The sequence below is a fragment of the Gambusia affinis genome, linkage group LG17, assembly GCF_019740435.1.
Source record: "Gambusia affinis linkage group LG17, SWU_Gaff_1.0, whole genome shotgun sequence".
Lineage (NCBI taxonomy): Eukaryota > Metazoa > Chordata > Actinopteri > Cyprinodontiformes > Poeciliidae > Gambusia > Gambusia affinis.
The window spans coordinates 15168929-15284421 of NC_057884.1; the positions used below are offsets into that span (position 1 = coordinate 15168929).

Below are 115493 nucleotides of genomic sequence, written 5' to 3' on the forward strand. Positions count from 1 at the left end.
AGTTTTAGTATATGGCAAACTTAAACTGTAAACAAATCTATTAGGAAGTTGAATATCTTGTCTCTTCAGTCTTGTTTCAAACCAACTTATTTTTTTTCATATCCTCATCAATTCTGATTTTCATATTAATGAAAATGTGACATAGCATTTTGGGTAAATCACATCTACACAAAATGTGACATTTTTTCATAAGCTGAAAAAAATAACCAACTTTTTTCATAACCAACTTTGTTTTATAAGTTGGTTATGAAAAAAAAAACAACTTATTCTTTTTTCATATCCTCATCAATTCTGATTATTAATGAAAATGTGATACAGCATTTTGGGTATTGAAACCCATTTTTTTAAAGCCTCACAAGACGGTTTTAGTCCCCAAAGTCCATGTTCAAACAAATCTATGAAATACATCCTGCTTCTATTTTGCTTATTACTTCATGAAAACATGTTTTAAACTTCTCTGGAATAAGAACAGGAATCTGTGTGAAGTTAGATGTTTGAGATGCATCAGAAGGCTGTGGGCACCACACTTCCTTTGACTTCTAATCCAACTTGTAAAAGTCAACGGATGCAGTAGACGGGAAGTCATTGAGAGAATATATCCCACCTCCTAACCCAAAAAATGACAAACACATCTGGGCTGGGCTTTCTTCAGTGGTTACAGTTGTGGAGACTCCTGTTCTCCAAAATGCAAAGGGTCCTAAAGAGGTAACAAAACAAATACCCACGAGCAGCTTGTGCTTTATTACTTCAGTCTACCTGAACAAATGAAAGATTATGAATAAAATAGAACTCCAACACAAATCCAAAACATTTTAATAATTAAATAACATGAAATGAAAACAAGAAAATGTGTTCAACCAAAGATTAGATGTGTGTAGAAGATGTGAGCTGCATCAGAAATGCGCACGAGTGACAGAGCAGTTTAATAGATGAGCCAGTCAGATCGCTGGCACAGCAGTAAAAATAAACACATCATCCACAGTCCTGGTGCTGTTCATCTGCTGCAGCTTCAAAATCTTCTCAAATTTACGAGTCCGTGAGAGAGATGGTGGGGGGAAATTAGGAGCAGAACATGGAGGAGGAGGGAAGAAGAGGGCTTCAGAGTAGGCAGGAGGATGGGTCATCTCCTAAACTTGCGGAAGGGCCTGCTCTGGTTACTGTGGTGCGATTTAGAGTAGGGCTCCCAGCGCTTCCTCTCAGGCGGTTTGTTGTAAACATAGGCTGACGGGCCCGAGTAGCTATCATCTGGATTCTCCTCCATCATCTGGAGCTTGGCCTCAATGGCACGTATCTTAGCGCTCGTGCTGGAGAGGTAGGGGAAAAAAAAAAAAGTCAAGGAGGAGATGTTGGCAGTGAGGGTGAGAGAAGATGCAGAACTGAGGGAGGAGAAGGATAAAAAAATGTAGGCAATATCAGTTTTACTGACAGGTGGGGCGGATTACAAAAAAACTGAGATCAACAACTGTGCTACACAGAAAGCTTGTATTTAAATGAGAGAGAGGATGGAGGAGCAGAAGAGACAAGACTGCAGAAAAAAAGTGGGGCTTGTGTGAGAGAGAGTAGACGAGGGATGGGTAAAGGTAGGAGAAGTATCCTAAAAGGAGAAAAAAGGGGGGAGAGTGTATGAATCAACTGGGGGAGGTGTTTCAACATGATATAGATGTGGGCTTCACACCACAGAGGCGAAATATGCTATTATGTCCCAGAAAACGTGATGGACTTTACCTTTCTACACAGAAGTGTGTTTATTGGAGCTGACAGTGTTTAGTTGGTGGGTGTTTATAGGGATAGGCAAGGCAAGGCAACTTTATTTATATAGCACCTTTCAGCCAAGGACAATTCAAAGTGCTTGTACAAAACAAGTTAAAAACAACAAGAAGATAATAAAAAGAAAGTAAATTAAAGCCCAAGCAGATTAAAAATGTACAAAATAAAATATTACAGTTTGAATATAGTTAAAAACAAACATCTAAGAATAGGCAATGTCAAATAAGAAGGTTTTTAACCTTGTTTTAAATAAACTCAAGGTAGGGGCAGTCTTACAGTGAGCAGGAAGTTTATTCCAGAGTGTTGGAGCATAAAAACTAAAAGCTGCTTCACCATGTTTGGTTCTGACTCTTGGAATAGTTAGAAAGTTTGATTGTGATGATCTTAAAGGTCTGAGTGGTATATATGATTGAAGAAGATCAGAAATGTAGTCTGGGTTTCTATTATGAAGTGCTTTATAAACCATTAAGGAGATTTTAAAGTCTATTCTTTGAGTAATGGGTAGCCAGTGCAGGGATCTTAGAACTGGACTGATATGCTGATCTCTTTTTGTTTTAGTCAGGACTCTTGCAGCGGCATTCTGGAGAAGCTGGAGCTGTCTTATTGCTTTTTTTGATAATCCAGTAAAAATAGCGTTGCAGTAATCGAGTCTACTAAAAACAAAGGCGTGAACTAATTTTTCAGAGTCTTGTGGGGACATGAGTCGTCTAACTTTAGCAATGTTTTTTAGATGGTAGTATGATGTTTTTATAATAGGCCTGCATGAACCCTCATGTTCAGCTAGTTAAAGCACAATGATTAGTTACACCAACATTAAGAATATGCTAACTTCTGACCTAAATGTTACATACAATTTAAATACCCTTGACTCCTTATTAGTTTGTTTCTATTTGCTAAACACCAGAAAAATTTGACTATCTTAGAGTATTTCTTTATGACTGTTCAAATTTAGAAGATTTTTCTTTCTATTTTGACTGTTCAGGAAATACTAAGTTGTGATGTCATGGCTTTGTAAGCATTTGAGTTAAGTAACCGCACATCTCTTGATGTCTTTAAGGCAACACCTCAAACTCAATACCTTGTGTGACATGATAAAAAAAATAAAAAGAAACCAGGCAAAATTTCAGGAAGAGAAAAGTGAACCTTCACAAGACTGATTCATCTTTAGATACAATTTCCTGATCCCTGAGGTTGACACTCATCTGTTCAAACAATTATATCCAAGTATTAACACCATGAGGATGCCCAGCCATTATTACTGCTCAGGAAAAAACATTAGATCTGTGCCTCAGAGATTAATGTGGTTTGGTGCAAAATGTGAATATCAACCAAAGACTAAAGTTAAAAGACCTTGTGAAGATGCTTCCTGAATCTGCTAAAAGCATCTCATTATCCACAGTAAAAAAACAAGCAAAAAAAACCAACAAAAAAAACACATGTACCATGTTGTACCGAAAGGCCATTCAGCAAAGAAGAAGCCAAAACTTCAGAAGCACCATAAAAAAAAATCCAGATTACAGATCTGTGAACAAGAAAGGGTCCAATTTTATAGGACATGATTAGGGATCTGATTACTGTTAGATTTGGAGGAAAAACAGAGAAAAACTCGCTTGAGAACATCCTCCCAACTGTGAAGGGAAAAGTCTGGAACAGTTTTTTTTTTTTTCAAACCGAATTGTCTTTTTCCATCTGATCTAGACTTGCAAAATGAAATAGGATACCAACCTGAGGTTGCTTGTTGTAATAGAGCCTGCCTCTGTTGAACCACTGCATGATGGTTCCAGGCTTGCAGGCATCGTCTTCTCATTGCGAAAACCTTCAAACCTCTGTGAAGAATAAGTGGCGAGAAAAAAAAAAAGATGGCAAGGGACAAACAAATGGGAAAAAAAACAAGAAGCAAGAAACAGACATGAGGATAGTCACAAATTATGGATAATAAAACATAAAGCTGTCAGCATAAGATTAAATATTTTCTGTTGAATAAGTAGAATATGAAGAAAGATTTCAATTAGAAGCAATCAGAGCAAAGTAAACGCAATCATTTACAATCATCCGGAAATTGAACATTGACGGACTTAGTTCCACATGGACGATCAACAAAAAACTTCTGAACTTTTTCCCTCGTCCAGTCAAGCAAATATTAACCAATCGGTGCGCTGTATCCAGCTCAGTCACACCCTAAGAGATGAGTGAGGATAATGTTGGACCATCTGATGAGCAACAACAAACATCTGCACTCATTCCTCTCAAAACCACCTTCCAAATCACCATGTAACCTGCAGAGAGAAGAAAAAAACAGAAACAAAACAAAGGATGATGATCCCATGACAGGTTATTTCTGTTGCTTCCTGTAAATGTCTCCGTTAATAAACACATTTATAGACCTTGTTCTATAGCTACACTGATGGAATTAAAAACTGCATACTGTTCAGTGACATAAGAAATGCATAGAGTGTTAAACAATGACGTTTCCCCAAGCCAGGACCCTTCCCTTCCACCTATTCCTCCAGGCCGGAATGCCAGGGATCTGCACAGAGCCAACGAGGCTGGAATAATCTGTAAACAATCCAGGAGAGCTCAGAAAAAAAAATGTTTCAGGTGGGTCAGTTAAATCTCTGCATAGCAGCTACTCAATATTATGAATCAGATTTTTTTAAGGCTTTTTTAGTGTTGAAAGAACTCTATGTATAGATATGTATTTATATATTCATGTAATATTTCAGAATTAAAAATAAAGTTAAAAATTCTAATGAAATCCATCCTTGATTGAGGATATTTTCACATGAAGATGAACACACTGATCTACTGTCTGGTGTGATATATTTATAATTTCCTGTATGCCAAACCTGATACAATAATGACATTTTACTAAATGAATATATTACATGTAATCCAATGTGTATATGCAGGACAAAACAAAACTTGTGCTGCATTTTACTTGAAAGTTTTACTTAAACTTCACAAAGTTACTACACAACAACTCTGAACACAAATAAAATGTAATTACTTTTTTAGGGAAAATAAATTAGATTCTGACTTCTGTTTAATTAAAAATGTATTTTAAATTATTTATAAAATTGCAAAGATGTTTGTTAAACCTCAGGACATTTACTAGAATCTTTGTATTTCAGACTGGCTTATAAATATTTTTCAATACATGCAGCCAATGAGTCACTTATTTGACATATTTTGGCAGCTTCAGGGGTTAAACTCTAAGAAGAGGAAATGCCCTAGAATCATCTCCACCAAAAGAGAGTCCGAGCAGCTCTGAGCTCTTGACTGGTTTCAGATTTGGTCAAACACTATCATTGGGGTAGAAGTGAAGGAGGTCATCTTGAACCAAGTCGAAAGCATGATGTGAGCTGCTATAAGAAAACAAAATCTGCTAAATTTTTCCAGGGTGAAACGACTGTCAAATCAGCTTGAAGTGCTTCAGACAGAACATGGCTTAGAGTTAGCTGGAGTACGGTTCTCACACAATCTTTTCCAGACTCTGCTGCTGGTTTAGGGCATTTTTAAAAATACAACAAAACTTGCCATACAAATTATGGCATATATTTTTGCAGGATCGATGGATGCAGAAATCAAAAAACAAATGTTTTTCAGAATCACAATTTATCTGCATAAACATGAAATTTGACATTGGTGTCACATGCTCCCAGAATGCAGACATTAAACATGAATACATAAACATTAAAAGAGATTGAAGAACCAAAGAACGCAATGTACAGATATATATTTATATGTTCACCTAATATTTTTTTCTTAAAAATGGTGCAAATGTACTTGTCTTGTTTTACATCTGACTACTTAAGCTGCAAGGCGTTCACCAGAGAGACAGAAATTGTCTCTGGGTTAGCTAGAAAATAGTGCTCTGTAGTGTTGATCTGAAGATAAAATTTGTGTCCAGTATGTGTTGGATCTGCAGAGATTTTAACTAACATTTTTAGCAGAGATTTTAGCTAACATCATAAAAAGGTCTGGAAAATGTAGACAATTTGATTGCAAGAGTGTAAACAATTACACAAAATGTTGACCCTCGTATAATATTTGTAATAAAACATGTAATGATTCTTCTGCGTTATATGCAGAAAGTTCAGCAAAACAACATAGAGGAGGGTTCTGACAGCTCAAACTCAATTTCAAATTACCCTTAAAAATACAGCGATGCATTAATTCTTGATATCTGTGAGAATATCAATGCAGATAGCTTCCATTTCTAATCCAATAAGAAAATTCAGTCCAGCTCCAGATTTATTTAACAGCATGTTGTCAAAGAGGTTGCAGCATTGACCTTCACCTCCCTCTGTCATGTCTATGTGAGTATGTGTGTGTGAAGGGTGGGATTCGTCTCTGTGCAGGATATCCCTTCACCCTTCGTCAGTCAACTGCCTATTGTTAGACAGCCCTGGGTTTGTGCAGGCCTCTTGCTGCTCTCTGTAAACTGCATATACAAAAATATAGGATGGAAACTACAAAAATAAATGGTTTTTTTATCTTATATTTCAATTCCCTCAACAATATATCATTGATTTCATGCCAGACAAACAAAACAGATTAAAGGTTTAGACAATCAAACAAATTCACTTTGAATTTTTCATGCATTTACGGAGCAATAGTAAACTGTTGTGATTCAGCGTGACACTTACCCTCACCTGAGCGTGCGCCCAGCGCACAACCAGCTTCTTGGACAAAGCTAGCTTTCCATTTAAACACTGGATCGCCCTCTCTGCCTCCTGTAGGCAACACAAAGAAGAGGAAAGAGGAATAGGAAAGAGGGAACAACGGACTGTTCAAAATGATCACTAAAATCAGCGTGTAATTACATCCACACCATTAAATCATTAGATAAATGATGATAGATGGCAAAGACACAATCTGCTTACAAAGGACCGAAGGTAAATCATGTGTAGCACATTCTGAGCTTTGTCTCATCAAATGTATGAGTGGCTTTTATGTAAAATTATATTCCTGAAGTTCTTTATCTGACCGTGTCTACAAGCGAGTGAGTGCGAGTGTGTAAGATAAACAGCCACTTCCTCTGTATAATCCTGTTGGGAGGGCTTCATATCCCACTGATAGGCACTAACTGTGAAACGAGATGCTTATCATGATCCCCAGGCACACTCCAAAACAAATACTGCCCGACAAAACCTGTGAAGTTGACCACAGTCTTTTAAAATCCTTTTATTTTATTTCTTTTTCCTTAGAAACACAGTCCACTTCAATGAAAACAAACAGTGAGTTCCTGTCTTCTCGTAAAGTTTATTGAACAATTTCACTTAAAATTTTATACCAAATGAATGGCCCTTCTCTGATAAAATAAACAGACTCCATCTGTGAGAGTCTATATGAAAGACTTTTCTGCTTTCGCTCCTCTCTGAATGTGTGCACAAACATCAAAATGGGTTCCTTGACAATGAAAAATAAGTTTTAATACAACTTACCTCCACAAATCCAAATTATATGTGCAGAATATTTACAACAAATCAGATAAAAGCAAAAAAAAAAAAAGATGCATGCCTGGTTTGTTTACCTCTCTGGTGCTGAAATTGACAAAGCAGTAGCCACGTGGCTGCCCCTCCAAAGGCCCGGACTTATGAAACAAGAAGTCAAACTGTTTAACTTTGCCAAACTTCTCCAAAAGCTTCACCAGGTGATATCTGTCAGGAGAATGAATAAAAGGCAAACAAAAAAAAGGGTAGTCAAAAAATATATACACCAAGTCATGAAACAAGATTAAACACCTATTTGTACATATGGAATTAATTAATGAATACAAAAAAATCTGAGCAATAAATTAATTAGAATCTTGTGGAAAAACAACCAAATAAAGCTCAAAACACAGCAAAACCAAAACATTTTAAGTGGTCAGAACAATTTTACAAAATGCATTCCCCATGATTTTTAACCAACAATATGTTTAAGCTTAATCTAAAAGTATTCAACCTTTAAGAAGAATCAGAAACTAAAACTGCTAGATATCATCACTTTCCCAAAATAATGGCTGAACTGATTTAAAAAAAATAAATAAATCACTCTTGGCGAAAAGATTACTTAGGACATTATTTTAGAAATGTGACAATATCTACTATATTATATGTAATTATATGATTATGAATGATAATAATAAAAAAAGAACAAGACGACAAGCTGCAAAACATAAAATCATTTTGGCACTGCTTGTGTGAATGCGTCAGGCCAGGCTAATGAGAATGACAGCTTTCTCTCCTTGACACCTTTTTAGCAGCAGGCCAGCTGGTGTGGTCAGCCACTAACAGTAAATCTCTTATTGAGACAATGCTGAGGATACAGTAGCAGGACAATGAGGGAATAAAACAGAGGAAGTCTCAAATCCCCCCTGAGCCCTGGAGTTCGGCACAAACAACCTCCAATGACGACGTAGAAGCTGCAGGGCACCGCTGGACTGAGGACGATGACAGATATGCGGCCATTGAAGAGATATGCAGCATGTGTGAGTGTAGTAGGGGTGTGTGTGTGTATGTGTGTGTGTTATGACCATTAGCAGTCATGGGAATAAATTGTTTGTCCAACAGCACAGAAGAGTTTTAAATTGAGGGGCACTCAAAGAACTCATTTATTTATTCTGGAAACAGCCAGACGATAGTTAGTGGGCACTATAGCAAGTAAGTTATGTTTGTTAGGATTATAACAATTATTTTTATTTACTAAAAACCAGGATGAAGAAGTGCATACATACTGGAAAATCATGCAAAAACAATATAATTTCCAATAAACCCACATTTACCCTACTCCTCCTTTTCTCATCTGTTATTACTATCCTTCCAGCTCTTCTTGTGATCTTCAGCATCTTAAGGACTGTCATCTGGGCACCTACTGCAGTCAGACTCAATCCAAGAACTGGAATATATTACTGGTATGCAAAGAGTCAAATCTCGACACCCTCAGAAAATACTGCATTCCACAACAAAGTTAATTCACACAGCAAAACTGTGATTAAAATTTATTTGGGATATATTATGCTGTTCTAGTTCAGCGTATACATACATTCATTGTAGAGGAATTGCTATGGAGCCAATGAATGAGGTTTTGATTATTATTTTAGAAAACGATTTAAAACCTAACATTCATGTTTTACTTTCCTAATGTTCCTTGATTAAAGGTTACAGAGGAGTATAAAGACCTCAGATTTCATAAGACATGAAGTCACTTTTAATGGTTAAAGCACTGCTGTTACTGATCCTTCCTGAACTTAAGAACTGCTTATCCCCACTTTGAATTAAGAATAATTTAATGTTACTGATCAGATGGAAAGAGCCTGTAATCTGAAGAAGAACCTAATTTCTGAACACTATTCTGCAAAATGCAAACCTGTTTGAAAACTATCAAATCACTGGTCACTGGTTTAGAGCAACATCTTTAAAGACAAACCATACCATCACTTGGTCCATGCAGAGTCCTAATGATGAAACAACTAAAACTACCTGCTGGAAAAATTACCAAAGTTGTTGCTATGCAATACTCTGTGAATATTTTCCACATTAATCACATTATCACTAAAATACAGAGCACACAATTTAGGGAAAAAAAAGGCTCACTTTAGCTGTGAGAAAAGGTTAAAGCAATGCTAACACATATTGCTATTTTCTTAATATCAAACCTCACTGGAAGATGGTAAAGACACAATACTACTACTAGTAGTCAATCACTAGCAACACTGTATCTTCTCCTCACTGTATTAGGGGCATCTTTAGTCATATCTCACCTTTTAGGTTTGTATGTTACACCAGACATTAGATAAAGTTTTGATCTGTTTACATTTTCCTCTGTAATTAATCATCTAATGGAGTCACCCAACCATTAATGACTTAAAAATTCTTGAACAAAATGAAACAGTGCCGTTCAATGATCCTTTATAAATGCCTTACAAAACACAAAAATCAACTCACGTTGAAAATAAATCAACAAAAACCATCACTGAAGACCTTCCTGTGTTTTTGTTGGCGTTTCTGAGTGTAACTGTTCAGGCCCGAGAGTGACCCCCAGGTGCTTTGTGTAACTGTTCAGAGGGGCTTAAAGCTGCAGTCTTTTATTGTTTAGGCAGTTGTTATTTTTAAGTCCGTAAGTGGTTTCGTGTTTGTGTGTGTGTGTGAGAAAGCACAAAAAGGACTGTGTGACGTGACTGTGCAAGCGTGCGCTGTGTGTGTTGGAAATGGACGCGGTGCTGGATGCTGAGGATGAATCTGGGGGGGTTGAGCAACAGGTTGCACTAATGTCTTCCACCTCTCTCCCTCTATGAGTCCCTAGTGGACCGCAGGCGACAGAGAATTTCTGATTTTCCCAGACAACACCCTAAAGGTCTCCCAAGTGGAGGTGGCTCATCATGCACTGCATAAATGTATAAAGCAAAATCAAAGCTGAAAATGGGTTTGATTTCTAGCCTTGTTATAATGTAACAATTATCTTTGATGTTGATCAGCAACAACACCTTCCTTCGATTTAACACATCTTAAGACACCTGTTTCTAGCAACCAAAAACCAGCAATTTAATTTGCAATTCATCAAATTTCACATAATCATTCTATTTAGCCATATACTACTTTATATGTTTATTTTCAGAACAGATTAAACTCCAAGAAAATTTTTTGGGATGCTATAGCGAGCTGAACTACAATGGGTTATGCCTCCTGGGGGCTATAAAACCCACCAGAGGAAGAGGGGGAGGGAGGTGGGAAAGAGGGTAGGAAAAGGGAGGATGAAGTGGGTAAAGGGAGAGTAAAGTTCAGAGAGGGGATGTTGACAGCAAGGTGAAAGGTGTGGAAGAAGGAAGATGAAGCTGAGGAAAAGAGGAGATAAGAGACCAGGTGAGAGATACGAGAGGAAGGAAGGAAGAGAAGGTCACAGAAGTCGAGTCTAGAGAAAAATAACAATGGGCTTTAAGTGGGATAAGTGTAAGTTAGGAGGAAAAATAGGCTTTAAGTTTAGGATTTCTGCAGTTTCTTCATCCTATGGTGGAGAAATGAGTCATTGCTGGTGGTTATCGTCCAAGTTCGCTAATAAAAACACATGACAAATGGCAGGCCCACGACACTGCATGTAACAAGAGGTCCAGAGAGGGAACAAAGAGGAAGACTGTGATGGATTACCACAGAGCAGGCAAAAGCACAAAAACACAAATATGTGTTGAAAGTTTCAGTAACACCTGCTCTGCCTCAGGCCTCAATTGTGCGCAAGAAAATGTGGAGTGTTTGTCTCTTTAACTATACACAGCTACATAGGAAACACAACAGATTGTGTTGATGTCCTGCTTTCTTCATTGTCGCATTCTTTATGATCCAATACTTTGCTCAGAACAACCACAGCAGAAAAGAACTTTGCAAAAATATTTCTGTAATTTGAACATCTTCTATGATACCAAAAACCCAAACTTGGATGCATTTATTAGAAGTTTTGGTAATAAACAAGTAGCTATTACTGAAGAAATAGCCATGTAGTTACTGTTTTTATCCACTTATCCACAGAGGGCTGCATGTGGCTGGAGCCTATCTGCAGCAGTTATTGGGTGAGAGGCACGATACAATACCCATCCAGAAAAACATTCGAAAAGTGTGGTATATTTATGTATTCAGCCCTATTAGTCAATACTTTGTAGAATAATTTTTGTCTTTAATCATTACTGCAAATATGGTTGGGCTACACTTTATCAGCTGTCATTTCCTCTCCTTGTTATAATTATACAACATTTTTTGTGTGTCACAAAAATTCTAATCAAATACAGCAAAGTGATTACAAAATTAAGGTGGCTTGAATTTCTTAAATATTTATACAAACAAATACAAAGTGAAAAAACTACATCTTAAAAATATAATTCACTTACTCTACAATACAAGTTAGGCACGTTTTCACACAGATTCTACGTTTTGACACAATTTTCAAGAAAACATTGTTGGCTAGTTAATTAGCAGAAATAAACAGCAAACTAATCTTATTCACTGTTGATTTGAAACGTGTCAAAGCAGTGCAGCATGTTCAGCTCCTGGTCTCCCCTCTGCACCAAGTTTGGTTTCGCAGGACAAGCAGAGAGAGTCCTGCATATTTCATCCTGGAGTTAATTAATCTTCCCAATCAGTAACAGGCGCCACGTGCATTTCTCTTGTTTTCCCTCCCTACGCTGAACCACTGGACTATTTAAAGAGAAGGAGAAGGAGAAGCAGAGCAGAGCAGAGCACGGTAAGGGGAAGGAAACGCCTGTCTAGACGCCCACCAGAACCTGGGGCGTACATTCTCCAGCAGCCCCCCCAACAGGCTTTGTAACGCACCCCTCACCCTAAAAAAATTTTCTGAATATTTTTTTCAATCAGACTATCTGGCAGGAGAAGATGCATGCAAGCGAGTGAGACAAAGTGAGTTAATGATGTTCAGACTCTTGTATGTGTTGAAGCTTGCACCACTGCCAGCTGCCACTCAAACGTCTGGTGTGGATTTTAACACCCTCACACACAGATACAAACACACACACACACACACGCCCACACGCATGCACACACACCTTCAGGTTGACACAGAGAGAGTAAACAGGGCAGGTGAGTGAGGAATGATGGCTGCTCCTTAGCAGAGCAGGTCTCCTCGCCTCACTGCATCTCCTTCACACACCCAGGCTCGTCTGCTCTGTCTCAGCCCATGACACACACACACACCACCTCACACACAACATACACAGTTAATTAATCATACATGTAACCACAATATGTTGCCTCCTATGTGGCACATGTTAAAGCTAAACTCTTCGGTTCATACCATAAACTCTATTATGGCAACACTTTTTAAAAACTGCATGAAGCATATTTATTACCTTGTAGAAGCTTATAAGGCCACCTTGTAATAAAATGTTATTCTGCATTTCAACATCTTTTAATCAGGGATGTATTTCTATAAAGTAAAGCGAACCTTTAGGATCACGGTATATAATAATTGATGGGTAAAAGAAGCAGGTAGAGAGCTTTTCTGCACATACATAAAATAAATGTCCAGCTGATACTGGAGTGGATTTACTCACTCTGTGATTTTGGGATCAATGTTGCCAATCCACAGGCGGTTTCCATCATGAGACGCACTCTCTGCAATAATGGAGGCATTTTCCACAGTCTCTGCTGCAGACGACATGTGTACCCTGTGGAAATTAGATTAAAACAATGTCACCAAACATTTTTAATAACAACATTTTGAGTTCACATATACACATGGCTTTACAATATGGAGAAAAGAATGTACAGAGCCTCCTACGTCCAGGGTGTTTGGTCTGGATTTAGTTTTTCACAAACTTGTAAAGTTGGTTTAATTTCTGTTTCATTAATAATGTTATTGTGGAATCTACTGTGTGAGAATTTACCCTCAAATGTTTATATAAACTCTAGGATCTGGTAAAACCTAGATGCTATGTATATCAAAACCCTTTAATTAATGTGTATGTACTTTCTTCTAACCATAATAGCAGAAATAAGACTTGAACTTTCAATAAAGAAGTTTTTTGTTCAAAATTAGAAAACTGTGTAAAAAAACAACAACAATGCCTTAGTTTGATAAAACAAGTATCCACAATTTCAATTAGCGATGCATGATATTAAGAAATATGACTATTGCAATATTATCATTGAATAATAATACCTGCCAAGGGAAGCTCATAGGAAAACTGCAAAAATATAACTTAACCTCTGAGAATTTGCATTAGCTTTACAAAGCGTTGAATGATCATTGGCAAATATTGATAAGATAACTAAAATAAATGAAAGAAGACAAAAAAGAAAACCATAAAGAACTTACGTCTTTATTTATATGCTTGAACTATACAAATGAAAAGATGAATGTGTCAACAAACCAAAACTGTTATAAGAACTGAGTTTTTTGCTGATGAACAGTGACTTTTAAAATATGGAAAGATCAAAACTTGGTCCTGTTAATTAAATGTACAGAAATCTCCAACATTTTTCCAAGCAACAAACAATACATTCATTCATTCCATTATTATGAATTTAGTAATAGATAAACATTAAGGATTTGTTTTTTGATTCAGAATTGGAACCATCTCAAAACTCCTTATTTTTCTGTTGGGTTCAAAACATTTCCAGTGTTTGTTCAACTTGATTGCAGAATTAAAGCAAACTGAACTCAGATGAATGTGTATGTCATTAAGATTAAAAACTGAAATTGGTAGGTTAAACTGCAAACAAAAAGACAACTCAAATATTAGCTAATAAACTCATCATGTGTGCATCTCTAGCAGAACTACTAGATTTTAAATTATCTACCCCCATTGTATTTTTTTATTTTTCATTTATGTTTGTATTTTGCTTGTTGTGTTCTCTATTTTTGTTGTTTGGTTGGCTAAATCGTGGAGAACTTTAATCAACTTTTATTATTTTCATTGTCTTGCGGAAATAAACGTAACTTTGATCATTTTTATTTTTATTTACGCAGGCATGAACTGGTTAAATAATTGACAATTTACGCCCAAGAACGATCTCCAACGTAATACTTCCCCTGTTCTGTCATTTCTTGCAAAACAAATCACGTCTATCTAGAAAACAAATGGAGAACCAATGTTTAATTTCATCTTTTAAAAATACAAAAGTAAGTGTATATTTTCTTTCATATTGATTTAATGCAGCTGAAGTGTACCTTTTAAAACATTTGTTGTCACGTAAAAACTCATTTCCTTATAGAGAGCGCAATGTTCACAACAAATAAGTAATTTTGCTTTTAACCTGATCTTAACTAACTCAGCAAGAATTAACTATTTATTACCAGTAGTTAATAAATACACATATTATACAGCATAATACTAAACGTGCTACGTTTTACTAAGAATAACTCAGAGCCATGTTTCAAAAGAGAAGTGGGACGTAGCTTCTAGCTGCTCTGAGATTACCTTTGTTTGTTCTTCTTCAACAAGTCCTACGATTTAATGTTCACTCTAATCCCACTTTTGGGATGATCCAGTGGCGTCAAAACGTCACTGCAATCATCTCAGATCTCACTTGTCCACCTTAATAACTGACTGAGTTTGTTAGCTCCGAGGGAAAACACATCCGCTCTGACCCAGCCTGACAACAAAGGCGCAGGGTGATGGCGTACTTTTTTAGCTGCCAGCCATGTCCGTGGAGGCAGTTGGTTTAGTATCTGGTTTCTCCCGTATGCCCTATGTGCTCTAAAACGTCCAACATTATCAATGTGTAACTCCGCCCGCCCAGTGCAACCCATGGACTGTCTCGAGCACACTTATCTGTGATAGCGCCTCTTGTTGATGACGAACTTGTCAACTGTGGCGCTTCTCTCTTTAGCTGACATGCTTCTCCTGTAAAGACTGACCCCGAATAGGTAAGTAAGGAAGACTTTTGTGTAATTTAAAGCTGTGTTGCCTTTTTTTTGTTGCCGCAGTTAACACTAGATATTTGTTGGAGAACTTAGTCATGTTGCTATATTTATGTTGATATGTTTATTCTCATTACCCCGACCTTCACAAGGCTTTAGTTAAAAATTCATAAAAATACAACATGTATGAAGAATATTATTTAATGGGTCTACATTTTTCGGTGTGCTTATTACTCAAGTCTATAAAGCTTACGACCTGGTTGCTTTTTCTGGACTAATAATTAATTGTACAAAAGCCTTGCCATCCACTGGTTCACCACAAGGATTTGTTTTGCTCACCTCATCTTGTGCATATACATAATGTTGAAGTAGAACCACTCAAGCAGAGGGATAATTGGTCTGCTGCATGGTGAGTGGTATTAAGCACTTGGCCGGTTGTTTTTAAGACCTATTTGCATCTGAAAATATTTTTTTAAACTCAATACATAACACTGGATTCTTCCCCAAGTCCAAAACATGAGTTGGGTTAACTGGTTATTACAAAATTGCAGTAATAGGTGTACGTGTGTTTGTGTATGTACATGTACATGGTTGCTTGTCCTGTGATGGACTGGAGATAGGCACTAGCCATCCTGCTTGTATCAATCTAAATAAATGACAACCAATTCCGTACATGTCTGCAGCTGTTTTTATTTGTTTATTTTGACTGGAAATATCTATGTCTTTATTCATTGTACATTTTTAACTTTCCATTCCTTTCGGTTTTTTGCCTACAGGGTTACAGTGTTGTAGTATCAATGGAGCCTGGAGCACTGATTTTGTAAATATTGTCCTCCTTATAAAAAGCTAATCAATAAAAGAAGCTATACAATGGCAAATCAGATTAAAAAGAGATTTTTAATCTATATTTTTAATACTTAAAAATACAGATTAGACTTCGTAAGATTCAAGAGTGTTCTTAAGTTTAAGTTATTTCTAAATGTAAAAAAAAAAAAAAAAAGTCAAAATTCTGATTGGTTTTGTTATTTGGAAAAATAAATAAATAAATCCGTGCCTATATTTTGGACTTCCGGTGGGGAGGAGGGAATAACAGGATGTCCCTTTTATCAAAACTCTCCTCTGGTACTTTTTTGACTTCTTTTTTCCCCTCCCAGTGGAAAATGTGTTTTAGGAGGTAGAATGGTGCAGAACATTATCAGATACTCTTCAGTGTTCCTTTCTAAAGCAAACATTGAGGGCATGTGGGCTGACCAGCTGGCTCCCTGCTGCTGGATGAAGAAACAGGGGTGTGGCTGCAGCTGGTTGTGAAACCTGCAGGATACCAGACTACAGTATCCCATTGAACACCTGGGCTTCACTCTGTTCGCTTGACTTATTTTGTAAAGAGATCTGTCACCTTCCCACATCTCTACCCGTCAGCTCTCCCAGTTCAGCTTGTTCGGGCCCCCCCACCCCCCGTTTCAGCTGCCTGTTGCAGATTTATTTCAGGATTGGTGGTCCAAAGTATAGCCTAAATGGAAAGTTTCTTGAATTGACAGCAAAGACTAGAAACTGAGGAAACATCGGGATTGTATCTGAGATTTTGTAATAATAAGAAAAAAATACTTTTGCTGTGATTTTTTAGAATTTTATGATGTGAAAGCACACATAAATTTCACAAAAATGAAATGCTTATGGAGAACTCTACACATTTTAATCTGCACACTCGGCTTCAATTGAAAAAGAACTGAATTATTATACAGGACATGATTTTCTTTGTAATATTTGACTTTCAGTTATTTACTGTTATGTTATTTATTTATTTTGTTTGGCAGAGTATGTAGGTGAAATATACTGCAGTATCAGCTGAGTAAAGTTCTCTTTGGCTGAACTACTTCAGTGCAGAACTGATGGTATTTTCCTTTTCAGAGATAAAAGCTGTGAATTCTCCCCAGACAAAAGAAGATGCCAGGCAGGGACTAGCATATTACAAGCCCTGTACATTCACTGACTTTGAAAGACAGGCTTTACTCCGTGCTTGTTTCTTTGTGGGCTTAAATATTGCAGAGATGGTCTTTGTTTGCATGTGGAGAAAGAGGGTCAGTGACAGAGTTCACAGTCAAGAGGCAAGCTGGAAGGTGGGCTTTAATTCATCTATAGAAAAGGCGAGCCTGGAGTCGAATTGTTGTGTTTCTTAATCAGATTTTTTTTTTTTTGATTACCATAGAATAAATTATGCATATAGCTGGAGTCATATTTTGCTGTGTATGAAGGTTTAGTACACATCACCTGTTGCTAGGTAAAACATTTTATCAATAGAATTTTAATCTTAGTCAGTTTCGTGCCTCACTTGAAGTAATTCAAAAAAGACCCCTATTTATACTAATACTCTCCATAGCTGTGCTTAATATTGCATCAAGTTATATATTTCTACACTAGAGGAAGCACCCTTTATGCTGTTGGTAGTAGGAAGAAGACGTTGGCCTACCTCCTGCTGGCTAACATGAGCTATTACCTCATTTTAATAAATATGTTCATTGCAGCTGTCAAATGGTTTAAAATTATACATGACTTTTGAAATCTGTGCATCACATTTATGTCTTTTTATCAAAACATTTCATTTTTGGCTTGTTTTCAGTCATGGCTTTGAATCGCTTGAACCTGCTGCGACCCTTTCTGTGTCAGTCCCTGGTACGGCCTGCCAGGTCTCCACTCACAGTCACCTCTTGGGTCGGTTTCAGACCACCGATTTGTCCTGGTACCTCCCTCCACCCTGGTCCTGCATGCATCAGGCTCTACGCCACCAAGAAAGCAAAAGGTCAGAGAAGAGAGTCGTGACACTGAAGCTCAGATTTGTGGAACATCTTCTCTTCCTTTGGCTCAGATAGAAGTTTGTTGATTAGATACTATTTGTCTTTATATTTGAGTCTCATTTTCTCCTTTTTCTTCCTCTAAGCCAAGGCAAAGGGCCAGTCAGCTAAGGTGAATATTAATTCGTCTTTGGTGGAAGACATCATCAGTCTGGATGAAGTGAAGGACGACATGGCCGCAGTCCTCAGTGCACTCCGAGATGAGTTCACACGTAACCTCAGCATCCGAACCTCGCCAGGTAGTTGGCTTGTGTCTCTTGGACTTCCTCACACGTCTCCTGTTTGCTTCATTATCATTTTTCTCCAGGCGCAAGAGAAAACAGCTTAAAATGAGATAAAGCATAATTTCTTCACGCAAAGCCAATTTCAACATGTAACAATGACTTTCTTTTATGTTTTTTAAGCTCATGTTTTAGTTTTCAAGTGTTTTCTTCTTAAGATAAAACATTCTTAAATCAAGCAGTTTATTTTATTAGATTAAACTTTAAAAAGGTTGTTGGTATTAAAGTTTATGTAATATGTCACAAATAGACATGATCATACACTCAGAAACTCCTCTGAAAGCAAAAGTTACCACTGAGTCCACACTTGAACTTACTTAGGGTTTACACATAAACTGTAAAATAGAATAAGTTTTGTTAAAAGTCATTCTGTACATCTACAAGACAAATCACTCTGAATCTTATTTTTACATAAAACATACTTCCTTCTCAAAATTAGGTTTATACCAATCAGCATAACATTAAGAACAATAACAGTGACTCTGTTCTAATCTATTCTGTTTTTGCGTAATGTTGTAGATTCATTGGACCCTATTGTTCGTTTTTGCTTTCAGTTAGAAAGCAAAAACTGTTTCCATCTTCCTCACAAAGTCCCACAGGGCTTAATATGAGGAGATCCATGTGTGACATGAGTTTGACCTGGCTTTGACCTTTGTTTCCCAAACTACATCCGGGCCGTGACCCTTTGTTTCTGGGTTCTAACAAATAGGGGGAGTGGAGCGTGTAATAGAAGCTGCCATAGAAGGATACTGCAACAGAAACTGAAAATTACTTCCTTCTTGGTTGTGTTTTACATCAGGGATTCCAAACCCTGCCAAAGAAACTTTCACTATGTTTTGCACAAAGACCAAACAATAAGCTGTATATTAAACAAAAGCCTACATGACAATTTGATTGTATCAAATCCTGGTATTACGCACATATTTGTTTTTGCCCATGTATGTAATGACTTCAAATAATAGAAGCTTAGTGTAAACTTGGATCAAGTACATTTTAATGTGTTAATATGACATTTTAAGTCTTTAGAGTGAGGTCAACAGTCTAATGCATAGCATTAAGACAGGAAATGAAAACATCATGCTAGTAGAAACTAAGAAGAAGAAAACAAAGCCTCAGCGAAAGCGTACTGTTGAAACTTAGCAGGCAGATTTTTTTAACGTTATTTGGGAAGAAATTTTGTCCAGTTTACCTGTTGTTTGCATCAGGTAAACCGGTAGATTTACCTGATACAACATCTGCATCAGGTAGATGTTTGCAGAGAGCCTGTTAGAAAAAACAGTGTCTGCAATTCAGACATGTAAAACCTCAACTGTTTAAACCAGGGTGATTTATAAAAGGTTTTGGATAGTTAAAAGTAAAGAGGATTTGCTGGAAATGATTGGTTTCAAGTTACTTTTATTTATAACTGTATGACTGCATAACTGTATAACATGTTGGATAATTTAGCTTGTGGAGCTACAGTATAAATTGAGCCTTGATTTGTATGATCGGTCTCCAAGCTTTCCTTATGCATTTTTCTCCCCTAATTTATAAGTTGGTTGTTTAGAGTGAATCTCCTGTGTTGAAATCTTCTTTTCATTCATTGCAATAGATTATTACAAGGACCTTTATATGAACTGCACAGTATAATAATCCTGAGGAGAAATACCACAGTATCACTACATTTACAAAAGACATTTAAATAAGTTGTTTAACTTGATCTAATGTATTCTATTTAAGACAGAGAAGTGTAAAAAGTAATATATTTATTATAATTTTGATCTATGGAGTCAAACAAAGATTTTAAATAACCCCCTGATAAATTTAATTGTAGTTGTCATGTAAACTGGCTTCTTGTAAAGCAGGGGTGTCAAACTCCAGTCGTCTAGGACCGGTGTCCTGCAACTTTTAGATGTGCCTCTGCTGCACCACACCTGAATAAAACAATTAGGTCATTAAGGCTCTGGAGAACTGTTCTACACAAGGAGGAGGTAATTAAGCCATTTCACTTCAGTGTTTTGTACCTGTGGCACATCTAAAAACTGCAGGACAGTGGCCCTTGAGGACTGGAGTTTGAGACCCCTGTATTAGCTGCTTATGTAGAAGTTGTTTAAGAAACACGTCTACACTTGTCAGAAATATTTCACACAGTCTCACTCCTAAACCTCTACCAGTGAGCTTTTCCCATTCCTCTCTTTACTGTCTCTGTTGTTTTATTCATCTATTTTAGATTAATCCCTTTGCTTTGTCATCCTTTCTGTCCTCTCCCTCCACCGGTGTGTCTCACTGCTTTCCTCTGATTGTCCATCCCTCCCTCCTCTATCCAGCTGCACAATAATCCAGGGAGGCAACATGACTTGGATCTGACAGGAGAGATGAGGAATTGAATGACGTCAGTTTTGTTTCATGCAACTGTATGTGGGTTTGTCATCTGGGTCTTATTAAAGCTACCAGTGGGAGACTGTGTGGATAGCATTGTATCTTTTGCTGCGTGTTGCTATGAATCCGTACTTGTATGTATGTGTTTGTGCATCAGATGTTGTAACAGGAAATCACACAGATAGATGCATTGAGCGTGGGGAGATCAGTGGCTTGTCCACCATATTGTGCTGATTAAGTATGGGTTTTACCGCTTGGAAACTAAATTTGTTTTTATGTAAACAGAGTGTATAGGCCATTCGTTTGGGGACTAAATCCTAAACGCATTGTTGTTGCAGGAGTCAGCAAGACTGGAAACTGAGTAATGAGGTTTTATCTCTCTACAAGTCAAAATTTGATCACCTCTAAAGCTAATATTCATTCATTCATTCATTCATTCTTTTTCATTTTCTTTTATTTGAAACACTGTTGTCCATGTCTGCTTTTATTCTGGATGGTATTTGCAAAGTTTTGTTTGGTTCCAAGTTTAAAAGAAAAATAGTCAAGCTGAGTTGTTCCTTATGTAAAGCCAAAGCGTTCTTTCATTACTTTGTAATGTCTGAATAATTCATAGATCATATTTGAGCAGCAAGATAAACATTTATCTAAAAAAATTTTTTTGAAAAAAGAAAATCCATCTCAGTATTGAAGGAAAACATTGAAAGATCTTCAGAAAGCCTGCAATGTATTAATGGAAACCATTTTATAAGATTATTTTAAAAAGGGCTGCTTGGGAGCAAAGTATGACGAAATGACATTTGCTTCTGACTGTAGTTCTTGCTAAGACCTGTTCTTACATTTTTTAAAAACAAAGCTTCAATTTAAGCATACACAAATATTAAAAGTTTTGTACACATGTGCTTACATGAAAAAGATTGTAAACATTAACTTAACATTTAAAGGCCTTTTAAATGCCTTTTTAAATTACTTTTATGGTGCAGCCAAATACAAAAAAAGTAGATTATCTCAAAAGTGTGGGAGATATTTAAAAGAAAAAGACAAAGGTGGCAAACTTTTCAGGTGGCTTGTGATTGAAGACTATTCAGATAGGCGTTTATATTGTACTGCATACATGTTACAAGCCAAATTATCAATAAATCATATGAAAACATGCATGTTAGCCTAGCAATATAGGAACTGTCAGAAAACAGTCAGGTGAAAGAGAATGTTATTTGTTTTAGTTGTATGCTTAAAGTCAGATGTTTAGAAACATGAGAGTCCATCATTAACTCATGTTGGAACAAAATATGTCAACTAGTATTACTTATTAATTGCAGTATGCTATTTTACTTCACTTCAAGGCTACTGAATTGTCATGAGCATACATGGAATTTCATTTATTAAAGTAACTGTAAATACCCATACTTGGATGACTGAATGTTCTTCAAGATAAAACAGATTTTTTCAACTGGAAGATAGAAATCACCTTTTGCTTTACCCCACTCTGACAAATTAAAATCTGTTTCATGCCAATTAATCCTCTAAGAGAGTGATTTGCACAGGTAAGATACTGATTGCTCATATTGTCTTATCAGAACCCCAATACTAAAAAATACTATCTCCAAACACTTGTAAATATGAGTAAATTCAGGTAAAAAAATTAGTGTTTACCCTACATCTGATTAAACTGACATTAAAAATCAAACTAAGATGTTATATAAATGTGTTATTCATACGATATACATTTGATCACATCTATTATTTTTAATACTCATTCATATTGACTCTCTGATTAGTGCGTCTCTTTTTCTGTCTTTGAAATCAAAAGATAAATTGTTCCTATAGAGAAAATTACACCACTGGCTCACCTCCCCTTCACCCCACTTCTCCACTCACAGCACCAGCACACCCCCCTGGGGTAAAAGAAGGGAGGAGATGATGTAAGGCAGAGGTGGAGGAGAAGGAAACAACTACGTCTGAGGTTAGCCAGATGGAGGAGGGGGAAGGATGGATGGAGCAAGGAAGCAAAAAAAAAAAAAAAGGGATGAGAAGTGGGTGGAGCAGAAGTCAGCTTGTGTTGGTAAAACATTTGTTTCTGTTGCTGGTAACTGTTAACGGGAGACAAAAGATTGTGGAAATTTTTAACAGCTTGACAGTAGACTTAATTTTTGGATGTGTTATTTGTGGCTTCTGCTGTAGATTCTTTTCTTTCTGTTTGTTAGACTGAGCAACTGGATGATTAATTCTGTTTTCATTTATTCCAAATCTACATAAACGCAGTCACATCAAGCCAGAACATGTCACCACATTGATTAGAGGCCCAATAACAACAGGAGAACTTGATCTCAGTATATAACGCAAAACATACGAGTTTAAATACTTCACAAATTTGCTAAGTCTTTTTTTCACTGACTGTAACAATGTTAAAAGAGAGTCCTTTGTGTGAAAATTCTGCCAAATATTGAAGAAATGCAGTTGCCGCAGTGTAAGAGTGCATATCGTGTTCGTCGCTGCAACCAGTGCAACATGGAGGCAGATAAATAAAGAAATGAAACACCTCCCCTGGTTTGTATTTATTTAGGGGCTCTGGATCACATTGTGGTGACGACTCAAGATGGGAAGTTTCCTCTGAACCAGCTGGGTCAGATCTCCATGAAGTCCCCTCAAGTCATTATGGTCAACATGAGCAGCTTCCCTGAAGTAAGACGATCACACACACAAATACACGCGCACACACACACATAGACGTCAGTGCAGTTTCTTCCTACCTGTATCTGTTTGTCTCATTCCGGACAAGCGCTGAATAAATAAGCTTTGTAAAAATAAGCCAAAGCAGAGACAGATAGATGGTCTTCAGTGAAGGAAAAGTGAGCCAGACCAGAACTGGAACCCCACATCACTCTGTGTGTAAATGAAACCTGACCAGCCTCTCTCTGGGCCCCGAGTCTCAGATGCTAATTGATTGATCACTCAAGGACCCCTTTGTTCTGAAGGTGAAAGATAGCAAAGAAGGGTATGTGTGCACTGTAGTGTACTTATGTCTGTGTGTGAGTCGTCCCAGATAGGAAATGACCTCATTTTACTCCTGCGTAAGGAAGAAATTGATTATTTTTCTTTTTTTCTTTTAAATCGCTCAATTTCTTAGTAGATTTTGTTTGAGAGGTCAGAGGCATCCAGACTCTTTGATGCTAGAATTTGCATTTGACCCAACGTTATTAAATCATGTATGTAAGAGGTGGATTTCACAATGTTTTTTGTGTCTGCTCAGCTTCCTGATCAAGTTCTGTTTTATTTTGATGTATAATTTTACAACATGATGCAAAAGAAAATACTTGGTAGAAATGTCGAGATGCTTTATTGCTGAAATCATGTTGTTTTCATCACATAATTAAGATGTAGAATAGTAGAATCCTAGTGGTAAAACATTTCTGGTAATGTCGCTGCAATGCCATTTGTGTAAGAAGCCTTGAACTAAATTCAACTTTTGATGCAGTGCTATAATCTTACCCTATGGTGTATAAAAAGTATATCAGTTAATTTATTCAGTAGGGAAACTTATCACCTTATGATATAATATCTTTAAATTAATATGAAGTTACTGTAATTTGAATGTTTTTATTTATACTTTGCAACGTCTAGGAATATTTACTTAGTAGTCAATGACTTCCTGTTTCCCTGGGGCAGTGGTTCCCAAAGTGTGTGCCATTGCAAGGGGGGGCGCGGGAAGCGGTATGGATGAATGACAAAAACAAATAGTTACACAAAAGTATTTCGCTTTTGTGTAACACTTTTGTTACACAAAAGTTACACTGCAAGATGGTTTGTACTGTGTTTTGTTGCAACCTGAAGTGTGAAATAAACTTCAGTGGAGTTTAAAAACAAAATATGTGTATAGGTTTATGTCTGGTTATACGATGTCTGTGCACAGTATTTATTTATTTATTTTTTTGGGCGGGGTATTTTATTGTAATCCTTAAGGGGGTCCAGAAAATCTTTGGGAACCACTGCCCTAGGGTAACACCAAGACCACTTTCGGTTAACTGCGGTTCAAAATGAGAAAAACAAGAGAGCATAACATTTAAATAAAGCAAGAGTACGGATATGGTGACAAGACAAAAACAAACATTAGTATCCTGAAGGCACCATTAAACATTTTACACATGCCAATTCATTTTTCCCATCTGATACCAGGGAAAAGGCGTATTTCGTGTCCTACCATCACAAATATAAACATGCAAACGAAAATCAAAAAACTTATCTGGCTTTGTTTCCCGGTGGACCAACAACATAAAAACATCAAAGTTTTTATCAAAACTTCAATCTAAGATCCAGTTCTGAAGCTGAATCAGGTTAAATATTTCCCCAGAGAGTGTTTGTTTATTTATTTATTTGTTGATCGATTTATTTTCATCTCTTATTAACCACAGACCACACATGCTCAGACAGACACTCTCTCTGTCCCATGCCGCCCTGTCAGGACCAGTGTTATCCATGTCCTGCACAGAGGTGAGTCTTTAGTCCCAAGACCTAATAGGCTTATAATGACACCTATCCATTACCTGCCACTGCAGAGTCTCTGGCATTGTTTTTATTCATTCATTAAGAACACTCTGGAAAGTGGACAGCGCAGCTAACATATGTAAATGTGGGAGCAGTTCACTGTGTGTGGGCATGTATGCCATGTATAGGCATCCTAATATTGTCCCTTTTAAAGGTACACGCAGCCTCTTGGTCACATTCCTCTCTGCTCGCCTGCTTTCTTTGAACTGGGCTGGGAGCGTTTGATGCGAAACTTCACTGTAATTTCTCTTCCTCTCCAACACATTAACCAGAACCTGCCCAGCACTTTTTTTTTATTTTTCAGAGGAATTGAACTCTCGCTCATCTGAGAGAGGAAACTGTGATGAATTTGATACTGAGAACAATCAAACATAGGTATGGGATAAATCTATCACCCTGCTCTCAGAAAGCAACTGGAGGCCTGCTTTCCGGATGACTTTAACAAAGGAAAAGAAACCTCATGAATTTTTTTAATACTCACAAATAAATTCCTTTAATCTTGCTGCCATTTCTTTGCCCCCAGTGGGAAAAGTCCTGAAGGAGCCGTCAAAGAAAAGAGTGGAATAGAAGGTGGTGGGGTGGACAGGAGGAAATTGAATGGCTTAAATTTCTTTGTATCACACTTTTGCATACTTTCAAAAGGTCAGTTAAGGGAATTATTATGCAGCTGAAAAATTACCTTCCTTCCTCTTGTGCATATATACCATTACTGTAGCTCTCCAGTGTAGTTCGGTAATCTAGAGAGTGAAGGATTGTGTTGGATATTGGTGATACTTTATATTCTCCTGTTGGTGTATGTCAAGCTTAGATTTTTTGGTACCAGTTAAAGAAAATCCATAATAGTAGATACGTTTTTAGTGGTGTTGGGGGTTTCTGTAACAGTAATTTGTTGTAGTGCAAAAAAGATTACTGCTATAAAAAAAAACAACTTTTGCTATGTTTTCTTTACTATACATTTAATATAACCGATTAGATTTTCCTGTGACAGACTGGCGACCTGTCCAGGGCGTACCCCGCCTTTCGCCCGGAACGTAGCTGGAGATAGGAACCAGCAACCTTCCCGACCCAATTAGGGACAAGGGTGAACAGAAAATGGGTGGATGGATGGATGATTATATTTTCAACATGAACACCAACAATTATAGAGCCATGAAAAGTCACTTCTGCTTTTTCAATTTTTGTCACACTTCAAGATGTGACAAATTCTCTGTGGCCACAATAACAAACAAACATTTGCATTAATTGTAAATTTGTCCTTTTTTTTTTAGCACTTTGGAAGAATTTTGGCAAATTTGTCTTGGCAAAACTGTTGAACCTGAGTTTATATCTCTAGCTACACTCAGAACTGATTACTGCCTCACCTGTTCTAAATCAAGATATCACTTAAATAGGACCTGACTCACAAAATGAAGAACACCAAAACATCCTCAAGAACTAGACATCATTCTGAGATAAAAAAAAAATCAGAAACAAATGAGAAAGGAAATGAGATTTATCAGTCTGGACAGCCATTTTTTAAATTTAGGGACTCCAGTGAACCAAATTGTAACCCGTTATCAACAAAACATGGCGAAGACATGGAACAGCGATGAAGCTTCCCAGGATTCGCCGACTGACCAAAATCACTGCAAGAACAACTCATTCAAGAGCGCACAGAAGACCCCACAACTAGGTTAGAGGTCATGCCTCCACTATCACAAGATAAGGCAAAAAGGGCCTGCATGGCAGAGCTCCAAGACAAAAAACACTGCTGAACAAAAAGAATGTTTAAGGCTCATCACAATTTTTTCAGAGCATGTCTTGATGATCCCAAGACTTTAGGAAGACATTCTATGGACTGATGAGACAAAAGTTGAACTCTTTGGATGGTGTGTGTCTCATTACATGTGGTGTAAAAATAACACCGCATTTCAGAAAAAGAACATCTTCCAACATTAAAATAGAGTGGTGGTGGTAGTGTGATAATCGGGGGCTGTTTTGCTGCTCCAGAACCTGGAAGACTTGCTGTGATAAATGGAAGCATGAATTCTGCTGTCGACCAAAACGTCCAGAATGGGAATATCTACCCACCTGTTCAGGACGTCAAGCTGAAACAAACTTTGGTTTGGACGGTGGTCCAAAACACACCAGCAAGTCCACCTCTGGCTGAAAAAAAGAAATTTAAACAGAATGAAGACTTTGGAGCAGCCTAGCCTAAATCCTATTGAGATGCTGTAGAACGATCTTAAAAAGGTCGTTTCTCTCCAGTGTGGCCGAATTACAACAATTCTGCAAAAATAAGTGGATCAAAATTCCTCTACAGTTGGAAAAGACCCATTAATAGTTGTCACAAACGCTTGATTGCAGTTGTTGCTGCTGCTAAGGGTGGAACAACCAATTATTAGGTTTAGGGGTAATCAGTTTTTCACAAATTGCCGTGTAGGTTTGCTTTTTTGTTTCCTCCCTTAACAACACACCTTCATTTAAAAACTGCTTTTTGTGTTTACTTGTGTTGTCTTTGACTAATATTTAATTGTTTAATTGTTCTGAAACATTGAAGTGTGACAATCGAAGAAATTGGAAATAAGGAAGACAATCGTTTTACACACATTTCCATTAGAAGTCTACAATGGGTTTAGCCGAAGTCTATCATTTCAATGCAGCTGTAGCTCCCAAAAGAAAATGGGGGGTGTTATTTCTGCAAGAGAGATCATCCTTGACTGTTATAAGTAATGGAAAATGATTTAACTATGTTATATCTTGCAGCCTTGTAGTACAAATACCTTTATACTTAATGTTTCTACTTTATTGTGGAATAATTGAGGTAATTTCAGAATTAATTTGGCTATTTATTTCTTCCAGTTAATGGGGTTTATATTATCAAGGATAGTAAATGTTGCTAAAGTTTTGTTGCATGAGAAATTAGATTTTTTTTTTATCTATTAAGACAATTAAGGCAAACCTTTTTTGAATATTGAGATATTTGATTAAATCAGTTGGCCTTCATATATTATTTAGTGCATACAGGTGTTCAATAAATCAAATCTGATATGAATGAATTATGTGTATAGAATTCATTCTCACAATAAAACATTGTTTCTTTGGAAAAGCAACCAGATAAAACTATAAATAAAGAAATCTACATTTCTGTAGACTGAATTAAAGCTCATTCATTGGAAAAGGTTTTATTATATCATGACCTTCTTTCTGTTGCATTGCAATTTCACTATATATTATATTAACAGTTGTAAAGAACTATTTGGGTGTAATATTAAGTGCCATGCATTCTATGGTTGACAGTAATATATTTAGCCACTCAGATGGAATTTTACTGTTTTTTATGTGCGTACCTGATCAAGATCTTAGAAATCAAGGTTTTAATTTGTTGGAAGGGTGTTAGGATGATGGAAAAGAGGAAGAATATTGAGAAAGTTATGGGTCAATTGCAATCAGTATCACAATTATAATATTCAAGAACTATATAGTAATTGGATGCTTTCCTGATGTCATTAAACAGTAATTATAACCCATAAAAACCTGTGTAACATCTGATTGAGAATCTGCTAAGGAATCAGCTTGGAAGGGATTAGAGAAGGATTTTAAAATGAAACCTATCTATGGTATTTGTGTTTTTTAAATTTGGATCAACTAATCATCTTTACGTCTGAACAACATTTATTGAATTCAAATGATCTGAAACACATGTTAGTGTTCATGTATCAAACGCGAGTGCAGGCAGACTCTCCTGTGAGGTTGTCAAAGGTCAACTCTGTGCCACTGCAACCTCTCAGTCCCGTCCCATGAGACCCGGCGCTGACAGTGGCCCAAGGCACTTCCATGCTACACGGGATTCCCCTGGCACACACACACACACTACCCTAATGATTGCCAGCTGGAACGCAGTCACTACCTGTATCCGTGGCTCTGCTTTTCCTTTCACACCGGTGCTGAAGTTGTATTTCTGTGTGTGTGTGTGTGGGTGTGTGTGCGTGTGTGTGCGTGTGTTTCTGCCTCCTGCCCCAGGCTACAGCGGCGGCCACCCGTGCCCTGAGAGAGAGCAGCATGAACTTAAACCCAGAGGTGGATGGGACGATCATCAAGGTGCCCGTTCCCAAGTGAGTCCCCCTTCTGACATACAAATATGCCAGAGGCCAGAAAGCCTTTCCTCTGCTTTAACACTTTTCCTTCTTTTCCATCTTCTGTTCACTTTTGTTTTTCCTCTATCGTTTTTCTGTTTTTTTTCCCTTCTTCTTGTTTTTAACGCAAACTTCTGCCTGTTCTTCCCATGAAACATCATCCAGCTTGCAAATATCGCAGCCAAATCTCACCCGTAATTTCTCACGGTTTTTGTTTCACTTCATTAATAAATAAATCCACAATCTTAGCTGTAGCTGACAGGTTTATTGACTTTTCAGAAGGAGTTTAAGAGAGCCTGAGTGTGTTGGCATGATTGTCAGGTCACTCTCTCTATTTCTACTTTTGCTAAATATCTCGCACCCTTTCTATTTTTTTCCCTGCCAAATCAAACAACCTCACACAAAACAATCCGTCACTCACTCAACAAGCCGCTCTCTGTGTGTAAAGACTACGGTTTTTGCATATACACAGTGTGCATGTGAGTCTGCATGCCTCCTGTGTTTATGTGCATGTGTTGTGGTGTGCACGTGGAGCAGCAGGTGTTAGTCTGGCAGAGGAGGGACACAAGAGTCGGTCTGCTTTTCCCTCTGCAATCAGTCTCGGCACGCTCCAAGCCTCCATTTGCATTTCCAAAGAAAGGCGCTTCTTGATTGGCCCTGGAATCGTTAATTAGGCCGCATTGTTTGCAGTAAATAGACGCGGCACTCGGATTGTTTGCAAATTGTTCCCGCAGCAAAAACAAGACGAAAAAGCCAATTAAGGGCAAGAAAAGCATAGTGTAACGGGAAGCTGGTCTTCTCTGACTGACAAATGCAAAGTAGATGCAAACTTGTTGGGAGGATTTTTTTTTTTTTTTCTCCAACTCAGCTTTATGTCCTCGAAGTGATTGTAGTTCAAAGCTGTGAGTCAGAACTACAAGGTTTATGTTTAAGGCTAACAAGCACTAAGTATATCCATTTGCCTGAGTGAGGATATCATTTTGCACATTTACATTCACAATCTTTTTTTAAGCTCAGCCACGCTTTAATCAGATAAAGTTGTAACTATGTAGGATGCAAAGAACAGCAAAAGTATTTTTTACGACGACCCTACACTAGTTTCTTGATCATGTTTTAAATCTGATCTTTAGCTACTTTGTTAGACATTCGTCACAAAGATAAAGTTACAATTTTTTTCATCTGAATGTTTTATAACAACTAAATATCAGACGAAAAATATACAAATTTAGTTACTACATAACTTTGAGATCATGTGTGGAATTCGTTTTCCTGTTAAAGACCATAACTTTTTTTTTTTTGATTGACACCAAATATTGTTTGATTTTCATTTTGGACTGGCTGGTTGATGGGAGCACAACAAAAAATTGTGTTGCACAAACATAGCACAAATCTTTGACACCTGTTTTATTTAATTTGAAGAGGGTCAGGGGAACTTCACTCAGGTTAGCACAATACAAAACAAAACAGTTTGGGATCTCAGAATAATATGAGCAGCTCACAGTGATCAGTAAAAACACCTAAATTTTGGATTTTGTGTCCAAGATTATTTCCAACTGTAAGGTAACCTCTGTGATATGTGTACAGAGAGCTGCATCAGATCAACCTGATTACACAGGAAGTCACACTGATCAGTCCAATGCAATTGTCCATAAAACCCTCACACCCGCATTTTCTCAGGCTGCTGATTAATCGACTGTCCTAATCACATAAGCTCATCCACAACAAATCTGAAACTGATGTGGAGCTGCAGAAACCTCTTGTTTTCATTTTTTATTGAGCTGTGAATTTACTGCAATTATGCAACCCTTGAGCTGTTTTAGAGATCTCCCTAATCCAACTTGACTCCTTGTCATCAGACTATTTTTTTGTCAATGTTTTCCTTCCTTTTAACGGCAGAGTGACACGGGAACACAGAGAAAACCTTGCCAAGTTGGCCAAACAATTCAGCAACAAGGCTAAAGACTCTCTGAGGAGAGTGCGCTCCAATTCTGCCAACCAGGTGAAAAAGGCAAAAGAGGGTCACTCTGAAGACACAATACGACTCGTAGAAAAACAGGTACATACCCTAAAACGCGCTTCACAGCTAAGAGAGTAAAAGAAAACACTTTTAACTTGCTATATATTCTTTTTTTAATAGATTCAACAGATGGCAGACAACATTGCTGCAGAAATCGACAAACAGCTTGCAGCCAAGACCAAAGAACTTTTAGGATGACCGTAGGAAAAGAAAACCAATAAGTCTCCAATTACATATTTCAGCATCGATAAGGCGAATGTCAACCTGTTGGTAACAGAGACTGGATCATAATGGAGACCTAGCTTCTGAATCATCCACATTTTGGTCTGCTGAATCTTTTCTTCTTGCCCACACTGTTGGGTGCCCATTATTGCTGTGCGATATTTGCGTCCAGCTGCATAAAGGCGTAAACAGAAACTGGCACGGAAATGGCAACAACGACGACAGACTGCCTGTCCCCTCCCTCCTCTTCCTTGTTACTCTCCCCATCTTCAAACATCCAACAGGGGACGAATGGCCTTTTAATGAGATTTGTGGGCCTCCTCCTAATCAAACTCCTCGCCACAGTCTGTTTATACAAAGCAAGCGCACCCATCCGAATGTAAACTGCGTCTTACCCTTGGTGGCATGAGTAAGACGCAGTTTGTTCTCGAAACTTCGGCAGATACCATTAGCGTGTTGCCAAACATTTGTTTCGCATTGATTCTCAGTCTGGTATAAATGCACATCAGGAGGGAGGAAAAAAGAGCCTTTAGTTTCTGTCCATGTCTAGGATTGATAACATGGCTACTCTATTTTAAACACAATAAAGTCAGGAAAGACACATTATTGATGGACCCCATTAAAGAAACACTGCTTTGAAGCATGTGCGTCATCTTGTTCTCTCTTGTTTTCTTTTCATTTGCTTTACTTTTTGGTTTAAAGCCGGCCCCTTGCTCCATTAGCTGGAGTGATAATGGACTTTTCCTGTGCAGGGACCTTCTGGGGGCCCCGGCTGCTGGCACCGTGGTCGACCATTAGGAAAAGAGGCTTTTAATGTTCTACACTTGGCCTCCTTTGCTTTAAATAGCTTCACTTTTCAAACTTGCAGCTGAGAATGGCTGGTTTGCAGGAGTTGTTGAAACCAAGTCAATAACAGGAATAGTTGGAATAAGAAAAACAACACACACACATTGTGTCCGTCTCTGCTTTCATCTGCCTGCTGTTTATACCAGCTGGAGGCTTTCTGTGCCATTATGTGGCTGGTGTCATCATCTTTATCATGGCTTCTTTTGCTCCTTCCGCTACTGGTCACAGGCAGCCCGCAAGTCAGACAGTCTTTATTTTCAGTCTGCCCACACTTGATCTCACAGCCACACAGTCATTTGATGACTGCAGCAGCTCTGCAGCTGCTAATTACATTTTAATTACACTGCGTTCTCACTTCTCCAAATTGGATTTAGGAATAAGGGGCATTGCAGGTTTCACTGGGGGTCTTGCTGTGCGTGGTTTTAATGTCCAGAGTCCTCTGTCTGTGGCTGCTCTTTAATGGTCCAAACAGTCCAGAGTCACTGGATAAACAAGAGTTTAGCAGAGGAGTGGACAGGCTGGGACAGAGGAGGGCGGGGTGGAAATGTCAGGTTTTTGTGGTGATTCTTGGTCCATATGTCAGCAATTTGAGGGCATTGTGTACCTTGGCCTAAAACAGAGGCTTCATGATCGATGGAGGAGAGAAAATTCTCCCAAAGTCCCTGGCGCACAACACAGGCAAAGCACAAGGAAATTGCTTTCAGCTGATAGTTTCATTTCAGTTGACATTTATCAACTGAATTACCCCTGTTCCTTTACGAATGTTTACTACTACCAGCAGCGCTGCCTTTTTGACGTGCATGTCTGCGAGCGTCCGCCTTTAGCGTGTGAGACCGCGCTTGTTTGCCAACAAGAAAGCGGTAGAGGTTTGTCTCTGTGGAAGTTTAGCTGTATCCTTTGGCGACGCCTCAAAAAAATATACAAGACCAAATTAGCTCAGTAAACGTTTAATTTGATAGGGCAGGCCTTTATTCACAGCTGGCGCAAAGTGCAAACATGCTGTTTTCGAAAGTTGTTTTTGTTCTTATTGCAAGAAGGGACAGTTTGAATCCTAAATATCAGAAAGGTCACATTCAGTAGCACTTCTTGTAAAAATACATAAAACTTAAGATGAATGCATCTTAAGCATTCTTACTGCAGTGTAGCGTAAAAAAATAAAATAAAATAAAAAGGAAAAACCAAACTTCTGATTTAAGTATATTTATTCAGCAGGGAAAAAAATCATACATTAGGTAATAATTGCTATTTAACACATTTACCAGTGGCACAATTCTTTTTCTGTTAACGGTCTGCTCCACTCCCTTTATGGACAACACTCCTAACATTTCACAATTTTGTTGCCTATATGCTTGGCACTTGGTATGACAAGGAAAAGGTTTGTCTTACTGTTTGGTAAAAACAGAAAACATTTATTCTGAATCATCATATATTTGAGGTCCATTAATTAGAAATTCTCTATTTTCCTGGCAGAAACCATCAGCCTTTTAAAACCTAATTGTGTGTCAGAGAGTTAATTGTTTCATGCACTCTTAAAATGTCGCATTGTTATTGGAAGAAAAGAGTCCCACAGCATCAAAGATCCTCCACTATACTTAAGAGTAGGAGTGAAGGGTTTTTTCCCTCTAAAACTCTGTCAATTGTTTCACTCCTCAATCATATGGAGTTTGTGGTTGTCTCAAAGATGAATTTTTATCTTGGTAATCCAGAGATATCACTCTTTACTGCAGTTGAGTGGTTGTTTTTTTTCTCAACTTCTATTTTCCCCCTCTTGATTTAATGTAGTGAAATTAAAGGCTGGATTTTACCACAATTTTCCTTGTGTTGTTTTTCCAAAAGAGGGTTGTACAGCAGGGGAACCAATGATTGTGCCACTGTTGAGTCTGTTAAAAAGCAATTATTTCCTTATGTGGTATTTCTTTCCTACTTAATAAATGTACTGAAATTAAAGGTCACATTGTTCGTCATTTATCTGTTTGAGAATACGTTGCTGCAATACAAGACGGATTTATGTTAAGGCTTTTTACGCATCTTTACCTGGACTGCTTTTAAATGTGGTCAGCAGTGTATCTAGTGATTAAAGAGCACTTTCCTACAAAAACACCCAGGCAAGCAATGCCTTTTTTTCTTTGTAAGTCAAGTATACATTTTGACAGGCCAGTAGAAACCAGAGCAAATTATGTTGGAGTCACCTGAGTCTGTTCATCAGAGAACTCCTGTATAAAACATTTTCATGATCTGTTTGATAAAATACGGAATTTGGCTTTGTGAAAATGATGAGTAACATGTTCCTTAGAAGAAATGCTAGGATCTGCAAGCACCAGAAGAGAATTTAGGCTTAGTTGTGACTATTTTCTAAATACTCAAGTTTTTAACAAGTACATTCTTTAATGAATGACAAGAGCTTGACTTGGTGAACAAACTGAATACACTAACTTGTTTTGTCACGTTTGACTGAGAGCAGACGGGATGCAACGATGATTAACAGCCCCATCTTGAGGCGCAAAATGGTATCACACCTGCGTCCATTCTAGTGTTCACTGCCAAGCAATGTTTAATGTTATTCCCTCAAAGATGGATGTTCACAGAAGATTAAAAGTTTGACATTATAGCAACCGAAGAGTTGAGACACTGAACTGTCTTAAAGTTTGCAGGAATACAATAAGCTTCTGCTGCTACAGATTTTGTCCAGGATGTGTCCTTTCTTGTTTTTTTGTTTTTGTTTTAGATGTATCCACGGTTTAACTTGACTGATTCACCATCCCGGACATCTACAAAAAATTAAGGAAAACTTCAACATTCATGCAATTGAGTTTTAGGTCACCTCTAAAATTTAAATACATAATTTCTGTAAGTAGATAGGTTTAAAAAAAAAAAAGCTATTGACCATCCAGGATTGTGCAAAAGAATTTTCAGACTTGCTCTATTCTGACTTGACCCATACTTTCTGGTCTTGATCAACTTTTTCACTAATTTTCACATTAATATTTGTGGCAGCAGCTAGACTCTGATCTTAATTGGTCAGTTTGGCATTTATATTTGACAAACAGGAGTAGGATTTTTTTCAGACTGTTATGTCATAGTAATTACCAAAAAGCCTTTGCATGCACTGGTGCTGCATCATTGGTTGAAGGTAACAGATATAAAATCTTACACCCGGAGCCTCCTTTAGTGATCAGTTTATTTTTTTAAAATATTCCTGGAACACTGTTAAGTTGGATTTAATACCACTCTATTCTGTCCTTTTTATAGACTGCTGTGCTTTAATTCAATTTTTTAAACAACACAGCATACAGGTATACCCTCTTGTGTGTCGTGTTCCTTCGCAAATCGTATAAAGTTGCAGTGAATGCAGCACAACACCATCAGCACCTGTTTCTGGTCCGCACTGATGTTATTAGGCTAATGCTGGCATTATCAAAACCAAGCTACAGAAAATAAGAGAAAATAATGAAAAATAATTAGAATTGTATTATACAATAGGAGGATCAATGATTAGTTTATCTTTAAAATAGCAGTGTGCATCCAATTAATTTAAAACAACAAAACTGCAGTTAATCATCATAAACTGAAAACAGAATAACAGATTATTGTAAACAAATAGAAAATACAGAAAAATAAAGTATAGAAAAATAAAACTCATACTAAAACTTCTACTGCCAAAATTACGATACATTGATTCTATAACATAGAATCAATACATCGCAATTTTATAATTAATAAAATGTCTAATTTTATAATTATGTTATCTAATATATAAACATTTCAAATATATATATATAAAATAACTAGTTGAAATTATTCAATTCCAAATACTCACGTATATATATATTCAATTCCTGCATAAGGAGCAGAACCTCACACACACACAAAAGTCCATTGATCAGAATCACTTTAAATGACCTTGGACTAAATTAAAGCCTGTGTTAAACTTTTACACACAACTGAATTCAGAGCCATTCATCATTTTTGATTTCCCTTTTGGAATATTTCCAATTTGAAGCTGCATTTTTCATACAGCCCAAGAGAATCTTGGCATTCGCCAGTCAGATGTTCATGTTACTGTACAGAATACACTGACAAAGAGGAACACATGCTGCCGTCTTGCTCTTCTCTTGGTCCCGTTGCTCCAGCAGCAGATAGAGGACAGTTGGACAACAACAGCGTTGACCACTTCAGGACAGACAGAGTGGGTTTGACTCCACATACTTATCTCTCATCCCCCACCTCTTCCTTCCTCTCTCTCGCCTCTCATCACCTCTGGAGAGTGAAGGAGCATCGCAGCGCGAGAAGCCACCCTGAAGATCTCATCAAGGATCCAATCAGCGCTTGAAAATGAAATGCACTCTCCTCTCTGGTTGTGATGATGGGTAAAAAGACATATTGAGAGGGCCTGTTTGGAAGTAAAATCTCTGCATATGCAAATAGGGCCTAAAAATTTAAATGAATTTAGGAGTGTCTCTGATCATGTCAGGGCAACAGAGGGGAGAAAAATATGTGCAGATTAGCCCATTAATATTTATAGATGTTTTTTATATATACATGTGCACATATGCATATATGTGCACATGTACCTGGTATCAGGTTTGGTTGTGTCTATTAATCCAGGTGGGTACTCTCGGTTCCTCTAACGGGGAAATGAATGAGTATTTTAGGAGGAAGCTGGATATCCTAATAATCAGGTAAGCAAATAGCAGGCAATGAGAGCGTTTCCTTCCGTCAGTCATTCGCAGAATTGCTCCTGTCTGGTCTGTGAGTCATTTTAATTTAATGGAGCGTGTGCCATGCTCCCCTCCAGCTCCCCCACACCATTTAGAGAGACCACACTGGACCCCAGGAAGGCCTCCACACCCACTAGGACGCTCCCCAGCCTCCACAAGGACCCAGCAGACGGTCCACCCTGGTTCTCAAATGGGAACAAAGCGATCCCCAGTCCAAAGTGGTTAAACTGTCATTTCGAATTGTCTGGACATCGTGATTACCGGCATGGGAGGAATTATATATTTAGCTTTATGTCCATCGCCATTTCCTCCCCCCGCCCTGATCTGAAGTGACTGGCCCAGTAGTGCTTTCGATATTACTATCTCTGAGGGGTTTAAACCTTCCCCCAGGAGACGGGAGTAATCAAGGACTGCCAGCAGGAGAGCAGCAGCAAGAGGAGGAGGAGGAGGATGAGAGGTGTGGGGCGGCTGCTGATGGGATGGCGAACAAAATGACAATGGACGTGATTTTACAGATATAATTGTTTCCCTGACGCTTGTCTGAGAAAAAGAAATCTAACAGAAAGAGAAACAGTGCACAATGAGTAACTGGGATCGAGAAAGTTTTTTTGAACAGAATTGTTTTTGGAAAATTGGGAAGAAAATACATTTTTGTTAGAGAAATGTTCTTCATTTCATTTTTCCTACTTCTTGATATTAGGAGTAAAACTTTTTGTCTGAGTTCCTCCAGCATGTCAATTTTTCTTAGTTTTCAAGAACGGCAAAAAACACAATTGTGTTGCCATAACCTTAGTGCTGTTAAGTAAACGCTTACCTGTTTTGTTTTGTTAGTTCCTTTTTTTAATTTAGCAAACCAAATAAGGGTTTTACAATTTATTTTAATGTTTTATTATAATTTCTTATTTTTGTGTTTTTATCTGTCTTTCTTTATATTTCTAGAAACAACATTTTTATCTTTTAGAAACATTTTATGCTTTAATGTTTGTTTTGGGGTTGTTTTTTTTTCAAATTCTATATTTTTAGAATTTCTTGTAGTTCTTTTTATTTGTTTATTTATTATCTATTAATACATGATTAATTTGTTGGTTGAAATTCTTTGGTACTTTTAAACAAGCTTTATTTAATTTATTTTATATAACTGCATATTTCATATATATTACATATTATGTATGTTAAATTTGTAGATTTTTTTAGTTTATTTATAAAATACTGTGCCTTGGTATTTTATTTGTTGAGCATAATTCATGCATTTAAATTAGATGACAGAAGGACAGACAGACAGAAAAATGTACAGCTATAAATAGTTCAGCTTTGATATTCTTCATTAGGTTCTTGATCACATAAATACTGATCAGTGAATACTTAGATTATTTTTTTCTGTCATCTATCTGTATTTTTTTCCCTTTGTAAACCTCTTCACCTCAGCCTCTCATCCATCCTAATAGGAGTCATTTATCCTCAGTAAAGTCACTGCGTGGTTATAAACAAAAGTGACCGTCAGAAAAGCAGATGAACTCAGCCAATGAACAGGACAGGAAGCCTCTTAATCTGCAACCCAATCCAGCCGTAGTTTAGTGAAACCTGGCTCAGCTTCGCCGGTCGAGGCTTGCGAGGAAGGAAGTGAAGGGCTCAGGAAGCAGCGCTCAGAGCTTTCACCAGTCATATCCATCACAGCACACAGTGATGGAAGCATGTGTGTGCATGTGTGTATGTGTCCCTGTTTCACCAGTCGTATCCATCACAGGACTCTGTCTCCAGGCCCGGGTGGGGGGGTTGGGGGGGGGGACTTGGAGGGTCATTAGAGGGGCTGGGCTGCAGGCTGCAGTGCTGCACTTTAACTAAACATCTTTTCCATAAAATAAATGCTTCCAGGTTAGAGCAGGTCTTGGAGAAGCCTGGTCGCCTCGCTTTTGCTGCCACTCATCTGATCCCAATTACCAGACACATGGGGTCAATGCCAGCCAAGAGTTTATGGCTATAAACTGGAGCCGTTGGACTCCAAAATGAACCCTACCACCAAAGTGTTGCATCTTTAGGGCCTGCCTGTCACTCAGCTGTGATACATCATTTAATGTAGCTGCTATATTTACAATAGCTTTGTCTGTAGGTAAAGTGTTTAGTTTAGTGGTTAAAACTGTTGGGATATCAGACCAGAGACTTCCTCCGTTTTTATTTACTTTTATTCCAATCTTTTCAGCAAGTACAGAGAATAAATATTTTTGATTTCATAAAATTTACTTACAATACCTTGCAAAAGTATTCCTTCCTTTTTAAAATCATTTTCTTATTGTCTGAAAACTGACGTGTGCATTTGTATTAACCCACTTTTATTGGGATGCCCGTAAATAAAATCCTGTGCGACCAACAGCCTTCAGACTTCACCTAATTAGTAAATAAGAAACACCTGTTTGCAATCTGATCCCAGTATAAATACAGCTGCTCTGTGACTCTCAGAGGTTTGTTAGAGAACACGGGTGAACAAACAGCATCATTAAGATCGAGGAACACAGCAGGCAGACCAGGGAGAACGCTGTGGAGACGTTTAAAGCATGGTTGTTAGAAAAAAAAAAAATCATTCAAAGTTTGGAGCGTCACTCTGTTCAATCATCTTAGAAAGGAATCAGTATGGCACATGTGCCATAACAGAAACATGACATGCCAGATAAGAATTTTGTTAATCAGAGAAGCAGCCATCAGAAGTTTACAACTTCTGGTTAAAAAAGAAGCTCTTGCCCAAAATGCTAAATATTGTGTGGGGTGGAACATTAACGGCACCCCATCCTGAATACATAATCTCACAATAATAAAACATGAGATGTAATATGCATACATCTCTTTATGTGGGCTCATTGTATAAAATGCTATTATATATTAAATATTGTGGTTTTACCAGAAATACTTTGTCAGCTGTGCAGGTCTAAGTCTTGCTATTTAATATGTATACGTATGCCTATTCCACTTTTCCAATTTAGTTTTTTATTTTTATGTACATTTTTGTTTCTACAACCCTTCTCTCAGGTTATTAGGATACTTCAAGCTTTCATGTTGCAGAGCACATGAAAGCATATAGTTGCACTGAGTAGTCTGTGAACACCAATGACGGATACCATAGAATTTGTAACAATGAAAAATTATGCTAAAATGTGATTTGTGCAGATTATTTAAACCACTGCGTTTGTGTGTAGTTGCATCAAATGCAAGTAACCTGATCTCTGAGGAGAGGAAGAGTCGATCATGGTGATGTATATGTGCTTGTGTTCGTGTGTTTGTGTGGACGGAGTGTGCATTTACATCCATACATTATTGAATAATTGCTTCCCGATGCGCTCCTCTTTTCCCTCGAATATTAATTACCGATTGATGAAACTTTGTTGGTCAGAGGGGTTGACGTTGAAAGAGGAAATGGGGGGGTGAAAGTGGGGATCAAGCTGTTTGAATGGAGGGTAAACTTATTCCGAGTGTGCTGTGTGTGGTTTGTGGCTGTGTTGGGAGGCAGGATGGGGTTGATAGGTAATGGAGTAAAGCATCAACAGGGTTTAGTTTAAGGGAAAATCATTTTTCTTGGTTTAAATGATAAGATTTTAACAGCTACGCGATAACAATTGACATTTATCCCCTTTTTGAAGGAAAAATACGGCTTTGTGCTACTTTTGTAAAGTCCCTCATTGAGGAGATTTCTTTCTTGTTAAGTCTAATTGTAATACTCTGTATACAGTTTCTGGAGTTTGTTGAGTGGTGCTTTATTGCACACTTTAAGCTAAACCACAAAATGAGATTGCAACACACACCAGCAACATTTAAAGTGTACTCGGATGCTTTTGTTTCTTTATATTGTTTTTGTTCTACTGCATAACTATTTAATTCCAGGGTAGCAAACAGGCTTAAATGAAGCTATATGGTTTCATTATCACAGAACGCAAAAAACCCAGAGGCTGCATGGAAAAGAAGAGGGCACCATCTAGTGGACGTCTGAAGTAAGAAAAAAAATGAATGGAATTGAATTTTATTAGGTTATGATTAAAATAATTTCATATTCATAATAGAAGACAGATACGGTGTATCTATTTGCAAGTTTTAGAGCTGCGTTTGTATTGTCTGATGTACATTCATATCATGTTAAAAAGCAATTGTTCATCCTCATTGGGTAATCAGAAGCCAGACTGTGACAAACAGTCATGAAATTATAGATTTTTATATTGTTTAGACATGCTTTGTCCAGTCGAGTGGACAGAGGGTCTGAAGGCATCATTTCTCCACACTGAAAAATTGGGGAACTCAAAAAGTGCATAAACGGTTCTCAAATGATCAGGAGCAGCTGTTGCAATCGAAACTCACATTAAGTAGATCTGAGGTTTTTATGATGGGAAACAAAGTTAAAATATAGAGGAAGCCTTTCTTGCACAATCCAGAATTTTTAAGATTGCTACAAAACCTTTGGTATTTTACATTATTAAGATTCCCTTCAATGTGATACAAATGAAGCTATGGTATGAAACAATATGCAATATTACTGTGAACTATGTTAGCCGTGTTGCTTGTAAAATGCTTACACATAATAACAAAAAAATAAAAGAATATTTTAATCATCTGCTGATTTTGTAAGTCTGTCATTTTATAGCAGGTTCATTTAAAGCTGTGAGACTGAATGTTGACCAAAAATGTAGAAAAACAAATTGTTCACAAATGTGTCCTTGGGGCTCCTCTGGGAGACACTGTGTCTCACTGTGTGCCAAACTTTCAGCTCAGTTATGATTGTGTCACACTTGTTTGAATTTATAGATTCTGTCTAATTCTATCTGCCTTTTGTTAGTGATCTCATAGTGCATGCAGATTTCCTCAAAAATGCCAGTACTCGAAAGGGGCTGTAGTATCAACTGTAATGGGAGTTTCCAAATGATGCATTGCTTCCTGAACCCAGATTTCTTAATAAGGATGACGCTTATAGCAAATCCCAGAGTGGTCTATCAATGAATGATGATAAATGTGGGTATTTTTTGTTTGTTTTTGTTTTGTTTTGTTTTTTGACAAGGTTGCTGAGACAAATTACAGTATGTCATGGTAAATTACCACAGATCTGAAGTTTATGATTTGATAACTATCTGGTGATTCCTTTATGAACGTCAGAGGAATTCCTGTCTCTGTTTCACATGGAGCTGAGAAAAAGCCTTTCCAGGAATAAATCCGATTTAAAAAAAAAAAAAAAAAAAAAAAAAAAAAAAAAAAAACAACCACGTAGGGGACAGATAATGAGGGACAGTATTCATATTGTATGTGATTGGATAAGGTATTCACCTATTTATCCAGGCAGACAAAATAAAATCCAAACAGGGCACAGGGAAGTGTTCTCCAACTAACAGGCTAAAAAAACCCCACAACAATAAAACTGACAGACTGTACAACCGATTGTCTTTCTAGCAACCAGTCCAGTTTCTTTTTTTTTACCATAGACATTCTGAATTTCCAAATAGTGACGTAAATATTTCTGGTCCAAAGGGGTAAAGTTATAGGAAACTACTCAAGCCTTGATGAGGAACAGGTTTGTCAAACCAACTACCCCTTCGACTGTCATTTACTCACAGAGGGGAAATTGACACAAAACTCTTGGGTTGTTAACTTTGTATTTATTATGAACTCTGAGAGCTCACAGCAACACATAAACCCCCCTGATGTCTATCCAGTTTACTCAGCTTTCTCCAGATGAACTGCAACCCAGTTTCAGACTAATCCAACGGTAAATAAGATAATCTGACCTGAAACGCTTGCAATTTCCATTGTTCCAGGAACAGGAAATGTGTTTAAGTTGTGGTTTTAGGTCGCAGTAGCAAAAAAGAGGTTGTGAATTCTTTCTTCAGGTTCAGTATTTGCTGCCATGCATGAAGAATCTGTCACAATTTTCTAAACTCTGTAAATTGAAGTGGAAGCTTCAAACTTTACAATGAGGTTTTACATGTGTAACAAAAGACAAAACTTTAATAACCAGCGCAATTTTTCAAATTAGGTTTGACATCCAATCATGATCATCGTTGACTTTGACTGCTCCTGCAGCTGTGCATTTTATCTGATGCATTAATAATTTCTTATGAAAATGCACCAACATGTGCAAATTTATCTCACTGTTGCATGTCAACCACAGGAACTTCAGGGTCTCTATCTGTGGTTGGTAATTAACTTCTCCATTTCTGCTTCAGAAAGAAAACAACATGATATTTGCTGACTACAGCAGTTTAGGGTGTTTCCATACAGACACAACTTAAAAAACTAAAACTTAGATTCACCCATTTAGTCACCTGAGAGTTGATGAAAAGTAGCAGTGCCTTCGCAAGCACTGACTTTCAAGCGTGAAAGAGTGGCAAGAAGAAAACAATTATAGAAAGACGACCAACTTTTTGGCCTAAATGCAAAATGGTAAATGAGATGGAAGGATAATATGATGCATCTCCCTGAACACATCACTGCAATGGTGAAACATGGTGGTGGCAGTATCATGCAGAGGGGATGCTCTTCTTTAGCAGGGAAAGGAAAGATGTAGATGATGACAGGTGGTGAATCCTAAAAGAAAACTTAGAGGCTGCAAAAAGACCTGAGGCGTCAGTGGAAGACACGAGCTTGAGCTATTTTAAAAAGAACGGGCACAACTTTCAGTTTTTACATGTGCAAAGCTGGTAGCAATATAGCACAAAACACTTGCAGCTGCAGTCGTAGTTAAGAGATTGCAGACTTTGGTACATAAATACAACACATAATTGTCAGGTTTGAGCTAGTCAATCTCTCAAAATCCCAATAAAACATTGAACTATGTGGTTGAAATGTGACAAAATGTGTAACGGTAAAAGAGGAATGAACATTTTTACAGCAATGTAAACCAGACGTTTCTTGGACAGTACCCTGAATTACTCATCTCAGAAAAAAGTCCATTAATGTTTCAGAAAAAGATGTCAAAATAAACAGTTTTATTTTAAACTAAATATTACTGTAACAAGTTGTGTGTCTTGCCAGTAAAGTCATGGCACTTCCTCATCTTCAGCTGATATTAGAGAAGCTGTTGCTGCTTCGCTTGCAATTCAGCAACTGATCTAAATCAAGAGCTTTCTTTTTCTCATGCACGTACAAAGAACTGAAACCTGCACAAAGTCTCAAAGTATGCTTGAGTTATCAAATTTTTAAAAAATGAAAGAGTCTGAGACCAATATTGCATGTCTTCACTATTGCACAAAAGAACGGAGCTCGAATTTCCCCTGGCAGCATTTCGAGAAATGTTAAGAAGCTGTCTCTTGAAATAAACCAATGTGTGAACTATAATCTCTTCAATTAAGTAGACGACAAATTCAAATTATAAAAATACAAAAATCTATATTTATTGCACATACAGTTTAAAATGTGTTTACATTGCAGCATATTTGGGCTTTAAAAAAACTATACATACCATCATTTCTTTAAAAAATGTAACATGTTTTTTGTTCAACACCTCTTGTCCTCAGTACTTTGCAGATTGTACTTGACACTTCAGTGTCCCTCTTGTCTTCAGATCTCGTAAAAGATGTGACTAATACTATAAGATCCTCTTTCACTTAGAAACCTCCTCAAAGTCTCATGAAAAAGTGGCTGCCTTCTTTATTCAGTCGTAGCAGAGTCTTGTTGGACTAGGATAGAACAGTCCTCAACTTCTCCGCTGATATATTTTCATCAAAAGAGAGCCGCATTCATGCTTCCTGGAACAAGTCACCTTCCAGGTGCTGCAATTGACATGCATAAGAAGACGCAAAAAGCTGGCCTCAAGGGAATTAGAAGCAGCATTAGTCCAAGATGAGAGCAAGATGTCAGCTACGGTTGTTTTCCCACTTCCAGGAAGTCCCTTCCTCAGGCGACAAGACTTCACCAGCATTTGTGAGTAGATCTTGGAGTCTCACTGACATCCCTTCCCTGAAAATAAAAAGAAGCGCTGTAATTCTGAACTATATAACATTACCAGCTGAAGGCATCAGTACAAACTCTTAGTTTCATAACACTAATGTAAATACTGCCAGTACAAAAAAAACAGTCCCAACAGTGAGCCATGTGGGACACCTCAAATTTCTCAAAAATAACATATGTTGCAAGGGGAAAAAATATGCTGTTTATGTGTTTATATGCTTTGAAGTCCTTGAACTGTGTGACCAGGATGAGTAAAATATTAATAAAATCCATTTCTGGACAGTTTAATTTACTAACAAATGGGAGTTTTAATTGGGTGTGGGTCATTTCATTCTTTCACCATGTAGGTCAAGTGGCTAACATGGGGATCAGAACAGAAATAAATATAAATAAGGTCTAATACAACTTTTTTATATATACATTAATATTAAATTGGGTGAGCAAAATTTGGGCATCTGTATAATTTGCAAAAATACCTAACAGAAAAAATATTGATTTGAATTAACAAGTATGAAATTGTTTGGGTAAGAAATTAGTCCAGTTGCGTAGCTACAGTGTATGGGTTGAAAGAATCTGTTGACCTTGGAATCGTTTTGATTTAATGCAGTCAAGTTGTTGGGCTTTCTGTAAATGAGATTGAAAAGGAAGTAAGTTAACTATTTTTTCAATGGGATTGGAAAACTGTCTCTGACTCACTTGTTTTGCACACTGTAAGGCAGCGAAACTTCGCAGATGTGTCTCATTTTTTTTGTAGTGAGATAGAACTCAGAGTAACGAGCTTTCAGATGCAATCTCAGATTTTCCTCTGTGGGACGTTCAGCAAAAAACAAACTCGTTGAAAGAGAATGTTAAAAGAAACAATGTTCTTCTTTTATTTCCTTCCTGAACATATAATTGTATATTATTGTGTCTAAAATGGGTGAATTTGCCTAGTAGCTCATTCTTTTGTTTTATGCATTTAGTGCAATATTTCAACTTCATTTCTTTCTTTTTTCTTTTAGATAGTTTTCTATTCTAAAGGCTTTTACTGGAACCTAAAGGCAGTGATGATGATAGAGGAGCATGTCACTGTTGACAATAAGAGACAGATATCAAACACAACAGTATCGTAACTCAGCGTCACATCTTACCTTCAGCAATAACTACTTCTTCAACTTCGTTTTCTTTGTCTTTCTGTAGGCCTGAGGGGAAATGAACATTATCAGGAAAACAGGGGACTTATTTAACCGCTCAGCTAATCAGTCCCAGAGTTAATAATTACCAACTAATTTAATCATTACTAGTGTAAACATATAACAGGCCTAATATATCAATGATTTGACTTCAATTGACTTTTTTTTTTTTTTAGCTGTTAAACGGTGCTTTCAAAGACAGTAAAGTTGTTTTTGGTACAGAAGAATGGAGCTATTCAGACTTACAGGCAGCTGCAGACATGGACTCCACATCACCAGCCAGGCAGCTACGGGTCTTGGGAATTCTGGTACCTATAAAACAAGGGGACCTTTGATTTAGTGTGTTGATACAAAATGTTAGATAAAAATATATAAAAGCATGAATACAAAGAAAAAAAATAGTGGATGGTCTGTCTGCCTCTAAAAGCATAACACAGCACATTTACATTGAAATAAGACATATTAGCTTTAAATTAATGCTTTCTATTCATTTCTCTTGCAACACATTTAACAAATTTGGAATTTGAAGTTCAGAAAAAAAAAGATAAACTTTTCAAAAAATTTGATGCTAACCTTAGTAAAAATGATTAAATTATCTTTTGTTGCATTATAATAATCTCACAATGAAAATGTAGGAAAAATCCAAACATTAAGTAATTAATAAAATTATTGGTTTCCACATTTATTCGTAATCTTAACAATTCAATTAAATGTAGCTGAATAATTTTTACTGTAACCATTTTCTTTGTAATGTGGATCAGAGTATTTAGGAACTATAACATGACCACCTTCTACTTTGAGGTACAAATATGTGACAAAGGGGCCAATTTCTCTACTAAACAAAGAGTGAAACACAAGTACTCGTACTTAAGTTAAGCAGAAATTAAGAAATGGCTGCAAGAAAAAAGCCATAGTGTCTTTAAAAAATAATTATTTCTTAAGTTTGGATTTTTTTTTCTTCCAACTCAGTATTAAAGTTAAAGTTTGGATTCTTCTTTTTCTGTTTGTGAGTGTATTCAACTGTACAAAATGTGATTATTTTAAGAATTTTTACATTTTATAGTGACACCAACAAATGTGGAAGATGCTGGATGATAATGTTAAGGTGTTATTACAAGAGCATTATGACTTCATTTATCTTTCCATCTCTTATTTACATAGTTAACACTCAGTCTTTGTGTGAAAACAATCTAAGTATCTCTCAGAATGCTGACATTTCCTGAACATAGTCACCCAGAGATTTCTATACCCGTAACTCAAACAGGATTTCTCGTCAAATTAGCCCGTTCATTTATCTGAAAGTGTGTGTAATACGTGTACAAGGGAAGAGGGTGTTAGTTTGGATGAAAACTAACACAATGCGAACAAGCACTGGAGCAAAAAAGCACCTACGCATTCACAAATAGCTGTGAATTTCCCTTTTAGCAAAACCAAGCAGGGTGGTTCCAGGCAGACTCATGAAGTCCTCAACTTCAACAAAAAAAAAGCAAAGTCATGCTCACATGACTTGTATAAACACAAAATGTCATATGCTGGTGAAATTCCACTAAATTAAAATGACAAAAGGAATGGCACTCAATCAAACATGAGATCGTCAAACATTTTGAGAAACACTTCCTCTTTCAAGTGGAAATTGCATTGCCATTGCCATACATTAAAAAAAAACAACTTAGATTTAGATTTCTCATTGAAATAATATTTTGTTGTTGTTGATTTTACCACAAAGCCTTTTTCTAAATCTCTTTAGCAACAGAACTAAAGTTAGGTGGCATGGCTCCGGAACAGGAAGAATATAAAAAATGCGGTGAACTGCACAGACAGTAATGTCAGACTGTTTGAGCTTTTAGGCCAAACACTAAAAACATGAGACTCCAGAATTTTCTTGCAATGCAGCAAGTTACAAAGCTAAATAAAGAATCAATGTGAAAGTCAGACTCCAGTGATGCTTCCCTTCCCCACTGGTTTGTTATGCATCTCTTCTAGATCTATCTGTGTATTACTTTCTGTTTTACTTTCTTTGGCAACTTATCTATGTTTGAAAAGTCATTTAAAATTCCCAAATGTGGAAAATTCTTAGCTATTTTTTTTAGATTTGGCTTGTTGCACACACTGATGCTTCCTTTAAAAAAGTAGATGTTGCTCAACAGGAGAATATTCCGATTTTCTCAAATACTTTATTCAGTAACTGTATAGTAATCTGAAACTTAAAAGTGGTCAGAATTATATGGTGCAGTAATATAATGTACAAATGCATATTAACAAAATCTAAACACTGTAGAATATGTAGCTAGTATTGATTTATATTGCTATTTATGTTGTCTGATTTTTAGTAGATTTTTCTTTTCAGGTAGTAGCATTACAAACCAACAAATTAAAAAGCTTTAGTGATGACATTTTAAACGCAGGCAACGATTTCTCACTAAGCTGCAGAACAAACAAAAAACTGTAGTAGGATGTAGTCCGCGACCAAGACAAGGTTGAGGGATGGATGGATGGATGGATGGATGGATGGATGGATGGATGGATGGATGGATGGATGGATGGATGGATGGATGGATGGATGGATGGATGGATGGATGGATGGATGGATGGATGGATGGATGGATGGATGGATGGATGGATGGATGGATGGATGGATGGATGGATGGACGGATGACCCATGTTGTAGACACCAAACAACCCCTGTACTATCACCACTTTTAACTCCTACAAATAAGCAATGAGTACCAATTTGAATTTATCAAACCAAAGAGCACTTGTGTGCTGCAAGTCCTTCTGAGATAAGACTGTATATTTGCAATATAACAGCTCCAAGTTGCTGTCTTAGTTTTTCTTAACTGAAATGGTTTGAGCTTATGTTTCTTGATGCCGCAGTGAGCTGCTAAAATACATCCACACTTCCTGTTTGTATTCAGTATTGTGTTTTGCTAAGGATCGTGTTTTTCTTGCAATGGTTGGATTTCTGAAAGAGTTTAGCACAAAAAATCTGTGCTGAATTTTCTTTTCATACACAACCATAATCCCCCCAACCAATTTCCAAGCACCAGCTTTATTTCTAACAAAGTATCCGACCGGGACTTGGCATCAATAAATGCCTTTCCTAAAAGACTTGGGTTGGTATGAAGGACTGAAAACCTTAACTGGGACATACCTGACTTCATCTTTCTTTACAAATTGATCATTTTTGGACAGCGTAATGTTGCCAAAAATACTAACAAATGACATTAAGTTTTGGTTCTGTTACCTTTTCGGCGTCGGTAAATGACCACTCCAAGACCAATGGCGATCAATATTAATCCTACACACAAAACAACGATGAGGATGTCATTTTCTCCTTGACGGTGTGGTATATCATCTGTAGTAAGAGAGAAAATATAGAACAACCTCTTTAATATCATACATAAAATTAATCTCAGACAAACCTTTTGTTTATGTCCACAGATGTTTTTTTTAAAAACCACTTTGGAAAGAACCAAATTTACCAAAGACAAATAGCAGCAGACTTCCCTATAATGGGCAAAAGCAAAACTAATAGTCGCTGTGAAGTAGAAATAGTTTAGCCTTATGCAACAGTATTTGTGCTGAGCATCAAAATATCTTTCCAGATTACTTTTACTTTTTTTGTAGTTGGTTTTCATTGTTTCCTAAAGAATACTGGATCCTCTCTACTTTAAGCTGATCACGTTCGGTCCCCTAAAGACTAAAATTACCCTCCAATCTTTTAGAATATACTTTCCATGGGGCGCACTGTGGTGGCACTGGGGGTTAGCACGCCCCACGTTTGGAGGCCTTAGTCCTCGACGTGGACGTCGCGGGTTCGACTCCCGGTCCCAGCCTACTGTTGCAAAAAATACGAGCCACTAGTGCCGCAAAAACTCTTCGGAGAAAAAAATGGGGGGAAAAAAAAGAATATACTTTCCAGTGAAACTAAAAAGCAGGTCATATAGCCAAAGAAAAAAAAAATCTAAAGGTTTTTCTTTTCTCAGCACCCTACACGATGTTGAATTGTTCCAAAACACCTACAGTTTCAGTAAAAAGAAGGGGTAATTCTTGCATCTCTTTGCCACTGTATGTAGATGTAAAGATAACTTTGCTTTCATATCGACTTGAGGGAGCCTGAGAGTTAATTTAAGATTTGACAAAAGGGGGGAAAGCATGAACAAAACAGGAAACTGAAGTAGCACAAAGGAGAAGATATAATTTCTTGCTGATTTGCAGAGACAGTAAATTTTCTGACATTTCAACTTTGAATTGATTCTTTTGCCATTTAGTACCTTTCTGAAGCAAGCTCTTTGAGCACTATATTAAAAAAAATAAAATAAATCACAAATTTTAAGAATTTACCTGGAATGTGAAATGTTGCAGATGAGTGGTCTTTTGTAAAGTTACATGTGTATTTTGTTTTCTCTGAAGAGTTGACTTCAATCTGACTGACGACTTTAATGAGACCGTCTGGCGTTGTTGTAGTTGTGGTGTTGGAACTGTAACTCTGCAGTTGCCCATCCTGCCACACAACAGGAGACTGAGGGTATCCCTCAGACTGGCAGGTTAAAACCACTTTATCCCCCTCTGCTGTCCTCTCAATCTGTTTTGAGATTGAGTGATATGGTGCTAGAAAAGAATAAAAAATTAAGATTAGCGACATTTTATTAGAATAAATAATGTAAATAAGAATTCAAATGTTGTGTTTGGGTTCAGATATAATGGATTGGCATAAATTAAAGCACATTTATGTTTTGGAGGCACTGGATCAAAGTAGATGTCAAACTTTGTAAATTTTTGCCTACGTTTGCACTTTTTTGTCTCAAAAGATCAAACAAAATCAAAGTCTAAAAATGTTTTAGGTATGTGAAAACCTCTGCAAGGAACTGCATCTGAAAAGGTCTCTGCCTTTTTCTCTATCAAACTGGCCAGTGATGGGTTTAGTTTCATTTTCAAAATTAGTTTTACTTTTAACTGCCCAGAAATGACCATGTGCAACAGTCATTGAGCAAGACCATTCCTGGAAACAAAGCTCTGCGGTAATGAACAAAAAATGCACATCGTAACAGACTCAAAGAGTGATCTTACCTCCAACTGACAAATTTATAGTTTTATAATCGGTCCCTTCTTTCGTTTGAACCAAACACTGATACTTCCCTGAGTCAGTGATCCCGAGACCTGATATCTTTGAAATGAGATGGAAGGGGGGAAAAAAATATGTGCCATAAGACAAACTACTTCAATTGAACTTGAATCATCACTGCATTTCTACTTCTGTCTCTAAGCATTTAATGAAATACAACAAAACAAGATCACAAAATTGTATTACATATTTTTATTGCACATATTGCCCTAACAGGATTGAGAAAGAACAAACTTCAATGTCTGTTATTGTTGGCAGCATAAAATGTGTTGGCAAGTTCAAACAGGCAAGCAACATGTGTCATAAAAAATTACCCAACTGTCTCATCAGTCATCTGACAATTGTTATGTGAACTCTGGTTAAAGGAAACTGATTCGGTGCTAGAAACATTTTCTTTTCTTTTTGAACAGAGAAAAGCTTCTTGTGGCCAGGCATTAAAAAATTGCATGTTTGCCATAATCCTTAAACTACAACGTATCTGGTCAATACAATACAAACACAGCTGTGTGTTTCTATTGTTCATATTAAGTGAATAAATAAAAAGAAAAGAAATACCTGTATCTTTGCCCAGTTGTTTTTCAGTTCATCAGTGAGAAGCTTCACTCGACCCTTGAACTTTGAAGATGCAGAGCTCTCCAGGTTGTCTACTAGCCGTATCACTTCCTGATCTGTACTGCCGTCCACCCAGTGCCAAGTAACCTTGAGGTCATTTTGAGGATTTGCTGGTTTGGAAGAAAACCTGCAGCCCATCACAACCTTTCCTCCATACTCAGAATTATATGAAGTGTGCTCTGCCTCCACTGTAAACAAGGCTGCAAGACAATAATGTGTAGTAGATGTTTTAGGATAAACTTGAACAAAATGCATAGCATACACACACTAAACCTCAGATTCATTTAAGTACCAAGCTTGCTTTGCAGATTTAAGTTAGCTTGTGTGTCAAATTGAAATAGAAAGCTTTCCTCATGTTTCACAAATATATAGTTACTACCCACCTGCAAGAGATGGCTGCAGGGACACTTGCAGAACTACAAGAGCTACAACAATGACCAAGTCCATTGAAATCTGAGAATGAATAAAAAGTGTAAACAAAATATTGAAACTGTTTGGTCACAGATAATCACAAGTCACTTTGCAGATGATGGTCAGCTGACAATTTTGCAGTGCATGACACTGATCATCAACAACACATGATGCTAAGACATACATTTTTTTTTTTTTTATCACCGACCTAAGTATGACTAAGCTCTTACTGTGGCAAGTAATCCTACTTTTGTCTGGCTATTTATTTTAGATGACATCAGGAAACCACAAAAAATATAAAAATGTGTGTTCAGCTGTGGATAACATCATATTTCTTCGGCAGAATGATTCATAACTAAGAACTAATGGCAACAGCAAAATATTTTCACACAGTGAGCTGTCATGTCCGGTTTTGTCATGACTCTGTTTTACGAATTATTGTACAAAATAGTAACACTGAAACGGTATGACGTTTTTAGTGCTTACCACCTATGACTTCCAGAAATTTGCTTTGGCAAGCAAAACTGGACTATTAGACAGTTAACGCAGACTTTTTTAAAGCTTGGTACATGCCAAGTTGGTAAAAGTTGGTACCTGCATTCAATTAGCAGGTGGTATCATTGCTTTTTTAATTTTTGAAAACTCAAAATACTTTAATAGTAAAATCAAGTTGAGATGTAAATGTAAATCCTCTACTTTTCCAGACTTATAAAGACAGCAGAAAAACCTAGATAAATTATCATGGAGCAATTTACAAACACATGCTATGCTTGCAGTTTCCATAAAAAGAGATTTGTAAAAAAAACAAATGTTTGTAGTATTAACAAAACAAATAACTAACATTTAAAAATATTTTTTTTAACGTGGGGTAAAGCATACATTAAATTAACCCTATAGCTAAGCTACAAAAATAGACAGACAAAAGGTTTTTTTTTTTAAACTAAAATATATCTTTAAATATTCGCCTTGCATAACTTTAGTATGACTATATGAATAAAAGGTACCTGCAACTATTAATCTTGACTAAGTAAAGCAACAATTTGAAAGCTAAAAAGAGAGTAATACTCAAACTGCTGTCCTACCTACAGATTGATACAATCAGCCTTTTATATTTTCGTGAGCTGCTTCCTTCTTCCTTCACGTCTTAAATGCTCCTATAATTTCTTCAGGCGCTTTTAATAAAGACGAGGCCCTTCCTCCTTAAGAAACACACCCACACGGCATGGCTTTATCTAACAACTCACATGAATAAAGACGAGGCGTTTTGCACATCAGCGACTTCACAAATAGTATTATTACTACATACTATGTGAAAAACTGTAAGTAAGTGCTGTAAAGAAGTATTTAAACCGGTTTCTTTTTAAAAATATTTAGATATAAAGAACAAATTACATATTTTAATATGGAGGACCTACCATAGACAACGAGTAGAAGAAGCGCAGTTTCCACTGTAATTGGCTGTACTTCCTAATCAACGTGTCGAGCTCTTTGCAGTCTGTAGTTTGTAACAACAGCGTAAAAAACGTCCAGGAACTGTGAAGGCGTGAACAAATGAATCCCAGCTGACTCGGTGTGTGTGTTTTATACCGTCTGTTTTTCCCCACATTCTCGTGTGGGGTTTCGGGATTCTCCTAATTACAAAGACTTTTTTAAAAGTCAAATCAGTCACTATTACCGTAAGAGTGACGGCGCGGTTTTGGTTTTGTTTTTGTTTTGTTTTAACAAGACCTTAACCATAATTTCTCACCAACATGAGCAACCAGGAGCGTCTTTAATAAACCGTGAATCAAATTATAACGCACGTAAAATAACATAATAAAAATGTTATTGTACGTGAGGTTTTATTAAAAAAAACCTCACGTACAATAACAGTAAGTAACATAGAAGAATTAAAAACTAAAGCAAAAATTACCACAGACATTAATTTCAATGTTCATATATTATTACAGTATTAATAACTACTCACTCAAAAGTGAAACTATTCAATTTGTCTTATGACTAGGTAAATATACAAGGTTACAGTAACTCCGGGAGCATATCAGGGTGACTTTACAAATTAATATTCAACTATCAGCTCTGGTAGTCAACCAGCTACTTAAGTTGAGGTCCTGCTTGTAGAATATTACTTGGTAATAGAAATACCACATGGGTGCATGGTGCACTTGTAGTTTTCTCATCATGACTCTGTTTTTATGCCATCTATATTTCTAAATAGCTGACTTGTCTTTTTTGTAACGAAGGGTCAGCCAGCTGATAGGCAGTGAGCAGCCGCCTATGGAGGAGGGATAGTGCTTTGTCAGAGACAGTATGAAAATTAAGTAGCTATCTTGCTGCCAGTAACTGACTCATGTTTATTTAAAAAGTTGAGTCAACGTATCTTTTTCTGTCTCTATCAAATCTACCGCCGCACAAATGTATTTTGTTCCCTGAAAGTAACTGATTGTCGAAATGTTGAATAGAAAAACATGAGAACTGCTAGAATAGGTAAATGACCAAAACGACCAATAAATAAATTAGACAAACCAGATAGAACAGTTGAATAAAATATCTAGATCCCTGGTTTAAAGAGATAAAGGTAAAACTGTTGGTTACTTTATGAATAAATAATTTGTTGATTTATAGCTGTCTTCTGTTTCTTTTTTGTATATTGTGCCATGTCGCTAACAATTTGTGGTTTTTCAAGCACTGTATGCAAATGTTGTTCTAAAAGTACAATCCAGAACAACAACAATGTTCCCAACATAATACAGATACTTTCACAAGATGTAATCTCCGAAGGAAAAAAAAAAAAGAAAATTGAAATAACCCTGAGTTTCCATCCCCAGCCTTGCTGCCAGCCAAGTGGAATTCCCACCTGTCCTGTAAGAAAGATATGTAATAATTTAACTATTCATCTCTGGCACATATCGCCATAATATATTTACAATGTGACTGGGGAAAATTTTGTGGGTTTGCCAGTGATTTTCTTTTCTTCCTGTGCATGCTGGTACACAACAAATGTCCTTCCAGTCTGGTAGTAATAGTCTGTGTCTGATTTTAGCAGCTCTAATGTTATCTCAGAGTTTAAAATCCTTTGCTATTTTTCAATGCATCTCCTGGAAAGCTGTTGTTGTTAATGCTACCTCCCCTGTGACTTAAGGCAAAATGATACCTGTCAAAACAAGAAGGATTTCTGAGATGGGTGAAAACTCTTGTGTGGAAACTTCTCTTCCTTGGCTAAATTCAGATGTTAATGTTAAATAATGTTACCAGAAAAAGCTCTGGTAAGATTTTTTTATGTTTTTTTTTTTTTTTTTTTTGCGGTCCCAGTGAAAGGTAAGTCAATCTTAAAGTTTCTGGGTTATCCTCGAAAAAATTGGTTAGTCTGAAGAAAATATTTGAATTATAATTTTAAAGCACTGGCGAAACACACAACATATATTTATGTGCCTGCATGTATTAAACAAAAAGATTTTAAGAAGAACTCAGTCCTCCTTGTTCCCACAGGATGTAAACGGGAAGGTAACCGCTTAGAGCTGTTAATCAAATTCACAATATCTACTGATCATAAAAAAGTAAGAACACCTAAGTGTTATACATAGGCGAGTACCTGAACAAAATAACAGGGTGGAAAGACATCAGCAATTTCTTTAGAGAAGTATCTGTTTCTACCCATCAATTTGGGAAGGGTTATAATATCATCAACAAGCTATCAAAAACTCCATCATTCTACATAGAGAAACATTATTCAGAAGGAACTTATTGCCCAAGTTTGCGAGCACAAAGAAGAACTTTGAAGTGCTCACAGCACAGTATAAATATATTCACAAGTAAAAAAAAAGAAATAAGACCGCAGGACTAATGGTTTTACCTCAAGAGCCAACTGTGCAGCCAAGAGAGAGATAAAAAAGACAAGCGCTAAAGTCTATGTCACCTCTCTGTCTCGCCTTAACATGGTGAAAGTTAAAGTACATAAGACAGAGATACCACGAAATTTGGCTTTGCTTTGTCTGGAAGAATTGAAGGAGAAAAAAGTATTCAGCTTAAGTTGGATGAATCTAGGACATACTTACAGGGTAAATCTTTAATAAATGTTGAAATTATGGAAGCATTTGTGTGTTTTCACTCTTGATGTAGGTAGAGAACAAATTAATTTTATTATGTTCTAATACATAAATGCCTAGAAAAAATTTAACTATCAAAGGGTGTAGTCTTCTTTTTTAGCCTGAATATATGTCCATAAAATGCATAGAGTGTAAAACGTGACTTGCAAGAAATTCTACAAATCTTCAGCTTTTTTATTTAGTTTTCTTCCTCATTTCTGGAAATATATACATATATATAAAAAAAATTCTTCAGGTTCTTAGTTCAGATTTTTAACTTCAAAAAGAATTCTTATAATTAAAACTTCTGGGGGGTTTTTCTATAATCTTTAAAACCTTGTTTCTCAACAGAGGGAGCCATTTCTTTGTCTTCTCTATTTTCTGTGCAGCAGTGTTTCTACACTGCTGCACAGAAAATAATAACAGCAGCTGGCAAACACATTTAATCCACCTTTAACTCTAATTTGTGCAGAAACTAAGAAATAGCTTTTGTTATTTATAAAACTGACATCTCTAAATTAAGAACTAACGAATAAAAACAATAATATGTAACTTATTTTGAAGATCTCCCCGGAAGTACGGCATTAATAAACTTCCGTTTCTAGGACTGCAGCTCACGTTGCTTTTGTTTTCATAAACATCCTTGAATGTTTCTCTTTTTGCAATATAGTTCCTCTTACTTTTACATTTCAAAGTATTATAGGTATGTAAAACCTGTATTTATAGTTAGCCAAAACTTAAAAGTAATGGGTTAAAGCGAAATCCTTTAAGGAGGAACATAATAAGCTATTTAATTAGGTTAGCCATATTAGCTCCTCTCACTTGTTTCCTGAGTTAACTGAAACAAACATGTATGAAACTATCTCAAGCTTTTTAGCAATGCACGATGCAGATTATTCGATTTTATAATAGAAACAATGCTATTATAAGCGAATATGCTTATATTTGCTTATTTGGTTAACTATAACATGGGATTTAGTGAACCCCATGCTAACTAAAGTTAGCATTTAAGCATTGGGTTAACTTTAGTTAGCCCCATGCTAATTAAAGGATAGGCTACAGACTGTAATAACAGAGCAGCTACAGGCTGCAAGGTCACTATAATATGAAAACAAAGTTGTTGCTTTTGTTTCAGTTGCAGAATAACCTTTTGTCTTTCTCTATGTTTTACTTCTCAGTTTCAAACATGGGCTTTCTCATGTCTAAATCCATGGATGCAAACTTACAAAAGCAGCAGGAGTTCATGCTTCACAATTCACGGTTGCAGGTAAGTCAAAGTGACTCCAATAACATTAAAAGCTGGTAGTGTACTTTAAAGGAGTTTGGTTGTTACATTTTTAATCAGATGCATCAGTTCACTAATTAAAAACATTGTGGACTGCTTCAGGTTTGTGGTCATGAGTTAAACTGATTAGCTATAAAGTCCATTGTATCTAAGTGTTTTTCAATATTGTGAAACAAAAAAATGAGTCTTATAAATGAGCCACATGTGCAGTATTTGACTAAAAAGACAGATGAGAAACCTGAGTTCTAGGTTTCAGCATGTCTGTCACTGCTATTCTGATATATCTTTTCAAGGAGGAGACAAGACATTATGTCTGAAAGTAACTGAATAAGAATGGGCAGGGCCTGCAACACGATGTTATTTTGAAACCTTTGATTTATATTTCACCAAACCTTCTGCAAACCTGCAATAAAACGTTTAATAAACATCTTTAATACCAAGATACTCACTCATGAGGTAACAAGCCTCTGTTACTGTTGAAACAGTTGTAAATGGGCTGAATTTATAAAACACTTTAGAGCCACATTTACCAGTCGCACATTCATACCAATATACAGTTTGATTTGCACATGTGACATGAGGAAATTTAATTAAACCCAGAACTTTCAGATTGTAAGACATCTGCTCTTTCCACAGAGCTGTTGGATGTGATACAGAGGTGAAAATTTTATAACCTAGACCAGTGTTTCCCAATTCCAGTCCTCGGGGCCCCCCTGCCTGCATGTTTTCGGTGTGCCTCTATACCAGAACAGCTGATTCAAATGATTGGGAAACACTGACCTAGACCAGTGTTTCCCAATTCCAGTCCTCGATGCCCAATTCCAGACACTGGTCTGACCTAGACCACAGGTGTCAAACTCCAGTCATGGAGGGCCACTGCCCTGCAACTTTTAGATGCGCCTCTGCTGCACCACACCTGAATAGAATAATTAGGTCATTAGCAAGACTCTGCACAAGAAGGAGGTAATTAAGCCATTTTATTCCAGTGTTTTGTACCTGTAAAAACTGGCACATCTAAAATCTGCAGGATAGTGGACCTTGAGGTCTGGAGCTTGACACCCCTGACCTAGACCATTTATAATTGCCTATGAAAATGTATTCCTTACCTGTCTGTGTTCTTTGGTTTTAATCATTCTGTTATTGCACCATTGTTTCTAAAATAAGAAATATAAATGAAGGAGCTTATTCGTTGCTCTAGATTTTATTTAGGTATAGCAGAGTAAAGGGAGATTAATGCAAATGCCTTCCAGGATAGGATGGATACCTGGATTCATTAAATAATGTACTCAAAATATGACAGCATGGATACTTGGGTAGATGTTACATCCATACATCAGAGTGAAACACTAACCTGCCATGTCCGTCGGGCATTTCTGTTTTCTTATGAGTTACAAATCCACCGTTTCAAAGCTTTTTTCGTATTTCCATCTGGCGAAAACAGGATTTTATTGCTCTCATTATTATTTTTTGTTGTTCCATGGTTTTTTTTTAAGTCAAGCAAAAATATTATTCCCCTCCCCACCCTTATTCTCCATTAGAGATAATTTTGTTTGATTCATTCATGCCTGCAAGCCATCGAGCAGCAGGTGGGATTCGTGAGTGTCATAATGTCAATGAAATTATAAAATTTAGACCCAATAGGGTCTCTCTGTGGTCTGCACCTGAAATCCTCTCAGTTTTTTTCAGCTTTAAACGTGGAAGATGATGACTAATACAACACAATACAGTGATGCCAAAGGTTTGGCAATTGAATTTCACACCACCCTCATCTGAGCCCTGAAGATGATTCATTGAGGGATATTAGATGCATATTTATGCATTACTGAAGTGGCTCTGCATTGTTTCATAGCCCCAACTGTCTTTAGCTGCTTTCGGTTTTTATAGTTCACACTCAGAATCACCTTGTATACAGTTTAATTGTGCACTTTAAGCAATGCAAAAAAAAAAATTAATAAAAATGTGGAGTAGATGAAACATTCAGTAAAAATGTCCTGGGTCACTGAGGGTGAGAGCTCTTACTGGTCAATTATATGAAATAATTTAACTACTTTATTTTTTGCATTTGAAATTTAATTTGCTTAATTGAAAAAGTCAGAGTGACCCTTGTCATTTTAAAATGTCTACACAAAGCTACGTTGTTGCTTCCCCCTGCATTAAGATGTCAAAGATGTCTTTCTGTCTGTTTTTTACGTCCCATCGGTCATGGTTAATTGATCCCTGTCTTGCTGTTGCCTTAAGTCAAAGCTACGCAGTCATTGTGTTTGAATAATGGCCTCCAGAGACCCACCATAACATTTACTGGATATTGGTCTGATTTTTCTGACGCATGCCTTTAAAGCTAATGCAAGCAATGAAATGACGTAGGCGTTGTCTTTTTTCTGAAAAATATTTGGCTGCTAGTTCTTCTCTACCATATTTTGTGTTAATGTGAGCTTGGAGGTGATCCAAGGTCTTGCCTTGTACTCTACATTAACTAATTTGAAAATAAAGAACACTGGATATTAGATCCCAGATTGATTCCTTTTGAAAAGCTGCCCATGTTTTGCTCCCCTGATGTACTTTTTTTTTTTCATTTCAAAATGATGTTTCTTTTTAGAGAGGTGCAGAACATCAGCCTTGCAACTTTTTAGTTTGTCGATGATATTTAGAGTTCTATTAGGATATCCATTCATTATATTATTTATATATATATATATATAATTATTATTATTATTATATTCAGTCTTATATTCAGTCTTTGCAGGAATGGTGAAACTGGTTTGTATTATTTTTAATAATTTTGCCAAAGAGGAAGAACGCCTCTGCGTAGGGTTGTGACAGCATGTAGATGTCAACTTAATTCCAGTAGAGAAGTTACACAAAGAGGATTCGGAAACTGAGTTCCACAATTGCAGAGAGTAAACTTCTGCTCACATTTTACTGAGAAACCTCCTTGAAATGGGATCTCTCCAGGAATTTCATTGAGTTGGTTCTGTATTCTTTGAGCATGTGCTAGATTGTGACGAGAGGGCAGCGTGATGGTGCAGTGGCCAAGTGTAAAAGGTTGTTGGTTGGAATCTCCTTGTTGGTGAAGTCGGCATGAACCCCGTGGGGTTTTGTGGATTTTCTTTGTGTTTACCGTTTAAAATTAAACGTGTTTTTGGATGTGCTTTTCATGATAAGGTATTTGATTATCGTATCCGCTCCTACAATTCTTGTATTGTACATTTGCAGTCGACAGGTTTGGTTAGATCAAGATCGTTTCTGGTGCAGTTTGCCTGACTTACTTTAAATGTCCTAATATGAGTGTTAGTTCCCCCAAACAAGTACTCTAAATCTCCTTGAAGAATGTATTCAAACCAGAATAACTCTAGTTAAAGTCAAGTTTATCTGCACAGCACATTTCAGCAGCAAATCAGTTCAAAGTGATTACATAAAATAAAAGGCTGTGCAGGAAAAAAAACAATTCCACTTCAACTATGTGGAAAAGCGTCCAAAGCACATATGGAGGAGGAACTGTGATGCTGTGGGCCTGTTCCCATCCAAATAGACTTGGAATATTGCTAAAGTCCGTGGCTTAATGGCCGTTTATATATTTTAGAGCATTTTGAATAGCTGGTTGCTTCACACAAGAAAACCCAAAATTAGCTCATTATTAGATCTCTAATGCTTCTTTAGACACGAAGTTTAAAGCATCCTACCATGACCTAAGTTCAATAAGAAACCTGTGGGGTGAGCTGAAGAGAGGCAAACATAAAAGACATGTCAGAACTGATCTGAAGAGGCTTGTTCACAGCAGGAACCAGTGTCTTATAACACTCAATGGATTTTCTCAAGATAAACGTTGGACTTTTCTAACTCTTTCAATGAATGATGATGCAATAAAAGTTGGGTTTTCTTCTGAACTCTTTACCAACAGTGCCAGCAAATATGGAATGGTGTTACTTGATGACGACTTAGTTGTGCTGAAAACTTTGATGAGAATTTAGATCAGTATGTGTTCTTGGAAACAGGAAGAGCATTCTGCACGCTGGCGACATCACGGAGCATGACAGAGTGGTTTTGAGAAAGGCCAGACAAGCCGAGACAGTGACTGGAAACACCAGTGAAGAAAAAGTGGAAAGAAGAAATGAGACATGAATCCAGTCTGAAGGTGATAAAGTGAGAAGACAATGAAGCTAAATCCAAGACAGGAACTCACTGACATTTATAAGGGCTTCAGGCTGAATCAAATTCGGGCAAAAGCTTGAGAAAAAAAATGTGCAGAAATCATCACAAATCAGCCTAGATATTCACACTTCACTGTAGCAGCTGTTGGGAGGGGAAGCAGAAGCATATAAGTCAAACAACACACTCAAAACAAGTAGCACCTACACCTACAAATACATGAGCTCCTGAGGTGATGACACACTTCACAATGATTAAGATTCCATAATCATATTCACAGTGTATTGCAAGAACATGTGGTTATGTGACAATAAATATAATTGGTATCAGGAGGTTGCTCAGTAATTTTGGCTTGATCAAGTTTAACCACATGTGAACTTTAAAAGGAGTTGAATGACTTAGAAAAGATAACTAATACTAAAACATTGTAAAATGAGTGCCTTTTACTCACCACTTACTTAATTTTTATCTGCAAACAGGTCTAAAATAAGATTTTCCATTGACAATCAATGGAAAAATCTTTTATTCGCTTTATAACAACTCAGGGCACAGAAAGACCCCCTTGCCATCACCCTAATCATTAGCTTCCTCCACAGATTTACTTTAGGACTCTGGCTGAACCACTTTGAAATATTAATATTGCTTCCAGTTAGAAGGAGCATGCTGGTGAAATTAAAATGTTAGTTTAAACCTAATTCTGTAAGTGGTATAAATAATTAAGGGCTAGACTGCATGCGAAGGAAACATGTTAGGAGAATTAAGATTTATTTGGATATATGGCAACAGAATATACCAACACATATTGGATTTAGACATTAACATACACAAAGTCAAAGTTGGGGAATCTTGATCAAAAAGATGCTAGCTGGACCTCATCCCATATAAGCTCCTTATTGACTTTTACCAAGCAGTTATTTGAGCAGTGACTGAATTTGTTTACCTAAATTAGTCTTTGTAATCTATTTCAGATTTGACGAAAAATCAGTAAGAATTCTACTTGACAGTTGGGTGTAATGTATGTACCTGGGTCATTTCATGGTTTCTGTTCTCATTAATGTGCACCATCATCACTTTCTAGAACCATCGACTTGTATTAGTTTCTGCCTCAGCGGGTTTCTGCTTTGAAACGTTACTCAGCTTTGGTAATGAGAGCTTTTCTCACTATCGAAGCTCTTGGCTCTAGCGCTGCTGTAAGTTCCCACTTCCTGGAATGAGTCATCGGAGCGGTCAGCACGTGTCGCAGGTGCTGTCAGTGGATTCCAAGTGTTGATCTCAGATTTAACACAGGTGTGAAACTTTCTGCTGAAACTCCTAAAAAAAAAACACAGTTAAAACCTTCAGTCATTTCCAGATCACAGTCATGATAGTCAGCCCTTCAATCTGAATGGCCATGTTTCCCTCTAGGGATCTCTTGTGTAAGTGTAACTGTGACTAATGGCTTTATTCGATGTAAACTATTTAGTTCATCTAACGTTTGAAACATTGCTAAAGTATACTTTTTGTAACTCAAGTCTGGAGAAGTATGGTCAATGAAAATATGGGTGTGTAAAGCTATTTATATTACCAGATTTTGTTCATTTCCCACAGACTAAATGTTTTCTAAGATTCGTGCTCCTTTTTGTCTTTCCTGTTATCCTTGTAAATGTTCTTCTTAGCCTTCCTTTATTTTTTCTGTTCTTTGTTTCTTCCTTCCTCAGTTTCGTCCTCATGTGCTTCCTTACGATAACTTCCTTCTTTCCTCTTTTGTGTCCTGCTGTCTTTACTCCCCTGTGTCATTACTTCTTTTCTGTCTTTTTTGTGTTACCTGCTGTCCTCCCTTTGGTTTTTTTCATTGTGTCATCCTTCCTGTCAAATTACCTCTCTTCACTTCCTTCACTGTTTACCTTTTCCTTTGTGTTCTTCTTTCCTTCTGTGTCCTTTATTCTTTCTATCCTTGTTTTCTTCCCTCTTACTTTTCTTCATTCATTCATAATTTTATTTCTTGTCTTTGCTTGTGTTCTTCCTCCTTCCCTCTGTGTTGTCTTTCCTTTTATCACCTTGTATCCTGCCTCCCTTCTTTGTGTCCTCCTAACTTTTTTTCTTTGCTTCCTTCCTTCTATCCATTATCTATTTACTCCAAACTCCATATTTGAACACTCCCCGCTGTAGTAATGTCTGCCATAAATTTATGGAAACTTGTAAAGTGTAATTCTTATATGGATACTTTGAAGGAACTGCATCTTGTAATCTTTAAGGTTTCTAGAACATAGATATTTCCAGTTAACATTCATAAAAAAACAAGTTGTGAACTAACCAAGCTGTTGGTCCAGACCTAAAATCAATACTGAAACTATCTGTAAAAGATAAGCACTTAAAGGTATTTGTTTTGCATCTGTTCAACACTACCTGAGTTGGACTAATTCAAGCTGTTTTGGCTATTTCCTCCATTTTTTTGTTAAGACTGTAAATATTTGTACTATAAATATTTCTGTTTTATCCATTATAGCTGTTTGTAATGCCTTCTGCCTTCTGCACCTGCTCTATCCATCATTGGGAATGTTGATCGAACTGAAACTCTCCAGATTATCAAAGAGGATTAAGAATGACACTTAACTGAAAAGGTGTCAAACTCTGACCTAACTATAAATATATTTCTGTTTGATTTACATAAACGCGTATTCTCGGTTTACGGTAGGATTGTGAAAAACTTTTCTCCAGTTTGTCAAATATTTGGAAGTGATGCAAAGTTAATTAAGATAAAACATTTCAGATTTTTATATAGAAATAGAATGCGCCAGAAAAAAATAAGCATCAACATATCTTTTCCCTTCATGACTTCTTGTCTTCTCTTGGACACTTTGATTATTTATATATTTTATAACTCTGAAGTCTTTGCATGATATTAGACTGATTCCATGACGTTTCTGTTGCTCTGCAACATTGAGAGTGTTTGTATGTATTTAAGCATTACTTTCGAAAAAGAATACCTAAATAAATGTTGTCTTTCTTCCTACAGAGTGTAATGAAAAGACTGAACCACTCACAGTCAGAACTGGTGATGCATCTGTATGTTTATTGCCTTTGCAGACTCTCAAGACTTCCTGAAACTCTTTGCGTAGGACTTTTGTTTTGCCACATTTGACCGTTGTTGATTAAAATAATAGAAAACGCACAGTGGCTGATCATACTCTTAGCATTCAGTCCGACTGTGTATTTAAGGAAAATACAATTAATTCAGTTTAAGAGTTGATTGCGCTTTGTGAGTGTAAGTATCTTAGACTGTAATTTTACCCTGAAGTGACGCTTTGGCCTCATGATTACAGGTTAACTTTGCCGAGTAGTTTCTCTGTTTGCCAAAGCTAACTAGCATTGGTTTACTTAAGTCTGTAAGTAACCCACCTGGTCTCCTTCAAGAATTGCGTCATGTCTTCACCAGCAGGAACTGCTTTGTTTTCTCATATGAAAAAAATTGGAGTTCAGGTAGAGCTGGAAACACACAAAAGGAGCTGGAGAAGAGGCCAGGCCATATAAAGGCTAGGCCAGCTAAAACTGTCAGAATTCACAAATGCACCGACCAAGATCCACAAATTCACAGGAATCTAGCTATAGGCTTTTTTTTTTTTTACTTTGTACCCTGATTTTCTCTAATGACCTCTGATGTTAACAAGGATTAATAAGTAAATTAGAATTAGTGCTCTTTTTTTTTTACTGCTTATAAAGACACTTATTTGCTGTAGATTTTATTTCAAGAAATTAGAATTAAAGAAGTGAAATATTAATGGACGCCACAAATTTGTGTTTCATCTTTTGTGATGAAACAGAAAAGAAGAAATTCAAAGTGTATGAATGTTTTTGCGGGATTCTGAATGTGTTCAACTTTCTAAGGACCTTAGTTTGAGCGAAATGACCGATGTGGCTGATAATGGGTTGCCAGGCTATTTATCATGCCTACTGTCATCCTGAGGAAGGCACTGAGTGGCCTTGCCTGGCGTTTGACAAGTTAAAGACATTTCATGCTGGGAGTGAATCAAAGTGTAGCCAACTCCCTCATAAAGTCTTATTAAATTGCTTCTGACTCATTCAAACAAACGCCCCTGTTTTGCTCAGTTTCCTACAAATTCAATTTATTTCATTTGTTCCATCTTTCCCCCCCTGCACCCTCCTCATCTTCTTCACCAAAAATTAGATGTCGTTTCTTATGGCTTGAAAATCTTTTTGTGTTAATTGTGAAATTTTATTTCTTGCGCCTAACATTTGCACAATGCACCTGTCAGTGTAAATTTGTCAAATCAACAGCTTGTGGAAAGTGGTCCAATTTAGTATTTTCACATACATTGTTAGCTCAGCTGAATGCTAGCTTTGAATCATCATCAGGTCAGAGTCACTTCCCTGGTGGCTGAAAACAAAAACTCATCTTTGACACTTTCACTTTTGGAAAACAAAGGGCTTTTTAACTGAGAATGTCACTCAGTCGGGGTCTGCAGGATGCATGTATTTGTCTAAATGGACGCAGGCTGGTGTGTGTGTGTGTGTCAAACAGGAAACTAAAAACAAAGCTTTGACCTTCCTGAGGTTAATCAGCATGGATGCAGCATTCCTGACCCTGGACTGACTGACTGGCTCCACCTTGATTTAACCCTGGCAGTGTCTGACATGGCAGACTGGCTGCCTCTTTCTCTAGTTTTAAGTTTATAATGTGGGAAATATACAAAAATATAGAGAAACTTGTCCTGTAAACCTTTTACATGATACTACTGGATTGGGCAATTTTATCAAGTAATCCTTTTTGAAGATTTAGTTTTTGGAAAATCTGGATTTTTTTTTTTTTTTTTTTTTTTTTTTAACTAATGCACTCCTTGAGTTTGTGCAGTTGTTTAGATGTTGGCCAGGAAAGCATCAAGAGAGCATCTTGTTTGATAGGCGTGTTTCATATCTTCTGTTTATTTAACGTTTGCATTCTGGTCAACTCACAGAGGGAATGATTGAAAGCCTATTTTTTAAATAATTTTCTGTCATTTTAACAGAAAATTTATTTTTCTGCAAAAAAGAAATTTTTGATTATTTCTTTTTAACAAAATAGTGTAATGAAACATATCCATTAAGATCAGAAATTGGCTTTAAAATAATCTGAGATTCTTTTAAAGCCATATCACCTAGTCCTGGATACTTATTTTTATAAAAGAATACAGTGGATACATAGTTCAATAAACTTGAGTCATGTAGACTTTTGAATTTGTAGATGAAATATAACTTCCCATCATGCTTGTTTTTGCCAAATGGTCATTACAGTATCATTATCTGACCTTAAAACAGCAACGGTTTTAACAAAAACTACTTAATTTTTTTGTAAAGCTTTTTGCCTTTTGGCTTTAAGTTAAACTTTAACAGATTTGCTCCATCTAGACTCCTGTGAGGATAAATACTGAAAGGACCAAACCCAAATTATTTAAAACTTAAAAGTTATTTTATTATTCGTGTTAACAAAGTTCTTTATACACATTTTATTTTGTATTTAAGTGTCTGATGACGTCCTCTTTCCTCATGTGCATCTGTCTATGCTTGTGTGTTTCTGCATAGATGGAGCGTCAGATCCTGATGCAGAACCAGATGAGAGAGAGACAGATGGCCATGCAGATTGCCTGGTCCAGAGAGTTTCTCAAATACTTTGGCTCCTTCTTTACAGTGGCCACATTGGGACTAACAGCAGGGTGAGAGGTGGAACCGCCACACTGTTTACAGTCCGAGAGGAAGATATTGGGTGATGACGAATATAAAACGCGTTGCCAAAACTGTGAACACATTGCTTCTGTTTGTCTGTTCATCCTCAGAGCTATTAAAAGAAAAAATCCCGGCATGCTGGCTCCTATTGTTCCTCTCGGTTTCATATTTGCCTATCAGATGGACAGCGCCTATGGGACACTCATTTATCGGATGAGAGGTGAGGCTATTTGGATGTAGATGTAGAAACATGTTCTTTGGGGTTTTTCTGTTGAGATATGAACAAACACGTGTCATGAACATAAATGTCATTCTGTTGTTGAGTTTTAAAATTAACCAGGCTCTTATTTGTCAATGGTGGAAGGATGGCACGACCACTTTAAATGTTTTTTAGAGAGGGTACTCTATAAATGGGTTATTTTTTAGGTTTATGTCATATTACAATGCTATTTGATTTACATGCCTGGAGTGTTGCATTGATTCTTTCATGGATGTTTGACAAATCCTCCAGTCAACCATTCGGGGTGCCTAAACGCTTGCTTTCACAAAGTTCCTGTCTGTCCTGAATCTGCTGAGCTCAACATACCAACTACTTTTCAGTCCAGCTCTCCTAAGAACGGTTGTAAACTGCATAATGGAGAAACATTGTGACGACATAGTGAGAGCGGAATGTCACAGAGTCGAAGCTTCTTACACAGACAGACACTCATTTTCAAGGCATCAAATTGTGGAGTAAAATTTCTTTTAAGTCATGTTTGATATTTATAACAACTCAAAGTAACATAGTTACTTGATTATGCTATAAAATGTCACTGTGCCTGGAAAATCCATGAAACCGACACTTTAAAAACAAACTAAGTGAACAGTTTTATACCTTTTGTGTAGATCTAACAGACACAGCATCAAAGGTTTACACATGTTGTTTAAGAACCTTAAAAATTAGTTAGGATATTCAGAAACGTAAGCCAGTGTTACTAAAATAAATAATCGCAAGAAGAATTGATTGTAGTACAGCTCAAACACACTGACTTTCAGAGGCAGAACTACTGAATGTTTCTGGGTTAAAGAAGAAAAGTGACTGTCGTATGTTTGGGTAGAAGACGACATCCATATGCCGCATTCCATTTATGTTTTGTTTCGTTGGACCTTTAGGCGAGGCTGAGAATATAATGGCGTCTGAGCACGATCGTTTGGACCTGCCTCTGGGGACGCCGACGTACGAGAGCATAGAGAAGGCTCGCCGGACCAAAACCGGCCTCATCTCTTTTTTGGAGAAGTGATTCATCAGTTGTGACACGAGTCAAGATCCAAACCGTCCGACCGGTGCGTTCACCTGTGCTATTTCTGTTTTATCATAGAGAACAGCTGTCAGGTCCAATTTGGGTTCCTTGAACGTGTTGGAGTCTGCAGTTTGCACCAAGTCTACATCATGAACCTTTAAATAAATCTGTAGCTGTTTTGATTTTGTATAGCGGTCTCATTGTTGAAAGCTGATGGGCTGATGAGATGACTGATTTTAGATGAATTCATTGTATACATTTACTGTGCTGTTGTGGTATAAAATACAAATTACAGTAATAAGCAGACACTGTCAGTGACGCATTATTTGCTCCGTAGGTGATGATTTCCGACCACTAGGGGGCAGAATGTCCATCATTACTTATTTATTGTTACAACATCTCATCAATCAATTAATCATTTTGTTGTTTTTTTTTGTCTGCTGTTATCATAGTATTTAATTCCAGATTTATATTCAGTTTCTGCTTCACTACTCAATAATTGGGGTCACAATACCAAAGCTTTTTATTTGTACATTTATATTTACTTGCATAATTTGCATTTGACATATTGAAAGTATTTGTAAAGCCAATAAAAAAAAAATCTTGCAATAAAATTGTCTCAGATATTATTTCATAATAATCTGTCTCTTTCTGGAAAAGAAAAAGTCAAAAACATTTTATTCATCTTTGTTTCATCATCTGTATTTAACTTTTTTATCTACGTGTTTAGACGGTTTCCGCAATTATATTACTGCAACAAAGAAATAACTCAAAGTACGTCATTACCATCAATCCAAGTGACGTGCGTGTGTGTTGCGAGGAGGGAGGGAGGGCGAGCGGGCGGCAAAAACACACAAGTCCATGATTGAACTACTGACTACAGTATATAAGGTTGTGGCCACTGGCTCAGAGAGAACCAGCGGAGCAAGACGCAGGAAAAACTGGAGCATTCAATGGGCTTTAATTGAACTCTGCAGGTGAGAAAGTCAGGAGCAGGATCCTCAACTCTGACAAAAAAAAAACGTTTCAGCTTCCCAGTTAGGTTACAGTTTCAGCCTTTAGTGAAGATGCTGTGGAGGGTGACCGTTGCCTTGGCCGTGATGTGCGTCGGAGGCGCATGCAACAGCGTGGGAGCCGATGTGATGAGCAGACTGATCGTGCCCAGGGACTATGGGGTGAAACTGTGCGGGAGAGAGTTTATCAGAGCTGTCATTTTCACCTGCGGGGGCTCTCGGTGGAAACGGTCCACAGAGGGGGAAGAGGGTGAGTCAAACTGTTTACTCTGTTATTGAGATCTCGATCTCACAGTGAGATTTTCTGAATGTGGTGGAAAAATTTAAATCTGCATTTCTCTGTGGGCCAGTTGAGATTTAAATAACATTTGAAAAAATATGTTGGAAGAAAGGTTATTATGAAATAGTTTTGAAAGTCATTCCTTCTAAAATATCTAAAAAAATGTTTTCTTCCTCCAGAGCCGTTCCACTGGACTTCCCTCGGTGATGCTGCACCCGGAGCCGAGCGGAGGACCTGGCAGCATGACACAGATCTCAGAGACGATAACTCTCCTCTCCCCTTTGCTCCCTCCAACTCGCTAGCTGACCTCTTGACCCTCTTCACAGTCACAAACGAGAGACAACACTCCTCTTCAGGCTCCACAGGCCTGCCGAGGGAGTCCATAGCTTTTGGTGAGCAGGAGGAGAGTAAAGACGCAGCTGACCGGCTTGTAGTGACCAAGAAGAAGAGAAACTTTTCTCTGGGCGTGGCGGGGATGTGCTGTAACCAAGGCTGCACCAAGAACGATATCGGACGGTTGTGCTGAGGCAGAAAGGAGAAAAGGCTGGTGTGATGATAAAGATTAGGCACTGTACAATAATTTGTTTTGAGCAAAAAGAAGGGAATCATTTGGTTCATATTTGTTTAATAGCAGCCATTAACTGTTTGTCTTTGAACTTATTTTAATAAAATTTATGTTCTGTATGTTGACTGTCGCCTTCCTTGAAATGTGAATAAATTTGAAGTACTGCAGGACGACTCATTAACACAATGTCATTATGCTTAAATGACAGTGACTTTTCCTTGCCAGATTGAAATATCATTTTTATTTATATCTTTGATAACAAAAAGGCAAAGATCTGAATCTCATTTGCCATCAAAAGCAAACATCCAGACTTAAAAAAAAATACCATCTCTTAACTTTATGATCCAAATTAATAAATCTTTCGTGAATTAAATGAGTAAACACGTTTTTTTTTTACACCAAACATTTGTGATCATTTACATTCACAGTAAAAACTCAATCCAACTGGCTGGAAATGAATGTGGAAAAGAGCCGAGGAGTATAAATGTATAAAACTCTTTGGTCATGAAATAAACTCACACTTTACAAATTAACATATTTGACCATAAACAACACAAATTCATCAGTAGTAAAAGTTGTACAACTGAAACAAAGACGCCTTTTTTCACAGCTTTAAACAAAAATATTGAATTTGTTCTTTTCTAATTTTTCTACATGTTTTATGAATTTTTGCAGTTCGGGATATAATATTTTTAACAAGGTAAAGGCACTGAATTAAATAAAAACAATATGAATAATGATCTGTCGTTTATGGCAGAAAAAGTTGAACGATAAATATTTCACAAAATGCATTTTTTCTTTAAAGCCTTCAGTCATCAATATGCATCGTATTTAGTCTTAAAGGGGACCTATTATGTTTTCATGAACAAGTTAGGACACGTCTACAAACATGCGGGAGATCTGCAAGGGTTGCTAGGTAACAGGGCAGCGCCTGAATAATTGGGAGGTTCATGAAATGGCTTGTTTCCCTGAAACCAAAAAAAATTAACTTATTTCCAAACAATAGTCTTTTCTGGGTGTTTTTGTTTTAAATCACTTGAACTGTTTTTACAAGCAGCTGAGATCCAAATTGAAGTTCAAAAACATGCAAAAAGTTAACTTTGCATAATAGGTCCCCTTTAAATATTCCCAAAATAGTGACAAAAAATACAAAGCAGCCCTTCTTACCACTCATTTATGGTTGGTAATGTAATGCAAATATACACATCAAAAGACAGCATCTCTAACTGACCAGAAATCACAAAACTCTTTAAATAAACTGATAGCTTGCACAAAATATAGGAATCCACTTATTTTAAAGTTTTCCATGCTGATAATGAAGCCTTGTATCATTCAGAATGTGTGATGCATTAAAAAAGTAAATGTAAATTAAAATAAAAACCTTTCAGAGGCATTACAGTGTAACTTGATGATCGCTCACACAATGCAGGCTCCACAAAGCATTTAATTATTGAGCATTCATGGTTGTTGAATACAATTTTTAATACAAAGATGCAAACATTTAAAAATTCAACATCTTTGATATTAAAATCTTTTTTCACCATGCAAAGTGTATGACGTAGGGTGCCATGTAAAATTATCCCTGCCCCTAAAGTCGTTTTAAATTTTGTCACTTCACAACTTCCATGTATTTAGTTGAAAACTATACCTTTCTCACCAATCAATGGAAAAATCTTGCTTGCTTTGCATAACAGCAGTCCAGCTCTTCCAGTAATTACTGGGCACATTTTTTCATCTTTCTACTGGTCTTTGATGTTTTACGTTTTGTGATGAGCTCCAAGTCTTTGAGGTTGGAAGGCCTATCTGCAATCTCCCTAATCTCTAGCTGCCTCCCCAGATTCACTATAGGCGTTTTTCCACTGGCAAGTCACGAACTAACCGGTTAATGTTCGGTTCGGTTCCCTTTAAAACTCCCTTCCTTACTAATCCAGTCCATCTGTGTATAATTTAAACTGTATTAATGCAGTTGTTGGTGAAGCCTTCACACGTTTGTTAAGCTTCTCAGGGTGTAAATACTTTTGCAAGTCGCTTTAACTATGCACATTTGATTCCACAGTAACAGAGAAGGTCCAAACAAATCTCTGGGCCTCCTCAGAGCCTTTTCCACCAAACTGTTCCCAGAGCTTCACCAAGACAAAATCTAAGCCGGGCTCGGAATCCCGTGCTAATCCAGGTCGCAATCGGACCAAAGGAAAGAACTCCTTTTAATAAGCGCCACGTTTAAAACTCCAGAATTTAGTTTCGGGCTTTATTAAAACTGTAAAAACTGTGCTTCAACAATAGTAATTTGTCAGATTAGCATAAGAATAACAGAAGATGACCATCTCTTTTCGCAACTTATTCTGAAATGATCTATCTCAGAGTTTAAGTAAGCTGTGGCTGTGGTCAGAGCTGATTATTCTCCTTTCTGACTCAGTTCTTCAACACAGGTGGTGTTATTAAATCATTCTCTAAAAGCTTTGCTAGATCAGGCAACCAAAAGCTCAGTTTTTTAGAAGTTAATAAACCACGTTGGTTATATTGGGGCATCTGCTTGCAGTAATACTTGGATAAATCCTATTTGTTTGGTTGAATTGCCTCCATTCTCAGAAGATGGGGGGACCAAACAATAATTAGATGAGATGTTTATAATGATGTAATGACAGTGGTGGACTTAAAGACTGACTCTAGCACCAACTCTGGTGAAGAACTGGAACCTCTTGGTTTCCTTGCGATTTCAAATGCATGGCTGAAAGTCTGTTCGGAATGCAGTTTGCATTGTAAATACCAAAAAACTAAAAAATAAAACGTAGAATTGTACTCGAAAACATCAGAGAAAATCTTTGAGTTAGCTGTAGTGTTCTCGTTATTTCAGTCTTTTCTTCACGAAGCGGTCGGGCTGCCACAAGTACAGCCACCACCTAAACTCCATTGGTAACTCTGGTTCTTGTGTGACGACTGCCTTGCGCACGTCAACACCAGCAGGTCAACAGTTCAGGAATTCGCTGCGTCCATCTCATCCGTCCTTGCTCTCTCGCACAGTCTCCACCCGCTGGATTAGGTCCTTGAATGTGGGCCGCAGTTTCGGGTCACTGCTCCAGCACTCTATCATGATCTTGTGAATCTGAAGGAGCAAAAGGAAGAAGTTAAAGCCACATTATGGTGACAATAAACACTAACCATGTAATTGCTGCAGACCTCCTTTAGGCAGTTTTCAGGAGCGGGGAGTCTATATCCTTGTTTCAGCAGGTCGATCAAATGGTAGACGATCATCTGGCCCTGCTTTTCATTTCCCATTTTGTCCATGAAAACCTACAACAGGCATCCGAAAGCTCAGATTTTTACTCCTCTACAACACAGAGGAGTTTGCTCTCAATAATTGTTCCAAAAAAAAGACTCCTGATCACATATGTGAGGCAGTAAAACTGATGGTTGTTTTCAAACTCAACTTGAATGAAGATCTTTAATTTAAGTGTGGTTAAACTAAGAACAAAGAGGCGCCGTACCGCTGGGGGGCTGCAGTTCTTGTCACTGTAGGTAAAGAGCTCATACAGAACGACGCCGAAGCTCCAAACGTCAGATGCTACGGAGAACTTGCTCTCTGTCAGTGACTCAGGGGCATACCTGCAACAAACAGCAAGACATTATTACGGCTGTGACTAACAATTATTATAATAATCCAATAAAAATAAATAAATAAATCAGCAGATTTTTTAATGTATCCATTAAGAGATGCAAATAAAAAAAAATAATGCATTTTGCTCTTTACCATTTAAAAATAAGGGGATTTAATTATTCACATCAATTTTCAGGCAAAAGATTAAATCCTTGAGCATTTAGAAACCACATAAAGTAATCCTGTGGATGGATGTGGCATGATGAAATTATCACACCAGAAAAAAGATCCTGCCTTCCCATGTCACACATAGGGGGTTTATTGCACGTTAGTGTTCCAGAATCATCATCCAAATCTCTGAAAATTTCCACTCTTCATACAGAATGAAGTGTCTTTCTATTAAAATTATATTATTTGATGCATGTGTGACAAACAGCACTCTGGACAAATCTATTTTTGATCTGCCCCACTGCTTAAAAACCCCAACTTCTTTAATCTTTTTACATCTTCTTGACAGCCAGTTGCTGTTTCTCCATCTTCTTTTGACAAAAACATATGCCTAAACAAAAACAGCATAGTTGCTCCCCTACAGTCCTCACCAGAAGATGGGGCTCTCCCCAGGCTCCCTGACAGTGTAGTACTCCTTGTCCTGCGGCAGCACTTTGGTTAGGCCAAAATCGCCAATCTTCACCCTCATCTCGCTCTCCACCAGAATGTTCCTGGTGGCCAGGTCTCTGTGAATGTACCGTTTACCACCGAGGTAGTCCATGCCCTGGAAGAAGTTCATGATTTAATCAGCATCAGGTTCACGCTCGTCAGAATGTACTTCAGTTTGTCTGCAAGCTTTTTAATTGTGTTACCTTGCAGATCTGCGATGCGTAGTGCAGCAGTTTCATGGAATCAATGTGATCCTTGTGTTTGATGAGATAATCTCTCAAGCTGCCGAAGGGGAGGTACTCCATGATGAGACGAAGGTTTCTTCTACCTACAGGAAGAAGATGGTGAAATACGAATGGGATTTCTTCGTTTTCATGGTAGAAAATTAATTGAAAACAAATGTAGTGTGAACATGTCATTGGTAAAAACCTGCTGTTACACAAGAAACAAAATAGAAGCACTGTAGAGGGAAAGCAGTAAGTTTGAGAGGGAAAAAAAAAAACACATTTTCAGGTAGATGCCGAGGCCTTTCTCCACACCTGCACTGTAGCACACTCCTTTGTATTTAACAATGTTCTCATGGTGAAGCGATTTGAGGATTTCGATTTCCCGCTCAAAGTCCCGAAGGTGCTCAGCTGTACTGTGCTGCAGCTTCTTCACAGCCACCACCTCCCCGGTGCTGTCCTGCAGCGGGTCGTACCGGCACATCTCAACGCTGCCAAAGTTGCCCTGCGGCGTTCAGGCAGAATGAAAACGCATTGAAACACTGGTGAGAAACAACCATAGATTAATGTGAACAGCTACATTAAGTAACAAATATGGTACTGTGCAACAGACTTGGACAATCCCTCATTCCAAAATATTTCTCCAAAGGAAACTGTTTTATACATCTGTGCTAGTGGCTTAAACTAAAACATTATTTCTCTTAAATTGTATAAAGATGGACCCTTTATACTAACAGTTAGCAAACGGACTACAAGTCCTTGTAGTCATGACAGCTGTTTCTGTGCATTCACAGAGAGTTTGCCTTACTTTGCCCAGCTGCTTGAGGAAGATCAAGTGTCTCTCCTCAAACTGTGCTGGCTCCTGGCTCACTGAGGCCCACGGGAAGCCGAACCCTCGGGTCCTGTTGGGAACCATGTCGCTCTCCACCAGCAATTCATAATCTGCAAAATCATGTTTTAAAAATGTCCTTTTCATTATCAGTAGCAAAAGACGTGGTGAGGTGGTGCATGAAAGCTAAATGTTTAACTGTAGTCAGTGGACAAACATGTTGGATATTGCAGTTTGCTGCTACATCCATACACTTCCTGCTCACTGGTAGTTCACACAAGATAAACTCTGATTATAGATACAAACATGTTTTCTACTTCTACTTGTTTCCCACCTGGAGTGAAAAGACTGTTGAGGTCTCTGATGATTGTCCTGAAGGAGGGTCGGTGTAAAGGCTCATAGTCCATGCAGCTGTTTATCAGGTTGGCCAACTCAGTCCACTTTGGAGCCGGCAGCTGGTGTCTGTCCTCATAGAACAGGTTCTTCTGCAGATGCGTACAGTGAGGTTCAGAAGTTTCACATGGAAAAATCATCGAACGTAGGTAACGCAGACGTGAAGTTTGCCGAATTCATTGAGTATGTGTTTCATCACTTCTCCTGAGTTTGGGGAAGTGTTTGCATTTTTGTTCAAAATGCAGGAGAAATTAATTAAAATCAAATTTAACCATCACTGAATTCATTCTTAATAGTAAAACAAAGTCAATATTTATCAAGCATATATTTGTAGCTGTAGGACCTTTGAGGAGTCCAGGGTGCTGAGTGGTTTTTCTCCCCCGCTGCAGATCTCCCAAAGCGTCGTCCCGAAGCCCCACTTGTCTGTTGCTAAGCTCAGATTCTGGGGGGTTTCGATGCACTCAGGGGGCACCCACGGGATACGCTCCACCAGAACTAGGAAGCAAATGTATTAAAAAAAAGAAAAAAAGAGAGAAAAAACAGGAGTTACAGGAATAGAAAGTGGAGGTGATCAGTGTCTGTACAGGTACTAGAAGATCACACCAAACAGTTCTGGTGCCTTTAATTTTCACATGGCCTCACACAGGAATGACGTTTGCGCCTTCAGGCGTTACGTGAAGCTTCTCACCTTCTCTGGGCAGAACGGTGATGCTGATACCAGGATCACTGAGCTTGATGAAAGGCAGGCTGCCCGTCTTCCGGTCCTCCTCTCTGATCAGCAGAATGTTTTTGGCACAAACATTCCCATGAACTATGCTTTTATCCTCCTGTAGAAAATGAATTGAAAACAGATTTCTTTTTTCTTTTTTACACCGTGCACTAGAATCGCTGAAGACCTCAAAATTTTAAATGACAAACAGTTAATTCAGAACAAGACAGACTGGATTTCTTGTAACGTCTTACCAGGTAATGCATAGCCCAGGCTAATTGTTTGGCCACTTCTAGCTTCCAGGTGATGTTGACACAGTTTTTCTTCTTTTTCAAATAAATATCCAGAGAGCCAAACTTTCCATATTCCTGCACCATCATGTCTGAAATAAAGACAAAGAGCGAGAAAATATATTACTGCGGTCCCTACAATTTAAGTAAAGTAGAACAGCTGCACCAATAATTTGGCAGTTTTATCTTTAATTTCTTTAATACTATGTCTAAGTTTCTGACATCTTTCAAAAAGATTCCAGGAATTTAGGCTCAATTCTTCAAAAACAAAATTACACCAAAATTCAATAAGCAACTCTTGCTCTGTGATGCATTCAGCTTCTGTCATCTTTTGCCACTTTCCCATGTGATGGTGAATGTAAACGACAAAAGATAGAGCAAAAGGGCTGGAAATATTGTCTCCAGACCTGCAAAAACTAGACTGTATCAAAACTTTATATAGGCTGGAGGAAGAATCAAATGGAACCACATTTCTTTTAGTTTTAGATTTTATGCATCAGGAACTAATAAAATGCATTTCCTGTGGTTTGCGGGTATGGAGCATTCAGGTGTGTGTTAACCCCATGCCAATGAACTCTTTCACATAAATGGATGCCATCTGTTTAACAACCACATCTTGACCCAAATGCAGACATTTAACAGGACAACGATTCCAAACAGAGCAGCCAAGTCAGAGCAGAACGGCTGAATAAGGAAATGTTCAGACCTCAGTCGGATGGAAAAGCTGCCTATGGACCGTAAACACCAATGAATATGAAGAGTTGTTGTTGAGAATTGTGGGTCCAAAACAATGGCAGAGGGTTAGAGAATAATTACTTAGTTCCAGAATATAAAACAGACCAACTTGTTGTGAATATTTACCAAAAAAAAAACAGAAACAGATTTCTGCTAAACTCATCAATCTGCCATAATTGTGTGAAAACATGCTTTTTAGTTTTGGTAAACGTCACTTACTTTCGTCGCCACAAACACACACACCATAAATGAGGAGTAAGTGCTTGTGGGACAGCTGGCTCATCATGCTGGCGGCCTCAAAGAAGGACTGAGGAAGAAAACAAGAACATAATTATTCCAATCTACACTCTTGAAATTATCATTACTTAACTCATTCTACATGACCAACCTCTGAAAAACTACGATGAGCCTTGTCCAGAATCTTGACCGCCATGTCCATCTGGTGAACCTCCCCGTAATCACCCAGTTCCTTCCTCACACCACGAAAGAGCTTTGTAAATGTTCCTTGGCCCAGACTTTCATTCTGAAACAATTTAATTGTCATTAAGCCACTCTCAAAAAGTATGACATTCCTTATTTCACTCAGACAAAACCCCACCAAAAACCAAATAGCTGTCTCCAAATGAAGAAGAAATGTTAAAATGTCTTCAAAATGTTTGAGGAAAGGAAAAGTGTAATTTTTTCCTGTTTCTGATCTATGTTAGAGTACTGTGTTTTGGCAAAAAAAAAAAAAAAACTTTTATAGATAGATTAAAAAATACGGTAAACTAAAGGTCACAAGAAGAGAAGCTCCCATATGTCCTGCAGGACTGCAGCTGATGCAGCAAATACTGTTGATAATCAACAGTTATTGCATACATAGGTCTGCATTCTTTCTGTTTACTTTGTTTCTACATTCAGCATTATTATATTGTTCTTATAGGTGTACAGTTCACGTCCAGATTTACACTGAGATATTTCAATGACATATTGAAAAAGTCAAAAAAAAGAAGTTGTAACAAAGAGTCAAACCTAGAACTGGAAAAGATGTGTAAAAATCTTTAAAATAGATAGTTTCTACGGAAATCTTATGACCCAAGATCCCACACTCACCATGTGTGATGGCTAGATAAATTTGGGTTCTCATCCAGCCTTTATTTTTTAATTATTACTCTTTATGTACATATGGACACTTTTAGGAGAGTAGTTTTTCTCTTTTGCCATTTCCTACAAAGTTTCTGAAAAAGTTTAATTAAAAATGTCATACACTTCCAAAAATAATTTTCTAGATTTTTACATTAGTTTATGAGATAATAGGCATGTGTACAAAATATTCCTGATACTGTACAGTACTTCCTGTACATGTTTATCTTTATTACAGCTTATGATCAGTACAAACTCATTTTAAATTTTTTTAAACAAATAGCTCAACCTTTGTATTTAAATTGAACCCAAGTGAAAGGAGTTTTGATGTAAAAAGCTGTTAATAAGTAGTGTTTTTAATCAGTACGTAGTGCAAACAATGGAAAGTTAATAATTTGGGGAAAAAAGGAAATAAAAAAGTTTCAGGATTTTAGGTTATTTTTAATAAGTCTGGAAAATTAAGCCTTTTCAATAGTCATTCAACAAAAAGTTGATTTCCCAGTAATTGTACATCACAAGAACAGAGGTGTAGATATGGTGATAATGGTGACATTAGACATCAACTTACAAAGATAAGGTCTTCTTTGCGGATTTTGTGGAAAACCATCTGGCTGATGTGTTTGTGAAGTGATGGAGACGGAGGAACGTCTGTATTTTGGTTATTTCTGCACACCAGCAGGTTGGATTTATCTGTGGAAGCATAAAGATAACGAGGACTTGGGGAAAAAAACTTTGACTTGGAAATCTCATGCACATAATTTCAGCAAGACCACAACCCTTAGAGGACATTTATTTTATATAGAAACAAGTTTCATAATAAAAAAAGGATGGAAATTATGTGCAGAAATTATTTCAAAGACTGAAAGTAGTTGTAAGTATAACAATATTTTGGGAAATGCCTAAGCATCTAAAGTATTATTGGTCCACTGCAATATTCCAACTTTAAATTATTCAAGTGTTTCCACTAGCTGTGAATGAAAAAAAATAATGTAACTGAGAGAAATAAAGGCTTAAAAACATCAGTCTATATTTAATTTACATATTCTGTTTCTCTTGGTGAATTGAGTTACTTAAATAAATTGACTTTTCAGTAATGTTACAATTGATGAAGATGACCACAATTTATTGCTGACTGTCTTGGGCTGTACTGTTTTCAGTATTTCTTCTTGTGTAATGGTTTCATGTTCTTTTATGTGTGGGGAAACCAAGATACCAAAAGTACAATCGAGTAAACTGTTGAGACTAAAGTACAGAGGTTACATATAACAAAGAAAACAATTCCTAACGCTTCCCTACTGTCAGCATTGTTATGTTATTATGTTCATTTGAATTCTGACCTTTCTGGCTGGGTGGACAACACCTGATGAGCTGGAAAGTGTACCCATCAGTGCGGAGCGCCTCCTTTTGGTAGCAATGCATGAGCTCTTTCAGAGAACCAAAGCTTCTTTTGGCACCGCTCAGGATGAACTCTCCCGACTCCGTCTTCACAATCTGACAGTGCTTATAATCCACCATGGTTTCATACTGAAAAACAAAAACAAGTTTCCCTACATGTTTAATTATTCTTTTTAGTAAATTAAATTTACAATTACTAAAAGCAGTGGTACTGAAGGTACAAATAAAAATGAAAGAGTGAAGGACTGCAAAGGCATACAAAAACAGCCCAATTGCTCCCTCTAGTGGTTTAACATGTGTTAAAGCCTACATTTTCTTTAACCTGATTTATACCAGGAATACCAGAAACTGAATTACAAACAGCAACAAAATATGTAAGGAAGAGAGGAAGAATGGAAGATACAAATAAAGGAAGAGCACAAAAAAGAAAGAGCAAGAACAAGGAAATAGTGAAGGGAAGAAGAGAGGCAGAAAAAAACAGAATGAAGAAAATAACGGGAGACAACACAAGGAAAGCTGAAAGGGAAAATCTCAAGAAAATAAGGGCACAGAGAAGGATGGACACCAGGAAGAATGACACAATGAAGGACAAGGAAAGTGAGCAAAGACAAGAATAAAAGTGTGGAGGAAAAGACACCTGAAATATATGAAAGAAAAAAAAAGATCTGGAACATTTTCCAGGTATGTTTCCAAATCCTGCAGTAATCCTGCATAGAATTGCATACTTAAATTAAGCATTTAGTGCAACTAAAAACAAAATGTCCTCCTTGAATAATAGCTGTTACATAATCCTGAAACCTACTAGTTCAAAAGAGACACAGGGGAACAAATTCAAAACAACTTACCCCAACAACAAAGGACATGAAGAATTTGTCATACTCTCGGGGGCTGCAGCGTAGGATGTAGAGGCCTTGATAGTTACCCAAACGACGCAGCTTATTAATTGTAAACTCCATCCTGTGATCAAAGAAGCAAAATGTGCCCTTTGCGTTAAAAGGTTTGTGGTTGTGAGGGTATGTCGACACGCTTCATGTGCTGGTTTAGTAAACAACAGAGGAACTCACGATACAGGGCCATGGCAATAACTCTGAATGCACTCGAGAAGTCTTGGTGGGGCAACTTCTTTACACAGGTAGTGATGGGCGTCGGCGACCAGTCGGTAATATCCATCAACCAAAGAAACAAAAGACAGGGCCTCGGAGAGCAACTGGAACTCCAGCTCCTTTGAGGTGCAAAATAAATAATTCAATGGAACTGTTTTCCGCACTAGATGTACTGAAATCGATGTAAATTTTGGGCTACGTAAATTAATATTTTTGCTTTTTCAAATAAAAACGTGAATACACGGTAATTATGACACTTAAGCTTTACTGGTAAAACATTTTTGCGTCCTTGAAAATGTAATATAAAAGTTCAACCTTCTTACTTATTAGAAGTACTTAAAGTTTATGCCATTTGAGTAATTTTGCACAGCATTGCATGAGTTGCAAAGAATATTAAATTTTCAAGCTAATATCTCATCTTAAGCTCCTTCTCAACTACTTTGATTACATCTGTCAATAATTTTTAGAGATATTTTGCTTAGGGAATAGATTGTTCTAAGTAAAGGATTAATATTGCTGCCGTTGTCAAAGGAAAGACACAACTTACATTCAAAGTAGCAAACAAGTTTCCTGGATGTCATGCATGTGGAGTCAATTAGCTCTAGATTGTTCACCAATAAATGCATCTGGAAGGTATTACAGTTATTACTAACAGCTGCGCGGAAAGGGGAAAGCACTTTACCAAGATCTGATTGTCCTGTCTGGTGAGGGAAACAATGCGACTTTCTGCTGAGCCTTCCTTGCTGCCCTGTTTGATGCTGATGTCGATCACCTCTGGGAAATCACAGTATATCTCCAGCTCCTACTCACATAAAAGGTAAACACAGGAAGTTTTTTTTTTTTAACTTGTCCCCGATGATTCTACACATCAACATCCTGCGGTTTTTCATTAAAGCATCAACATTACCTCCTCTGCTCCCTCCTCTCCTTTTCCTTTAGACCAAAGGATGCCCTTGTTTCCCATCACCACAATGGTAACCTCTCGTGAGGACAGGTCAGTCACTTGGAAGCGCTCAGAGTACACAGAGGGCAGCAGCATCTCCAGGTTCATCAGGTATTTGAGCTTCAGGTTGCATACAGTGGCTTTGCACTCACTGAACTGCTGGATGAACCGTCGGAAGCGGTATCGGATCCTCTTCCGGGTCAGCAGGTTGTACTCTTGGATGCGGTTCCTCATGCATCTGGGGAGGAAGGACTTGTAGCTAAAGCAGGGAGGGGGTCAGACGGGTTTTAGATGGAGATGAAGGTGGAAAAAAAAATTAAAGACATTTCATTCAGTGAACATGTGAACACTAACCATTCTGATCACTTTAGAAGAAAAGAAAGTAACGGAAAAACAAATGCCATTTTAAATTTTACTTTTGAAAAAAAACAGCAGGTTTTTGTTAAAACTGTCCCCATGTCATGACCAACTATCTATGAAAAGATCAGGTTCCTCCACTTCCTCCAAGTTCTACTGTTCCCATCTGCAGAAATACACAGCTTTCATTCAAAAACAACCAATCAGAGCTAGGAGGCTTGTCTTGGTACTGTCAATCAACCTCGTGTAAGCTCTGCTCAATGTGCTACTGGCGGAGAAACAAATTACAGTTTTAGAAAAACTGTTTTCATGCTAACTAGCCTGAACATTCACAACAGGCTCCGTTGTAGAGAACTAGCTGTAGAGTAGCAGGGTATAAAGGGAAGGATTTGAGCACCACTAAAACCCTGTTGACTCTGATTGGTTGTTTCTGACTGAGCACTGTGTTTCTGCAGATGGCTGCAAAACCACACGGAGGAGGCAGACAAGCTTGATTTTTTTCAGATTATATATATCTCATGCTATACTGTCGTAACATAGAGATAGTTTTAACATATATATAAAAAAAACATTTTTATAAAGGTTACACACTGCAGCTTTAATGGATGTATATGAACTATTCAGTGCCAATTTGTGGAGAACAGTTATACATAAAAAAATGCAGTACAAGCCACACTATGTTTGTTACCGAGTTGCTGTGCAGAAATACTTTTATGCAAGAAAACTACAGATGACATTTTAATTTCAGATACTAGTATGGTGCTTCCAAAAGAAGCCTAATGATGTTGAACATGGCTATCCATTACCCAATAAATTAATAAATTAATCAACAGAGGAGTTTCCAAATTTGTCGGAGCTGTAGCTCTACATTTCATCAACATTTTTCATATTCACTCAGCAAATGAATATGTGCCAGAATGGGTCAATGACTGACTTTAGTGTGAAGCGTTCCTCTGGATGGTACAAGTCATTTTTACCATATTAAATGAGGAAGCATCCGATACCTGGTATCATTGTAGATATCCACCGGTGACAGATCGCTCTCTTTAGCTAGTCTCATCATGTCGAGAACAGCCATACCCAGGCACTCCTCCTGAGATTCATGGCTGACTGGAATATGAACCCAGCCATTTAAAAAGTCACTGCGCCACTGCAACAGGTGAAGGGTTTCAAAAGTATAAATGTTAAAAATAAATGTAGCAGCGAAAGGAGCAGGTCAAACATGTTACGTTAGCAGCTCACTGTGTATCAGGAGACAAGATGCCTTAAACCTTTAAACAACTACTGTGCATATATACATACAACAAAAACTTTTTAGCTGTTCATGATGACAATGTGACCCCAGAGATAAACAGTCAAACCAAAGTGCTGCGGTGTGGTGTGTGTGCATGCGAGGTCTGCACAAATGTGTGGACAAAAAAAGCAGAAATTATTTTGAAACTCACGCATTTACACAAAACCACAGACCTATATGCAAAGACTCATGCAAACACATGGAATCCTAAAACGAGTCTTGTTCCTCATTTGCGCTTCTTGAAAACTCTTACTGCTTCACTTCCTGTTTTCATAGCTAAACAAAACAAAGGGCTGACACAGAGGACATGCAGACTGTCAGTCAGTCAAAGAGAAGGAAATGAGAAGCTATCTCCACCCAGCAGCTCTTCTTATCAACTTATAAAGGGTAAATGAGAACAAAAAGAGAAGTGTTGGAGCTTCAGTAGAGAAGACTAGTCCTAAAGCTACATTTTCTGCTGTAATGCATAAGGCACTAAGACAAACCTGAGCAAACAGGTAGGCCATGACACAGTCATCCATTACTGGGCTTTCCATCTCTTTGGACAAGCCATAACGATGGGCGTAGAAGGAGCTACTGCTGTTATACCAGCCTGGAAAATAGTATCTGGACAAAAAGCATATCAAAAAAGAAAAGAAAAATCAGCAAAACTAGAGAAAAAATATTCACCACTGAAACAAGTTTTTTTTTTGTTTTGTTTTTTATTAAAGTGAAGAAAGAAAACCCCTAAAGTTTGCTACCTGATTCTGAAGTGCAGGTTTTCACTGCCTGAGTTGTGCAGTTTGAAGATGTGATTAGGAGGAAAATACATTCGGTCATTTTCCCTCATCAGGCAAAACAAGCTGCAGTACACTGGGCTAATTCCTGAAAGAGAGAACAAATATCTTTAGAATATACATTTTTAGTTTAGCTGCAATATAAATGCCATAATGAAAAGTATGACATTTTTGATACTTAATAAGAAAATAAGGCACCTTTTTCAGCTGTCCGTATTGGTACACTCAACCAAATAAAAGAAAAATCTTAATTATTACGAAGACTCACTTGCAATAGCTCAGGTGATTAACAGTAAAAAAACATTTTGCTAAAACTTCTGATTTTTAATTTTACTTTGTTGAATTTGTGGTTTACTACAATCAAATTTTTTCGTCTCAGATCTACAGAAACACAGCTGAACATTGTGAGAATTCTCCAGTTGCAAAAATCTTTAGTTTTGCGATAAAGGGTGACAGATGTAATAACGACAAAAATAAGTGGGAACTGAATGTGTTTCATCTTGTGATTAAATCCTAAAAGTGACAAACTACTAAGAATTAAATCCAATTGTTTTATAATGCAATTAAGTCCAATTGCATTATTGCGTCTTGTGCTCCCACCATTTTTCAGTCTGTACCAGAACAAAGTAAGCAGTTTTACCAATCATACCAACTGGAACTGGCAGACAGAAAATGTCATTGTACCACAGGAAGCAGTCTAGTGTGAGGCAAGTGCAAGAGAAGAGAAGTCCTCCTTAAAAGGAAGTAGCCAAACCACAACAGGGGAAGTAATGTCAAAGTTTCAACAAGTCAAGTCCCATGTTCATTAAGATATGAAATGCTTACATATATAAAAAAAAACATGTTTACTATAAAATGAAAGAAAAGTATAAACAGTTAGCAAAAACTTACAAATATCTTTAAGATTTAGAGTACATTTATATCTGACGTCCTTCACTTTGACACCTCTAAATCAAATACAGGGTAATGACTTTGCTCCAGAAGTCCAAGCAAACTTAGCATACAGTTTAAGGCAGTGATGGTTTGCAAAAAAAAAAAAAAAAATGCCCCAACCTTCAGACAACTCACAGAACACTGTTCAATCATCTGGAAATGGAAAAAGCATCTGCACAACTGCAAATGCAGCATGGCAAAAATTTCAGTTCCTAGATGTACATCTGGTAGAGACGTAAGATTAGAAGCTTAGATTTGCATTAATATGGTGGTTCTGCATAGGGGGGCTAAACACAAATGCCCACTACTCTGCTTAGTTTCATATTTGTAAAAAAAAGGTATAAATCACACCTCCTTAGCCTTCCTCTTCACCAAAAAGCTCTATACCCTATTGGTCTATCACATGTAATCCCAGAAAATGCATTGAGGTTTTGTGGTTGTAATGTGAGAAAATGTGCAAAAGTTGAAAGGGTATGAATTCCTTTACAAGGCAAAGCTTATACATGCACAGTCAAATTGAATGTGTTGTGCTATTTTTAGAAGTTATCTAATATGAAAAAGAAAAGAAAATGTTTTGCAAAGTAGCATGCATTTTGCAGACATCACTATGTAGGAATGCAGCGATGTAAATCAATTAATTGCATGATAAAGTAAAACAAGCTCAATATTGTCCATTTGCATGACTTACTGTTTTTCTCTTCTCTTTCTATAAAAAACTTAATGACAAAAGCTTTCAAAAAACTAGCCCTTTTTTGAAGGACAATTTTGTTTACAGAGCCTTTAACTTATTTTATTTGTTGTTTTGTTTATTTATTTGGATATTTAAAATGTCTCGCAGTTCCAGAGTTACTATTCATTAGAATTTAAAGTTTAATGATCTTTATAAATGTGTTCTTGCATTATTAACATACATGATGGTGCCATTGTATGCTACAAGCCATTATCATGTTATTGTTACATGTTGTTACTGTTTTGTTACAGGCCTATTCAGAACCACCAGAATGCAAACTTAATAAATATGTCTGTCTGTAATCGTGCCCAATTATTGAAAACAATGTCACACGTGTGATTCAAATGTGGTTCAACCATGAAAGAGACAAAAAAAGAGGGAGAGACAGCAGGAAAGACAGACGAGGAAATAAAAACAGACTGAGCTGGAGAGGAATTCAAAATTAGAGGATAAACACGAGGAAGAGCAAGAGGCATAACTTGTTTAACATATCAAAGAAAATTGAGCAGGAAATTGTGAAGAAGAAACAAGGGCAAGTAGCAAGTCAACAACAGAACACTTCCACATATGAGTTATCTAAAAAAAAAAAAAAAAAGATGTGAAAGCAGACTTTGTTCAATAAAGATTAATAAATATAATCAATGGAGCAACAAAGAAATTGTTGCTCCATTGAGCAACAAAATCAAAGTACCTATATGATTTTCTTTGCTGTGAATTTCTGGAAATAATAGATACAATATTTTTTGTTTTCTATGAAAAACAGAAAAGCTTTTTCCATTAAATTACAAAGAGAAAATTGTCTAAATGCTAAAAGCACAATCAGAATTTTTCAGTAATACAAGATGCAGTTGGCTGCAGGGAAATGTTATTTTTTTAAGAACTTCTACTCGCCACCAACCCAAGAGTAAAACAGAATAGCATTAAAGCAAAGCAAAAGATTTTTATTTTTTCCAGATGTGTCCTTAACAGACTAACCATTATTACAGCAGCATTACTACCCTGACTCCCACAGATTTTCATGTAATACCTCCAGTTTCTAACTGTCTAGAAAACTTTGTCTGTACATGATTATGATGAAAAGTTGCAAAAAAAAACAAAAAACAAAAAAACTTTTTCTTAGTGTAGTAAAAAAAAAACACTTGTCATCTTGATACATTTTCTTTTAAGAACCAGAAATACCCTGAAATCAGACCAAAAGCTCCACTTGTTTCGGCTTTTTACCATAATTTTACTCCAGAAATTAAACCTTAGTATCCAGCATGTTATGCCCTGCTGACTGCCTGTGGAATCTGTTCATTACTACAAGGGCGCAGCGCATGTCTGTCATTCTTTATTCATGTACAGTCTTTAGTTACTGGCATTTGTTCTCAAAGGACACCGATAGCCAACACTAAAAGTGAAATTAGCGGTCATATTTATAGACTGGCTGATAGACTGAACTGGACAAACTGAGACTGAGATGTACATACTTAACACACAAAAAAAACATGGAGACCTTAAGACCACGTTAATATATGAAGGTTGTCATTCAGATTTTTTTTAAAGAAAATGTATGGCATTTTAGTACACTCTTGTAGCAATATCAAGTAACTATTATCTTGTTACAACTATGATATCTATTCTGGAGGAGCAGAGATGGAAAGGAACGAGGGAAAATTTCTCTTTTAGGCAGAAGCTCGGCTTCTTCAGAATGTTTCCAAAGTTTTCTTTTGGATTTTGACTATTTGCTTTTCTTTTTTCTTTTTTTTTTTTGTTCCATTTTTTTCTCTGAAGAGTTTTTGCAGCGCTAGTGGCTCGTATTTTTGCGACAGTAGGCAGACAGGAAAGAGGGCGAGGAGAGGGGGGAAGACATGCAGCAAAGGTTGTCGGGAGTTGAACCCATGACGTCCACGTCAAGGACTAAGGCCTCCAAACGAGGGGCGCGCTAACCCCCTGTGCCACCACAGCACGCCCCCTATTTGCTTTTCTTATCCAATTAAGCATCCTCTGCACATACTACAAAGAGTCAGCTAAAATCAGTGGAAGACAAGTGTAACAAGTAAAAACTATAAATAGCAGATGAAAAGGCAAGAATAAAGAAAGGAGCTGGCACAAAACCTAAGAAATACTTCATCCTACTGCTCTTTAGGAGTCATCTTCAGTGACTTTGTTTCTCATTAGCTGAAAACTCATTTCTATTAGCCAGCTTGTTCACAACATAAACAAGCAATGGAGCAACAGAAAATTTATGCAGAATTTAAATTTCTCTTTGGAGTTCATACCTAATGGCTTCATTGCAAGAAGCTACCCAGTAGTAGGAGCAGGCAAGCAGCCAGCTTTCCAACATGTTTCACCACTCTTTGGTTCGCAGCACAGTTTGTTTGCATTCCCACTAACCAAATCATACCAGAGTTACTGGTGGAATGACCATACTTGTTTTATCCACAATTTTCAATACACGTATTTGTTTATTGATTAAAACAAAACAACACCTTCCGATCAGATCTAAATGCTGTCCTGCATTTAGATCTGGTGTGGTTCCTCAGCAAAGCGCACAAACACCATCAAAAGCAGAACCAAACAAAGTTAGAGGAACAATAAGATGTGATGTTAAAAATGAGAACACAATGTAAACACTTAAAAAGTTGTTAATGCAGAACAAGAATCATGTAAACAGAGCATAGTAAGCAACTGCCTATAAACCCAAGATGATTGTTTGAGGGTGAAACGGATTGGATTTTTTTTTTTGTGCAAAAACCATTAAAAGATTTGCTAAGTAAAAACCTAAATCAGCTAAACAAGAAATAGATACCAAAATGACAGTAGTATAGACTAAATCTGAGAACTGAAATGCTAATGTAACTCACCACAAGCTTTGGCAGCAGTGATGCACAGTTCCTCTGCTACATACTCTCCCGGTGGAAATGTGAGGGTGTCTTCTGAGCAGCTGCCCCTTCCTTCAGTCTTTCCCAGGTGGTAAAGGTGAAGAGTTAAAGTAACTGCCTTTACTTCCTGCTTGGGGTCAGGGTCAGTGGATAAGCCGTCAAGTGTTGTCGGGTTGGAAGAAAGAGGTTCCATGTCTGTCAGCAGAATAAAGGCCATGTGCACCTTACTGAAAAACTGCAACAAAAGGAGAAAAAGGTTGAAAATGAGTGAGTGTACACAGCAGTTCCTGGAGATGTGTCTATTTATGCAGTTGAGTCAGTGTCTGGCTCACTACTGGGCAATTTAGTTAAAAATATCACAGAACTTCTTTGCAGCAAAATGACAATCTCAATTTTATCCTGATTTCCCAAAATAAAAATGTATATCTTAAAAATAGCAAATAATTCAAAGAACATATTGAACATAAGTGACTGAGCTTGAGCTACTTTCCAGGGACAAAAGGGGGAAAAAATTTGGGAGACAAACCCAGAAAGATTTGCTGCTATAACTACAGCAATCGGTGGTTCTATGATATTATCTGAATGACAATAATGCAATTATATGCCTCACTTTTTATATTTTTAATATGTAAAACAGGTTTGAAAACCATATGTCATTTTTCTTTAATTATACTCTACAAAAAGTTGGTTTATCAGATAAATTCCTATGAAATGGGTCCAAGTTTATGGCTGTAATATGACAAAACGTTAAAGTGTCTGAAAGCTTTTGTAAGGGACAGTAGTATATTTTTAAATCCTCTATTTTAGGTGACACTGACATTACTGAAGTTACATGGTTGGAAGCTTGAAACAAGTCTATAGAGAATAATAATAATAATAATAATAATAATAATAATAATAATAATAAAGACAGTTCACTCTTTCTTGTTGCTGTTTACACACCCAACATTTTTATCACCAAGCCTGCAGACAGTGAGTCAGATGTGTGTTATCGTTCAACCATGCTTGTTTGGGTTATGGATATCAGTTCAGCCACATTTTACTACTTATCACCACTCGGGTCCATTGGCAGCTACAAGTGCCTCCTATTCAACTGACATGAACTGGGCAATTCAATCAAAAACATGTTGAGCTTCCTTTAAAGTTACAACACTGTTCCTTGGAGAACTACAGTAACTTTGACAAACTTTCAGTCTGTATCCCTTAATTCTGATGGAGCACTGCAATGCAAATTAAGTGCATCAGTGCTGAATTAAGGAAAACCTAGATAAAGATGACGAAATAACATCATTTGGCTATTTTATTAGGTTTTCATGCAGGATTCCATTGTTAGTATAGTTAGAAGTACAAATGCAATAAATTCTATCAAACAGGGAAACATTTAAAATAAAAAAAAATTAACAATATGTTCTGAACAAATGACTCAACAGCGGTTTCAAAATGGGTCAGGTTAAAACAAAACAGAAAACAAAGGAACAGTATAGCCGCTGACAGAAGAACACAGCTCCAGCTTTAGCAGCTCTGGGTTAATGCACGGTCCCCAAAATGGGTCACGCAGGCAAACATCATGACAAAGTTGCTCATTTCAGATAAAATTTGAAGACTTTTTTTTCAGAAACAGGTATTGAAAGTGAAAAAATTAAGAATATAACCACTATAAACTGAAAAAAGACACATTTCTAACTAGCTCTGACCTACCTAAAGTTTTATTGTTAAGATCGACCAGGAACATCATCATGATGTAGAAATTGAAATACTCTACAATGCTCTGCACACTAAGTCAAGCAGGTTTTGTAAGATATAAAACTTTTCAGCTCACACTCCTCTAATAAACATTATTTAAGATGCAGAAAAAGCTTTATATGTTTTGTGTGCACACAATTCTATGATGTAATTTGCAAAGACTGCATAAAAAAAACACATGCTAGAGGTTTGGCAAAGTAGAAAGCAGCAACACGTCATAAAAATGAGGCATGGTCCTGACAGGAAAGTACCTTTGTGCTTTTCTGAGAAAAACTCGTAAGGTTCTGGCGTCCATTAGGGAAAAGCTGGCAAAGACAGTTCACACTGACTCACAGCTGAAAAGGCCAAAAAAATTTCTCAAGTGACATAGAAAACTCCAACAGCAACAGTTGTCAACAGCAGCAACCCAGGCAAACTACGTAAAATAATGATAGCAATGGGGCGTGCTGCGGTGGCGCAGGGTGTTAGCATGCCCCACGCCTGGAGGCCTCAGTCCTCAACACGGACATCGCGGGTTCATGTCCTCCGCCCTCCTCTCCATCTGCCCACGTCACAAAAAATATGGGCCACTAGTGCCGCAAAAACTGTTCAGAGAAAAAAAATAATGCTAGCAATTCAAATAATGCTTTTCATCTTCTCATTAAACCTCCAATCAGTTAAAGCACCTTTGAACTCAGCCTATGTCGCTTCAAAAGGGAAATCCCCTTCAAAGACTGATGTGAAAACAGAAGGAGGAGTCAGCAGGAGGGGAGTATGATGGTACTTTACACACCATCTGTAAGCTACAGAGAAGCTGTGCAAAACAACCCGTCTCAAAAATGTTCACCTCAAACCACCTGTGCTATCTGCACCTTCATAGCCAGAAGTCTTAATTGTTGTAGAAGATCAATGAGTACAAAATTCAAGATGTCAAATCATATCAAATGTAGCCCACCTTAAAACCAAATACACAATTTTGATTAGCATAGAGCAGATCGCTTTATTAGGATGAACTATTCGATCTAAAAGGGAAACTTGTCTCACTATGTGGTGAGGAAATGTTTCTGGTTTCCATAAAAATCTCTGAAAATATAGCAAAATGTAGCTATTGGCATATGAGATCAATCTGGATGTCTCACCCTTAAAATACTAAATAAAACTTCCCATTTCTCCAATCATGTTATTGTCTATTTCATAGCTAGTCATATTCTGGTCACTAACCACAGACACATAACATAAACACACCCATCACAGTGTGCTATCAGTTGAATCACTGTACTGTATCACTTTTATGCCACCAAATGACGGGATAGATCATTTAAGCTAAAGTAAACAGAACACAAATTTGGTCACTTGCAGGAATGTTGTCTGAAGTTCTTATTGCCTTTTTCCTGACACGGCTCACCTTTTTTGCCTATGCAACAGTGTATTTGGTTTAGAAAGTTTACAAGTTCCCAAGCATTTCTAGTGTGCACATATTTTTTAAGCAACAGTGATTTTGATTTCTTTAAAAGATGCATCAATCATTCATTCAGCATTTCTTTTGATCCAGCCTGTTTGACAACAGCAGATAAAATATCAAAAAATCTGTTTTTTTGCTACTTCTGATCCATGTAAACTAAACCTTTCACTTGTTTCAGTCTGTAGAGACAACAAAAAAAAGCATTTTATAAGCTTAGTACAGGAAAAAACAAAATGCAAAATCTAAGCTTAACAAAAAAAAAATGCTTCAAATAAAGTTAAATCAATGTAAAGACAAAATTAAGACCAAACTGTGCATAAATTAGATCAAGCCTACCTTGGTAAAATCAACAAATAGCCATTTCAATATAGTGGTTTGGTTGTAATTGAGGCTATGGGTGAACACAAATGACACACACTGTGACCAAAAGTAATTAATCAGTCAGCGCTTAGCAGGAAATTTTATGCAACATAAATTGAGGTAGAGTCAAATGTTTGCAAAGGTCAGTAGACAGAAAACATAGTTATTAGTACATCATGGACTCATTTATCCCAAATGCCTATGGGTTAATTGAGTAAAAAAGTGAAAAATTCACTCACTAAAACTGTGCTCATAATATAACAGAAGTATATAGAAGATGCTGTGATTTTCAAATAAGTGCTGCAGCAATCATTTGCCAACATTCAATTGTGCCTGGTTGCAACTAACTCTATCAGTCTTTATAAGGCTTATACTGAATCTGATCAACTGACACAAGCATGAACTGCAGTTGTAACTAAATCTAAATTTATCTTAGATGTTCTTATTTTTCATAATTGAAATGTTATATTGATTTGTTACTGATTTGACAACTGAATATCCGCCCTCTCTACAATTCAGGTTTTTCTTACGCCTCAAATGTCCATTTGGCAACAGGAAACAGTTGGCCTTCTCCTGTCATATTTCAGAAGATTGGAGCATACATAAATTATTACATTCTCACACAATTGACTTTTTTTTGTAATTTTTTTTTCTAATTTCTCAGTGTAGAAGCGTTTTGTCTCCTTTCAGAGGTGAAAACAGGAAATGGGTTACTTTTTCTTTGAAAAATATGCTTGCGTAAAAGTCACAGGACATTTGTGGTGCTATGTGCTTTGAAACTAAAATTAAGGCAAAAAATGTAAGTAATAAAAGACAAACACTTTGTGACACACCAAACATTTTCATTCTAGGACTATTTTTTTTGTCCGCATCTTATGCAAAAGCCCCCACAACAGTCTTATTTATTAACTATGTCCATCTGCTGGTAGTCCAGGTTAAACACTCTGATTGGCCAAAAAGTGCAATATAACTTTAAAATGCTTTTGCTACACTTTCTTACAATACAATCAAAAATCAAACCAGAACTGCACAAAAAGTATTCAGGTGAGGATGAAAATCATACTGCAGCTATTGAGAATCCTTATAAACAACTAAAAGCTTGTTCTATGAGAAGTGTTAAGAATGACAAGAACTGTAGAGATGCTGATTTTATTATAAACAAATTTTAAAATAAAATAATTATTTATTTTCTTATTTGTTTTCATTTCTTGCCTTTTCCCATACTGTATACATTTTTTTTCAGCATATACACATCTTCAACAAAGGTGCTGGGGATATTTGGCATTTGGCACACAAAAAATCGTCATACCTGAATAACTTTGGCAAAACTTCTCACATTACATCATCAATGAAAAACGAACATTACAAACCACAGACTAAAGCCATGAAAGTCAAACATGTGTGCAGGAGTTTCCTTTTCCTGCACGTGTTCATACTTGTTTTCACACACTGCTTACTATGGTTTTATAGCAATGCAAAAGCATTGCTCCATTAAAAGTTAAAACAAGACATTATGGAAAATCAGCTTTTTGAAATACTTTGATCAAAGACCAATTAAGTTAATTCTGAAATGATTTAATATAGATTTTTAACTCACTCCTGGCAGTGTTGGACAAGCTGTTCAACATGACCAAACAAGAGTTTTAATCAGCCAGGCTTATATGACAATAACAGAACATCTTCCAGGCAAAATTTTGCTGTGTCTTCTTGTTCCATTTTAAACCTGCCAACTCCCTTTTTTGTAATTGTACCAGCTGACAGAGCAGTTCGCTGTTCTGACCTGAATAAAACGGTAAGACATGATTTTAGATGCAGCAAGAATGTACTTTCCCCTCAATCATGTCTGTCACCAATTGTTTTCTTCCAGTAAAACCCAAAATGAAAACAGAAGTCTCTTTGTCAAATGAATCAACCCTGCCTACATACAAGTGAAACACTACATCAGAAGAAGAAAAGCACATATGTGCTGGAGATACAATAACTCCAGCACAGTTTGATGTGACAAATGTATACTTACTGTATCCTCCAAGAGGTTCCTCTAACAGATTATAGAGTCAGAATAAAAGTTCATATTAGTGTTATTTGTCAAGACTGATTCAAATGTTGCAAACTTAAACTTTCAACACACAAAACCAGAATAAAGAGACATTCTCAGGACATCTGAACTGGAAACAGTTTGTTCTGAGAGAGAAATAGACTTCTGAAATTAATCAACTATATAAAACATCACTCCAATCAAATAAGAGCATTGTTTAGCAATATGACTCAGGTTTTTGCTTCAAATGTCTGGAACTGGCAATTATTTTATAAGAAAAGCAAAAACGTTTGTCAAAACCGCTTAAAGGCTTTACAAAAAAGCTTTGAAAATAAAATATTAAATCATAAGATGCATGTCTTTTGCACAGTTTTAGTTCACATAGAAAAAGAAGATTTCATTTCTATAAGGTCTTCATCTGCAAACGGATAATTCCTACCCAGATGAAAACATGTGAACTCTCTGTGATCCTTCTGGGACACATTTCCCTCATTCTGATATGCTTGCAATGTTCTCTTGAAGGTCTCCCAAGCCATTATAGGGATTGAATGAGAATATCTCCAGACCTGGAGTAATTGGTAGGAAAGACTCAACCCAGAATGACCACAGAAATGCTGAGCCTGCAAACAGAACGGCATAAAACTGACAAATGACATGCTGAGATGATAAAAGATGAGAAAAGGCTGTAATGTTGGATACTTTTTGGCCAGAGAGCACTAATCATTGCCACTAAACACTAGTGTCTCAGCACCACTGACAGCCATAAACACTCAAGCCATATTTTACAATGATGTGGTATGCTTTTTTATCAGAAGCTGCTCTCTGCCTTCTTCATACTTTTTTCTTGCCATCATTTTGGTAGAGGTTGATCTCGGTTTCGTCTGTCCAAAGAATGTTCTTCCAGAGCTGTGCTAACTTTTTAAAATGTTTTTGGCAAAATCATCTAGCTTATTTTATTCTTGAGGCTGATGAGTGGCTTGCACCGTGATCTGAACCCTCTGTTTGATTTCATACAGTCTTCTTTTTATAGTAGACTTGGATGTTGGTATGCCTACCTCCTGAAGAGTGTTGCTCATCTGGTTGGCTGTTGTGATGGAGGTTTCTGGAAATGATTCTGCAATCATCCATGTTGTCCTCCATGGACATCCAAGTCATTCAGTGATTTCTTACTTTATCAAGACGTACCAGACATTGAATTTTTCCACTTCTAATGTTGCAGCAATTTCTCAAATATGTTTTTGTTGTTGTTTTTGCAGCTTAGCAAACATAGTTTGTTTCATCTGCATGTAGAGCTCCTTTGTCAGCAAAATCTCCCAAATGCAAACTACACCTCAAATCAACTCCAGGCCTTTAATCAGCTTAATTGATAATGGTATGACAAAGGAACTGCTCACAGCTACCCATGAAAAAGCCTTTGAGTCAATTGTTTAATTACATTTGGAGTTTTAAAAATAAGATGGCCTTCTTTTAAAAAGAAGGAGCTGAAACTCCTAAAACTTTCATCCAATTTTGAATGTGGATACCAGGAGAGTCTGAGCATTAAACCCAGGTCCATTATATAAGTATGATTGAAATGTTTAGGTAAACAGAAATCTGGTAAGCTTGTCAGTGTCCAAATATATAAACCTAACAATTTATAATACATATAACAAAACCAAGATAAGAACCAATGAGACATAACACGTGAGGAAGAGGTTATGAAGTCAACCACTGAAATCCAAAACAGTAAGTGAAATGACATGGACAGGTGATTTTTAAAGATTATAATATGTGTATGACTAATGATATGAGATGATCTCATATGAAAATATGTATGATCTAATTCTGCATCAAAACTTAAAATAAGGGCATTTTTCTGATTTAGTTTTCTTCTACCAATTTAGCACATTTCATTTGGGAATTTACAACAACATATAAAGGGCATAAAATGAGATGTATAAGTGATGAATGCACATTAAACTTCATTTAAATTTGGAAATGAACAAATATAACAACTGAGCTGTTCACTGCAGAGTTTTTTAGCTGCTAAAGAAAGACTAATTTCGTTGCATTCAGACTTATGATGTCAGAGCATATTACCACAGCAGTTTTTGACAAAGCAGTTGTATGCATTAAACATTACACTAAATGTTGTTCAGTAGTAAAGCAAAAGTGTTAGTGTGTAGTACATGTCTACACAACTGATGTCAATGCGTGCATATTGCTCTGTCACAGTTTTTCAACTTAAAAGTACAATATTTAACAGTAAAAAACATGAACTATGTATTACTTGACTGTTCCAACGACTAACAAAAGATAAACATTCAACAAATTTGCTAGACGTTTCATGACAATATCTCAAATAAATGCATCAGCATTTTTTGGTAATTTAGTGGGTTAAAACATTTCTCAGCTTTCAATGAATAAATTCAGGGACATAATTAAATATTAGCGAGGTTCCCTTTAAAACGCTGTAGCTGTCTAATTCGATCAGAGTCAATCGTTTGTTTTGACATGCTTGTTTAAACGTTTTGCAGATGTACCGACTACTTGTGCAAATTATAACACAACCTCATGAACTCATTTATATCTGAGTAAGTATTATGGATTAGTTTTTACCCTGAATGATGATCATATGACGATCGTATAACCTTGAATACAGTCCATCAGAAAATTAAGTGTTTCACAAATCTCTCTTCAGTTGTTGAGGCTTATCTAATTGGTTTGCCAACATTTTCCCCCAATCAAGTAACAGAAACAACAACAAAACAGCGTTTTTATACCTTAACTGAGAAGCCAATAAGCAAACAATGAAGAAGGGTGGTTATAGCGTAACACATAGATTATAACGACCAAACTCTTACCCAGCCAGCTGCAATTTCCTCAAATGAACTCAGGTCGGCGTGAAGTCCAGCTCTCTGCTCCCCATTAGCTAGCTATGCTACAATCCTCAGTCGTCGACAGCCGCTCCGTTAATTTGTCCCCGGCTGCCATTCTGTCGCTCCCCGTATCTCTTCCTCCACCTTGTTCACTCGGCGGAAGGTGTTTTTATTACGACTTGCTGCGTTCTTTAAAGTAAGAAACTACAACAAAATAACATGAACCCAAGCGTACAACCTCTGATAGTTACTCCTTTCTACTGCGTTGACTCCGTCCGTCAGTGGGGAAGCCGACTGCGCTATGACGAGAATGGTTTGGGCGGAGCAGGACGACAGGTCAAGTAAGTTGTTTTCATCTTTTGCTTCAACTAAATCCCTGACATTCTAATTTATCGTCGGACGACAAATCAACTTTTTATTTGATCACAAAAAGCGCTTTTTTTTATTTCCCAGGTGGACGGAGTTGCCGATAACTGTACTCATGTAAGAAAAAAAAAGAGGTGAAGTACGTTTACTCAGTTACATGTACTTGAGTAACTTTCTTTCATAAGTATAGCACGTACTGTTTACTTTATGTTCACCTGACCTCCAAATGGCTCAGCAGGTAGAAAATAACATAAAAAAATGTCACAGCAAGACGTCCCTCTTGCTTGTAAACATGTCTGCGTGTGGTGCATTTTTGGTTAGAACATTATTATATTCATGACAATATAGTAAAAATAAAAAGTATGAAGGCTACATCTAAAATTACAATGTAATCAAAAATATTACTCAAGGAAATGTAATTAATTTCTTACCACCTCTGAAAAATAATAATCCAAGCATACATTTTCAAAGCTCACTTTTTTCCAGCATAAAACATTTAAATTCAGTTTGATGATATAACTGTGTTTGAACAACCACCGATGTCAAGATAAAATTTATGTGTTCTACTAGTGCTCCAAATGCCACTCAGGCAGATAGGAAATAACATTAACAAGTTTGTGGGTTTACAGGAAATCTTCATGGTACTCTGTGGATGTGTGGATTATGCTAAATTAAAATGTTCAGTTAAGTAACTAGATATGGCTGGAGTAGCTACTATGCTGAAACACTGACTTCCTTTAAATCTCAACTAAAAACCCACTTGTTTAGAGTTTTATTTGAAACGTAATCAACTGCAAATTTATTGACGGAATCTGACTTGATGTTGTGTTTTTATTGTTGATTCTATGTTGCATTGTGTTTTTGTGTTTGATTTGATGTAAAGCACTTTGAAATGCCTTGCTGTTGAAATGTGCTATACAAATAAAATTTGATTGATTGATTGATTGATATCTAGCGTTACTTAAGAAAATATTACACAAACAAAATTATCACAAAATGAAAGGGAAATGACACATAGTTTTCACAAGCTTGCACCAACACAAATCTGAAAAGTGTGGTGTGTGTTTTCTCCACCTCTTGAGTCAGCACTTTTTAGAATCCCTTTTCCTCCCATCTTGAGATTGATTTATTTATTCAATATTTTTATTGCATAATCCCTGAAGCTCTGTCAGATTAAACATTTTTAAGAGAAGTTTTGCAATGCTCTCTGTTTTATTTTGGTCTGGAATTCAAATGTGTCCAAGATGAGGAATGCAGAATTTTAGGAAGACATTAACTTATGATGACATTCTTGGATGCAACCTCTGCTGTCCCATAGCCATTTAAAATGTTGGTAACCATTTAGTTTCTAGGGTAGGAGTGTAGAACACCTCAAAGCATATCAGTCTCATATCAGTTAAGGTATTTTTGATGATCATTGACGATTATGATTCCATATGTTGTGCAGATCTCTAGTTGTTGACCTGCTGGAAGGTGAACCTCCATCCGAGTCTCAGGTGCTTTGCAGCTTCCAGCAGGTTTTCTTCCACAGTTGCTCTGCATCATTTATTTCCATCCATATTCTCATCAACTTTGATCACCTTCCTTGTCCCTGCTGAAGAAAAGCATCCCTACTGTTTGATGTTGACAACAAGATTCTGTTATAGGGAAGATGTTCTTAGGGTGATATACTGTGCGAGTTTTCCCTGAACAACACTTCCTGTCCTGTTTTTTTTCTATATTTTTGGAGCCTTTCTTTGTACATCCTCCAAATCTACAAATTATGGATCTGGTCTACCGGTCTCTCAATGTAATTGATAAAATTTTCTCAACAAGAAGACTGGGCACAGGAGAGCCCTCTTGTCCTGTGGGGACAAGATGTATCCACCCAGATGGATACATCCTGGATTTATTCATAACAGGATTTCAGCTGTTTGGAGCTTGTGAATTCCTGTCTTATTGACACATTTGTGATGGACTTGGACTTAGCCAAACTAGCGAACACTCAGACTTTTGGTGTGGACAGAGACGCAAGTTGAATGTGAGTCTTGCTGAGACTCTCAGCCCAGCTGAGGACTCCAAAACTCACTAACGGGATGGAATCGATCTTGGAGAAGTTGCTAGCTTCGACTCAGTGTAAAGACCAAACTAATTTGGATAATTCGTAACTGAGATGTATCGGAGAGACTTTAGGGAAGATTGAAATTTATAATCTACCTGACCTAAGACATTCTGTATCTGAATTGGCTTTCCCAGTTTTGCTTTGGAACGGCTGCATATTTCCAATATGTATACATATCCTTGAAGATCTGTAAACATAACGCTCCTTCCCACTTCACCCCCTCCTGTTATCCATGCAGCTGTGGAGTTGAACGCTCCCAAGAACATCATGCCTTGATAACAACATCTTTATCGGACTTCTGCCGGGAAGCTGAGCAATGTGGTTTTCTGGCCCTGTGATGTCACCGCCTTCACTCATCTTTGTTTTTCCCTGAATGTTGCCCTTGCCCTAATGTGTCCTGTTCTCTTTTTTATTTTATTTTGCTAGAAACTGTGGAGTACTCACTTTTAACCCAGAAAAGGAATTAGAACAAATTTAGAATCCAGAAAAAAATATTCCAGAACAGAAACATTTAGTTTTTATTATTACTTAGAAACTGTGGAGTACTCATTACTTTTACAAATTTAGAACACTCTTAGAAAGCCCGGAGAATACTTATACTTATCTAGTACCCCAGATGTCCATACTAACTTACTTAAACTTATTTAGCAACTCAGAACAGAGATTAGAACTTGGAACCCAGAAAAACTATCTTAGTAACTACTTTTTAGACTCCCATTTATCCAAACCAGAAAAGGATTTAGACCAGTGGATACTTACTTATACTTATCTACCAACCCTGAATAGGAGTATTTATTTACCTTGGATCAACATTATTAGCTTTTCCTCTTTTGCTCTTTCCTTTGGTTTGTTATTTTGTTTGTATTTCCTATTAATTCCTGTAAAGCCCTTTGTATTGGCTTGTTGATGAAATTGTGCTATATAAATAAAATTACCTTTTACCTTTTTTGCATCAAAAAAGCTTTCTCGTTTTCAGAAAGCATGTGAGAACAGTGGACAGGAAGCACAACTCAGTCTTAGCGACCGTTTGTAATATTTAAATCTGCAATGTTGAAGATTGGGACATGAGTAACCTTAAGACAATGGATGTGCGAACTGGCAAATCTACAGCATCTATATAATGCCAAGAAGCTAATATAGACCAAAATCTTTGTGTTTTTGATATATTTTATTATTTATGCACCTAGAAATCAAGGCAGCTCTGCAGGCAGCAGGGTGTCCAACCGGTACTGACAAGGCATACCAAATAAAGTGGCCACTGAGTGTAGGTCTCATAAAAGTAAAAAAATTCTGACGCATATTAAAACATTTTGATAACCATTCTTTTAGGATATGTGACGCTTGAGAAACTTTCAGGATAAAACAATCATTCATAGTTCTCTCAAATTCATTTGAAAGCTTCAAAATGTTCTTCAATTTCCACACAATGGACCAAATAAAATTTCAGCACCTGTAAAGGTAGTAACTATAGACATGATCATCATCATATGCTTGACAATCATGCATTTGTGATGAATAATTAAAAGTAATTTCTGTATGTCTGAATGAATTGTTCAAACTCTGTCCCTCCACAATAATCTCTACAGATTACTCCCACATTGCCTCTGCTGCTCCATCCTATTGCTGTTATTATCACACATATCTTTATGTATTTGAAACTCACAAGCTGAGTCAAAATTTCATGGTGAAAATAAAGTTCTCTTATCTTGAGCAGAGAGCAGTTCACTAATGATTTCTACGTTTTGGGAGAACATTTTCTCTCAGATTCAATGTTTGGACATTGTCCACCATTAGTTTTGCTTCTTTTACTTGTTTGCAATTTTTTTCTGCAATAAAGCACTCATAACTTATGCTTGATGTTTGAATATCTAATGAGTTCCAAACAGGATCTTTTCTAAGAATATTCCCAATCTTTTGAATGATCAAGACATTTTCATGTCTGAGGGTTAACTCTGCTTCTTACTTTGTCTGACAGGAAGCTGAAGTACATTTTGACATTTACCACAGATACTTTGCGCCTACTTTGCTAAAAAATTCACATGAATAAAAAAAAAATTGACAAAAGATCAGGTTTGTTCAGGTGTTCGTAAAAGAATGCTGTGCTGATCTCGTTTCTAACAGGCCAAAAAGAAACTTGACTGCAAGAAGAAGGAACAGAGAGCAAATTTATTAACTAAGTTGATGGGGCAAAACCTGAAATTTTGTAAAGGAGACTTTTTCAGAATTCACCAAAAGTCAAACTAACTGACAACTGACAAGGTGGGGACAAGTACAAAGATTCAGTGAACTTGCAAAAACATAAAAAAGGAAGCCTTGCTGAAAACTAGTTGAGAGAAACGGAAACTTAGACCTGTTGTGTGACTAAGGTAGAAACTAATACTAAAGCCAGCGCAAATAAACAAGTGGACCAAAGCATATGCAGATCTGAAACTTTTCTTTAAAGCCAACTGTTTTTATCAGTGACATAAAAATTTTGGCCTCTGACTTCACTCTGCCTGGTTGTAGGGAGTCTGTCCTGCACAAAATGAACTCTCCGAGGGAAGAACATTGGTTCCATGACATCTCACTCATCCTTTGGAACCCAAGCACCAAGCAGCTCTGTCTGTCCACAGCCACAGGGTGAAACGAAAATCCTCCGAGATCAGTTCCTGCTCCATGAAGACCATAATATAGAGGAGTGTGGCTCCAGTTTCAATTCAACTTTTTGAGTAGCAGTCTGAAGGGAGTATATGTGATAAGTAGATTGCTGAGCAATACCACCACCATATGGTTCATTTCGGGTATTGCACGTCTTCTCTGGCTGGTCCAGAAGAGTCGGCTGTGGCCTACTCAAAGCACTGAAAGAGTTAAGGATTTCAGAGTCGCTCAGAATCTCTGAGTCCGCAGTACGGAGCAGATGGATCGCAGAGTCAGGCAGACTTCTCAGAGATGGGAGATTATTCTTTTCCTCATGCATGCAGGGCCAATTAGCAACAACTTCCAGTTATTATTTTCTTAAGTGCATAAAATCTGAAAAAAGTCATTTAGCTCCTTTTTCTACCAATAAAGTTGAAGAGGTGTCGTTTTGTTTACTATATCTGGATTACCCTGCAGAACAAGGTGGGCCTGCTTCTTTAAATCCATGTGCCTGATAATTGTATTTTGCATTTTTCTTTAATCATATGAACCATAACTATAACTGAAATTCAATTACACACATTTAAAATAGCCACTTCTGTAAAAATATTTTTTGTGCAATAAACCAAAACAAAGTGTTGCATAGTTGTGGGGAAGAAAGAGCATAATACATGGTTTTCAATTCTTTTTAAAAATACAATTCTTATAATTGCTTTATGAACTTGTATTACGCTAAGCAAGCGATTACAAACCTACCAAGACATAACCACCCAGACAGTAAAATATGAGTGAATCAACATTAAAATATGGTATGGCTGAAATATTAAATCCATGTTAAAGCCTTGATAAAATTAAAAAAGCAGTTGGTGACTTACATGTTCAATCAATGTTAGCTTTTCAATCGTAACTGATACTTTATCAATTTTGACTCAATCATCATTTAAATTTGGATCTACATGCACATATTTGTTTATTTTATTATGAATCAATGTTATGAATCAATATTGATTCAACCAACATCTCAATGGCAATAGACCTAAACTGAAAGTCCGGTAAAGCAGAACTTTAGTCATAAAAGCAACCCAGAGGCCTTTTAGTAACTCTGGAGGAACTGCAGTAATCCTCATAAAGGGAATGTTCCAAGGCATGAGAAAGTCGCAAATATGTCTCTGGTCAGATGAAACTAACATTAATTTTTTTTAGGATTACATCCTAAACACTATATGACTAAAATCTACCCTGCAAATACCTCTGAATGCACCATCACTATTGTAAAATAATGGTGTTGCCATCATTGGAACATGGAGGACGATTTTCTTTCTTCAGCTAGGAGAGCAAAGTTGGTCTCAATAGATGAGAAAATAGATGGGAAAAACCTGATAGAGCCTACAGAGCACTTGACAGCTCTGTAGGCTCTATCAGTTTTGTTTAACTAAACTTTAAACTAAAAGTTTAAAGTTTAGTTGTAATCCAGCAAATGTGAAAAACTGATAGAAATCCATTTGCAGGTTCCTGCAGAAAACCAATGCTTATATCTACAGATATAATTGAAAGAAAACATTTTGACTGACAACAGAGAGTCTTTAAAAAGTAAAATTTTGATCTAACTATTCACTCTAGATAAAGGAAGATCATCATGTCAAGCTCCTGTGACACTCTGTACTTCAGTCTGCCTGCCCATGGAAACTCTGTCCTGCACAAGATGAATGCCCTAAGAGAAGACCGTCGGTTCTGTGACATCACGCTCATCTTCGGAAGCCCAAACACCTCTGCGGAACAGTGTGTCCACTTCCACGGCCACAGGGTGGTGCTTGCCGCATCCTCTGATTTCTTCCGTGATCAGTTCCTGCTCCATGAAGACCAGGCAGAGATGAGTGTGGCTGCAGTTTCCAGCGCAAGAGTGGCAAAGTCGCTGCTGCTGTCCTGCTACACTGGACTTCTCGAGGTACCGTACTCAGTAAGCAGAGATGCAGTCATGGAAAAAAAGAATGTCTCATTTGTAGAAGCGCCTTTAGAAGTAATAGATTCTATAGGCGTGACTTTATCAGCCTGCGGTTTTGAGGTAGAAGAACTTTGGCAAACTCCCCTTCAAACAATATTGTGTCTCTGCTTGTTTCTCCATTTTAATTTCATTGAACAGTGTATTTGATTCAGTTACTGCAGGTTGCACAGCAAAAACATCCTCCAGCCCAAACAATACTCCCTCCACCGCCATGCTTAAGAGTCGACGTGAGTTGTTCATCCTGATATGATTTTGTACTTGAGGTCTTGTAACAGTGTTTTAAGAGTCTTCAACACACCGTCCCCAAGGCTTTTTTCAACAGGAACAAGGAAAACGGTCATACTTGATGAGCTCCTATTATTGTTTATTGACCTTACCATCTTCTTGGTGAAACATAGAGGCTTCCTTTTGCTGTTAAAGGCTTTTCTTTATCAGAGACAGGTACTCTCAGCAGAATTGATAATGGTATGCAATTGATGTTTGCTTTTCCTTCTTTTTTTTTCCTATTCAGGTACCTTTGGCAGAACTGGTCAGTTACCTGAGCACAGCCAGCATCCTCCAGATGAGCGAGGTGGTAGAGAAATGCAGTCAAGCTGTGTTGCAGTTCCTTAAACCCATTGTGTTTTACAATAAACTTCAAAGTTTCTCCAAGGAAACAGAAAACCAGCAGCCAGAGAGAAGCTGGCTATGTTCCAGTTTTGAAAATCGGAGGGAAAAGGATGTGGCCCAGCCCAGCACCAGCATCCAGGAAGATAAGACAAAGGAAGAAGGAGTGGTTCTTGGTCAGGCAATGGATGGGGTCAGCCAAGAATCTAAGGTGGATAATGAAAAATCTAATGTGACTATAGAAGGCATGAAGTTTGTGAAACCTAACTTCGAGTCATCAGAGGATCAAAAATTTGAGCTTGACACCTTGAAGTCAGAGCAAGGTGTGGAAAACCCCACAGCAGCTCTCAGTGATGAAGTTTTTCAAGACCTCATTTCATTCCCAGGTTTAGAGATTGGAAGTGCTGCAGATCACGTAAAGCTGGTGGACATCTCCCAAAAACAACACGAACAAGTAGGACATGAAGAAAAACAAGATAAAAACGTTTATGCACACAAAGGTCAACTGGAACATGGTGGAGACCTGATAGATTCCAAAATATCTAACCTCTCCGAGGCACAGTCGACAAAGACTGGTGAAGATGTACTACTAGAGGCTTCACACAGCGTCCAAGTTGAGAGACCCTACCTGTGCAGAAAGTGTGACAAAATCTTCCAGCACCTTGAAAACTACATGGGCCACCTGAAGGAACACAGACAGTATTCCTGTTTGGTCTGTGGGGAGGGCTTTTCCCAGAAGAGCAAACTGACCCGGCACATACGTATTCATCCTGATGTCAAGCCCTTCAGGTGTCCACTGTGCCATGAAACATTCATCCAAAAGGGTTGGCTGCAAGAACACCTCAACCTGCACACAGGGCACAAGCATAGTCTGAATCCAACAAACAAGTCAGATTTTACAGGCCTAAAGGGAGAGAAAAATGGCCTGACAGATGTGCTGGAGAAGAGTGGAGGAGCAAGTTAGGAGCAATGTGATCATTGCTGTTTGTTCTGGCTGCTTGTATCTTTTTTTTTTTTTGTCTTTTTTGGAAATCTGGTCCCAACTTCAGTTGTAGGAAAAACATGCACATGCAAAAAGACAGATTTTTTTTGAGGGACTGAAAAAAAAATGTGTAAAATATTATATAAGATTCCAAAGATGAAAAGAGTGTGCCTCATATCTCAGAGGATGTTCCATGCTAGATATATTTGGTCAAGGTTATTTTAATTTAGTTGTGAATTCTTTGGTGTTCAAAATGAGCAAGATTGCCTATTGGCTCTGTGCCTGATGTCTCAAAATATTTTATTCATTCAATATGCATAGTCCTAAATTATGCTGTTTAAATTCAAATACATTGCACACCATTCATTTGTGCATGTTCTACTAATAAACCTTGATGAGCTCCTTATTGTCTTTTGTTATATTTTTTAATTTAAATTAAAGTTTTTCACTGGTTAGTCATTGTAAAATGCAGCAAATGTACAAACTGTGTGGTTACATTTTTATACAAGTCTGTCTTAGCTTTTTTTATTCTTTAATTAAGGTTGTTGGGAGGAGAGAGGGTTCATCACAGCAGATAGACTGCAGCTCCAACTAGGAGTTGTTGGGTGGAAAATGAGGCGCATGGTGAGATCAATTCCTTTTGCGTGCTACCTCGGGAGATTAATGGATTTCTCAAACATGCATAAAAGAAACAAATCAATACTCCAGGTATGTTTTTGATGAGGGAATATAAATAAATATGTCTTTCACCATGCTGCCTCTTTTACTTGGCTTGGGAAGACGAAACCCCAAGAATCCGCCTCCCTGAGTCTCACTTCAACTTTAATTTAGACTGGAGATTATTTAACCACACAGCCGTTTTTAAATTGCTGATATGCCAAGTAAAACTGGAGTTATGCTAAAATAATTTAGCTATCTCTTTTTTCCAGAATATGAAAGAAATGTTAGACAGCTTCATATAGGCTATATATATATATATATATATATATATATATATATATATAATTTTATTCTGTTTATATATATATATATCTCTATATATATCTATATCTATCTATATATATATATATATATGTATATATATATATATATATATATATATATATATATGTAGAGGGGTGAATAATAAGCTATTAGTGAATAAAAAACCAAGTAGAAAAAGGACACCCCAACATTATTTTTCATTTTTGTAATAAGTTAGATAGTTTTGTTTCATTTCGTCCGTGCAATTCCGCGCGCGGCCGCTAGGGACGCTGTCGCGTTCGTGGTGTAGAAAGGACTGAGCACACAAGAAGAATAAATCTTCCTGTTATGCTGACGGAAGCTCAACGTGTGTGTCTCATCTTTTCTATACCGCAGGTTAGTAAAAATGTATTATAATACATACACATTGATGTCCTTCGGGAGTTAAAGAGATTATTGAATCGAATTGTTGACTACTGAGTCATTTTGTCCGGTTTGTGTTTAATATTGTGTAAAAAACGGGACACAGTTCTGTTTGCTGGGGCATGCTAATGCTAGCGGACTTTGGTTTTTATGTATTAAGCTAGCTGAGAAGCGACTGAAGCACTGCTGATTTTATATTGAACTGGGCATGCTAATGCTAGCGGACTTTGGTTTTTATGTATTAAGCTAGCTGAGAAGCGACTGAAGCACTGCTGATTTTATATGGAACTGGTTTGATGCACCCTTTATTTTTCAGTTCTGTATCTATTTATCTGGCAGATACAAGAAATTCTTACTGTTGTAAGAAAGATGCTTGGACATTATAAAATGTTTTATCTGTGTAGAATAGGTCTTGAAGGATATTAAAATATCATAAAACAAATTCATGCACTTTTATTTGAATTGTTAAAAAAAAGCAAATATTTGACAATGTGTTCATTGTACTGAAGAAGAATAAATCTTCCTGTTATGCTGACGGAAGCTCAACGTGTGTGTCTCATCTTTTCTATACCGCAGCACCACACGTTGAGGGAAGATCATCATACACATTACCCTCAGCCCTCCAAGGTTGCAGGGTAACAAATTTGGGGGCTCGTCCGGGATAGCGCCTCCTGCTGGCTTGGTGCTATCCAACAAAGAACCGTGGGATCCTGACTTCATGTTCCACAAGCTGATTACCTAAGGGCAAGACTTCAGGTATCCAGAGATGACGACGCTACATAAGCTTCAGTGGGAGATCCAGCAGCTACTTCACCAACTGATTGATGACGCCAGAAGAGATCTGCTTCACCAGCTAGCAGTATTATGCCAAGATGAGGTGGGAGAAGACGCCCCAGGGGAGGAGTCGTCCGAGGTGGAACTCTTTGACTTCATTGTTGACTTTTTGAGAAGTAAACAATTGAGGAGTCTGGAGGACCAAGGGATGTCGCGCCTGCTGGTGTTTCGGGACCTCATTGATGAACTGCAGTCAGCCGAAGAAGCAAAGAATCTGCATCATTCAGTGGATGAAGAGGAAGCTGCATCGGTGAATGAGACTGAGCAGACTGTAGCAGCATCCGTGTCGAGTAAGACAGTGTCACCACCAGTTGTTGCTGATCAGGTAACCGGGTTAGTAAAATTGACAGATGTTGCTGCATTACTCCCACGAAGAGAATTTCGTATTCATGCTGGTCAGATCTCAGATTCTGATTCAGATGTGAGCTTTAACTGTTTGTGTAAGCAAATTGATGAAGGATTGAGTGAAGGTTACACTGAGGCTGAGATTATTAGAACAGTTCTCAGAATAATTAAACCGGGTACATTTAAAGACATGCTAATTACAAAAGATAGTCTGACTGTAACTGAGCTGAAGCGTTTTCTCAGAGCGCATCTTAAAGATAAGAGCAGTACTGAATTATTTCAGGAACTGAGCAACGCAAGACAACATGATAAAGAAGGTCCACAACAGTTTATGTATAGACTGATGGGGTTAAAACAGCGTGTGCTCTTTGCTTCTAAAGTAAGCACAGGTTTCCAGTATGACAAGAAATTAGTTCAGGGAGTGTTCCTACATTCACTCTACCAGGGGATACATGAAAAATATTCATATGTCCGACGAGACCTTAAACCCCACCTTTCAGATGAAAAGGTCACTGATGACGTTATCCTAGAAGTGATAACAAAGTCAGTAGGTGAAGACACAGAGAGGCAGAATAGACTAGGTCAGGCTCTCAAATCAAAAGCAGTCAGCGTCAGTACAGTGCAGATGGATAAGAAAAGTCAGAATGCAGTTCAGATGCAGGCAGAAGTCCAAGCTAATCGTACTGCCATACAAGAGCTAACAGCACAAGTTTCATCACTGACCAAGAGTTTAGAGAAAGCCTTAACACCTATGGTTAGTTCAGGGACTGAAAACATTCACCCACATTTCTCACACCAAAACAGCCAGTAAAGTCAGAAGCTAAGATGTCAGCAATGTGTCTCCCAAGGAAAGGACAGCTGTAGCCACTGTTTCAAGTGTGGGAAAGAGGGACACAGAGCGGTTGGCTGTCTGATGAAGAACAATCTGTCGGGAAACTGGACGAGGTCGCTGGGGCGGGACCACCAGTGATCAGAGAGAATGCAGAGTCCCATCCCACTCCAAAGCTGCATCTTCAAGAGGGCACACCATACTCCAACAGGCCCATCAAACAAAACAACTCCACTAAGCAGAAACATGTTGCACAGCTGATTGGTGGTAGATGCACTGTGACATGCCAACTAAATGGGGTCAAGTTGCAGATGCTATTGGACAGTGGGGCACAAGTGAGCATAGTGGAGAAGTCATGGGTACAGAAAGCTCTACCAAATGTAACAATCCAACCACTTGAGAGTTTACTACCAGAACACCCTCTCAAAGTCACAGCAGCTAATGGAACAGAGGTGCCATTTGATGGGTGGATAGAAGTCCTGCTCGAGATCAAAAGCCTCAAGTATGGTTCAGTTGCTCTTTACGTTCCATTGCTTGTAAGTCAAGAGAGTGTAAGCAGCCCTTTGCTAGGCTTTAATGTGATACAAGAAATCATAATGGGAAACACTGACCAGACAAACAACATCAACTTGGTGGACTTACTGTCAGAGGCTTTGAGAATCCAAAAAAATAGTGTTGAAACTCTAGTCTCTGTGGTTTGCACTATGCCATCTCAGAAAGAATCAAAGAGTTCAACAGTGAGAGTTGGAAAGAAGGGCCTTAATGTTCAAAGTGGCCAAATCTGTGAAGTGAAATGTCGTATCAGAACTTTTCCAGGAGGAGGAGTAATGTTGTTTGAACCAGACATACAGAGCGTCGTGCCGGACGGGTTGGAATTATTCCCTGCTCTGGTTGACGTACCTGTTGGCGCTTCAAAAATGGTGAGAATTCCAGTTCAGAATTCAACCAACCATGACATTTTCTTACCTCCAAGGGTAGCTTTAGGAGTCATTGAGGAAATTGATGGAATGAAACCTGTAAACATCTCTCCATCATCTCATAAACATGTCAGTGGACAAGATGATCCACTTTTGTGCACCACCCATGTGAACTCATTAAATGATGGGGACTCCACTCAAAAGAGAAACCATACACCTGCTCATTCACAAGAGAAATGGCATCCAAATGTCAACCTGAATCATCTCTCTGAGCACGAACAGGACATAGTACGCCAAATGTTGTATGAAGAATCAGATGTGTTTGCGTCTGAAGAAGGCGACATTGGATGCATTCCTGGGTTACAGCTCCAGATTACCACGACAGATAACACCCCTGTCCAAAAAAATTATAACTCCATTCCTCGACCATTGTATAAAGAGGTCAAAGATTATATTTCCAACCTTTTGGATAGAGGGTGGGTCAGAAAGTCAGTTTCAGCCTACTCCTCACCTGTTGTCTGTGTGCGAAAGAAAGACCACAGTCTGCGTCTTTGTGTTGACTTCCGTGAGCTCAACCGTAAAACCATTCCTGATCGCCATCCACTACCACGCATCCAAGATCTATTGGACAGTCTTGGAGGAAATTCATGGTTCTCCATTTTGGACCAAGGAAGTGCATATCACCAAGGGTTTGTGAGTGAGGAGTCAAGGCATCTGACAGCATTTAGCACACCTTGGGGTCTCTACGAATGGATAAGGATTCCATTCGGACTGACAAATGCTCCAGCTGCATTCCAGAGATGTATGGAAGGTGTATTAGAAGGCATCAGGGATGAGTGCTGCGTACCTTATTTAGATGATGTCCTCTGTTACTCAAAAACATTTGAGGAACATGTGGACCATCTGAGACAGGTTTTCTGCAGAATGCGACAACATGGCATCAAACTTCGACCAGCCAAATGCGAGCTTTTCAAGAGACAAATTCGTTATCTTGGACGAATGGTCTCAGGAGAAGGCGTCCAGATTGACCCAAAAGATTTGGAAGCTGTAATAGCTCTGAAGGAGAAGAAGCCTCACACAGTTGGAGAAGTTCGGACATTGCTAGGCTTCCTTAGTTATTATCGATCTTTCATCCAAGATTTCTCACGACTGGCGAGACCTCTGTTTGAACTCCTTCAAAGCTCAACTGACACAAGTAAGACCAACAAGCTCCAGACTTCTAAGGGTCGAGGTTGTAAAATTAAAGAAAACACAGGTCAGCTCCCCTCTCGCACACCTGTGACATGGACGACTGAACATCAAACTGTGCTGTCCAAGCTTGTGGAGATGCTGATTAATCCGCCCATCTTAGCCTACCCTGACTTTGATTGTCCATTTGTTTTGCATACAGATGCATCAAATGAAGGACTCGGAGCAGTCTTGTATCAGTCCCAAAACAACAAGCTGCGCGTTATTGGCTATGGATCTAGGACTTTAACACCTGCTGAACGAAACTATCACCTCCATTCTGGTAAACTTGAGTTCCTAGCAGTGGGCCATTTGTGATAAGTTTCGAGACTATCTGTATTATGCACCAACATTCACGGTCTATACAGACAACAATCCCCTGACCTATGTTTTGACTTCTGCCAGGTTAAATGCTGTAGGTCATAGGTGGGTTGGGGAATTAGCCGACTTCCACTTTGATATCAAGTATAGACCGGGGAAGAGAAATGCTGATGCAGATATGTTGTCCAGATACCCAGTAGGCCTTGAACAGTACATGAAGGATCATACTGAGACAGTGTCTCCTGAAGTTGTGTCTGCAGTGTGGCAAGGCAACAAAGCAACAAAAAGCAATGATGTTCCCTGGGTTGCTGCATTACAACTTACGGATGAAAATGATGAGACTGACCTACCGGATAGTGTCATGACCATTATGCCTGAAAACATCAGAGCAGCACAACAAGAAGATACAGCTATTAAAGAGATTGTATCATTGAAACAAAGAGATTGGAGTCCAAATGAAAAGGATAAAAGAAACATGTGTAAAGAAACAAGGAGACTGTTGTACGAGTGGAACAAGTTAGTCGTGGAAAACGGACTACTTTTCCGGAAAACAGAACTAAACAGACAGCTAGTTCTCCCCGAAAAACTCAAACCACTAGTGTTAAAGAGCTTGCATGACGATATGGGCCATGTCGGTCCTGACAAGGTGATTCATCTTGCTCGAGAACGCTTTTACTGGCCGAACATGCAACAAGACATTGAGGATTATGTGACCAAGAGATGTCAATGTATTAAACAAAAACATCCCAATGTCCCACAGAGAGCTCCAATGGGATCCATCACAACTAGTGCGCCATTTGAGTTGGTCTCTATTGATTATTTGCATTTAGAGCCAAGCAAAGGAGGATACGAGTATATCCTGGTTGTCTCTGACCATTTCACTCGATTTGCACAAGCGTACCCAACGAGAAACAAATCCGGAAAGACAGCAGCTGAAAAGATATTTCAAGATTTCATTCCTCGTTTTGGGTACCCAGAGAAACTACATCATGATCAGGGACGTGAGTTTGAGAATAGCTTATTCCAAAGATTACAACAACTCTCTGGAATCTCTCACTCACGCACCACTCCCTATCATCCTCAGTGCAATCCAGTGGAACGACTGAACCGGACGCTTCTCCAGATGTTGCGCACCTTACAAGAGGAGAAAAAGAGTGAATGGAAAGATCATCTTCCACAAATCGTGCATGCTTATAATTGCACAAGGCATGAAGCGACAGGATACTCGCCTTTCTTCCTATTGTATGGCAGAGCTCCACGTCTACCAGTCGATTTGCTCTTTGGCACCAGGAGAGAGACTGAAGACCGCAACCATCAAACCTTTGTTAAAAAGTGGGCTGAAAGGATGCGTGTGGCTTACCAAATAGCTGCCCAGAACAGTCAAAAGTCTTCAGCTAAAGGCAAAAAGCAATATGACAGACGTGCCAGAGGTGTCGCCCTCCAGGCAGGTGATAGAGTCCTGGTCAAAAACCTTTCGGAAAGGGGAGGTCCAGGTAAACTCCGCTCATACTGGGAGCAGGCAGTGTACCGTGTGATCGAAAGAGTGAGGGATGGACCTGTCTACAAAGTGCAGCCAGAGAGAGGTAACAAAACCATGCGTGTGCTTCACAGAAACCTGCTGCTGCCTGTCAATGACCTACCTCTGGAGGATGAACTTCCTGTGAGAGAACAGACAAAACAGAAAAGTAAGCGACAAACTGAAAGATGTGAGAATGAACCTGAAATGAATGACTCTGATGTTGAAGAAGAAGAGTTTACTTACCATTATAACCTCCGGAACAGAATTCCGTGTTATGGATTTGTAAACCCACAACAACTACAGTCAAACCAAACTCAAAATCTTGAACAAGGACATGTGACAAGACAGAATCCAGAAAATCAAAATAATCTGCGTGCAACGGCTGAAGAATTCTGTCCCTCCGGAAGAGAAGGAACTGTCACTAACAGAAATGCTTCTGAAACTGGAGAAAGATCTGAAATGTGTGAAAGAGATCAGGATCAGATGGAGATGGATGAGACCAGAGTGGAAAATGATATACGGAGATCAGAGAGAAGAGGGAGACCAACAGAAAGACTAACATATGAGACACTGGGCCAGCCATCATATAGCTGTTGGAGTGCAGGTGTTAGTCCATTGCTGTTCAACCAACCCTTCACAATGACACCTGGTCTACTGCCATTTCCCTATATTCCATATCCACATCCACATGTGTATCAACAGTACACTCCCATACAGTGAGCCTCACACAAGAAATAGTTAATGTCAGGAGACATTTTTTTTTAAGTGAGGGAGAGTGTAGAGGGGTGAATAATAAGCTATTAGTGAATAAAAAACCAAGTAGAAAAAGGACACCCCAACATTATTTTTCATTTTTGTAATAAGTTAGATAGTTTTGTTTCATTTCGTCCGTGCAATTCCGCGGCGTTGCTAGGGACGCTGTCGCGTTCGTGGTGTAGAAAGGACTGAGCACACAAGAAGAATAAATCTTCCTGTTATGCTGACGGAAGCTCAACGTGTGTGTCTCATCTTTTCTATACCGCAGGTTAGTAAAAATGTATTATAATACATACACATTGATGTCCTTCGGGAGTTAAAGAGATTATTGAATCGAATTGTTGACTACTGAGTCATTTTGTCCGGTTTGTGTTTAATATTGTGTAAAAAACGGGACACAGTTCTGTTTGCTGGGGCATGCTAATGCTAGCGGACTTTGGTTTTTATGTATTAAGCTAGCTGAGAAGCGACTGAAGCACTGCTGATTTTATATTGAACTGGGCATGCTAATGCTAGCGGACTTTGGTTTTTATGTATTAAGCTAGCTGAGAAGCGACTGAAGCACTGCTGATTTTATATGGAACTGGTTTGATGCACCCTTTATTTTTCAGTTCTGTATCTATTTATCTGGCAGATACAAGAAATTCTTACTGTTGTAA

At 37.5% G+C, this 115493-nt stretch overlaps 7 protein-coding genes across 15 annotated transcripts; 4 read left to right on the top strand and 3 right to left on the bottom strand.

Annotated features, from left to right (window-relative positions):
- Positions 1-797: 797 nt before the first annotated feature.
- Positions 798-14897, bottom strand: rbm18 (RNA binding motif protein 18). Of its 3 annotated transcripts, none has more exons than XM_044144842.1 (6): positions 14675-14885; positions 12806-12919; positions 7304-7430; positions 6417-6503; positions 3493-3593; positions 798-1304 (listed from the first exon to the last, which is right to left on the bottom strand). In XM_044144842.1, exons 2-6 carry the CDS (start codon positions 12910-12912, stop codon positions 1121-1123), a joined length of 606 nt encoding a protein of 201 aa, XP_044000777.1. In that variant the 5' UTR covers positions 12913-12919; positions 14675-14885; the 3' UTR covers positions 798-1120. The 3 variants fall into 3 exon arrangements, with proteins under 3 accessions (XP_044000777.1, XP_044000778.1, XP_044000779.1); XM_044144843.1 differs by having other exon boundaries at positions 6423-6503; positions 14675-14884; XM_044144844.1 differs by lacking the exon at positions 798-1304 and having other exon boundaries at positions 3499-4323; positions 14675-14897.
- A 138-nt stretch (positions 14898-15035) lies between these two features.
- Positions 15036-32150, top strand: mrrf (mitochondrial ribosome recycling factor). The gene is made up of 7 exons (XM_044144714.1): positions 15036-15123; positions 17735-17914; positions 18053-18205; positions 23166-23284; positions 29147-29238; positions 31156-31315; positions 31397-32150. Exons 2-7 carry the CDS (start codon positions 17737-17739, stop codon positions 31472-31474), a joined length of 780 nt encoding a protein of 259 aa, XP_044000649.1. The 5' UTR covers positions 15036-15123; positions 17735-17736; the 3' UTR covers positions 31475-32150.
- A 12286-nt stretch (positions 32151-44436) lies between these two features.
- Positions 44437-57653, bottom strand: LOC122846945 (programmed cell death 1 ligand 1-like). Of its 4 annotated transcripts, none has more exons than XM_044144220.1 (9): positions 57602-57653; positions 52266-52335; positions 51826-52082; positions 51216-51312; positions 50490-50756; positions 49390-49500; positions 46392-46457; positions 46104-46154; positions 44437-44982 (listed from the first exon to the last, which is right to left on the bottom strand). In XM_044144220.1, exons 2-9 carry the CDS (start codon positions 52327-52329, stop codon positions 44966-44968), a joined length of 930 nt encoding a protein of 309 aa, XP_044000155.1. In that variant the 5' UTR covers positions 52330-52335; positions 57602-57653; the 3' UTR covers positions 44437-44965. The 4 variants fall into 4 exon arrangements, with proteins under 4 accessions (XP_044000155.1, XP_044000152.1, XP_044000154.1 ...); XM_044144217.1 differs by lacking the exon at positions 57602-57653 and adding an exon at positions 53709-53831; XM_044144219.1 differs by lacking the exon at positions 57602-57653 and adding an exon at positions 53380-53429.
- plgrkt (plasminogen receptor, C-terminal lysine transmembrane protein) lies at positions 56968-69397 on the top strand. 2 transcript variants are annotated; one of them, XM_044144221.1, is made up of 5 exons: positions 56968-57078; positions 57554-57642; positions 67363-67493; positions 67614-67723; positions 68656-69397. In XM_044144221.1, the coding sequence occupies exons 2-5, from the start codon at positions 57562-57564 to the stop codon at positions 68781-68783; spliced, it is 450 nt and encodes a 149-aa protein (XP_044000156.1). In that variant the 5' UTR covers positions 56968-57078; positions 57554-57561; the 3' UTR covers positions 68784-69397. The 2 variants fall into 2 exon arrangements, with proteins under 2 accessions (XP_044000156.1, XP_044000157.1); XM_044144222.1 differs by lacking the exon at positions 56968-57078 and adding an exon at positions 57450-57469 and having other exon boundaries at positions 68656-69391.
- Positions 69398-69436: 39 nt separating this feature from the next.
- Positions 69437-70860, top strand: rln1 (relaxin 1). The gene is made up of 2 exons (XM_044144228.1): positions 69437-70046; positions 70256-70860. The coding sequence occupies exons 1-2, from the start codon at positions 69851-69853 to the stop codon at positions 70600-70602; spliced, it is 543 nt and encodes a 180-aa protein (XP_044000163.1). The 5' UTR covers positions 69437-69850; the 3' UTR covers positions 70603-70860.
- A 938-nt stretch (positions 70861-71798) lies between these two features.
- On the bottom strand, positions 71799-91893 carry jak2a (Janus kinase 2a). Its single transcript, XM_044144224.1, has 24 exons — positions 91585-91893; positions 89573-89825; positions 85028-85151; positions 84773-84893; positions 83998-84143; positions 82601-82895; positions 82376-82495; positions 81655-81812; positions 81436-81547; positions 80533-80719; positions 79764-79885; positions 78462-78596; positions 78293-78380; positions 77303-77430; positions 77028-77166; positions 76683-76834; positions 76281-76431; positions 75926-76059; positions 75433-75622; positions 75097-75221; positions 74836-75008; positions 74127-74244; positions 73819-73932; positions 71799-73744 (listed from the first exon to the last, which is right to left on the bottom strand). The coding sequence occupies exons 2-24, from the start codon at positions 89805-89807 to the stop codon at positions 73637-73639; spliced, it is 3375 nt and encodes a 1124-aa protein (XP_044000159.1). The 5' UTR covers positions 89808-89825; positions 91585-91893; the 3' UTR covers positions 71799-73636.
- A 6125-nt stretch (positions 91894-98018) lies between these two features.
- On the top strand, positions 98019-107626 carry LOC122846949 (zinc finger and BTB domain-containing protein 26-like). Of its 3 annotated transcripts, XM_044144227.1 has the most exons (4): positions 103404-103593; positions 104731-105055; positions 105265-105339; positions 105624-107626. In XM_044144227.1, exons 2-4 carry the CDS (start codon positions 104747-104749, stop codon positions 106680-106682), a joined length of 1443 nt encoding a protein of 480 aa, XP_044000162.1. In that variant the 5' UTR covers positions 103404-103593; positions 104731-104746; the 3' UTR covers positions 106683-107626. The 3 variants fall into 3 exon arrangements, with proteins under 3 accessions (XP_044000161.1, XP_044000162.1, XP_044000160.1); XM_044144226.1 differs by lacking the exons at positions 103404-103593; positions 105265-105339 and adding an exon at positions 98019-98368; XM_044144225.1 differs by lacking the exon at positions 105265-105339.
- The last annotated feature ends 7867 nt before the right edge of the window (positions 107627-115493 follow it).

Bases quoted from the DNA above. Each gene is read 5' to 3' on its own strand.
- rbm18 (XM_044144842.1), bottom strand. From the start codon at position 12,912: ATGTCGTCTGCAGCAGAGACTGTGGAAAATGCCTCCATTATTGCAGAG. The intron at 6,504-7,303 runs GTAAACAAACCA...TGTTGCCTACAG, and splicing joins TCAATTTCAGCACCAGAGAG to GAGGCAGAGAGGGCGATCCA. The intron at 1,305-3,492 runs GTTGGTATCCTA...CTACCTCTCCAG, and splicing joins ATTACAACAAGCAACCTCAG to CACGAGCGCTAAGATACGTG.
- mrrf (XM_044144714.1), top strand. From the start codon at position 17,737: ATGGCTTTGAATCGCTTGAACCTGCTGCGACCCTTTCTGTGTCAGTCC. The intron at 17,915-18,052 runs GTCAGAGAAGAG...TCTTCCTCTAAG, and splicing joins CGCCACCAAGAAAGCAAAAG to CCAAGGCAAAGGGCCAGTCA. The intron at 31,316-31,396 runs GTACATACCCTA...TTTTTTTAATAG, and splicing joins TACGACTCGTAGAAAAACAG to ATTCAACAGATGGCAGACAA.
- LOC122846945 (XM_044144217.1), bottom strand. The intron at 51,313-51,825 runs GTATTTCTTTTC...CTCATTTCAAAG, and splicing joins ACAACTGGGCAAAGATACAG to ATATCAGGTCTCGGGATCAC. The intron at 46,155-46,391 runs GTAAGTCTGAAT...ATTTCCCCTCAG, and splicing joins GTCCATGTCTGCAGCTGCCT to GCCTACAGAAAGACAAAGAA.
- plgrkt (XM_044144221.1), top strand. From the start codon at position 57,562: ATGGGCTTTCTCATGTCTAAATCCATGGATGCAAACTTACAAAAGCAG. The intron at 67,494-67,613 runs GTGAGAGGTGGA...GTTCATCCTCAG, and splicing joins ACATTGGGACTAACAGCAGG to AGCTATTAAAAGAAAAAATC. The intron at 67,724-68,655 runs GTGAGGCTATTT...TTGGACCTTTAG, and splicing joins ACTCATTTATCGGATGAGAG to GCGAGGCTGAGAATATAATG.
- rln1 (XM_044144228.1), top strand. From the start codon at position 69,851: ATGCTGTGGAGGGTGACCGTTGCCTTGGCCGTGATGTGCGTCGGAGGC. The intron at 70,047-70,255 runs GTGAGTCAAACT...TTCTTCCTCCAG, and splicing joins GTCCACAGAGGGGGAAGAGG to AGCCGTTCCACTGGACTTCC.
- jak2a (XM_044144224.1), bottom strand. From the start codon at position 89,807: ATGGCCTTTATTCTGCTGACAGACATGGAACCTCTTTCTTCCAACCCG. The intron at 77,431-78,292 runs GTAAGTGACGTT...TCTTTATTTCAG, and splicing joins GTGTGTTTGTGGCGACGAAA to ACATGATGGTGCAGGAATAT. The intron at 77,167-77,302 runs GTAAGACGTTAC...CATTTTCTACAG, and splicing joins CCTGGGCTATGCATTACCTG to GAGGATAAAAGCATAGTTCA.
- LOC122846949 (XM_044144227.1), top strand. From the start codon at position 104,747: ATGTCAAGCTCCTGTGACACTCTGTACTTCAGTCTGCCTGCCCATGGA. The intron at 105,056-105,264 runs GTACCGTACTCA...TATTTGATTCAG, and splicing joins GCTACACTGGACTTCTCGAG to TTACTGCAGGTTGCACAGCA. The intron at 105,340-105,623 runs GTGAGTTGTTCA...TTTCCTATTCAG, and splicing joins CGCCATGCTTAAGAGTCGAC to GTACCTTTGGCAGAACTGGT.